This window comes from Delphinapterus leucas, chromosome 8 (assembly GCF_059928025.1).
Source record: "Delphinapterus leucas isolate spDelLeu-1000000601 "Yukka" chromosome 8, BTC_Dleu_Yukka2, whole genome shotgun sequence".
Taxonomy (NCBI): Eukaryota; Metazoa; Chordata; class Mammalia; order Artiodactyla; family Monodontidae; genus Delphinapterus; species Delphinapterus leucas.
In genome coordinates this window covers 18,599,185-18,730,037 of record NC_143136.1, presented here as the reverse complement: position 1 = coordinate 18,730,037, position 130,853 = coordinate 18,599,185, and the positions used below count along the sequence as shown (strand labels likewise).

Sequence of the window (130,853 nt, the reverse complement as noted above, 5' to 3'; positions counted from 1 at the left end):
AGGAGCAAATGAGTGTGAGCCTGCTTTGAGAAGTACAATGCTACAAGAAAAAGGGACATATTGGTCTTTGGGTGGCTTGAACAGAGGTGGGTGTGCTTCTTTCTCCCTTTTAAGATTTCAAACTACCAGAGAAATAGCTATCAAAATGATCAATTATATGTGCATCGATACTGCACTTCTTTTCCCTATTCATTGGAGGGGACCCTAATGTTGAGAGTAATATCCTCAGAAGACCAAGCAGTTTATCAGGCCTATCGGACTTGGAGTTCAAGGGGAGGAATTTCCTTTCCCAAGGGAAAAAAGACCACCATAAAGTGTGGCAGGTGGTGGGGGGAGGGGAAGTGGATGAGGAAAAATGACACTTCAGCTGTGGTCCTACCCTGCCCTGCATTCATGTTATGAATGATGTCTGGAAAGAGAAAGGGATCAGAAACCAGGCTTCCAGCTGCATTACAGCCCCACCCCAAATGTCCTCTCTGTTCTGATCCTATATATTTTACTTCAGAGGCTCTGCCTGGAACCCACCTGTCCTACCACCGGACAAGCCCACAGAAAGGGTTTTGACAAAAACCCGCTTAATAAATTCAGAAGCAGGTTGTCCTAGAACTGCTCTTGTAGATGGCATTGCAGGGGGTGGAGGATAGGAATGTTTCAACCAGCTGCAAATTTTGCTCAGAGAAGAAAACAGTTCAAAGAAACCCTAAAATGGTAGGAAACAAGGGATTTTGAATTTGTGTATATATGTGCTAGATTATTCTCCCTCTAAAATGTAAACTCCCCCTCCCCCAATAAATAACAGGCTCTAATAACAGCCTTGATTTGGGCAAGTCCTGAGGCACAGTGACTTAGCAACTGCCCCACAGCTGGCCTCACCTTGGCTCCTGTGTTTGATCTTCTCTCCAGCTCCTGATTTTCCCTTAGATTTAGAGCCAGTCAAGGACCTTAACCTGGAGAAGAATGGCAGATTCTTGTCTGCAGACTTTATACCATGGTAACCAGTTCTTATCGTGGGGCTCAGTCACTCAGTGCTCCTGAGTGTCACCCTAGCAACTGATCTGGGCAAAGGAAGCACAGTTGCCATGGTGAGAGGAGTCAGAAGCTGTTCCCTCGGTGAGTATGCAGGTCTGGATTCTCCTTGAGGCTCAAGCTCCTCTGGGTAGAGTTCATGGCCAGCTGGAGGTGCTCAGCCTTCTGCAGTTGCCCAGCCGAAGCCACCACAGTGTCCCTTGAACCAAAACAATACTTCCTAACAGATCTCTCTGTTCCACTCTTGCCCTCTATCAGTACATTCTCTGACAGTGCTAAGGTGGTCTTTTAAATTATCATTCTATTCATTTCTTTAAAATCCCTGGTGATTTTCTTCTGCCCTTTGTGTAAGAACTAGTACTCTATACTATGACCTGCAAAGTCCCATATGGTCAGTTCTGGGCCTACTTCTCCAACCGCATTTCCTACCACTAGCTGTTCTGTTTATTTTTCTTATGTGCTATTTAAAACTACAAAATACAATAGCCAAGTTAAAAACTCACTGGATAGGCTCACTAACAGAATAAGAATGACAGAGGAAAGTGTTAGTTAAGTTGAAGATGGATCAATATAAATGATCCAATCAGCACAACAGAGAGATAACATTGGGGAAGAAAATTAGCAGAGCCTCAGGGACCTGTGGGACAATACCCAAAGTTCAACATTCATGTCATTGGAGTCCCTGAAGGAGAGGAGAAAAAGGGTAGTACATAAAAACTTATTTGAAGAAATCATGGCTGAAAACTTCCCACATTTGTCAAAAGCCATAAACCTACAGATTCAACAAGTTCAGTGAACTCCAAATGGGATAAACCTGAAGAAATCCATGTCCTGATACATCATAATCAAACTTGTAAAAACTAAAAGCAAAGAAAAAAATTGTGAAAACAGTCTGAAAGAAAAACAGCACATCACTTAAAGGAGACAATAATCCAAATGACTGTGTATAGTTCATTATAAATGATGGGAGCCAGAAGTGTAATAACATTGTTTAAGTGGTGAAGAAAGGAACTGTCAACCCAGGATTCTATATCCAGTAAAATGCACTTCAGGAGTGAAAGTGAAATAAAGAGGAAGAAAAACTAATTAATTGTCAGCAGACCTGCTCTTCAAGAATTGCTAAAGGAAGTTCTTTGGATAGAAGGGAAATTATATCTGAAGGAAACCTGAAACATAAAGAATAAGGGAGAGCAATAGAAATGGGAAATATCTGGGTAAATATTACAGACTATTCTTTCCCTCTTGAATCATTTAAAATATGTATGATGGGGCTTCCCTGGTGGCGCAGTGGTTGAGAGTCCGCCTGCCAATGCAGGGAACACGGGTTCATGCCCCGGTCCGGGAAGATCCCACATGCCGCGGAGCGGCTGGGCCCGTGAGCCATGGCCGCTGAGCCTGCGCGTCTGGAGCCTGTGCTCCGCAACCGGAGAGGCCACAACAGTGAGAGGCCCGCGTACCGCAAAATAAATAAATAAAATAAAATATGTATGATGGTTGAAAGCAAAAATTATAACATTGTCTGATAGAGGTTTCAATGTATGTAGGTGTAATTGATTCTAATTGACCACTACAACAGAAATGGGGGAGAGTAATGGGACCTGTATGCTGGTGAGATTTCTACATTCCACTTGAGATGGTAAAACAGTGATTATAAGTAGACTGTGAAAAGTTAAGCATGTATACTCTGATCCTTAGAGCAACCACTTAAAAAACCATAGAAAGATAGTAAAAAACACAGTTGATACACTAAACTAGAATACTAAAAACTGTTTCAATAATCCAAAATAAGAAAGAAAAGGGGAAGCACATAATTATGGAGGTTGAGAAGTCCCGTGATCCGCCATCTGCAAGTAGAGAACCAGGCAAGCTGGTGGTATAATTCAGTCTGGGTCCGAAGCCCCAAGAACCAGAAGCACTGATATCCAACCAAACTCAGAAGATGGATATCTCAGCTCAAGCAGAGATAGCAAATTTTTAATGTCTTTTTTTTTTTTGCTGCACCACGTGAGGCATGCGGAACTTCACCAACCAGGGATCGAACCTGCATCCCCTGCAGTGGAAGCACAGAGTCTTAACCACTGGACCACCAGGGAAGTCCACAGAGACAGTGAATTTGTCCTTCGTCCACCTTTTTATTCTGTTCAGGCCCTCAATGGATTGGATGATGTCTACCTGCGTTGGTGATCTTCTTTACTCAATCTACTGATTTCAAAGGCTAACCTTTTCCAGAGACACCTTCGCAGGCACACTCAAGAATAACATTTTCCTAGCTCTCTGGGCATCCCTTAGTGCAGTCAAATTAACACAGAAAATTAACCATCACAGTGAGCAACTGGGAGTGAATCCTGCTGGGGACCCCTGAGGGTCTGTGTAGAACTGAGATTGACCCCCACCAAGGGAAGGATATGCTGAAACTTTTACCCACTAAACTAAGTCCTTAATTGGTTGAGGGCAGCCTCTGAGGGTGTTAAATCCCAGATATTTCAAGGCTGTCTTGAGCATAGGTAGGCAAGTTTCCTGGACCCTGCAGAAAATCCACTGGATGAGAAGAGTCCCATGGCTTGAGGTGGGAAGCTGTCAGCACATACAGATATTGTCCACCTGCAGCTGCATGTGGGTGCAGAGACAGGCCAGGGGACACGAAGCAGGGCTTCTATGGAGTCAGCTATGCAGGTGTTCAATAAATATCTATTGCATGAATACATGTTATCTACGACTTACAATACTTCCCTGACTAGTCTTCAATTGCCTTGAGGCAGTAACCATGCATTGCAGTGGCCAGGCACAGTGAATATATGATGGGAAAAAGTAGGGTGGGTGGTAGGGGTCAACCTAGTTAATAAGAACTAGATATAGACAAACATGCTGAGTGTTATGTTTAGCTATGTCCTTAGATGCAAGGATACAGGGGAGAGGACATGCATTGGCAGCATGTTTAAGCCTGTATTACCAGAGGAGTGTCTCTTAATTTCTCTGGGCTGTATAAGCGGGTGGGGGCTATGTTCTGAATGTTTAGTCCCCCCCAGATACATATGTTGAAATCCTAACTCCCAAGGTGACAGTATTTGGAAGTGGGGTCTTTGGGAAGTGATTAGGTCATGAGGGTAAGGACCTCATGAATGGAACTAGTGCCCTTATAAAAGAGACCCTAGAGAGATCTCTTGCCCTTCCACCATGTGAGGTTATAGCAAGATGGAGCCATCTATGAACCGAGAAGCAGGCCCTGACCAGACACCTAATCTGCCAGTGCCTTGATCTTGGTCTTTGCAGCCTCTAGAACTGTGAGAAATAAATTTCCATTGTTTATAAGCCACCCAGTTTATGGTATTTTGTTACAGCAGCCTGAACAGACGAAGACAGTGGGCTTGATACTTTCCCATGTGCTCCCATTTGTGAAGATCAAATGAGCTGGGCGTTAAAGTGCTTTGAGAAATATAGAGCCCGAGGTGTGGGACAGCTGGAGTTGGGTTGAGCAATGGTGGCTAATGTCCCCGCTCCCAGGGGCAAACTGACCGTAAGTACAAACCTGTTAAATGTGCGTTATTCTCTGTGTGGTTTCTTGGCGTCTGGTGGGAAGACTTTCCTTCCACAAATGGAAAGACGACCAAAAGGACACAGCTGAAGGCCTGGGTGGGCAGTCGTTCCAGCAGCAATTCCACCTTGCCTTTTACCCACCTCAGAAATGGTCTGTGGGAGGAGGGAGGGATCTGAAACCAGGCCTTTGGTGCAACCAGGGGCTATGCTCTCCGTACCCCATGCCCCAAGCTTCCCTGTGTTCGGATCCCACTTCACTCACCTCAGAGACTCTGGTCGGGTCTAAATCCCACCCATCCTGCCTCCAGACAAGTCTGTAGAGTTTGCTTGAAAATCAGCTTTAATAATCCAGATTTGGGTCAGCCTGAAATTGCTTCTTGAAAGCACCAGGGAAGGTGTGGGGATGGGAGTCTTCCCCTGAGGCCTTAACCAGCTGCAAGCTTGTGACTCTGAGTAGGGAACAGCTCAAAGACATCCTAAAATGGGAAGAAAGGAGGAATTTTCAATGAATACCCTGAGGCAGGTGTTGCCACTCCCTCCCTCGCCCACCTCACCCTCCGACTGAATTCAGGACAAGTCTCAATAGCAGTCTTGATCTGAATAAACCCTGAGACTAGTGACTCAGGAACTGTCAGACTGCAGGCCCTTCCCTGGTCCCCATCTCTAGTTCCGGGGATTTTTCCATTAGACACGGGGCTGGTCTGTCCCCTGAGCCTGGAGGAGAATGGCAGCTCCTTGTTTACATACTTGATAGAACCATGGTAAACAGCCCCCATCACAGGGTCAGCCACAGTACCAATGACGAGGTCTAGCAGCCAATCCAAGTTAAAGAGGCCCCACTGCCATGGTGACAGGGATGGAGACCAGTGCCTTTGAAAGGGGTGAAGGGCTGGAGCACCTCTGAAGTGCAGGCTGCCTCCGGATGGAGCCCAGCTAGGAGCTTCCAGGCAATGTTGCCATGATCTTAATCCAAGCTACCAACAGATCTCCCCTGGATAACTCAATAGTCCCAAACAGGTCTACTTGTTTCTACTCTTGTCTGTTTCATAATCTATTTTCTTTTTTTAATATATTTATTTATTTATTTTTGGCTGCGTTGGGTTTTCATTGCTGCACATGGGCTTTCTCTAGTTGCGGCGAGCGGGGGCTACTCTTCGTTGCGGTGCGCGGGCTTCTTATTGTGGTGGCTTCTCTTGTTGCGGAGCACGGGCTCTAGAGCGCAGGCTCAGTAGTTGTGGCGCACGCGCTTCGTTGCTCTGCGGCATGTGGGATCTTCCTGGACCAGGGCTCGAACCCGTGTCCCCTGCATTGGCAGGTGGATTCTTAAACACTGAGCCACTAGGGAAGCCCTCATAATCTATTTTCCGTCAACATCAGTGTGTCTTAGAAAATGCTTATATTTTCCTATTCCTTTCCTTTAAAAAATCCCATGTTGGGGAATTCCCTGGCGGTCCAGTTGTTAAGCTGCTTAGCGTGGCCAAAAAAAAAAGAAAAAAAAAAATCCCATGATGATTTCCCAGTGCACTTCGAATAAAACCCAAATGCTGTCTGTAGATTATAAGCCTTGAGTAGTCTTGGGCCTTGTCCCAAACTCATCACGCTGTCAGTTGCCCTAAGAGCCCTACCATCACACCTAAGGACAATTGCAGTTGCCATTCTCCCTGCCTGTGGGACTCTTCCTCCAGATCTCCCCCGAGCTGTTTCCTTGTGTGATTTAGGTCAAAGTTCAAATAGTCACCTCCTCAGACTGTCCTTAGTGTGAAGAGGTCTGAGTTGTGAAGCAGCCCAACCTCTGCTGGGGTCCTTGCGAGGAAGGGTAGGGGCAGTGGGAGGGGAAGGCTGGGACCTGGGCTAGCCCTGCTCCACTCAGTTTCTCAGCTGTAAAGATAGATGGGTACCTACTTAGTGGGAGGTTTCCTATATGAGCTCCAAAGAACTCAAGGGTCCCAAGGAGATGCCTGAAAACCTTGCTCAGGGGATTTCCTCAACACCACAGAGGAGAGAAAGGGGGAGGCTGAATGCGAGGGGCTCTGGGGACTCTCCCATTTAAGAACTAAGGACAAAAGCATAATGTATGTACACATAATGTATACGGATGGATGGGCGAGGGGAAGATTAGGGTCATGTCATACTCAAGATTTTCTTAGAAAAACAGAGCCTGTATATATATCTATATATATATATAGAGAGAGAGATACACATCTATCTATCTATACATATATATATATTTTTTAAGTTAGAAAATCTCTGAAGTAGATTTCTGCAGGCACTTCAAGCTCTGTGCCTATGCTTGATCTTACAGAACCCCATGCCGCTGGAGGCCCACAGCCCCTGCATCCCACCGTCGCTGAAATCTGTGTTAAGGTGTCTGTGAGAGACAGAGAAGGTGGGGGCGCCCTCTAGTGGGAAAAGGAAGAATCCTCCTTAGAATCCAGCCGACCCTGGCAGGCATTTTTTCATACCAATACATTGCCTTTAATCCTCACAGCAACCCCCGAGGGTTGCCATTACTACCATACCCATTTCACAGCTGTGGAAGAAGGGACTTGAAGACCTTAGATAATGGGTCCAAGGTCACATTTGGGCAGCGGCAGAACCAGGATTGGGCTGGCTCTGTCTGTACTGAAAGCCCTGTTCTTTCCCATCCTCCAGGCCCTCTCTTCCAGATGCCTCTCCGCCAGGTTCAGTGGAGTCCTATCATTCCTTATCAGCCAACATCTATCCCCTCCTTCACCCTGCCTCCCTCTTTAAACAGGCTCTTGGTGGGCTCAACCTTCCCAGACAAGGCCAGGCCCTCACCTGCAGCAAGGCCTTGCAGGGGTTGGTCATCTCTTGGTTTAGGACCTCTGAAACCACTTCAGTGTTGCTCCCAGTTTACCTTGGTCACTGGGCTCGGAGGGGAGGCAAGGCAGGAATCAAGGGTGAAGAGACAATGGCGAAAGACCTCAAAGGGAAAGAGAGGAGGCCCAAATGGAGGATTTCAAAATCCCTGAGGGAATCTCACCGTAGGGAACAACGGCAAATAGGAGCTGTGCTTCCCAGTCTCCTCCCTTTGCAGACATCACTAATGGATCCTGGGGTTGCTTCTGGCTGAAATCAGACAGCCCCTCTCTTCATTCTATTCACCGGACTTCTGACAGCTCCTACCTGCAGCCCTAACACTTATTCCCTTCCCAGCTGCTCTGTCTACCAGATATGTGTAGGGCACAGGCCTCACACATCTTAGCCTGGTGGTTTTGGTGAGAAAGGCTGCCTGCCCATCCCTTGAGCAGGTCTCTGGGGCATGGAGGCTGGGCATGTGCTCCATCTTCTGAGTCTTCACATCTTGAATGACATCATGGTGGAAGGATGGAATGAGTTGACACTTGGGACAGTTTGATGGGCCCATCCCAGAAGCCAGAGTGTGATTAGAATTTCCACTTTCCCCAAAGTGCATAGGGACCACAGGGCATTGGAGGGATCCAGAGTACAGGAGTTTGTCTTCTGCCTACCTCAGCATTTGAGTCCTGTTCTTGGAAACTTAATTAAACTTGACAAGCTTCAGTTTTCTCATCCATGAAATGACTAACCTCATAGGGGTGTTGAGAGAGTGACAGGAGATAATGCATGTAGGTTTCTTAGCACAGTGCTTGGCGTGTAATAAGTGATCAAATGGGAATTTAATAATGATGCTGTTGTGAGAATCAAATGAGGCTGAGGATGGAAAGAATGGCTTGAAAGCACTAAGGCATTACTTTCACATTAGACACTATGGTTATTAGGAGTAGTAATTCAAACTCAAAGCAGATCTCTCTACTGAACCCTGCAACCATGAAACTCTGCTTCCAGGAAGGGTTGGACACTTTTCCTTAAGAAATCATTGCCCACTCTCCACCCACATCTTTCATGTCTTCTATTTGCCATACACTTGGAGCTGCCCAATCCCCCAATTCAGAGTCCAGGATATACGGAGGTGGGTGGAGAGGTTCTGGCTGGGGACCCTGTGATTCCTGGTTCAGGAGCACTTGGACAGCACCAGGGGGTTGGGCTTGTCCCAAGGAGATGGATGCTGGCCTCTTCCAGGGACTTCTAGTCACCTCTACTGTGCTCCTCTAAAGAATCCAGGTAAGGGCAGCTCCCCTAAGAAAGCTGAGAGACCACCACCCCTGTCTCGCCCAGGGTCTTGGCAGGTGAGGCTCCAGAGATGGTTATGATGAGAAGTCGGGGGAAGGAGCTTTTCATGTCAGTTTGGGAGTCCCTTCCTACCCCTATAGCTGACAGGTCCAGCCTCCCTTCTCCAGCTCTTCCAGTCTCTTCTTGAGGCACCAGCTGCTGGGGCACACCTTGCCAGTATTGGAAGGTCCGGTTGATGACCTCTTGGAGGGGCCTGGTTGGCCACGCCTCCAGCTGGCTCTGTCCCTCTACGGACACAAGAACGGCATCAGCATGGATCTTGGCCAAAAGCCTTCCAAAGGTCCCGGTTGCACAGGAGCAGCACCCTCTCCATCATCACTCCCAGATCATCCCCCCTCCCCATTATCTTTTCTCTCCTAGCCCTTCACGTTCACCCTTTGCCTCTTCATCCTCTGGGTCTCACTCACCCTTGGCACAGACTTGCAGGGAAGAGCAGAGTCTTTGGGCAATAGGCTGCCTGTGGACCTGTGGACAGACAGGTGAGCAGAGCCTCAAAGGACTACAAAAACTGAATGGACAAACAGGTGGACAGGCTAGGCATAGGGGAAGAAATTCAGCTGCTTCCTGGGAGGAGAGCTGGAAAGAGTTCTGGAATCCTTGGAAGAATAAAGCATGGAACCTGGTTTCAGGCAGGTAGGATGGGCGAGTCCAGGTTCTTTTCCTGAAAGCCACAGTATATCCAGCTACACAATGTGGGGCATGAGCTTTCTACTACACAGACCCTCTTCAATCCAGGTAGATGGGGTGGGGTGAAGGAGAATCCAATATGTTTTTTATCCTGAATCTCTCTCCTCCTCCAGTTCACAAGCAGATTCTAACATTGACGCAAAAAGGTGAAGACCCAATAAAAAGACAAATAACCCAATTTTAAAATGGGGAAATAAAATGTCCATCAACAGATGAATAGATAAAGAAGATGTGGCACATATATACAATGGAATATTACTCAGCCATAAAAAGAAATGAAATTGAGTTATTTGTAGTGAGGTGGATGGACCTAGAGTCTGTTATACAGAGTGAAGTAAGTCAGAAAGAGAAAAACAAATACCGTATGCTAACACACATATATGGAATCTAAAAAACAAACAAACAAACAAAATGGTCATGAAGAACCTAGGGGCAGGACGGGAATAAAGATGCAGACCTACTAGAGAATGGACTTGAGGACACAGGGAGGGGGAAGGGTAAGCTGGGACAAAGTGAGAGAGTGGCATGGACATATATACACCACCAAATGTAAAACCGATAGCTAGTGGGAAGCAGCTGCATGGCACAGGGAGATCAGCTCGGTGCTTTGTGACCACCTAGAGGGGTGGGATAGGGAGGGTGGGAGGGAGGGAGACGCAAGAGGGAAGAGATATGGGGATATATGTATACGCATAGCTGATTCACTTTGTTATAAATCAGAAACTAACACACCATTGTAAAGCAATTATACTCCAATAAAGATGAAAAAAATGGGGAAATAATCTGAATGAACATATCTTCAAAGAAAATATTCAAATGGCTAATATGCACATGAAAAGATGTTAATACCATTAACCATCAGGAAAATGCAAATCAAATCCGTGATGAGATACCACTTCACACCCAGTAGGGTGGCAAGAAGCAAAAAGATAGATAATAACAAGTGCCAGTGAGGAACCTTTATACACTGCTGGTGGGAATGTGAAAGGGTGCAGCTGCTGTGGAAAACAGTCTGGTACTTCATCAAAAGGTTAAACACAGAGTTACCATATAACCCAGCACTTCCACTCCTAAGTATACACACAAGAGAAATGAAAACCTATGTCCACACAAAAACCTCTACATGAATGTTGACAGGAGCATTATTCATAATAGCCAAACAGTGGAAACAACCCAAATGTCCATCAACTGATGAATGGGTAAATAAAATGTGGTATAGCCACATGACAGAGTATTATTCATTAATAAAAAGAAATGAACTTCTGACACATGCCACAACATGGATGAACCTTGAAAACATGCTGAGTGAAAAAAGCCAATCACAACAGACTGCATGTTGTGTGATTCCGTGTACATGAACTATACAGAATAAGCAAATCCAAAGAGATAGAGAGTAAATTGGTAGTTGCCTAGGGCTGGGGGATGGGGGGGTTAGAGGAAGGAATGGGTAGTAACCACTAAAGGTTATGGGATTCTTTGGGAGGTATGATGAAAATGTTACAAAATTGATTGTAGGGATGGTCGCACAAGCCCATGAATATACTAAACACTATTTTAAATGGGTGAATTATATCTCAATAAAGTTGTATTAACAAGTCACCAATAAATTGTTTAACAAAAACATCTTTTCCCAAACTTATTTTATTGGCTTACTCTTTTAAGTTGATTCATGTTTTTTACCTAAGTAAAATGATTTTAAAAAGAAACTTTGCCACTGTAAATGGAAAACCAGTATCTCTTGACATAGATTGAAGGTGATTATCAAAAATAAAGACAATTAAAAGAGAGAGAGAGAGCGTGCGCGAGCAGCATTGTAAGGTGGGGCTTGGGGAGAGGAGCTGGGCCTTTGAGGCAGAGGTCCCAGGACTTATAGGTAAAGGAGGCGACCCTGGGCACAGCCCCTGCTTTCACCGGTACTGAAACCCTGGGCCAGGCACGGCAGGGTCTTAGTCTGCAGGTGGCTCCCGAAGGGAAGGCCAGGTGGTGACGTCAGGTCCTGACGCCCCTCGGGCCCCTCCAGCACTCTTCGAACCCCCAGGGCCGCAGGAATTCTTCTGCCTTGGTCTCCAAGCTCAAGGACCGGCGGAGGATCGGCGGAGGGGGAGGGGCGCGAGCGCAGGGAAGGCTAGGAGTCTTCCCTCATCCCCTGCAGCGCCCTCCCGCAGCCGCGCCTCGGGGCTCAGGTCGCGTCGCCCCAACCCGCCTCCCGGGGCTGGAGGGGGAGCCCTGGCGCCTGGCTGGGCCCAGTTCTCATCCCGGGGTCGGGACTGGATGCCCGTTTCTCCAGTGGCCTGGTGGCCTGGATCTACGTCCCTTGGCCCACTCAGGGGTCCCCTCCATTCCTCCTGTCGAACCCTCAGTCTCCCCTCGAGCTTGCATTTCTTTGATCCCACCCGATCATCCGCTTTTTAACCCTCTTCTCCAAGAGGCCCTCTTCCTCTCCCCACCGCACAATTTCCCGAGCTTCCGAGCTTTGTGCACCTCCCCCGCTCCCCGCAACCCCGCCTCCTGGGTCGCCCCCGCCTTTTCCCAGCGTTTTTCCAGGCCTTGGGGACTAATGGCGTCCCAGCCCCGCCGGCGGCTGTCCTCCGCCACCCCCGCGCGCCCGACATAGTCTCGCCCCACCGCAGCGGCAGGTGGTACCAAGGCCCCAACCCTGGCTCTTCCCTCTGGGCGTTGGAGTCCTGCTTTTAAGTGTGGGCCGATCCTGAATATAGTTGACCCCCTCTCTAGACTCGCCACTGGACAACACCGGCCCCCATCCTCACCCCCCGCACTCCATACCCCTCTTTATCTCCGAGGATTAAGGGGCGGGGTGATATCATCCGTAATAGCACATCGGTAAACAGCACCTGGGAGTAGTTCTTGAGAAGCAAGGTCCGGTACTTGGTTACAGGTTAAGACAATGTGCTGGGCGCGGGGTGTGGGGTGTAGAGTGTGTAACATCGCCCGGGGTCAAACCCAAGCACTTGCAGGCAGCTCTTTCACTTCTCCGTGCCCCAGTTCCTCAGCTCTAAGATGAGGATGACAATAGGACCTAGTTCCCAGTGATCTTAGAAGGATTAATTAGTTTAAAACCCGTAAAGCATTTAGAAATAGGACCAGTCTGACACATAGTAAGCACTCAACTGACACTGGCCACTACTGTTCCTTGACTCGCCTTTCTGTCACTCTCTCCCCCTAGGAATTGATACGGTTTCTCTCTACAATAATGTTCCTCTGTCAGTCATATTTTTTTTCTAGACCCCATGCCACTGCCCTGTTCAAACCACCATCATCTTTAACCTGGTACTGAGATTGCATCTCATCTGGTTGCTTAGAGTAACTGACAACTTGACGTGTGTCCCGGGAGTCTAGCATAGTGTCTGGTATACTGTAGGTGCTCAATGAATGCTTGTTGTTCCACTCTTGCCTCCTTTCTTTTTTTTTTTTTTTTTTTGCGGTACGCGGGCCTCTCACCGCTGCGGCCTCTCCCGCCGCGGAGCACAGGCTCCGGACGCGCAGGCCCAGCGGCCACGGCCCACGGGCCCAGCCGCTCCGCGGCACGCGGGATCCTACCGGACCGGGGCACGAACCCGCGTCCCCCGCATCGGCAGGCGGACTCCCAGACACTGCGTCACCAGGGAAACCCTTGCCTCCTTTCTTAATAAACTTTTTAAAATACGGCTTGAGACACATCACTCCCGTGTTTAATATTCCTCCGCTGCTTTCCTCTACACTTTCCAGTAAACACTAAACCCTGCAAGGCCCAGCAGGATCTAGGCTTACCTTCCTCTCCAGACATTTCCTTTCTCCTCTTCCTCTCTGTGTTCCAGCCACAACAGCCTCCTTTCCATTCTTTGACCACCTGAGCTCTTCTCACAGGTGACCTCCCCATCCTCCATCCTCTTTGTTTCAATATAAAGTCCACCTTCCCAGAGAAGCCTTTGAATTTTTCTTTCTCCCTGTGATTCATTATCATTTCATGTCCTTTGACACTAATCACGATTTATAATGACTAATTCCTTCGTTTCCTTGTTGTTTTTTTTTCTTCTGTCCCTCCACTGGAGTGTAAGTCCCAAGAGGACAAAGGACATGTCTGTTTCATTGGCACACCATCAGTGTCTAGGTCTAGACCTGAATGCTCAATAATATTTGTTGAATAAATGAAAGAGACTTTGGGTCCAGAGACCTGTATGAAACTTCTCTGCCTCAGTGTTCTCATCTGTTCAATGGGTACCTCATGAGGGTGACTGTGGACATGAATTGAAATGACTCTGTGAAAACAGCCTCATTTTATAAGAATACATTGTAAGTTGAATTCTGCTTCACTTCAGCTTCAGCCTCCCTGGGATTCTCAGACCTCAGCCCAAGCCCCACGAGTGGGTGGATGACCTTGAAACCCAGATGGGCAGGCCTGGTTTGGTAGAGAATCAGGAGCAGAACTCATGAGTCCTGCTTCGTAGCTCATCAGGGAAAAGGGGTGAGAGACCCCAGCTTTTCCAGGCGAACAGAGGCTGCCTACCCTCGTGGGGAGAGGGGGCACTCAGTCAACCACGCCAAAGCAGGACCAAAGCGGGCCTCAGCCTTGGAGGCTCCCAGGAGCTTCCTGTCTGTGGGTCAGTTTGACTGGGAGGCAGTGAGAGAGGCCTGGGCCACTGATACTCTGCCTCTTCTTGGATATCCCGGGGGGAGATACTATCATTGTGTTGAGGTCTGCAAGATCCAGACAACAGCCCTTTGTCAGGGAACAGGGTCTTCCCTCAAGGACATGATCACCCCTGGTGGAATCCCCTGGAAAAAGAAGCAGCTCCTCGGAGATGGATCAGAACTACATGGGTATCTGGATGTTGAAGAAACCAAAGGCGCTTTAAGAGGGGCTTCTCAGGGCACGTGTGTGTTTATATGTATAAATGTGTATCATATGCATGGGTGTTTACATGTTTTTATGTATATAGAGGCTTGTGTGTATGTGGGAGGAGATATTTGTGTATAACTATATGTGTGTATGCCTGTATGTGTGTGCATATGTGTATGTGCAGTGTATTTGCATTCATTATTTATTGCTCTGTTGATGCATAACAAATCGCCTCAAAGTAGCTTACAACAATAAACATCTATCTCACAGTTTCTGCGAGCTGGGAATCTGAGAAAGGATTAGCTGGGCATTTCCGGCTCAGGGTCTCTCATGAAATTACAGTCCGGATGTCGGGGCTGTACTCATCTGAAGACCTGACCAGGGCTGGAAGGTCCACTTCCGGTCTGACTCACTCACCCTCCTCTTGGCAAGAGGCCTCAGTTCCTTGCCAAGACAGCCTCTCCGTATGGCTGCTTGAGTGTCCTCACAACACAGCAGTTGGCTTCCTCCAGAAGGAGTGACTCAAGAGAGAGGGAACAGGCAGAAGCCACCATGTTTTTATAACCTAGCCTCGGAAGTCAGATACTATCATTTCTGTCCCATTCTATTGGCCACACAGACCAATCCTGATACGCTGTGGGAGAAGACTACACAATGGCACGAGTAACAGGAATTAAGGATCATTGGAAGGTGGGTACCGCATGCAGTATACGCATGTGGGATTGTGTGTGGGGTTGTGTTTGTGCATGTATATATGTGTGTGTTTGTGTGTATATGTGGGTTTGTATGTATATGTATATAAGTTCTGTGTGTATATGGATGGATGACTATGTTTGGATATGTTTTATGGTATGTATATTTATTTGTGTATGTGTGTGCCTATGAGTATACGTTGTGCATGGGTGTGCATGTGGTTGTGTATGTGAAGTTGTGTATGTATATGTCTGTGTGTGCCTGTGTATGTGTTATGTTCATGTATGTGTGTGAGGTATGTATGTGTGTAGGTACATGAATGTGTGCATGTACATGTTGCATTTTTGTGTATGAATGTGTGCTGGTGCACACATGCAAGAGTAGAAATGTCCCCTCCGTGGAGGAAAGCAGGAGCCAGGAGTAGGGGCACTCAGGGGAGGAGTGCCTTTTATTACTGAGACAGTACATGGACCATAGGGATCTAGAGCCCGGAGAGCAAGCTTTTGCTCACATCCAGAGTGTGTAGATTCACGGTCCTCTCTGCATTTGGCTCCCCTCTGTCAAGGCTTTCTTTTTGGTTCATTTTTGTTTGAACATTTCAGTCTTGCCTGAGCTGTGCCCTAAGGGAGCAAAGGAAGGGCTGTCTCTATTCCCTGGAAGCTGAGTTCAGTGGAGAGCAGCGCCTTCTGGGGGAAACCAAGGGAGAAGGGCCAGGGCAAGGAGATTTCCCTGAAGAGCCCAATTGACTGTCTCATCTGTTCTATGCCCAGGGCTGATCCTGAGCTTCTGGGGTTGATTAGGCAAGAAGGGGGCATTTCATTACTTCTAATAATGGAATCATATTAGAAGCAACTCCTCTCTTCTTTTAATTTAGAATGTTTCTGGTGCTAACTTTTGTGTTTAGAGGACTTTGTGCTATTTTCTTTTCCCCTCTTTAAAAAAGTATTTTTACCTTATGATTGTGAAAAGTAATACAGATAAAGTAGATAAAATATAAAGGTGCAGCTCAACAGATTATTAGAGCGTGAGCGACCATGTCATAATCTCCAGGTAACAGAACATTGTCAATACCCCAGAAACATCTCCTTGTCCCTTCCAGATTATAACCCTCCCTCTTCCGTCCTTACTCCCAAAGTTAATAATTGGTAGGGTTCCAATTTCATTTTTCCATATGGACATCCAATTTTCAAAACACAATTTATTGAAAAGACCCATCTGAATTGCCACTTTTTATCACAAATCACGTATCAGATATTCAGTTGTCTCTACTGGTTTTATTGGTCAGTCTACTCTTGAACCAACAATATGCTGTCTTAATTACTACAGCTTTGCAAGAAGCTTTGATAACTGGTAAGGCAGCCATCTTCTTCAAAGATGTCTTAGCTATTTCCATATAGTATATTATATATATTGTAGAATCAGCTTGTCAACTCACACAAAAGAAGAAAAGCAAGGAGGAGGAGGAGAACCCATGACATTTTTATTAGGGTTGCAGTGAATCTGTATATCAATTTGGAGGATAACATATTTTTACAATATTGAGTTCCACATCCACAAATAACACATATCTTCCAAATGGTTTGGACCTTATTTAATTTTCTCTTTAGAGATCCTGCATATTTTTTATATTTATTCGTAGATACTTGATTTGTATGCTTTGTAGAAGTAATCCTTTGAAAATTTCATTTTATAGCCATTTACGGCTGGTATATAGAAATAGAATTGATTTTGTACATTGAGTTTTCAGCCAGCTATCTTGATAAACTCTCTTATTAATTCAAATAATAGATCTTTTGGATTTTTCTATATAACACATCATATCGAAAGGAAGTTTATGCCTCCCTTTCCAGCCCTTCTATCTTTTATTCCTTTTCTCATTTTATTACCTTGTTAAGGACCTACAGTACAGTGTTGAATAGAAATAGAATAGCAGGCATCCTTGCCTTATCTCAAAAGAATTCTAACTTAATTTAGGTTTCCCCAGAAGCAGACCCTAGACAAGAATCTGAGGGCAAGGAGTTTATTTGGGAGGTAAAGGAGAACACTGGTAGGGATGAAACGAGGAAGAGAGGGTGGCCGATAAATGGGGTGTGTTACCGGGCTTGATTCTGGAGCTTAATCTTGTTGGAGAGACTCTGCAAGCCAGTGTAAACTACACACATCAGAGTTATCTCACCCAAGACATGTGAGAGCTGGGGTGTTCACACACAAAATCTTGCCAGTCACCGGTTAGAGCTGCTCTGGGGTAGAGAGCATCAGTTCCCTAGCATTTCCAACGGCTGTGTGAGTGGAAAACTAGTCAAGCAGCAGGAGAAAGCCTGCGGGCAAAGAGGTGCTGACATTGGCAGTTGGAAGTGGGACCAAGTACACTGAAGTGGGAAAAGTGAGAGACACAGGTGGGTTACCCGCAGTGTCTTCTATAAAAACCTTCAATATTTTATTTTATTCTGTTCTATTTTATTTTATTTTTTAATGTCCTGTCCTAGGGTTCCAAATGTCCTCTGTTTAATTCAACAGTTTATTATTACAAGTAATAGTTGCAGTCCCCATAGGATATCAGCAGCTGGCTAGCTCCAAATCTCTCTATGCATCCTCCAAAGATCATGCAGTTCCACAGGAGAAAGAAGGAACCAAAAATACTGATTACTGGGACTTCCCTGGTGGTCCAGTGGGTAAGACTCTGTGCACCCAATGCAGGGGACCTGGGTTCAATCCCTGGTTGGGGAACTAGATCGCACATGCATATGCATGCCACAACTAATAGTATGCGTGCTGCAACTAAAAAAAAAAAGGATCCCGTGTGCCACAAGAAGATCCCACATGCCTCAACTAAGACCTGGCACAGCCTAAATAAACAAATATTTTTAAAAAAAACTCATTACTCATGCTTAGAGCGTAATTAGGAGACAGAAAATACTACAGACTTTGGTGGTAAAGTGCTACCACCTGGTCTCTGCTGTTCTGAAATCCCATTATATCCACATCAACACTAGGGAGCTCCGTTCCGAAGCAGCCTTCCCTCCCCTCCCGTCAACCCTGCCTGCAAAGGACAGCTCACCACTGCCTTCCTCAGCCAGGGAGAGGCTTGGTAATTATGATACAACAGCATGTGCGCTTTATCACCAACACACTTAGCACTAACAAATATATACAACTGCAGGTACTTCGAAAAAAATCCACCATGTCGGCAAACTACTAGCTAACTTAAGAGAAAAAAGGAGAAAGAACAAACACAAGAAAGAGAAGTAAGGGCTTCCCTGGTGGCGCAGTGGGTGAGAGTCCGCCTGCCGATGCAGGGGACACGGGTTCGTGCCCCGGTCCGGGAAGATCCCACATGCCACGGAGCGGCTGGGCCCGTGAGCCATGGCCGCTGAGCCTGCGCTCCACAACGGGAGAGGCCACAACAGTGAGAGGCCCGCATACCGCAAAAAAAAAAGAGAAGGAAAAGGAGGAGGAGGAGGAAGAAAAAGAGAAAGAAAAAAGGGAGAAAAAATAGGGAGTGGGGAGAGAGAGAGGAGAGAGAAATTATAGGGAGAAATTATTAACCAGTGGGGGACAATGAATAATAACAGACTGCTTTAGAGAACTGTGCAAGTAAATGTGAACACTGAGACAACATGACTAATTTCTAAAAACATAAAATTTACAAAAATTGATGCCATTAGAGGTAGAAAGCTTAAGTACACCAATTTCCACACAACAAAAAGAGAAAGTTATGAAAGAACTTTTCCACAAAGCAGCATCAAGTCCATATGGTTTTGCAGAGGAAATCTACAAATTTTCAAAGGTCAGATAATCCTAATGCTATTTAAATTGTTCAAAGCATACATAAATAAATTAATAAAACCAGGAAAACTTACAAATTATTTTTATGAAGCAAGAGTCACATCAATACCTAAACCTGATAACACACCAACAAACCCTGCAAATCCATCTTATTTATGAATATACACGCAAAAATCCCAAATAAAGTGAAATAAAATGTTGTCAAACACAATTAATGACCCATTAAAAAATAATATGAAGTGACCAAGTGGGACTCGTTCTGGGAATAGAAGCATGGCTTGATATCACAAAAAATCATCAGCATAATTCTCTATGTTAATAGGTCTAAGAAGAAACAATCCGATGGCTATGTACCAGACACAGAAAGCACACACTGCCTGATTCCATTTATATGAAATTCCAAAAAATGCAAACTAACCTATGGTGACAGAAAGCAGATCACTGGTTGCCTGGAGCCCAGGGGTGGAGAGATTGATTGATTGCACAGGGAGTACAAGGAAACTTCTGGGGGGTGATGGAAATGTTCTATACCTTGATTGTAGACATGGTTTCTCAGGTGTACATATCTGTGAAAATTCATAGAATTGTATACTTGAAATGGGTGCAGTTTCTTGTATGTAAATTATACCTCAATAAAGTTGAAAAATATTTTAAAAATCAATAGCCTTTACTAGCTACACTCTGGGGGACAACATCTGTGATGCACATACCTAACAAAGGACTTGGATTCTGAATATATACGTACATACACAAACATTCAGAATATAAGTTCTGAGTGTGTGTATGTATATTCAATATATGAATCAGTAAGAATAGGATAAACAATTCAATGTAAATTGGCAAAATATTTGAATAGCAACTTCACAGGAGGACATCCAAATGGCCAATAAGCTCATGAAAAAGTGCTCAATATTACTTATCACAAAAATGCAAATTAAAATCCAATGGATAGTCTTCTCACCTCACACTGGTCAGAATGGCCATCATCAAAAAATCTACAAACAGTAAATGCTGAGAGGGTGTGGAGAAAAGGGAACTCTCTTGCACTGTTGGTGGGAATGTAAATTGATACAGTCACTATGGAGAACAGTATGGAGTTTCCTTAAAAAACTAAAAATAGAACTACCATATGACCCAGCAATCCCACTACTGGGCATATACCCTGAGAAAACCATAATTCACAAAGAGTCATGTACCACAATGTTCATTGCAGCACTATATACAATAGCCAGGACATGGAAGCAACCTAAGTGTCCATTGACAGATGAATGGATAAAGAAGATGTGGCACATATATACAATGGAATATTACTCGGCCATAAAAAGAAACAAAATTAAGTTATTTGTAGTGAGATGGATGGACCTAGAGTCTGTCATACAGAGTGAAGTAAGTCAGAAAGAGAAAAACAAATACTGTATGCTAACACATATATATGGAATATTTTTAAAAAATGGTTCTGAAGAACCTAGGGGCAGGACAGGAATAAAGACGCAGATGTAGAGGATGGACTTGAGGACATGGGGAGGGGGAAGGGTAAGCTGGGACGGAGTGAAAGAGTAGTACTGACATATATACACTACCAAATGTAAAATAGATAGCTAGTGGGAAGCAGCTGCATAGCACAGGGAGATCAGCTTGGTGCTTTGTGACCACCTAGAGGGGTGGGATAGGGAGGGTGGGAGGGAGATGCAAGAGGGAGGGGACATGGGGATATATGTTTACATATAACTGATTCACTTTGTTATACAGCAGAAACTAACACAAAATTGTAAAGCAATTATACTCCAATAAAGATGTTAAAAAAAAACACAATGAGTTACCACTACACACCCAACAGAATGGCTAAAATTAAAGAGACTGACAATACCAAGTGTTGGTGAGGGTGTAGAGCAGCTGGAACTCTCATACATTTCTGGTGGGTGTGTAAAATGGCATAGCCACTTTGTAAAATTGTTTGGCAGCTTCTCATAAAAACAAGCATGCATCTACCCTATAACCCACCAATTCTATTCCTAGGTATATATCCAAGAGTAATGAGTATTTGTCCACAAATATATAAGAATGTGCATAAGAGCTTTCTTCATCATAGCCAAACAGTGGAAGCAACCCAAATACCATCAGTAAGAGAATGGATAAGGAAGCCATGGTATATAAAGGAATAATATTCAGCAATAAAATGAAAAAAAAAAACTACTTCCACATGCAAGCACATAGATAAATCTCAAAAACACTATGTTGATCAAAAGAAGCCAGACAGGGCTTCCCTGGTGGCGCAGTGGTTGGGGGTCCGCCTGCCGATGCAGGGGACGCGGGTTCTTGCCCCGGTCCGGGAAGGTCCCACATGCCGCGGAGCGGCTGGGCCCGTGAGCCATGGCCACTGAGCCTGCGCGTCCGGAGCCTGTGCTCCGCACGGGAGAGGCCACAACAGTGAGAGGCCAGCGTACCGCAAAAAAAAAAAAAAAAGAAGCCAGACAAGTTGAAAAAAAAAAAAAAAAAGGAATCTGAGAATCTGGGCCAAAAAAGAGTATATATGGTTCCATATGTGAAATTTGTGGAATGCAAAAACAGACAAATCTATAGCAATGTTTTGTCAACCTTCTGTATCCTTTTGTTTTAGGTGTATCTCTTGTAAACAGCTATAGTTTTTTTTATCGAGTCAGACAATCTTTGCATTTTAACTAAAATAGTCCACTTATTTTTTAAGTAACAACTTTGAGATATAATTAGTCCACTTATTAATGTTATAACTAGAGATATTTGTGTTTCAGTCTACCACCTTAAGTGATTTCAATTGCTTCACCTCTTCTTTTTTTTCTCATTTCTCCTTCTTTTGGATTGAATTTTAAAAATTTGTTCCCACATTTTTACTATAAGAATGTTCAAACAGGGCTTCCCTGGTGGCGCAGTGGTTGAGAGTCTGCCTGCTGATGCAGGGGACAGGGGTTCGTGACCCGGTCCGGGAGGATCCCACATGCCGCGGAGCGGCTGGGCCCGTGGGCCGTGGCCGCTGAGCCTGCGCGTCCAGAGCCTGTGCTCTGCAACGGGAGAGGCCACAGCAGTGAGGGGCCCACGTACTGTAAAAAAAAAAATTGTGCTAACTGGTGTCTTTCCAAATTTTTGGATACCAATATGAAAATTAATTTTTATATAAATATGACCATTTAAGTTTTTAAAAACAATATGATGCATAAAACAATAATATTGCTTGTGGGATTTAAAATATATATGATTAAACTGTATGACCACAATAGCACAAAACTCAGGAGAGATAACCTGGTTAAACTGTGCTAAGTTTCTTGTAATGTCCGGGAAGAGAGTGAAGGAATCAATCAACACTATCCATTGACTTTTCCTATTTTGATTTTTTTCAGTGATAATTGTTTCTTGGTAGTTGTTAACATAAGTAACACCAGTGGCTGCTAAGTGAAGTGGATGATGCAGGGCGATGCTGAAGCCCGGACTGTGTCCTTCTTTTGGCAGTGCCTGGGAAAGATGGGGAGGGACTGGGGGAGGGAAACAGCCTGGGCTGCCCAGGGAGGCTCTGGGGGCATCTAATGTTGAGCACCCAGACCTCAGAGGGCTGAGCTGGGCTCCTGAACTACTCTGGGATGGGAAGGACTGGGGATGGCAGAAGTGACCTTCCCATAGTGAACCTACCATCTCCACCCACTCAGGCATGAGCTTAAAAAAGAGAAAAGAGATTTGAAATCAGGCCTCCATCAGCTCCCAGGATTTGCAGGCTCCTCTACCTGTACCCCAGCTGCCCGGTCTGTTCTGGTTCCAGAGGTTTAAGCCGGCTGAACGCCCACGCCTCCAATCTCCAAAGAAGCACAACAGAATGAGTTTGAGTAAAAAATCCACTTTAATAATCCAGCTTCAGCTCAGCTGAGAACTTCCCGTCTCAAGTGCAAGAGAAGTCTTTCCAAGAGGCCTCAATCCACTAGGAGGTTACGGCTCAGAGAAGGGAAAAGCTCAAAGAAGCCCTAAAATAGAAGGTAACATGGAATTTGAGATTAGTGGAGACCAGATGGGGGTGCCCCACTGCTCACCGTCCACCAACATGGCCCCAGCTAGAGAGGAAGGCATAGCTGCCACATGCACACTTGACAACTGCCCCAGGCTTCCCATCCCTGATCCCCTCTCTGACATTTCATTATCCTCTGGGGGCTGATCAGGGCCCCTGTGCCTTGAGAAGAATGGGGACCCTTCTTTTCCTACATGGTAGCACCAAGACAACCAGCCCCATGACGTAGGCCAGCCACTCAGTGACGGTGATGTTGCCCCAGCAACCAATCCAGGCACTAGATGGGGAAGGAGCCCAGTTGCTACGGTGACGGGTGGGGTGGGAGTCACCTTGAAGAGAGTGAGGGTCTGGAGTACTCCTGTGGTACAGGCTGTCTCCCGGATGGAGTGCATGGCCAGTTGGGGGCTGCCTAAATCCAGCACCCGCAGCCCCAGTCGAGAAGCCAAGATAGGTCCAATGGTGGTTCCGCAGGGAGAGTCATTCCGGACCATGAGATCCTGGGGAGAGGAGGAGAGGTTCATGAGCAACATGAGGTGTGTGTTTATTAAGGCCCAGGAGGAAGTCACCTTAGAACTAACTGCAGGGCTGCAAGGGGTCTGGTACATCGTCCACTTCGACCACCTCGGAGGGTGAATGTGACCAGCACAAAATCACAAAGCCAACACTAAACGGCAGGCCCAAAGGACAGTAGATTCTGAATTGGTCCTATTCTCTGCATCTGCATTACCACCACCCTAGTCCAGCTACCATCACATTGCCTCCCATGTAATCCATTCCCCACATGGTGGGCAGAGGGATTTAAAAAATATGTGTATCCTGTATGTCACCTTGTTCCTTAACGTGCACCCCTCCCTACCCACACACAAAGAAGAATCACTCAGTAATCTTAGTGGTTTTAAAAATATGGCTATTGGCATTTTTAAACTATTTTATTTGTATTCTGGTAAAAAAGTAAATAAGAAAATCATAATATGATGTTAGACATCAAGATTTTCCACATAAGGGAAAAGAGAATTACAAAACCAAACAGAGTAATAACTATTCTTTCTTAAAAAGTGAGAATCACAGTATTAACTCACGTTTTTTAAAATACATATATTTTTTCCTAGCCATGTCCATAGAAATGGCTCCAAAGCATTTCCCCGCCCCCAATAACAATGAACACTCATGGTGCCAGACTTCGGTCTCTAACATCAGTGTCCATCAAAAGCTAACGAGTCTGGGGAGAGAAATGAACAAGATGAGCCTGCGGTTTCTTATTGTGCCAGAAAGCAAGACAACTTTCCAGAGTCATGACAAAGGCCACAGGAGTTATGTTGAAAGGGCTCCCACTGGTCAAAGTCATGACAATTTGAGCATGAAATAACATGGTTACAGTGGACCAGGTTCACACTGAACCAACGAAACTGAACCGCTGAAAATCTATGATTCTACATAATGATCATCAAAAAAGGAAAAGAAAAGAAAAAATCCTCGTGTTTGCCAGCATTTGAGGCAGGCATTAAAACACCTCACCTTGAAAAGTGGTTATTTAAGGGAAAGAATAACATTTGTCCTGTCTTTCCAGGAGGAACCATACTTCACAATAACCAAATGGCCCTCCTGATGGGGGAAAGTTCTACTTCACAGAAGAATGACAGCTAATAAATGTAAAAGGAATAAAAGAATGGGGGGGGGAATTTTTCAGTAAACTCTAATGAAATGATGGATTTAGGCAAAGATTATCAATTGGTGTTAAAACCAGACACCTTTCTGGTTGATGGGGAACTCACCACTTGCACAGGTTTACTATCCAATCAAAAGAGGAAAACCTCCAGATGGTGGAGGGATTTTGAGGGCACCCCCCCAAATCCGGTGATCAATCTTATTATCGCTAAGAGTGAATCACCCAGATAATATGTGGATGACACAACAGGAAGAACACACCAGTCACAATGTCTTCTGGACAAAAATGTTTAACTTGAATCCACCGACCCTTTAGATATGAATTCTAGATTATAGGAGATACAGGGGCTAGAGGCACAAGCTCAATGACGCCAAGAGGAAGCAAATCCAGGAAGGAAATTATAAGGGATGACCAGCCTGGTTTCTTCAACAAGTCAATGTTACTTAAAGAAAAAGAGAAAAAGAAAAAGGAGGCGGTGCAGCTGTGCTAGATTAGCAACCAGATATAACTTGTGGTCCTGAACTGGAAACTAAAGTGGGACAAACAACTGTAAAGAAAGTTTTGGGGAAAACTGGGGAGAATTGAAAATGATCTGTACATTAAATGAGATATATATTTACTGAAACAAAAATTCACTGAAATGGAAAGGTGGAGAATACTGAGTGAAAAAATAAAGCAAAAGATATATCTAAAATGATTTCATTTTTTAAAAAATGTGTGTTAAGTATATACATAGAAAAAATCTAGAAGAATATACACAAATCCTTGGGGATTGTTTTATTTTCTCATTTCCATTTATATTTTCTAAAGTATATATGTCCTGCTTCTGCTGTAAGCCATTAAAGAAAAATCCCCTAACATCTTCCTACTGCCTTAGAAGAAAATCCAAACACCCTTCCACAGCCTAGAAGGCCCTGCATGACTGGCCTGGGCAGGCTTCTCCCCCGTCTCCCTGCTGCTCTCACCCTGGCTCCACCACTCTGGCTCTGGCTCCCCCTCGTAGACCAAGCTCACTCCTGCGCCCCTGGGAGCTTCTGCCCTTGTTCCCTCTGGCAGGGATGCTATTCACTTCTAGCTGCCTTGTTCTCAATACTTAGGTCTCAGCTCAAGTGTCACCTCCTCAGAGAGGCCTTCCTGAGAATGGAACGACTCAGCTCTACAAGGGGGGCGTGGCCCTGTGCAGCAGAGAGGGCCCTAGGCTGGGGATCATTGCAGGGTCCTAGTCCTGACGCACCAGGACCCGCCTGCTATGTTTGTCACTGGACCACCTGAGCCCTAGTCCCTGATATATGTATTATCCTAACATGTGTATTATATATTGCTTATCTCCCTCTCTTGTTCTCTTCAGCTAGATGTGCCACTGACGATGAGCTCCAGGTTTCTCGGCCCTGAACTTCTCTAATGGAAGCCGCCAGGGTGTGTAAGAGAGACACAGAGGAGCTGGGGGTGCTGGGTAGGGAAGAGGCAGGACTAACCCACTATGTGCCATGAGCACACTGTACCTTGAATTCCATTTTACAGGTGTGAAAACTGGAAATCAAGGCGTATTAGGAGATGAGCCCAAGGTCACAGACCAGCACCATGGCAGAACCAGCACTGATCCCAGCTCTGCCTATATCCAAACCCCAATGCTCCTCACTCTACTGGGACACCCCCCCCACACACACTAAAGACTATCTACAAGGCTTCCCTCATTGGGAGCCATCTGCTTGTGCCCCCCCCACTCCCTCCATCACCCCTTCCCAGGTAGGGCCCACCCTCACCTGCAGGGGCACCCCGACACTGCTGGCCACCTCTCGGATCAGGGCCTCTGAAACCGCATTTGAGGCGTAGCGTTGCTTGCTGTTCACCTTGATCACAGGGCCCTGGGGAGAGCAAAACCAGGGTCAAGAGTGAGGCAGAGATGGGTGAGAGGCCCAGAGGGAACAAGATTAGGGCCCGGAACCAGCCAGGCCTCCAAGTCCCCAAGGAGAAGCAGGAGCCCCTCACCTTATGGAATAAGGGCCGGTGGTTCTCCTCATGCTTGTCCCTGTAAGAGACAGAGAAGGGACAGGGATGGCAAACAGGAGCTGGGCCTGTCAACACCCACCACTCTCCCATAGCAGACATCACTAATGGATCACAGCATTCTTTCCCACCCAGCCCGGCAGGACCTGAGAATCACGCTAAACACAGTGCTCCAGGCAGCCTCCAGCTACAGATGGAGATAGATTTGCAGATAGAACCTATTTGGATTGGTTAGGCACCCATGACTTTGACCCAGCTGAGCCTTGGAGCAGTCAAAATGAAGTCCCCTCTGAACCTCCTGGCAGAACGAGGAGGAAGGGGAAGGGGAGAGGCCCAGGCCCAGGGCTGAGCCTGAAGGCAGGTCCCGCTCGGGTCTCCGGCTGTGTGAGGACTGCGTGCCTGGCATGGGAGACTCACAGGTAGTTGGGGTGCACAGCGTGGGCCATGTCTGCGCTGATCATGTAGGACTTGGGGATGGCTTCCTCAAAGGCTGTCAGGTGCTGGGGCGAGGCCGAGATCCGCCGCAGCACCAGCTCCGTCAGCAGTGACTGTGCACCCTGTGCGCTCTCCGACCCCACCTGGCGATAGCAGAGGCCTGGCTCTAGGGGTCTGGGCTCGGGGGCTGGAGCTGGAGGCCAGGCAGAGGGGCCCACTACCCAGACTGGCCCAGGACCCCACTGAGTCAGTGGGTGGGGAATGTGGGCTGTTATCAGCACCTTCCCAACCCTGTGCCACCAAAAAGCTGATGGTGAGCTGAGGCCAAACTGATCCTTGGCCATCTCTGGAGCAGAAACAGCACTTTCCAGTCTACTTCCCTTCTTGGTTCCCTTCCTTCTGCCCTGACCCTCACATCTGGGGCTTAGCACAGGTGCCCCACCTAACTGGTCAATCTTCTTTCATGCATGTGACAGAGGCTGCTAACTGTCCATGATCCCTTCTATAACAGAACACTCGAGCTGTAGCTGAGCATCGGACCGCCCAGCTAGAGATGACATTCCCAGCTTCCCTTGCAGCTAAACATGGCTATGCCAAGTTCCAGGGAAAGCAGGCAGTGATGAATGCCACCTGTGGGTCATGCCCTTAAAAGGACGGGTGGACACTGTCCCTTTGCCCTTTTCTTCCTTCCTAACTCAGTACAGACACGGTAGCAGAAGCTGGACAGCCGCCCTGGACCCTGAGATGGACACCATGTGTTTGGGGTGGCAGAGACCTGTCCTGAACTGCTAACTCTGACCTGTGTGGTTACCTGGAGAGAACTGTGCGGCTGTGTGGGCTCTTCCATGGCGTCTAAGCCTGCACCCTAACCCAAGCACACAAGGAGAGGACCCAGCCTGGGCTAAGTCCTGGGGCCACCAGGGTGAAAGGGCAGAGTCCCTGTCCTCGAGTAGCTCACCACACGGCACACAGAGAGACGTGAGAGGTGTGGTCACGCTAAGAGCAGATACGTGCTGATCCAGAGGGGACACCGAGCACTGAGGAAGCACAGGCAGCATCCCACCTGTCTTTGCAGCCTCCAGTATAGCCCTGGCTTGCCGCGGCTGCTGGACACGGCTGGCTACGGGAGACTCCCCAGAGGAGACCCTCCCCAGACCCCTTCACGTACCTCTTCATTGTCGTACAGGGCAATCATGCGCACGTGAGGATCCGCGGCCAGGGAGGCAGGGGCTGCGCAGGAATCGATCAAGGCCTAGTTTGGGGAGAGAACCAGAGAATCATCCTCCCCGCTCCTCCTTCCATAACTCAGCCCACCAGCACCTCGGGGGTTCACACTCGCCTGCCGGCTTCCCACCGTCATGGCTGGAGTGAAGCGGGCTCAGCCTGTCACTGGCCTGCATCTCGCAGGGCACTGCGTGGTGAGAAGACATGCAGGGCCCTTTACAATGGGATGGAGAAACCCCTCTCTGAGTGTTCTCCCCCACACAAAGGCAGGAGGATGTGTAAGACGGAGGAGAAGGGCTGAGAATCCTGGCAAGTCAGAAGGACCACACAGATCGCGTAAACTAATTGGCCTCAGTGAAGAGACTGAGGTCCAAAGAGGAGACTGTGACTCCGTGAAGGTGACACGACTGGCTGGCTGGCTGCACAAGTGGACATGGGTCCCACGTCTGGCTCTGGTCTCAATTACAGCCCAAAGTGTGTCTCCAGGAACAGGATAGGGCACAAAGGAGAGTATGAAAAGGACAGAGGGAGGAACAGGGATGAGACGTGAGAAAGAGAGGGAAGTAACCAGGGTAGAAAGATGGTAGGGAATATCAAGGTGACCAGGAGGAAGAGAGACCACACCACTGAGATCGCAAGGCTCAAACACGGCTCGATGGGCTTAAGCCAGGGCCTGGCGGGGAAGGCGAGCAGGGAGCAGAGACAGAAGGATGATATTGCCATATGGGATTCGAGAGCCTTTCCTATGAAGCAAAGATTAGCTTAAAGGAGAAGCAACAGGAGTAGGGTTAGGACGAGACACTGTGATGCCCTCCCCCTACCTCAGCCCCTGGCCCCAGGCCAGTGCAAGGATGGGGCCAAGAGGAGCGATGCTGACGCTGCAGCGTTTAGGCCCCTCCCCATGGTCCACCCTGCACCAGGGGCCTTCCTATGACCCATAGGGCTTGAGGTGGTCCCCCCGCCGCAGTGCTCCTGGGGGTGCCCCAGCTCCTCACCTGCAGGGCACAGAAGCAGCTGTGCAGATTATCCAGCCGAGGGGCAAAGATGAACTCCTCATAGGCACCACCCAGGACCTAGAAAGACAGGACAGTCATCCTGACCTTCATCCCCTCCACCGGACTCACCCTCTTCTCCCAGCCTCAAAGGGCCTGTGCTTGAGCAAGTCTCCTTGGTTCCCTGTGCAACCTCTCCCAGCCCCTGGCCTAGAGCAACCATTAGGGGCCCGCTGTGCAGAGCTGAGCAGAGAATGGAGAAGCGCCGGGCTGGAGCTGAGGGATGGGAGGGTGGAGGCCCGTAGTTCGTGACCAGTTCCTGTGGGACAGGAAAAGGGACGGACTGAACAAGAAAAGAAGAAGGAAAACCAAGGAAATAAACAGAGGAGACCAGATGAGAAACAGAAGCAGCGCATGTTCAAACAAGGCCGAGCGTCCAAAGACACAGCAATCTCCTACTGTCGGCAACTGGGAGAGACACAAGGACCGGCTCCAGGAAGAGGAGGGCCACATCCAGGCCTCTTGTCCTCAGAGGTCTGGAACCAGCACAGGTCAAAGTGGACAGGGACCCCTGTAGCAGAAACTCCTGGGGAATCTGTGGAAAGCTGATGCCCAAACCTCACTCTACACAGTCAAGTAGGTAAGTCTGAAGTGGGAAACCTGCCCTTTTTGAGACCCACTGCCCTGGAAGCAGAGCGGGGTGGTGTCTACTGGGAAAACAGGGGTGAGAGTAATTGGGGGACTGGCAGAGGTGACGAGCGCTTGAGGGGACATGCTGGGATCCCAGAGGTCCCCACCCACGAGTTCCTGCAGCTGCTCCTCACCGCAGGCTGAGTGTCCGCAAGACACAGCTCCATCTCCAAGATGTCCTCGGAGCTCAGCCCCAGATGGGCACAGAGGAGGGACATGAGCACTGAGTGATGCCGGTCATCCTGCAGGGCAGAAGGATGCTGGGAGGAGGGTCCGCTCCCCCCTCTCTCCCCTTCTCAGAGGCCAGTCTCTTCCCCCCTGCTCACCCCTTCCCATAGGCAGGAGGCTCTTACTACAGCACTGAGAGGGCCTGGCTCAGGAGTCCCCTTCTCCAGCTCCTCCTGGACGGCTGTAGCAAGAATGGGAACCCTGTGGAGAGACACGGAGGGGGTGTGTGTGGGGAGGACCGGAGGACACAGCAGGGCGGGACACCCCTGGGCTCAGGAATCCCCTGATGGGGAACTGCCCTGGTCCTTCAATTCCCAGCTCGCTCCCCACATGGCAGGGCTGCGAGGGCCCTTGGACATCAGCTGGGTCCCAAGAGTAGAGCCTGACAGTGGCCACCGTTAGGTAGTGGTCTCCCAGGTCCCAGCGGGGCCCCTTCCATCACCTGGTGCCACACCCTACCCCTCCCAGTCACCACAGCCTCCACTCCAGTCTCACAAGTGCATCTCCACGTTGGGCCCAAAGTTCTCATTGACATTTCGCTGCAGATGGATGGCCAGGTGCGGGATGCGAAGAATGGGCTGGTCCACGTGCACCAGCCGCTGCTCCAGCCGGCCTGAGGTAGGGCACTGTGGCCAAACAGGCGGGTCAGCCCAGGGTGCCCTCCCCCAACTGCGGCTGGTTAAATCCCCCACTTCACCCAGACTAACCAAGGTGGTCCTCTGACCTGGACTGCCCCTACCCCCCTTTCCCGGGGTGTTCTCCACAGGTTCCCTGAAGGAAAGTGACAGTTAATTTTCAGGCAGCTGAAGCTGAGAGCCTCCCAGATCCAACCCCAGTTCCCACCTTGACAATGACACGTCCAGCCAAGGTCAGGTCACGGTCAAACCAGGTGCTCCAGATTCCACCACCATAGGTCTCCACACCAACCTGCTGGAAGCCCACCTGGCTACGGCGAGACCGCCGTTTCACCTGGGTGGAACGATGGGGAATAAGAATTCAGCGAAGGCCACCCGACACGATTTGGAGATGAGACAGACAACTGACAAGCTAAGTGACAGAGAAGGGCCCCAAGTGTGGAGGAAGGGGGTGACAAGTCTTCCTCCCTGCTCACCCCCTGATGCCTCCCCTCCCCAGCACAGCCCCAGTTCCTTACCCGGAGGCAGGGGCTGTCCGTGTGGGCCCCAATGAGGCTGAAACCGTTGCCAGGAACATACTGGCCACCCACAGCAAATGCGATGATGGTAGAGGAGTTCCTGGTCAGGAAGTACTGGGGTGGCGGTTTTGAGTTGGATTAGCCAGCCAGCTGGCGCAGGACTTCGAGCCCCAGCCTAGGTTCCTGCTTCTCCCACCCCACCCTGGTACCTTGCTCTCGGGCTTGATATCCCAGCTCTCCGTCTCCTTGAGTTCATGGAAGCCAGCCTGGAGGAGGCGGTTGCGGCACTCGGCCACAGCTGTAGGGAAAGAACCCTCTCACAGCGATGGAAGCCGGTAGGAGGCACACCGGCCCCCACCTGCCTCGGCTGCCCTGGTCACTCACCGTGGAAAGGAGAGGGGCTCCGGTTCACGAACTTGATAAGTTCCCGGGCCGCTGCTTGCACCGCCTCCTTGGGGGCCCTACCGCTCATGGCCACCTAGCGGAGGGGGCGCTCAGATTCCTACGAGGTCTAGGACCTCTGATCTATCTAAGCTTCGGGAACTCTCCCAGCCAATCCCCACGAAATGACCGCTCCAAGGCTCAGACCTCTGCTTCCGCCCCTTTCCTCACCGAGGGACGCAGATGCCGGGCCTCCAGCCAACCAACCAACCCCCAAAGTACCACAACCCGCGCTGCGCTCCCCGCCCAGCTCGTCCCAGACGGCGCGCCCCCGAATCCGAGCTTCAGCCCAGCCCCCCCAAGTCCCGCCCCAAGTGCCCGACCAGCTGGAAACCCCGGTCAGTTCCCAAACTCCGAGCTCGCAATCGGGCCCCTAACTCTGGGCTGGCCTGTACCAAGCGCGCGATCCCATTCCAGAACCAAAGCCCTGTTCTCTAGGGAACACCCCACCTCGGTGTCTCGCAGGCCACCCTTTAACAACCCCAGGAAGGTAAGGTCACCCGGGGCCGGACTTTCGGTTTCGTTTAGGGTCGGGCGGAACCCCCACGTCAGCAAGCGCGCCTTCTGAGCTTGGGCCCGAGCGTGCGCCTAGCCGGGGCTGCGATCGAAGTTCGTCCGGGGCGAGCGGTGGCCACCTACCTGCATGGCCTTACGCGTGGGCCTGAGTCCGCTCGCACGGCCCGCCCCCACTCCCGCCGCCCTCCCCGTCCCGCCCCGCCCCGCCCCCGCCGCTCGCCGCGCCCGCCCCGCCCTCTCCACGGTGGTAGCGGGCGCCCTCTGCCGACCGGGAGGTGCTAGGACAGCCGGGAACCGCCAGCCCCCGCCCCTCCCCCGGGTCAGGGAGTCCAGGTAAAAACGTCCCTGCTAGCTCACCTGGGCCGAAGGGTGCTGTACAAAGTGCTCTCTCTCTCCACAGGCACCCTGGTGATAATAAAAGCAACGTGGCTAATGTTCATGGAGGGTTCACAATAAGCTTTATGATAAAGCTTAATGTGCTAGCTTGTTTAATCTTCACCACTGCCCTATCAACTTTATATCTTCACTGTCCCCATTTTATACGTGACCAAACCGAAATACAGAGACGAGTAACCTGTCCAAGGTGGTAAGTGGCAGAGGTGGGGTTTGGACTCAATTAATTTGATTCCCGGGGCCTGGAATAACCCACTTTCAGACCTTCACTGGGCTTTTTTCTTGGTAAACGTTACGTTACATGGGAGGTCCCTAAGCAACAGAGAAATTAATGACTTGTCCAAGATCACATAGCTGTTTGGATACATCTGGAATTTGACTCTGACATCTGTACTCTTTGCCCTTCTTAAAACGACAGAAAAAGACAAACTCCATATGTTCTTGGAGGCAATTCCCATATTCCTGTGTCAAGAGTGGTAAGTAGCAATTTAAAAAACCCAGGCAGGGACTTCCCTGGTGGCACAGTGGTTAAGAATCCACCTGCCAAAAAAAAAAAAAGAATCCACCTGCCAATACAGGGGACATGGGGTTGAGCCCTGGTCCGGGAAGATCCCACATGCTGCAGACCAACTAAGCCCCCGTGCCCAACTACTGAGCCTGCGTGCTACAACTACTGAAGCCCACACGCAGCAATGAAGGCCCCACACAGCCAAAAATAAATTAATGAATAAATAAATTTAAAGTAAATAAATAAAACCCCAGACACACACCAGTCATAAAGGCCATCATCAAAAGATCTACAAACAATAAATGCTGGAGAAGGTGTGGAGAAAAGGGAACCCTCTTGCACTGTTGGTGGGAATGTAAACTGGTACAGCCACTATGGAAAACAGCATGGAGATTCCTTAAAAAAAACTAAAAATGGAGCTACCATATGATCCAGCAATTCCACTCCTGGGCATATATCCGGAGAAAACCATAATGCAAAAAGATACATGCACCCCAGTGTTCATCGCAGCTCTATTTACAATAGCCAGGACATGGCAGCAACCTAAATGTCCATCGATGGAGGAATGGATAAAGAAGATGTGGTATGGGCTTCCCTGGTGGCGCAGTGGTTGAGAGTCCGCCTGCCGATGCAGGGGACACAGGTTCGTGCCCCGGTCTGGGAAGATCCCACATGCCACGGAGCGGCTGGGCCCGTGAGCCATGGCTGCTGAGTCTGTGTGTCCGGAGCCTGTGCTCCGCAACGGGAGAGGCCACAACAGTGAGAGGCCCGCTTACCACAAAAAAAAAAAAAAAAAAAGAAGATGTGGTACATATACAATGGAATATTACGCAGCCACAAAAAGAACGAAATAATGCCACTTGCAGCGACATGGATGGACCTAGAAATTGTCATACTGAGTGAAGTAAGTCAGACAGAGAAAGACAAATATAGGATACCACTTTTATGTGGAATCCAAAAAAATGGTAAAAATGAACTTATTTACAAAGCATAAATAGAGTCACAGATGTAGAAAACAAACTTATGGTTACCAAGGGGGAAGGGGGGGAGAGACAACTTGGGAGATTGGGATTGACTTATACACACTACTGTATATAAAATAGGTACCTAAGCAGGACCTGCTGTATAGCACAGGGAACTCTACTCAATACTCTGTAATGACCTATATGGGAAAAGAATCTAAAAAAGAGTGGATCTATGTACATGTATAATTGATTCACTTTGCTGTACAGAAGAAAGTAAAACAACATTGTAAATCAACTATCCTCTACTAAAAATTAGTTTAAAAAATAAATAAATAAAACCCCAGGCCCCTGCCTAGCCATCGATTCTGATCAGGACTTTGGTGGCCCCTAAGTTCAAAACAGGGGCCAACTACCAGGATTGTTATGAACATTCCAGGGATTACAGGTCGATGGAGCAATCTGCCTTTTATGTACTAGAGTAGGAATGCCAGGGGAGTGGGGAGTAGTTGGAAAGATCCTGCTGCCCTCAATTCAAAGGAGTAGATATTGCAATGGAGTATTCAGGAATATACACACTAGGAGATGGGTTAAATTCATGGCATTCCCTAACCATTCACTGCAATGCCATTATGTATAAAGTTTCACTGCTGAGCGGAACATGGAGAGAACATTCTTGTTCTCTGAGGAGCCGGAGGCTGGCTGCTGGGGAAGGGACACACTCAAGGACACGGGTAAGGGAGAGGGACTTAAAAATCTTTAACAGGGGGCTTCCCTGGTGGCGCAGTGGTTGAGAGTCCGCCTGCCAATGCAGGGGACACGGGTTCGTGCCCCGGTCCGGGAAGATCCCACGTGCTGCAGAGCGGCTGGGCCCGTGAGCCATGGCCGCTGAGCCTGCGCGTCCGGAGCCTGTGCTCCACAATGGGAAAGGCCACAACAATGAGAGGCCCGTGTACCGCAAAAAAAACACAACAACAACAACAACAAAAAAAAAACTTTAACATTCTGATCACAAAAAAGAGTACATGTTCACAGCATTGCAAATCAACTATATTTCAATTTTAAAAAAGTGAAAATAAAACTTAATTCAAATAAAAGTGCATTGTCTGATAGTTAAAAAAAGAGTATATGTTAATGTGAGCAATTCAAATATCAACAAAATGCAAAACTTAGAAAGTGAAACTAAATGTTTGAAAAATGGAACAGCCAGTCTTAATAAAAACAAAACCAGGAATTCCCTGACGGTCTAGTGGTTAGGACTCCGCGCTTTCACTGCCAAGGGGGCAGGTTCAAGCGTGCCAAAACAAAAACAAAACAAACAAAAAACCCCAAAAGCCTCTTAAGAGACCAGAAATCTACAGCAGACATTAGTAGGGAAATATAGAAGTGTCCCTGTTCAAATCAGAAGCAAGGTACTGACGAGCTATTATCACTGGTAGTCAGTGTGGACCTGCAGTCAGAGCCAGTGTCACAAAAGAAACAATTATATATAGAAAAGCACAGTCTGTCACTATTTGTAGATTATTTGATTAGCAAGAAAATAAACAGACAAGCTGTTAGAACTGGAAGAAGGGGTGGCCTGATTGGAAAAATCATCAGCTTTCCTGTACAGTAATCAACCAGAAAATATAATAGTAAAAAGGTCTTATTTACAAGAACAAGAAATACTATTAAATTCCTAGGAATGAGCACATGCATGACCCAATCTCACTGTAACCAGGGAGATGCAAGTTAAAAATGAGATACCATTTTTGATTTGTCAGATTAGCAAAAATGAAAAAGATTGGTAATATCAAATGTCAGAGAAGGCTTGGAGTAATGGAGTACGCTTTTCTACCCAATTTCTGTGGTGTGAACATTACCCGTGGCTGATTCTAAGCTACCAACGTGAACTGAATGTGGAGTTGGGAAGGAATGTGGAAAAGTACACCATTGTGTAGATTTCCACCAAACAGATGTAATAGACACAAATAACCTTAGGAACATAGATTTATAGTAAAATAATTAGGAAAGTGATGATTTTTGAGTATTTATTATCTCTGTTTGTAATATAATTTATTTAATTGTAAGTTTAAATAATTTCATTTTTAATGATTGCTGTGTTTCACAATAGGAAACACAATCAGTTCTTATGAGCTGGTCCAAGTCGGTTCTACCACACAACTTCACCCATACTCTACACCTTTGTTCCTCAAGTTGTGATTCGTTGACCTGGGAATTTTTCAGAGATTCAGAATCTCAAGGTTTACTCCAGACCTACCGAATCAGAATCTGCCTGTTAACAAGATCCCTAGATGATCTGAATTCACATTAAAGTTTGAGACACAGTGTTTCAGAGTACCGTATGGCAGTAAAAAACAATGTGAGGTCAATCTTTATGTATTATCATAGGAAAAAGGGCCAAATTTATTGAGTGAAAAAGAAAGTAATTTCCAGAATAATATTTATAGGACAAGAGTATTTTGGTAAAACTCTCACAGTGAGCTAAATTCCTAGATTTTATATAAATATGTATGTAAATTCATGGAAACAGGTTTGGAAGGAGAGTGGTCATCTCTGGATAAGGAAATGGTATTGGGTATGAAGTGAAGAGTCAAGGGGGGACCTCGGCTATCCAAAAAAAAGTCTCTGAGAATCATTCTTGCCCTCAGCCTCCAGAGAAAACCTTCCCTACCAGCCCTTAGTTGGTGTTTACAATGCTACCATTATTCATTTATCTTCTTGGTTTAACAACTATTAAAGTGCAAATGCCTGTGAGTTAACATAGCAGTAGGTTACCCATTTCAGTGTGAGTTGATTCGATATGTGGGTCCTTTCTGATCCATCAGTTTATGAGAGAAGGTTCCTAAGTAGTAATTTGTCACATAATGCATTTGGGATACAGAAGACCAAAGCAAAGCTGTAAGGAAGAGAAGGCATGTGGAGTGTGTGTGGTGTGTGTGTGTGTGTGTGTGTGTCCTGCCCTGTCTGCTAAAATGGATGCAGTGAGGAGCTGAATCAGATGATCTTGATTTCCTGATGCCAAGATAGCCCTGGGTATCTCATTGCTGGTACATATCTTGGTTGTTTCAATAAGTAAATAATTTGCTTCTGGGTAGAATGATAGGGTCTTGCATAACACGGTACAATTTGTTCTCTTATGTTGTAGTTGTTGGAAGGGCACTTTAGTTTCCAACACGTGTCTTCTGCTCAAGTTCTATTTTCCAAGTAAGATTCAGCTGAGTAAGAACTGCAAATCCCAGGATGCCTTGAGATGAGTAGCTCAGGCAATATTATAATTTTCAACCAATCATGTTCTAGGAGGGAGGTTTGAAAAGCATTTTATATAGTTACAAAGAATGAAGTGCCTCTACAGGTACAATTTCCAAGATATATTACTAAGTGAGAAAACAAGGTGGTGCAGAATAGCTGTTATGGTATGCTGTCATTTGTGAGTATAAATACACAGATACACACATATTCTTATGTGTTTAATGTATGTCAGGAGCCACAAAAAAATGGTAACTGACTCTGGAAAGAAGAACTGGGGTAGCTGAGGGCTGGGGAGGTGGGTAGAAGAAACACTTCCTTTATCCTATAAAAAGGGTTCCTATGAATCCTTTTGCACTTTTTAAATTTTTTTCCTATGTGTGTACATAGAAAAACTTTAAAAAACTAAATAAGTAAAAACTAACTAAAAAGTTTTGAAAACTAAAACTTTAAAAAACTAAACTAAAAAGTAACAGGTGGAAAGATGATCTTTAAATACTTTCTGTGACCATAATTTTTGTTTTCTTCTGTACCCTGAGTTGGTAAGCATTTGTTGGTTAGCATTTAACCCTAAAGCCTTCAGTTTAAAAATACCTACTCAGGGGGTTCCCAGGAACTGAGATCCCACAAGCGTGCGGCATGGCCAAAAATAAAAAACCCCACTTAAAGCTGTATTATCATTATCGGGACTTCCCTGGTAGTCCAGTGGTTAAGACTCCGTGCTCCCAATGCAGGGGGCCTGGGTTTGATCCCTGGTCAGGGAACTAGATCCCACATGCCACAACTAAGATCCAGCGCAGACAAATAAAGAAATTTTTTTAAAAAGTTACATTGTGGGCTTCCCTGGTGGCACAGTGGTTGAGAGTCCGCCTGCCGATGCAGGGGACACGGGTTCGCGCCCCGGTCCGGGAAGATCCCACATGCCGCGGAGCGGCTGGGCCCGTGAACCATGGCCGCTGAGCCTGCGCGTCCGGAGCCTGTGCTCCGCAACGGGAGAGGCCACAGCAGTGAGAGGCCCGCGTACCGAAAAATAAAAAAAAAAAAATTTAAAAAAAAAAAAAAAATTTAAAAAAAAAAAAAAAAAAAAAAAAAAAAGTTACATTGTTTATTTTAAAAAATCCATATTATCCTCTGATATAGAAATTGTGTCGTTTGTGTTGGATGGAATGTTTCTTTTGATATTGATATTTTAAACAAAAAGTAAACTGCGAACGAGGTAGGGAAACCCTCAGAAAAGGGTACCCAACTCTATTAATTCCTCACCTACACGAGAACTGCAAAGTATTGATCCTACCTCTTCCCCGTTCCTCACTCTTCTCATCTCCACTTCCCTCCGACCCATCATAACTCATGTGTTCCGTCTGTAATCACTCGTTTGCACACACGTCCGTGTTCCTTGCTTGCTCTAGGTCTGCTTACTTGTCTGGCGAAAACCCAAACGCTGACAGCAACCAGTTCCCCATGCCTCATGTCTGCACCTGGCCCATAGTAGATATACAATGAATATTTATTGAATGGATGAAATTTCTTAAAGTGATTGTTATTTGTGAGAAACGGTCCTCATAGAATACTCCCCAGCAATAAAAAGGAACAAACTATTGATAACCGCAGCAACTTGGATGGATCTCATAGGCATTATGCTAAGTGAAGAAAATGACAAAATTATAGACATGGAGATCAGAGGAGTGGTTGCCAAAGGCCAGGGAAGGTGGGGGAAGGGATGGGTGTGACTCTAAAAGAGCGGCGCAGGGAACATCTTTATAGTGGTGGAATGGTTCTGTATTTTGATTTTTTTAAAAACTTTTTAGATCAGACTATATTTTACAAATATTTATTTATTTATTTGGTTGCACTGGGTCTCAGTTGAGGCAGGCGGGCTCCTTAGTTGTGGCATGTGAACTCTTAGTTGCGGCATGCACATGGGATCTAGTTCCCTGAGCAGGGATCGAACCCAGGCCCTGTGCATTGGGAGTGCGGAATCTTAACCACTGCGCCACCGGGGAAGTCCCTGTATCTTGATTATAATAGTGGTTGCGTGACTACACATGTGATAAAGTTAGGGATGCCTGTTAAAATACAGGACACCCAGGTAAGTTTGAATTTCAGATAAACAAAGGATAATTTCTTAATATAAGTGTGTCCCAAATATTGCATGGGATATACTTACACTAAAAATAAAATTTAACTGAGTGTTCTTTATTTTATTTTTATTTATTTATTTATTTTTGCGGTACGTGGGCCTCTCACTGTTGTGGCCTCTCCCGTTGTGGAGCACAGGCTCCGGACACACAGGCTCAGTGGCCATGGCTCACCGGCCCAGCCGCTCCGCGGCATGTGGGATCTTCCCAGACCGGGACACAAACCCGCGTCCCCTGCATCAGCAGGCGGACTCTCAACCACTGCGCCACCAGGGAAGCCCTGTCCTTTATTTTTATTTGCTAAGTCTGACAATCCTGGATAACACGGCATAGAACTGTTCACACACATTTCACCAATGTCACTGGCCTGGTTGCGATACTGTACTGTAGTTGTGTAAGATGTAACCATTGGGGGAAACCAGGTGAAGGGTACACAGGACCTCTCTGTACTATTTTTGCAACCTCCTGTGAATGTATAATTATTTCAAGATAAAAAGTTTTTTTTTTTTTAAAGGCCCTCAAAAGAAAACCAACTGTTCCTGTGATAAAAACAAAGAGATATAGGGAAGTGCTGGTTATTAACCTTGGGAGTTTTATGCAGCATTGTAAAACCAGCATGTCACATAGGTCTTAAGATGTTTCCCTCTCAAATGTCAATGACCTTATGTAGTTATTGACAGTATAACAAAGTGGTTAAGCACGTGGACTCAGGAGCAGACACCCCTGGGTTTAAGTTCTGGCTCCTTCATTGACTGGCCATTTGCAGTGCTGTGATGGAGCCAGCTCACACTCTCACCCCTTCCAACTCCACATTCAGTGACTTCAGGCTGGTGGCTTGAGACCGGCCTGGGAGTATTTACACCACCGCAGTTGGCACATCCTACAAATCAGGGCTTTGTTCTTTTCCTCCAGAGAGCTGACTGTTAAACATTTACCATCATAACACAGAGCCTCAGCTTCCTCATCTGTAAAATGGGGGAAGATAACAGTAATAACCTTATAATGCTAGGAGGGTTAAATGACATAATGCATGTGAAGTGCTTATCATTGTTTGTCAAATAATAAATGATCAGTAAATGTTAGCTATGATTACACACTACTATATAGAAAATAGGTAAACAACAAGGACCTACTGTATAGCACAGGGAACTATATTCAATATCTTGTTATAACCTATAATGGAAAAGAATCTGAGAAAGAATATATATATATATATATATATCTGAATCACTTTGCTGTACACCTGAAACTAACACAACATAGTAAATTAACTATACTTCAATTAAAAAAAAAAGGTTAAGAAAAAGTTAGCTATTATCATCTCTCAATCTTATCTCTCATATTAAACTGTGAGCAACTTGAGGGCAGGTTTATGCCTTACTTTGATACCTTTAGTGATTGGCACAGGGCCTGAAACACAGTGAGTGCTAAACATATGTTTAGGAAATCAATGAATAAACCACAAATAGTAGTGACTTGAGGGGCTACACCTCCAGAAAATGTACATTTCATCAGAGGTGTTTTAGGGCACACTCCTTGATCTTTAATCTTGGAGGTTTCAGGCCCTGTAGCAGGCAGCTGGGGAGTTCTGGGGAGTACTCACACCCACAAGGCTAGTGGCTGCCCTTGCAGGCGTGGCCCTGACCTCCTAATGTGCCCCTGCAAAGCCGGATCATGCCCCCAGGTGGCAGGGAAAGACCCTCACCTCAACTTCTAGGAGCCAAGATGGGGCATTTCTGTCTCCGAACCTCCCTGACTAGAGGTCATTTAATCCTCGCTGGATTTGTCCTGTTTATTTTGGTGAACAGGGCTGTTTACTTTCAGTTCGTATTTCTAGGGGTGCCTGCTCGTTTTTCTTCCCTATTATGTACTCTTTGCAAGCACTTGGGTTTGAGTAAATATGTCTATAAAGATCCAGGGACTGGCTTATTCTTTGTCTGGTATTTTAATGGCCTTTAAACAGTGTCTGCTCAGGTAAGCATTTTATAGATGAATCGAAAAGTTAGAGAATTCTGTTCTCAGTGGCTACTGACTCCTTCCAAGCTGACGGCTGGCCACCAGCAGCCTCTGAATCACAGCTTTTCATTAGTGATAAAGTATCAAAAGCCGACACCCATCTCTGGACAGAAAAACCGACCAACCCTGGTCAGCCAGATATGGGACCTGGGGACTATGGTAGGTATTTCCACTCCAGGGCAGTGTTTAGCATAAGAATACCTACAGTGCTTTTTAAAGCGCAGATTCACGAGCCCCACACTTGAAAATTCTTCTTCGGGAGATTTGCACGAAGGCCCAGGGAATGTGCATTTTTAACCATGATGCGAATAATTCTATCTTTAGACCATTCTGAGAAACACTAATCTAGATTCCCCGAACCACGAGTGCCAATGGGTGGGCTGCCCTTGAGCTCAGTGCCCTGTTGTGGGGTGACACGGAGAGAAGCTTGGGAACTAGACTGGGCTGTTTGGAGCATTTCCTTTTTTTTTTTTTTTGGCCTCGCTTTCAGGACCTTAGTTCCCCAACCTCTCAGCAGTGAGAGTGTGGAGTCCTAACCACCGGATGGCCAGGGAATTCCCTGTTTGGAGTATTTCCATCACCGCTTAGCGCACTGTTCTGCCAAAGTTAACCAAGAGGATGATGAGCATGTTCTGGTGAGCCACTTGCTCAGGGTCTAATTTGTCAGCAACTTGAGGACAGGGACGAAGTCTTGTTCATCTTTTTATCCCCCCAGTCCCCGAGACAGTGCATGGCTCACAGCTTGGCGCTCTACGCTGGCTGGGACATTCCCACAGGAGAATACAGGCTTAGAATGCAGCCCTGGTTACCTCAGGGTAGCCTGGGAGCCAGTTGTTGGGAATGGACGTGGCGGAGAGGTTGAGCGCCATGGTCACCCGCTGGCCTCCTCCCAAGCTGAGGCTGGGTCTGTCAGAGGCTGAATGGACACCACCATCTCCTCCCCCTGCCTTGGCCCCTCTGCTCTGAACTGCAGGGTCCTGGTCTATCCCACAGGGCCCATTATGATATCATCAATGCAATTTGAAACAGTAAGGTCCTCACAGCACCCAAGGGTCAGTCTAGCCTACTGTGGCCAAGGGTCTACATAATGACCCTTGACCTAGGGAAGGCTGTCCTGTATTCCAGGAGGCTACAGAGGTCTATTTCCCCCGCTCAGACTGTGAGCTCCAGTAGGCACAGCCCACGTTGGCTTTGTTCATGCTGAGTCCTTAGTGTCTAGCACGGTGCCTGACATGTAGTAAGTACTCAAAGATTTTTTTGGGTGCATGAGTACGTGAATGAGAGGCTTGGCTGGCTCCAGCCATCCATTCATTTATTCATTTGACAAATATGTTTTGTGCACCTGTTGCAGGTCAGGCTCTTGTCGATCTGAATAAAACTCCTTTTCTGTCCCGAGGAGCTCCCAGCCTGGTGGTGGGATGCCAGAGACACATCCTTTGTGTAATGCTCCCTGACAAGGGCTCTATCCGAGGTCTAACGGAGATGGGGTTGCAGGGAGGAGTGCACAGTGGCAACGACAAGCTCTTAAGCCAGAGAAATGGTACGTGGTCTGGCAGGATTTCCCCGGTCTGGGTAGGTGAGCCCCATCGGCCCCAGGGCTCTGCCTGTGCGGACAACCAGGCTGCTTGTTTCTGCTAATACTGCAGCAGGGTGCATCTATAGAAGCAATCTATAGCACACCATTTACAACCATAACGAAAACACAAAAATCAACCCCCAGCACTCACTCCCATCAACAAACGTGCTTGCAGAGCCTCATGAGTGTGGCGCACAGCTTTAAGGTGCCACGGGAGATACAGGGATGAAAAAGCGAGGACTCTGACCCAGGGGACTTTGAATCTCCCTGGGGAGACAGGACATATGGAAATGACATGATCAGTCACACAGAGCGAAAGAGTGTATGCCAAGTAGTGAATGCAGGTTCTAGAGCTGCACTGCCCAATACACTAGCCACCAGCCACCTGAGCAGCTTGAAATGTGGTTAATCCGAATTGAGAGGTGCTGTACGTATAAAATAATGTATACAACAGATTATGACAAAATATCCATATATCTCAATTTTGGACCATTGCTTACATGTTGAAATAATAATATTTTGGATACATTGGGTTAACTATATTATTGATCTCACCTGTTTCTTTTACCGTTTTAAAAGGTGGCTACTAGAACATTTGAAATGACATATGTGGTTCCCAGTTACATTTCTGTTGGACAGCACTGGTCTAGGAGTTGAGGGGACCCAGCGAGGGCCTAATAGCCTGTGCTACTACAGTTGGGAAGAATTCTGAGGAAATGGAACAATTAGGAGAAAGCAACAGAATACTGAGGAAGGGTGTGGGAAGACATTTGAGAAGTTTGATCATGAAGGGAAGGAGGGGAGATGGCAGCTCAAGGAGGCAACAGAGTCCCAGGAACCATGTACACATCACCGACCCAGCCCTTCCTCCCGTTTCTGACATCTTCCAAAAACATGGTGGTACCTCCAGTCACCCTCCCATGCAATGACTCTGGAGGAAGGCTCCTTCCTCTCAGTCCTGGACAATGGGGAGTTGGCCTGTGAGCTGGGGTTAGATGCTAAGTATTGGCTGATTCGATCCCGGGGAAAGGGAAGTGGTGGGGGAAGGGAAGGGAGCTCAGGGACCCCCGTGCTGGTGGAGCTAGGAGTTCGGTCAGTGTTTGAAGTGGGGAGGACTTCTCAGAGGAGCAGAGTGGGAGGGGGAAGTCAGCCCTCAAACCCGGCCAGACAAATCATCCACTGTGGACACATCTCATCAGGAGACATCAGGCAGCCTGGATCTGATGTTCCTGCCTCTGCCCTCCCACTCAGCCACACGGAGAAGTAAACACTCAGATACAAGGATTAACTCTGCATGTGGCGTCGGGGACACTGTGAACAGCTCTCGGCAGCTGTGTTTTTGTCTGTGTTAAAATTGATCTTTCTAACTCCCAGCACCTAGGATGTGGGGCCTGGTATACAGCCAGCGTTCAATAAATATCGATGGATGGAGGAAGGAAGGAAGGGAGGAAGAGAGGGAGGGAGGGTGAACAAAATACAAATCTGTCACAGCCCAGAAGTAGATACTTGGAAGGGGCTACACTTGTTCTATGCTAGAGTTTTGGATGTGGGCAGCAAGAGGGGTCTCTCACATGCCAGATCCCATAGTGTCCAGGTCAGAGGAGAACCGATGCCCAGCACACAGCTTTCCACCACCCAACCTCCCAGCCGCAGGGCCCTGGGCCCACAAGCTTTGAGAGACAGTGTATGTCCAGGCTGTAGCCTTCCTGGGTTAAAGCTCTGCTCCTAGTCTCGTATCCTATTAAGTACTTTTTAAAAGCCTCTTACGGCCTCTGTAAAAGGAAAGATAATGTGAAGAATTCCAGGAGGGTTGGATGAGCCTGTACCCAGCTGGGGGTGGCTGAGTTAGTTCCTGGACCAGCAAAGGAAGGACTCCCGCAGCACATCAGAAGCCTGCAGTTTTCCGATATGGCCACTGGAGGGCACTTCAACCATGTAATACCAGCTCTCCTCCACCTCTCTCGTCCTCGGAGAGCCCAGATTCCAACAAAAGTTTAAAAATCATCACAGTAATGATAGCTGTCCTGGTTGAATATCCAATAAGGGGCTAAACGCCTTAAACATATATCATCTCATTTAATATCCACTACAATTGTGAATTATTTTAGCTATTTAGGAAAAACTGAGGCTTAAAGGAGCCGAAGAATTTACTAAAAACCCCCTAGCTAAATACAATTTGGGAGTAAGAACCTGAACCCAAGCCCTTGGGCACCGACCATAAACAATGAATACACAAGAAGCTGAAAAGGAGACTGGATAGAAGCAGAGAGCCTGCTACACAAATATCGTTACTGAACAATTTACACATATATGAAATTGGAAGACCACTTACAGATAATTTGTACGTTTCATACAGTCATACTTCTTTTTTCCCCCTGAAATGATGTAATTAAACAAATGAAGTGTTTCACAATTCATGGTGTCTTAACCTGGAGGAAGTAAAGTCATTGTAATACAAGGCAGGAAAAGATATTTTCGCTGAACACTTAAATAGCACTTACCGTGTACCCAGAACTTCTCTCAGCACTTCATGTAAAGTAACTCAAACCTCGCAGCCACCCTCTGCGGGATGCACTATTATGATCCCCATTCACAGATGAGCAAGTGGAGGCTTGGCGAGGGAAGCAACCTGCTCAAGGTCACACGGCTGGTGTGAGGCAGACCTGGGATTAGGGGCCCAGGCAATCTCTGGAATTTGGGAAACCGGGCTTAAACTGGCCCTTGAGAGGGGAGAGGGTAAGAGTTTCATAGGAAGAAGTGCACTGTGGAGATGAGGGTATTCCAGGCAGAGGGAATTAGCATGGGCAAAGGCTCTGAGGAGGTGGGAAAAGACGAGGTGAGGAATCAGGGTCGTGTCAGGCCTGGGCTATGGTATCCACACGGCAGAGACTTGCGCAGCCAGAGCTCCCTGGGGCCTCCTAGGGGTGGGGAAAAGAAGAGGGGAACAGCAGGAGTGCCCGGGATGGGGCTAGGTAGGGCGGTGCTCCAGTGCAGGGGAGAGCGGAGGCCACCCTGCCTCCACCCCGCCCCTCTCCAGGGACCGGCAGTTTGGGAAGTGCAGTGTGTGCTCAGGAAACAGTCAGATTGCATTACAGGGAAGATTAAAGGAGCTAAATTGGGCCTGGGGCTGGGGGAGGTGTGAGAGAAGGGAGCAGCAAAGGGCCAGCAGCTGGACGACCAGGAGAGGCTGCCGGGAGCTAGGGGTGGGGGCAGGGATCCCACATCGGGCAGGAAGCCCTCCTGACCCCAGTAAGGCTGGAATGTGGGGTCACCAAGCAAGGGCATCCTCACTTAGAGGGAGCTGGGGGACGGATGGGGGCAGAGACCCAGCAAACCCGGCTGGGGGTTGGGGGGCAGGGACCCTGGGGGAGGTGGAGACAGACCTGGAAGGGGAGGGGGAGGGGAAGAGGAGTGACCTGGAGAGGAGGGGAAGCTGTGGGCAGAGACTCAGCCGGAGCCCCGTCCGGAGAGGGTGTCTGGCACTCCAGACCCGTCCAGGCTGGGGAGTGGGGACACAGGCTGCCTGTCGGGTGTTGGTGGGGAGCCCGTTGCACTACACTGAGAAGCCGCTGGAAGTGGCCTGGGGCCCTGGAGCACCCTCCTGCTGTCCCAGCTCCCCCTTCCCAATCTCCTCCCCCAGCCTGAGTGGCAGCACCGGCTGGGGCCCCTCCCAGCCCCCAGGGCAGGTGGTCAGTGGTCTATTCTGGTACCCAGGATGGCTGGGGAGCCTGGGGAAAGGCAGAGGGAGAGCCTGGCCCATCTTTTTGAGGCTGGATGGGGAGGGGGCAATGGGGGGGCTCTCTGGGACAGTTGGGGGGATAGAGTTCTGAGCACTGTGGGTGGGGAAACAAAAATTCCAGCGCTCTCCGTTTTCAACAAATTGTATCTCTCAGGACCTTTAAAATTGGGAAGAGGAGTGTATCTGGGATGTCTTTAGGCTCTGGGGCCTGGGAGCTGGGCAGTGGGAATCCCCAGCAGCTGACAGTAGACCCCAGAGTTTCTTTAGAACCTTGAGGCCACAGGACCAAGCCCAGCCCCCAGTCCCAGTCTTCCAGGCAGCCTCTCCAGGACAGAATTGTGGGTACTGTTGCCTAAGGCCTCCTCCCAGGCCTGTTGGGGGCAGTCTGGGGCCAGGGTGCCCTGAAGGGAGCCCCTCCAGCCTGAGGGGGAGCCCCAGTGCCTGACTGGCCTGAGGGTGGCACAGGGCAGAGTGGCCCCTATATTCCCCAGTCAGGAAATCTTCAGTGCCCCCCAGCTCCTGTGGGATGAAGGCCAGATTCCTCTGCTGCTGGTCCCTAACTCCCTAAAACCTGCCCCTTCCAAGCCCAGCCCCCTCTCTGGAGGGCAGTGGAGTTGGGGAGAGGAGCTGGGCAGAACGTCAGGAGGGATTTGTCCACTACTGGACAAAGGACTTTTCAGTGGAGATTCCCAGGTAAGGCCAAGTTAAAAGGGGAAGGACCTAGAGCTGAGCCTGCCACGTCAGTCTATGGCAAGGACTTAGCGACCACACAGAGAAATGAGCTGGGTTTCTAGGAGCCATGGACTAAGGCTCAAAACCAGACTTTGTTTTTACTTGCTGTGCCACCTTAGGGAACTTACCTAACCTCTCTGAGCCTAGTATCCATAACTGTAAAATGAGGTTAATAGTTACTTCCCAGTGTTGTGAAGATCAGAGATGCAGTGATTTTATATGGCAGGTGTCCAGAATACCATGCCTAGTATACGGTAAGTGGTAGCTACGTTATTATCAGAGACAGCATAGCCTGTGATAGAGAGATTTGGAGTCAGGCAGTCTTGGCTATGAATCTTGGCCCTCTACCTGCTGTCCTAAAGCAAGGACTCAAGCTAGTTCCTGGACCTCTATGAAACAGTTTCCTTATCGGTCCAAAGGGGATAAAATATTTTAGTAATGGCTGGCACTTACTGAACACTCACTGTGTGCCAGGCACTGTGCTAAGTGCTTTACGGACAATTTCTCATTTAATCTTCCCCAAATCCTATGCTGCTTTATCATTTCACAGATGAGGAAACCGAGGCTCAGAGGGGTGAAGCAACTCACCGAAGAGTGGTAGATCCAGTTTGAACGCGGGCAGCGGCCCAGCAGCTGCTCCCCAAATTCCTCCCCTTGTCCATACGTCCACAGAGTCAAATGGAACTTAGGCCATTGACTGTCTATCTGGACAGGTGTGAGAGGGTAGATGACTGGGGCTATAAAAACACCGAGAGACCAAGAATGGGTGTCTTCTGGAACCCAAGACTCAACTTTCATTGTGTATTTGGATGATACAGAGAATAAGCATTTGAGCCAGCAGTAAGAACGGCTCAGGGTGCTGTAATGGGCTGTGATCTGGAGTGGCAGAGAAGACCCCGGGGTCTGAGTGGACTCCAAGCTGACTGTGACTCAGTTGGCTGGAGGAAGAGGCGGTTGAGCCTATAAGGCTATAGATAGCAACTGTGCATAGCGGCCCTGTGAGGTCATTGCCAGCCTGCTCAGCCCCTGTTTAAAGCACTCCACAGCCTCAGAGGATGTAGAAAACCTGGAAAGCACCCAAGACAGCAGGGATATGACCAAACTGGAGGGACTGAAACCAAAAAAAGCCTATGAAGAAAGATGAAAGGAATGGGGATAAAGCAGGGAGAAGAGAGGGCTGAGTGATGGCACTAAGAACCTGGCAGAGAATTCCAGGGAAGAAAGGAAGCTGCTTTTCTCTATCTGGGTTAAGGTCTAAGAAAGAAAGAAGGGGCTTACATTTCAGCAGAGGGATTAGAGTTAAGCCTTGAGTGACTCTCTAGGGTGTGAGTCTGTGGGTAGGTAGAGAAGCCCATGAAATCCCCTTCCACGGAGGATGGAGCAGGGCTCAGTGCCACCCTACACCTTCTCAGCTGCTCTCAACTCACCCTGACACCTTCCCACTCCAATTCTCACACCCCTGCCCCTCTTCCACCCAGATATACCCTAGTCTGGTCAAAGAGAGTTTTCTCTTGTTCTTCTTGCGGGTTTCAGCTGAGGGGAGGGTGCGTGTGTGTTTGTGCTGGGGAGAGAGGGCTCCCCTGCCTCTTTAGGAAATGGCTCAGGACTGGGGGGATTTGGAGAAGTTCAAGGGTATCCTCCACGGATAGCTGGGGATCGTGGGGAGGTGGCTGGATGTGGTGGGGGGAGAGATGTGTGGGGACAACTGAGACTCCAAGAGCCCAGGAGGGGGTGGGGGGCTGCATCCATTTTGTTGGGCAGGACCAAACGCTCACACAGTCAGGATGGGAGCCAGGGGAGAGGGAGGAGGAGAGGCCGGGCAGTCAGGGGCAACCTGGGGGGAGGGAGAACGTGTGTCCATTTCTGCTGGCAGGTGTAGCCACGTCTCATCAACACATGGTGGGACTGGGTCTGTTCTGGGGATGCCCCAGTGTCTGGGTTTGACTTGATGATGAATCTATCTGAGCAAAAAGGCTTCAGAGAAGGCAGCCCAGGGAGGCAACTTTTCAGAAGAAAGGGTCTCTCTCACTCCTCTTTTGGGGGTCAGAATGGTGGGGGGGGGATGTCCAGGATATTTCATTTTAAGCAAGGAGAAACTGAAACCCAGAGAGGGGATGCAGCCAGTCCAAGGTCACTCAGCTTATCCAGGGCTGCCCAGGACTCCGGCCTCCTGACTCCCGGCCATATGCTGCTCCCAATGCACCAGGATGCCTTCCTGGGGACCTTCCCTTCGTGCTAGCAAAGCCCCCTCCTCTGCTGTCTCCATCCTCCCCGCTTCAAACCTCTTACTGATTCAAATAACACCTGAAATTTACAGGATGCTCAGAGTCCACAAAGCACTTTCATCTCCACGTCTCATTAGCTCCTCCCCTTGAGGCTCAGCTTCCCCCCACCTCCTTCTCCCCAGTCTGCAAGGCATCCTATTTGGTAGAATTTGGGAGCTGGGAGGAGGTGAGATTAGCCTCAGACTTCTCCTACTTTGGCAGAAAACCTGCAGCGCTCCATGTCTGTAAAAGGAGTGTGGGGCTGGAGGGTGTTGGAACCGGGCTGCGGAGCCTTCCCAGAGAAGGAGCTAGGTCAGGGGGGTGGGGTGCCGTGAAGGAAGGGGCCCAGGAGAGGGTCTGGGGTCAGGAGGTGGAGAAAATTGGGAGAGGGAGGCTAGGAGGCCTTAAGCCAATGAGATGTGGATGGTGGCAGATGAGAGGGGGTGGATTGCTGGCTAAGCGTGTGGCAGGGGGGGTCAGTGCAGCGCGGGGGAGATGAGATTCAGGGAGAATCCTGACGCCACCCTTCCAGCTGGGCCCCTCAACTCAACCTCCCCCTGGTGATATCAGGAAGCAACAATTGCCTCTGGACATTCCTTCCCTTTTACAGTCACTCCAGGCTCCTCAGCCGCCTGTGGAGCTGAGAGGAAGATGGGGGTGGGGCGGGCATCATGGAAGGGGACCGTCAGGGGGAGGGGCTCTGGGAGCACTGAGGCAGGGAGGGTTCAGCCAGGGACCCCTCCATGTCCCACCCCCTGAGCCCAAAGACTCAGGATGTCAGAAGCTGTGAGGGCTCCAGAGATGACCCAGCCTGATCCCTTTTCACATATAAGCATGACAGGGCCAGAGAGGAAACAGGAATTGCCCAGGTAGTTCAGATGGTTAGTTGGTGAACTTCCAGGATAAGCACCCACATCTTAGCCTCTGGCTGACCACCCCACCTCCACACCCCCTTGCTTGGGCCTCCTACCTCCCCACAAAGTGCTAAAGTTGAGGCAAGAGCCAGGTCTCAGAGTTCATACTTGCTACACTGTCCCCAAGGCTCTCACGCAATGGCTGTCTCCTGGCCCAGCCCATCTTGGGATGGAAGCATGAGGATGCTGGGAAACAGAAAGAGGAGGAGGATGGGCCCTGGACAAAGGGACAAAGGCAACCCTGGAGGTGGCGGTCGGTCAGTGGAAGGAGAGTGCACCGTGGGGGGGGCATCAGCACCCGTCTCACATCTGGGATCCTGGAGTAGACCAGGGGTGGATGAGATACTCCCTGACAGGGCAAGGTGGAAAAGTTACTTCTGGTTCTTTCCTTTTGGACCTCTTTCAGTTTTTTCCTCAATCCAAATGCCCTGTGCTGGCCAAGTCAGTGTCCCCATCCCAGCGATCTACCCATAACAGCCACCTGCCCCCTATCCATGCCATCTATGGGAGGTCCTTTGGGTAGCCAGAGCCCTTGTCTTCTAGGGAGCCCTCTGTGAGGTTCAGAGATCTGCCCAGGCCTCCACAGCCCTCTAGTCACTGAGCTCAGGGGAAGGCAAGGGAGAGCTTGGCAGTGTCACCCAGCAGAAAAGAGGCTGTGTGGCTGAAGTGAGGTGAACCCAAAGGAGAGGTGAGTGAGCTGAGGTTGGCAAGATGGGCAGGGCCAGTTCTGTGGGGCCTTGGAGGCTATGATGAGTTTGGGTTTTGCTGGTTAATTAGTTCAGGGAAGGGAGAGAAATTGGGAATGGTGAAACAGGCAAAGTCTCCAAAAGGCGTGAGCACTGCCCCCAAATATTTGAAGACTGGATCTCTGAAAGCGGTTTCTTCTTGCTCTGTTTGGCTCCCAGGGCGGAATAAGAGGCATAGCAGAGACATCTCCTGGGTTCAAATATAAGGAAATGTTTTCTAACAGCCAAGCTGTCCGCTGTCCTGTAACAGAGGCTTGTTAGGTACCCAGTACTCTTTGTGGAATGGAATGGGCTGCCTGGAGTTCCCAGGCAGTAGAGGGGTTCAAACTAGAGCAGTGTTTGCTGGAGTCACAGCAGAAACTAGTTAAGCCTTAATTGAGAAGTGGGGGTGTGGGATTGGTCAACCTCATGACCTATGAAGTTACCTCCAACCTTAAGTTTCCAATATTCTCCAATGTCAGAGTAATCTGGGAAGATTTCAAGCAAACAAGACTGACTTCCTTCTATAATTGATTTAACAAAATATATTGGTAACACCCATTGTACAAGGGACCATACCATGTACACACATTTATAAATTGTCCCCTTTTCCCGGCAAACCCTGAGTGAAATGGTTTGTCTTGGTGGACCTTCCCGTTTCCAATATTATTTAGCTCAGGTGAGAGGTGTGACCATAGAATAATGTGAGTGCTACTTTTTTTTTTTTTAGACACCTTACCAAAATGTATGTGTTCAAAAGTTTGTCCCAAGGATGTTCATAGCAGCATTGTTTATAATAACAAAAGACTGGAAAAAATATAAATGTCTATCAATAAAAAATTGGCCAATTGGCCAAATAAATTATGGTAAATCCATTCAGTGAAATACAAATGAGGAGGGACTTCCCTGACGGTCCAGTGGTTAAGACTTTGCGCTTCCACTGCAGGGGCCATGGGTTCCATCCCCGGTCAGGGAACTAAGATCCTGCATGCTATGTGGCATGGCCAAAAAAAAAAAAAAAAGGAAAATAAATACAAATGAGGATATTAAGAAGAATGACTCAATACCTCCCAATAAGGATAAAAGTAGGACAAGACAGCTCTCTTGGTGAATTCTACCAAACATTTCAGAATTAACACCAACCCTTCTCAAACTCCTCTAAAAATTTGAAAAGGAAGGAATATTTCTTAACTCATTCTATGAGGTCAGCATTAGCCTGATACCAAAGCCAGACAAAGACGTACAAGAAAATAAAGCTACAGATCTATATTCCTTATAAATATTGATGTTAAAATTCTCAACAAAATATTAGCAAACCAAATTCAACAGCATATTAAAAGGATTATACACATGATGACATGGGATTTTTTTCCTGGAATGCAGGGATGGTTCAACATATGACAATCAATCAGTATAATATACCACATTAACAGAATAAAGGGAAAACCCCTCATGATGAACTTCATTTACAATAGCAACAAAAAGAATAAAATACTTAGAAATAAACATGACCAAGGAGATGTAAGATTTGTACACTGAAAGCTACAAAATATTGCTGAAATAAAGAAGACACAAAAAAATTGAAAGACATCCAGTATTCACTGATTAGAAGACTTAATATTGTTAAGCTGTCAATAATACCCAAAGTGATCTGCAGATTCAATGCAATCCCTATCAAAACCCCACCAATGTTTTTTGAAGAAATAGAAAAATTCCTTCTATCTAAAATTCATATGGAATCTCAAGGGACCCTACATAGCCAAAACATCTTGAAAAAGAACAAAGTTGGAGGATTCACACGTCCTGATTCCAAAACTTGATACAAAGCTAGAGTAATCAAAACAGTGTGGTACTGGTGTGAGGACAGATATATAGGTCAATGGAATAGAATAGAGAGCCCAGAAAAAAATCTTCACATATATGGCTAAATTGTTTTCAACAAGGGGAAAAGGACAGTCTTTTCCACAAATGGTGTTGGGAAAACTAGATATTCACATGCAAAAGAATGAAGTTGGACCCTTACCTTATACTATATATGAAAATTAATTCATAATGGATCAAAGACATAAAACTGTAAAGCTCTTAGAAGAAAACACAGGGGATGACATTCTTCACATTGGATCTGGCAGTGATTTCTTGGATATGACACCAAAAGCACAGGCAATAAAGAACTGGAGTTCATCAAAATTTAAAACTTTTGTGCATCAAAGGATACTATCAAGAGAGTGAAAAGGCAACCCACAGAATAGGACCTCTTGAATTATGTGCCAAGTACATTACCCATCCAGATAAATTATCATTATTTTTAGGAAGTCCAGTTCTAAGCAGTCCTCAGGGGAGTCTAAACTCTTACTCCAGTGGTGCTCCCTGCCTGGTTCAGAACATGGTTTGGAATATGCTCCTCTTTCACCTGCCTTCCAAGCCTCAGAGTGTTGTTTCGCTGCCCTCCATGCTAGCAGATCCTCAGGGGTGGAACCGAATTTTGGAAGCAGCTCCAAGTGGTTCAGAGCCAAGTCTGGTAAATGTTGATTTTGACTAGAGAATAGATGGCGTAATTTATTTATTTGTTTTCTGCCTCATTTTACTAAGGAAGTGAGGCCTTGGCCTGGTCCGAAGGGCAATTTCCTTTTGTGGTCTGGAGACTATTCACAGAGAGGAGTCCCAAATATGTTCTGTCCTCCCTAGTGTTGTGGAAATGGTTGCACGGTCTCCTATAGTTTATTAGCCAGGATTGTTTTGGTTACAAGCGACAGTAGCCAATACCAAGTGTCTCAAGGAAAAATAAAGGAAAAGTTTATTGGCCCCAAAGCCAGGAAGGACACTGGGGAAGCTCACAATATTGAGGGGAGAACTGCAGAACCAGGGCCCCAGGGACTGGAATTTAGGACCTCTAGCCCTGCATTCTCCTCCTCTCTAGGTGTCTCTGTTTCTCCTGGCATGCTGACCTCTCTTTCTTCCTATGCCAGAAAGAACTCCCCGGTGGGCAGGAAACATGGTTACCACAGGTTCCAGTTTAGTAATTCCAGTTCCATCTATAAATTCCAGGGTAGGTCTCTGATTGGCCCCGCTCAGGTCCAGGCCTGCCCCTTGAGCCAATCACTGCAGTCAGAGGGATGCAGTTATAAGACTGACTGGGAGCTGAGTCACCTGTCCACTCATGGTGTGTGTGTGTGTGTGTGTGTGTGTGTGTGTGTGTGTGTGTCTGTGTAGCAAAATAAGGGGATGGGAAAGAAAGCTTGCAGTCTACTTTGAACTAAAACAAGGACAGTGCTGCCTGGGATGTGCTAAGGATTCATATGATCTCCAAAATTCTCCAGGAGCCTACAGTCTAGTTTGGGAAACGAGACACAAAAATAACCAGAACACAGCAGCTTGCACCGACTCGAAGGCTGGATAAGAATACCTGGAACTCCCCACCCACCTCATAAGCTCGTCTCTAGGATAAAAATTAGAAACTGAATGTGAAAGGGCTTTGCAAATACAGCAGCAACAAAGCCCTTTGCAGTTCACCTGGCACATTCACACCCACTCTGGGGTCAGACTGCCTCAGCCTCCTGAGCTATAAAATGGGACTGGTACTACTTCCTACCTCATAGGGTTGTCAGAGAATTGGGGATCATGGGTGGGGAGTGCTTAGCGGAGTGGCACACAATGGGTGCTCAGAATACATAAGGTGTTATTATCTGCATATTGTTACCTGAGCCTCTTCAAAGCCCTAGACAGTAGACACAGCCAGGCTGACCATCCCCACTTTATAGTTGAGGACACAGAGAAGTGAAGGACCTGCCTGCTTGTAATTACATCTGCTGGTAATGGCAGAGCTAGGGTAAGACCAGTCCTCTATTTTCAAGCTTTGCCTTCCAAAAGGGTCAGGCCTGAAAGAGGCCTGTAGAGTGCCAGGTGGAGGTACAGAGAGACAGCCAGCATTCATGGAGAAATAGGGATGTCCTTAGGGGTCAGCCAGTGCCTTGTACTAAGGAGGAGGCCTGTGAAGCAATGGACAAGCCCTCTGCAGGGCTCCATTCTTGCTGGGGGCTTGGAGCATTATGGGGGTGGGAAGTGATTGGGGCTCATCACCCCAAGCCTTGCTCTGCCATCTGACACCCTTGTCTCCTCAAGTACTTGGCCCCCACCCGCCAGAGCTCCTCTCCTGTGCACTTGTTTCCCGGACTGATATATTCTCCTCTATAAATACCAACTCTGGTATTTGGGGTTGGCAGCTGTTGCTGCCAGGGAGATGGCTGGGTTGACATGAGGCTCCTGACAAAACACAAACCCCTGGTGTGTGTGGGCGTGGGCGTGGGTGGTGTGAGGAGGGGGATGAATCAGAGAGGGGGTGGGGGAGGGCTCAAGGCGGGCAGAAGGCAGGCGAAGCTGGTGGTGCGGGGTTGAGAGTGTACAGTTATGTTATAATTGTTATAATTGGAAACTGAGAGCCTACCAGGCCCTTTCTGGAAGTCACCCTGTTGTTTATAAACTTGAGGCCCTGCCCTCACCTGGAGTGGGGAGGAAAAGGGCCTTCACTAGTTCTGAGGGAAACTGAGGCTGGGAGCTGGAACTCAGGGGCTAGTGGACACACCTGAGCAGGCGGGCTCTGGCAGGGATGGCTGAGTGCCCCTGGCTGGTCCCCCCCATCCTCCCTGCCTGTCTAGAGACCCTCCGCCTCTAGGCCTGGCTAGTGGGCTCGGGGTCTTTGCCTGAGCCCTCCTAAATGTTCGCCACTTTCAGAGACTCTTTAGAAAAAAAGGTGATTTGGAGCCTTTCTTGGAAATAGGCCTTGTCCCTTCAGGAAATGACCCAAAGTGTCTGCTTGCAGCAAAAAGGAGCCCCTCAAACTACATGGAAGCCTCTCCCCTGCTCTCTCCCCTGCCCGCAGGCAGGCGGGCCTACCTGGGGGCTCCAGACATGCTTGAGCCCTGGGTGAGGCGATTGGCAGGCCTGCCCATCTTCTGCCCCCCTAGGTCCACCAGCCTCTCCCACGCCCCTCAGGGGGCCCCCACCCGCCGGCTGAGGGGCGAAGGCTTCTTGCGGGGGAGCTGGCCTCCCTGCCCCCACGCCAGAGGCCGTCCTTTCCTGGCAGGACAGCGGGATCCTGCAGCTGTCAGGGGAGGGGCGGCGGGGGCTGATGTCAGGACGCATACAAATAGTGCCGACGGCCTGGGGCCCTGTCTCCCCTCGCCGCAGCCACTCTCCGGCCGGCCGCCCACCGCTTCCTCCTCCGCGCAGCGCAGCCCAGCCTCGCCCTCGCCGCCACCATGAGCCAGGCCTACTCGTCCAGCCAGCGCGTGTCCTCCTACCGCCGCACCTTCGGCGGGGTCCCGGGCTTCCCGCTCGGCTCCCCGCTGAGCTCGCCGGTGTTCCCGCGTGCGGGCTTCGGCACCAAGGGCTCCTCGAGCTCGGTGACATCCCGCGTGTACCAGGTGTCGCGCACGTCGGGCGGGGCCGGGGGCCTGGGGTCGCTGCGGGCCAGCCGGCTGGGGGCACCCCGCGCGCCCTCCTCCTATGGCGCGGGCGAGCTGCTGGACTTTTCGCTGGCCGACGCCGTGAACCAGGAGTTCCTGACCACGCGCACCAACGAGAAAGTGGAGCTTCAGGAGCTCAACGATCGCTTCGCCAACTACATAGAGAAGGTGCGCTTCCTGGAGCAGCAGAACGCGGCGCTCGCTGCCGAGGTGAACCGGCTCAAGGGCCGGGAGCCGACGCGGGTGGCCGAGATCTACGAGGAGGAGCTGCGCGAGCTGCGGCGCCAGGTGGAGGTGCTCACCAACCAGCGCGCCCGCGTCGACGTCGAGCGGGACAACCTGCTGGACGACCTGCAGCGGCTCAAGGCCAAGTGAGGACCCAGCGCTCCCAGAACCCCCCTCTCCATGGGCTGGGCGCGGGAGGCTAGGCCTGGGGCTGGGTCCAGCTGTCAGCACCCTGTCGTATGTACCCAGGGAGAGGGCCGTCTACCTGTGTCCCCCCAGGAGGGGAGAGGGACGCCAGGTCTCTCCCGTGTGCCCGCAGTCTGCAAACAAGGAATTTTCTTGGGGACATCATGGGGTGGAAACGGGAGACCTTGGGAGACCAGGTGCTTCTTAAAAAAGCATCTTAAGTTGCTGGGGGTTGGGCAGGCACATGGATGGAGAAAGGAGGCCCATGTGCAGTCAGAGGGAGAGGGGAGGTTGGTAGGAGACAAGGAAATCTGGGGCCAGCAGTAGCTCTCAGCTCATCTGTGATTAGGCCCTGCGGATGGGGGTAGAGAGGGCATCTTGGCCCCTGGGCCCGGCTGAAGCTTTCCAGGAGGGAGCGATAAGCTAGAGGAAAGCGGAGAGTGGGTGGGGACCGCAGCCCTCAGAAACCTTGGAGGACCAGATGGTGGGCTCCACCAGGCTCCCAGTATGTACAGGCAGCAAATGTAGTGAGCCGAGTCACTGGCCCACTACCCAGGTCACAAATGTTAAATGAGCACCTGCGTGGGCCAGGCTGGGGCTGGGGCCTGGGAACGCAGAGGTGGATAAAATAGACATGGTTCTTGGACCTCCCTGGTGGCGCAGAGGTTGGGAGTCTGCCTGCCAGTGCAGGGGACAGGGGTTCGAGCCCTGGTCCGGGAAGATCCCACATGCCGCGGAGCAACTGGGCCTGTGCGCCACAACTACTGAGCCTGCGCTCTAGAGCCCGCGAGCCACAACTACTGAAACCCGCAACAAGAGAAGCAGCCACTGCAATGAGAGGCCCGTGCACCACAACGAAGAGTAGCCCCTGCAACTAGAGAAAGCCCGTGTGCAGCAACAAAGACCCAACGCAGCCAAAAATAAATAAATAAATAAATATTAAAAACAAACACAAAAAAATAGACATGGTTCTTAATCCCAGGGAGGTCACAGTCTGGTGGGGACATAGATTTCCAGGGTGTGGCTCCAGGGCAGAGATTGGGCCACTTCCTGTTCCCTCCCTGTGTGGGCGGGGCCTCCTGTCTCTATCCAGCAGCCAGGCCTCCTTTCTCTGTCCTGAGCCCACTCCCTGGGCAGCCCCCAGTCAGTCTTCTCCACTGCCAGTTTTATGCCCACCAACTGTCTGTCCTCCTGCCTGTCTCTGCCAGGATGCAAGAGGAAATTCAGCTGAAAGAAGAAGCGGAGAACAATTTGGCTGCCTTCCGAGCGGTGAGCCCTCTTTGGTCCCCCAGCAGCCGTACCCCTTCTGTCCCCTCTGTGTCGCCCCTGGTCTCCCTCTGCCCTGACCGGGTGATCAGTGACCCTCTCCTTCTCACTTGACCTTCACCAGGATGTGGATGCAGCCACTCTAGCTCGAATTGACCTGGAGCGCAGGATCGAATCTCTCAACGAGGAAATTGCGTTCCTTAAGAAAGTGCACGAAGAGGTATGCCCTTGTGCAAGCAGCTGGAAGGGGAGGGCAGGTGCTGGGCTCCGGGAATGGGGGTGTGAGGATACGTGTGGGGCCTGGTCGGGCACTGAAGCCCAGCTGTACCCTGCAGGAAATCCGTGAGCTGCAAGCCCAGCTCCAGGAACAGCAGGTCCAGGTGGAGGTGGACACGTCCAAGCCAGACCTCACGGCTGCCCTCAGGGACATCCGGGCTCAGTATGAGACCATCGCGGCTAAGAACATCTCGGAAGCTGAGGAGTGGTACAAGTCAAAGGTGGGACTCTGGCCCCTCTGGCCCCCTCAACCCCAGTTTGGAGGTACTTCCTATGGCTCCATCTTTGGGGAGGAGGGTGATCCTGGGGTCTCCATGCTCCCTTGCCCACCCCTACCTGTGTCCGGGTCATCTCAGGGACCCTCTCTTTGCCCTTAGGTGTCTGACCTGACCCAGGCAGCCAACAAGAACAATGATGCGCTACGCCAGGCCAAACAGGAGATGATGGAGTATCGCCACCAGATCCAGTCCTACACGTGCGAGATCGACGCCCTCAAGGGCACTGTGAGTCCCTGCCCACCTTGCCTGGTCTAGCCCTTCCTGTCTGCAGCTCACACTCTGTGACCTCGGGCCCATCACAGAGTCTCTGTCTGCTCAAATCTACCACAGGGATAAAAAAGATAGGTGGATTCCCAATGGGGCTCTCAGGAATCATGGGACTCCTGCATGGAGGCGAGGAGGCCGAACAGTCATGCTCCCTTGTATCAGTTCTCTTCTCTGAGTTTCCACATGAGACTTCATTTGAGTTCATAGTTCCCTGGCTCAGAAGAGTTTGACAAGCCCTAGACTTGGCCATCTGGGGTTGCCTCCCAGCCCCGAGGCTGTGCCTCTCTCCATCCTGGGCCCCGAGTGTCCCCCCCCACCCCGCCCCACTGCAGCCTGTCCTTGACCCGGGCGCCCCTCCCCTGCAGAACGACTCCCTAATGAGGCAGATGCGGGAGCTGGAGGAACGCTTTGCTAGTGAGGCCGGAGGCTACCAGGACAACATCGCACGCCTGGAGGAGGAGATCCGACACCTCAAGGATGAGATGGCCCGCCACCTGCGCGAGTACCAGGACCTGCTCAATGTCAAGATGGCCTTGGATGTGGAGATTGCCACCTACCGGAAGCTGCTGGAGGGCGAGGAGAGCCGGTGAGGGGCAAGGCAGGGGCTGGCCGTGGGCTCCTGGGGGGTGCTGGGGGCCCATTCCTGCCCTGAAGCGGGGCTCGGGATCACCTTTACGAGATCTGGAAACAATATTATACGAGTCCACCACTCTGGTTAATTGCAGAGAATTAACCAAGGCCACCTGGGTAAAAAGTGATTTAATTAATAGCTTTTATAAAAAGAGAAGTATAAGTATTCCCACATCCATCTTCAGAATTAAGAACCAGCAGCATAAAACCATACTCAGCAACCAGTAATAAACCATTACTGCCAGTCAAGAGAGAGACGGAAGCACAGGGGGGAATGATGAGGAAGGAAAGGGAGGAGCCAGATAGAGACAAATAGAGACAGAGGGGCTTGGACACGATAGGCTAAGAGAGAAGGTGCAGAGACTCGTGCTCAGAGAGTGCACACACACACACATGCACATGTATACGCACACATATGCTCATAGGAAAAGACACAATGATACTCTCAGAGCAAATCACCTCTAGACACAGAAAACAACCTACAACCAGAAAGGGACACGAGGGAAACTTCTTGATTGATGGAAATGTTCTATATCTTGATTTAGACTGGTGGTTACATGTTTGTAGACACTGATCAAAACTCACATAAATATAAATTTATTTTATTTATTTATTTTATTTATTTTTGGCTGCGTTGGTTCTTCATTGCTGCATGTGGGCGAGCGGGGGTTCTTCATTGCCGCTGTAGTTGCGGCGAGCAGGGGTTACTCTTCGTTGTGGTGCGTGGGCTTCTCATTGTGGTGGCTACTCTTGTTGTGGAACACAGGCTGTAGGCGCACGGGCTTCAGTAGTTGTGGCATGTGGGCTCAGTAGTTGTGGCACGCAGGCTCAGTAGTTGTGGTGCACGGGCTTAGTTGCTCCATGGCATGTGGGATCTTCCCAGACCAGGGCTCGAACCCGTGTCCCTTGCATTGGCAGGCGGATTCTTAACCACTGCACCACCAAGGAAGCCCCTTCACTATGTAAACTTATCATCAATTAATAACAGGTCAATTACTCAACAAAATGATGCCCATTGATACTCACAAAAATGATAAAATCTGAAGTTTAAAAAGATCAGCAGACGTATTTAGATACAGATTTATACAAAGAAGGATTTCAGATATTGTAGAATAACATCTGCACTAGGCATAAATGGGGGTGGCAGCTCCTGGGACTTGCCCTCAGATGAATGGGCCAGAGGTTCCCAGCCTGCCTGGAGGGTGGGCACACACAGTGGATGTCACCCACAGCTGCCGTTGATACACCCTGCAATGCCGAGGGCAAGAAGCAAATCCTGGTGCAATGGAGGGTGCAGTGGGGTCAGGGGTTCTGGTGTCACACCAGCAGGTCAGAGATGGAATGGGTGATCCTTCCAGAAGGGACAGTTCCTGGGACAGCTGGAGTTGGCCTTTGGCCCCATGCCCCGAGCAGTGTTGAAGTCAGTGGAACTGGGACAGCTGAGGATGGTGTTTACAGAGGACCAGGGCAAGCTTTGAGGGGTGGTCACAGAGAGAGATGGAGGGTCCTAACCCTTTGGGGGCTTGGTCTCTCCCCTTTCAGGATCAACCTCCCTAACCAGACCTTCTCTGCCCTCAACTTCCGAGGTGAGTGTATGTTGGCAAGTGGAGGCTGGGGTGGCAGGGGATAGGAGTCCAGTGTGGGCACTGCCCAAGGCCAGCCAGGAGGGGAGGATAGAACCATAGGGACAGGGCTGGGGTCTGGGGAAGAGAAAGGGGGCTGCTACAGTAGGACGGGGGAGTTTAGGTAGAGGCGCCTTCTAACAGAGGGAGCTTTTAATTTTATTTTATTTCATGGTATTGTATTGCATGACCATGTCCCCTGCACCTTCTGGGAGTATTAAATGGCCACTAGTTTCTGTTTCCTAATATGCCCAAACTCCAAGGTACCAGGGGTGTCCTTGGGGACCAGGCATCAGGAGCATCTAGAACCATGTATCCTGGGTTACAAGGCGCCCACCACTCACTGTCTGTTTGGCAAGTTGCCAAGCACTCCCCCCCCCCGCCCCCACCCCCAGCTGCTTGTTGAACACCTCCAGTTTGCTGGAGCAAGACGTTGGGTGCATGTTTTAAAAAAATGAAGCCAAACCTTAACAAAGCCAAACAATTAAAAGAACGAACTCCTAGGGCATTCCGCCATTCTGATGTCAGTAATATGCAGATCGAGTGGTTTCCAAACCCCAGAGAGCAGAAAAACATGCTATAATAATACATTAGGAAAGCAAGCTGGAGTCCTTGGCAGCTTCGCCTTTCCTAGATCAAACCTTTTATATATTCGATGTTCATTTTCATCAGGAAAAAATACACGCTGTGCTTCACCGAGTTACAATGTTCATCACATGCTGGTTGCCTGCTAAGGAGATTCACCAACACCAAACTCATAATACCAAGGACCTAAATTTGACCCTTCCCATAAAACTCAGAACATCTCTTTTCAGTTAGTAGTTTATCCAGACACCAAGTGTGAGCCTTGCATTTAAAATCGCTTAATGCTTTTACAAGCCAATAATTCTGGGCCATTATAGGGAAAGTACCATCGTTACCATTTAACAGTGGGGAAACTGAGGCACAGAGGGACAAGTGACTGGCCAAGGGCACCGTGAACCAGTGACTGACTCCTCTCCATCTCTCTTTCATTAAGACATCAAACTGCTCATCTGGAGTCTTAAGGGGGCTGGGTACCATGAGGTCCCCCAAAAGAGGATCTTGGTTCTGGGCTTTGGGGTCCCATCAGGGTACAAATTCATGCAGGGCTGTCCTGCAGCCAGGGGTGTAGAGGGAGCGAGGAGGTGTGTGTGTTGGGGGATGGGGGTGTGGGAATGCTGGGCGGCCTGGGCCTCGGGGATCCCTTGCCGCCCTGAACCCACTGCACCCGGAGCATATCTGTTGGCTCCTGACCTTATCCCAGCCCTGGGACAGGTCCCTGGGTCTGCAGAGCCACCTGTTGGGTGCTGGGCTTAAGGACAGGTGAGGACATTTTGCTGAAAAAGTAACAGACCCATCTTGAGGGATTGGGCGTCTTCCGGGCTCTGCCCAGTGGGACCAGGGAAGGACTCCCAGCCACAGGAAGAGCCCAGGTGTGGCCTTGGTCAGGCTGAGTATGTGGATGGATCTGTTATAGAAACAAGCCCCGAGCAAAGGGGTTCTGAGGTCCATACCAAGAAGACAGTGATGATCAAGACCATTGAGACCCGGGATGGGGAGGTAAGTGGTCTGCCTAGTCCCCTTTACCCTTGGCGGGGGCCTCTGGGGTGTTTCCGGGGGGCTGTCAGCCAGGTGCTTTCCACCAGCTGTGCTGGTTCAGGCTCCTGCCTGGGGGCAGAGGGGATCCTGCTGTGCTGGAGTGGAGGTGGCCTGGGGCCATGGCTCCATTCTCTGGCCAGCACTGGGTTAGACTGGGTGTCTCTTCCTCTCCAGGTCGTCAGTGAGGCCACACAGCAGCAACACGAGGTGCTCTAAAGCCAGAGACCCCTCTGCCATCAGAGACCGTCCTCACCCCTGTCCTCACTGCCTCCTAAAGCCAACCTCCTTCTATCCCAGGGCACCACACCCAGACACAGCGCTCCCCTCACAGCCTCTGACCCCTGCTCACCGACCAGCCCTCCCCCACAGGGGACGTGGCCGAACCCTCCCAGGCACAGGGAGCCCCCTGCTGTATGAGGTGTGGATGTTGGAAGTGAGTGAGCCTGGCCCTCAGCTGCCCTTGTAGTGTGCTGGGCAGAGCCGGGATGGAGACAAGGCACAGCAGTGACCCTGCCCCTCCCACATCTGTGACCTCAGGCTCTAGCCTCTGGCTTTGGAGAGGACTCCAGCGCAGGGTGTAGGGACCCCACAGGGTCAGGCTCAAGCCCCATGGACCTCCCCCACCCCCCCTCCCCAGCCTGAGTCAGAAAGGGCCGCATCCTCAGCAAGCCGGGCAGGTGACTAGGGACACAGCCCTCTGCGGAGACTGTGGGGCTGGAGACTGACCCCATGGTCCATTACTTTCCCAGGGTGGGCTTAGAAAGCAGGGGCTGCAAGAGGGAACCCCCGAAGGTGCCAGATGTGGGAGCAGGAGATTCAGAAGGAGAGAGGGTGGGCGAGATGCTAGAGAGAAGAGAGGAGAGAGGCAGAGAGCGGTCTCAGGCAGGTGGCCGGGGTGCCCACTTCCCTGTGCCTCCCCCTCCCCTGCTGCAGAGGCTCTGGACAGAAACAATAAAAAGATAAGCACAAGCCTAGCATGGCCTCTGCTGTCTTGACTGCCAGGTCTCCTCTGGGGAACCCCAGGGCCCCGTCGCACCACCTCATGAGATGGACTGTGTGCAGCCTTCCTGCCCAGCTAGACTGTCCCCCGGGGCCTGTCACCCCTTCTGTCCCCAGAGCCTCCCAGCCTTGCTGTATGTGTGTAGCATATGGGGGAGGGGGCTGGGCAGGGGGCTTTGGTTGGGGAATCACAGATACCTCTCGTTAGGCCCCAGTTCCAGGACTGACCCCACAGACTGGCTCTGAAGTAGGGCTCCCTCGGTCCCTTTCCTAAAGAAACTTACACTTTCTTCCCACTAAACCTGCATCTTTTAAGCTCAAAGCCAGATTCAGGAAAAATAACAATATTAAGAAAAATAGAAAGCTCTGTCTTGTTCTTGGAGAAGAAGACTCGACACTCTAAAGATGTGATGTCAAGTCATCCTATGTTAATTTATAATTTCAATGCAATACAATCTCAATTAAAATACCAAAGGGAAATTTGGGGAGAATTTGGGAAGATGGGAGGGGAAGGTAGGACATATTAAAAAAAAAGGAAATCATGGAGTGAAACATTAACACAGGTACGTTAAAGGTTTCTGTGGGGAAACCTTAATTATTCAATATAGGGCGTGGGGGCATTTGGGTAGCCATGGGCAAGAGCAGGAGTGAAAGCAGTCTGTGTTTTCACTCCTTCCAAAAAATAAATTCCAGGTGGACCAGAGATTTAGGAAGCTTGATGGATCCACATAGGTCTCAGCCTTCCAGCCACTCCTCAGATTTAAGGGATTACACTTTAGAGGTGAGAAGAGGGTAGAGATCACAAACGTGATAAATTGGGATGGTCTGTAGGTGAAATAACTCTAATGGGGTTTTACTCTTAAAGTCCCTAGTGTGCCATTCCTAACTGGCTTTTTCCAGAAGCTTCCAAAGCCTTTCTGGTGGCACTTTCTCCCCCTCCTTGGGTGTGGCCTTGGCTCACGAGTTGCCAGGCTCCCCCTCTAGCTTGTGTGGTCCCTCCCTCCAGGAAGGACCCCTTCTTTGACGTATGCTATCCTTCACCTTGCCCTGGGAGCATCTGGGGCTATACCCCATGTCCACACCCATCACTGGTGATTAATGTCCCTTTCTTTACCCCCAATTCTCCAACGGAGTGAGCCCTGCAGGCCCCAGAATGCCCCCAATCAACTGGTGGTGGAACCCCAAATGAAATTAGAAGTAGCATTTTCTGTGTCTGCACAGTGGGATCAAGGAGGAGGGACGGGTGAGGGGCTTCTTAACCTCGAGCTTGTTGGGGGCGCTGGAATCAGAGCTAGTCTCCCTGTGAGAGAAACACCTGGGTGAGGTGGGCCCGAGTGGATAAGTGGTGGTGTGTGTGTATCTGTGAGTAATCTCCGGAGCCTCTCACTTCTTTCTTCTTTCCCCTGAATGAGTTCCATGCGCTCACCTACCCCACAAAGGATAAAGGGACACAGAGGTCAGAGAAGGTCTTAGAGTCATCCCTGCCTTCCCATAAAAGGCTTAGGTGCAGGGACTTCGCTGGTGGCGCAGTGGATAAGAATCCGCCTGCCAATGCAGGGGACACGGGTTCGATCCCTGGTCTGGAAAGATCCCACATGCCGCAGAGCAACTAAACCCGTGAGCCACAACTACTGAAGCCCGTGTGCCTAGAGCCCGTGCTCTGCAACAAGAGAAGCCACCACAAGGAGAAGCCTGCGCACCACAAAGAAGAGTAGCCCCGGCTCGCCACATCTAGAGAAAGCCCGCGCGCAGCAATGAAGACCCAACGCAGCCAAAAATAAATAAAATTAAATCTTTAAAAAAAAAAAAAAAAAAGCTTATGTGCAGACTGGTCACTAAGAAGGAGAGAGTGTAGGACTTTTAGACTCTCAGATCCGGACCTCAGAGTCCCCCAAGCAATGACCTCTACAATGTGGAAATCCCCTCCCCAGCCTTGTCCCACACCTTGATGAGCAGTCCTCAGGCTCTGCTTGAATGTCTCTGGGTCCGAGAACACAGTGCCTTCTCGGTAGCCCCTTCTAGCTGGGACAGCTCTGAAGGTCAGAAAGTCCTTCCTTCTTGGCACACATCTGCCCCTGTGACGGCTATCCACCTGTCCTCAGAGAAGAGGGGAGGCCCAGGGGAAAGCATTCTCTGAGCAGAGCCTTCCTGGGACTGGAGAGTCTGGAGATTCTAAGCCCTCTGCTTTGTCTTTCTCCTTAGGAGCTGAGCAGTGACCCGGGAATCTAGGGCAGAGGAGACTGATGTGGGGCTCCCAGAGAATGGACAAAAATAAACCAAAAAGGGTCTGGGTCTCATGTGGTCATACACATACACCAGACCTTCAGTGTGCCCTCACCCCGTGCCCACACATGCACCCCATCACCGCTGTGACAAAACCTCTCCCTGCTCCTTGGGACACTGGCATCTCCTCCTTCAAGACTCTGCAACCACCAGGTGTTCATTCACCCTTGGCATTGCTGGGTTTTACCTCCTTCAGCCATGAGTCATGGGGGAAGGGGAAGGGAGTTAGAAGGTCAAAGTAGTGGTGCTCCAGTGGGAGCATATGAGGTGGGGTTGAGCCCTCGGTCCTGTCTTCTGCTCCTCTGTACCCTACCCACAGCACCTCTGGACCTTCTGCCCTCCTGAGCCTAACCAGAAGACAGTGGGGTGTGTGACTAAACCAGAAATCATGCAGTTGGAAGTATTTTATTTTTACTTTTTTTTTTTTTTTTTGCGGTATGCGGGGCTCTCACTGTTGCGGCCTCTCCCGTCGCGGAGCACAGGCTCCGGACGCACAGGCTCAGCGGCCATGGCTCACGGGCCTAGCTGCTCCGCGGCATGCGGGATCTTCCCGGACCGGGGCACGAACCTGTGTCCCCTGCATCGGCAGGTGGACTCTCAACCACTGCGCCACCAGGGAAGCCCTATTTTTACTTTTGAATACAAGCAACAAAAGGTTTAATGCGGCATGATGTTTGTTTAATTGTAGAGTACAACCGTATAAATAGAGAGTAACAGATGAGGTCTTAATGTGTGTTTGATTCAGTATTTTTTGAGCATATAGACTGTTTTCTAAAGTACTGTGGAGGAAAGTTAAGCTAAATAAAATACACCCTGCCCTCTAGCAGCTCAGAGTGAAACAGGTAATACAGTTCTTATGGAAGAGAACCCAGTTGTTACATGTGTTGTTAAAAAAATGTGAAACTCCATGAGAAAAGCAAATAAAAATGCAATACCAGCATGATTATTTTTAAATCTGTAATCAGAATATTGCAAACTCTTCTTAGAAAATCTAGGAAATACAAAATTTATTAAAAGAAAACCAAAATCACTCTACTCAGAGATTAAAAAACAAAAAAAAAGACTCTGAATACTGAGAAATGAGAGGGCTCAGAGAGCGCTAACCAGCTTCGCACTGGACCGGGGGGACCAGTTCCAGACCAACTCAGGCCCCACTTGAGGAGGTGGAGTGGGAAGGATTGTGGAGGCAAATAGGTCCCTAAGCCAAGAACTGAGGTGTCAGTGGGTACTTTCCTACCCTGTCTGTCCACTCTGGCTACCCTGCCACCCCTCTCCCTGGAGACAAATCATTCCACCCATTCACCGCCTCCCTCATTCCTCCTCTGACCACAAGCCTGACCAGGACACATATGCAAATATATCATAGACCTTTAATTCAACACCTAAAATGTCAGCTACCCAAGGGCAAGATTTTCATTCATTTTATTCACTTCTACATTCCTGGTGCCTGGAAAAGGGCTTGATCCAGAGAAGGTGCCCATCAAATATTTAAATACTTGTTGAGTGAATACCCACTGGGCCCTTTTATTTACTTTTCTCTAAATTAAGTATTTATCAGAAAGGCTGATGGTCCCCACTTCATTCACTGATTCAACAAACAGTGTGCTTTTACCATGTGCCAAGCACATGGTGCATCATTGTGACTTGGAGGAAACTCCCCATGGCCCAGAGAGGTGGGGTGAGCTGTCAAGGTCACACAGCGTATCATTGGCAGAGGAGTACTGGGGCCCCTGCTCCTTGGCCTCCAGAGCACGGATTTCTTTCCATGACACCACAGGCTTGTGATTGCAAGGCAGGGCAGACTGGCAGTACACACCAGCTTGGTGCCAGGCCACAGGGCACTGTGGGGCCATTCTGAGGGACATATGAGCGCCTTGCAGCCAGCTGCTCTGGGTGAGGGCCCTGGTTAGGGCCTGAGGGCTTCCAGTGTCACAGCTAGTGCAGGCTCCTCCAGGAGAGGGCGTCCGCGACTTGCAAGGGCCTGTACCCTCCCTACCCACACACTCCTGCCCGCACCTCAGTGAATGCCGCCATTATGGACATTCAAACAGAAGATGCACAAGCCATGTTCCAGGCTCTGTGCCAGGCCCTTTTAAATAGTTAATATTCATTTTAATATTTAATATACTAATTTAAAGCCATCACAACAACCTACGTCAGATCATGTAATTCCTTGGCTCACAAAATCCTCTGAGATGACTTCTGTTTTCACTAGGAATAAAAAAGCCATGGCCAGGCTTCCCTGGTGGCACAGTGGTTAAGACTCCGCCTGCCAATGCAGGGGACATGGGTTCGAGCCCTGGTCCGGGAAGATCCCACATGCCGCGGAGCAACTAAGCCCATGAGCCACAACTACTGAGCCTGTGCTCTAGAGCCCGCAAGCCACAACTACTGAGCCTGCAAGCCACAACTACTGAAGCCAGCATGCCAAGAGAAGCCACCTTAATGAGAGGCCTGGGCACCGTAAGGAAGAGTAGCCCCTGCTCATTGCAACTAAAAAGAAAGCCCGCGTGCAGCAACGAAGACCCAATGCAGACATAAATAAATAAATAAATTTATTTTTTTTTAAAAAAGAAAAAGCCATGGCCTACAAGATTCTAGGTTATCTGACCTTTGCTGCTTGTCCGACCTCTTGTCTCTCCAGTCTCCCCGCTCACTCCCTCCAGCCCTGCTGGCCTCCTGGCTCTTCCGGAGCCCACAGGGCATATCCCACCTCTGTCTGAAGCAGTCTTGCCCAGACTTCTACCCCGTTTGCCTCCCTACCCCTTCAAGATTGGCTCAACTGCTCCTAGCCAGGCCAATTCCCATCATCACCCTGTTTGAAAGAGCAAGTCCCCCACTACACTCCCATCTCCCTTATCCTGCTCCATTTTCCCACAATACTCATATTCTTCTAATGATCTCTATCATTTCTTTATAGTTGTCTCCTTCCTCGAATATAAGCAACATGGGGGCAGGAACCCTCGTCTGTTTTGTTTGCTGCTATTTCCCTAACGGCTAGCACAGTACCAGGCACACAGTAGGAACTCAAAAATGTTTGTTGAATGAATGAGTAAACCCTGAGTTGGGTTACCCCCAATTTATAGATGAGGAAGCTGAGGCTTAGAGATGTTAGGTGACTTGATCAAGACCATACAGTTCATTTATTCAACCAACCAGCCAACCAGCCAACATTTATTTGCAGACCACCTACTGTTTTCCATGTAAATTTTTGAGGCACTGTGGCAGGAAGTTTTGGATTATTGGTTTTTAAAAACAGTCTTGAATCCTTTGGTCTTGGTGTTCCATCTGCTTACAATGTCTTCCCCCACATTTTTACTTTTTAGAATTCAATTTACATTTAAGAATTCAATTCCGCATCAGTGGTTGCCTGGGCTGGCGGAGGGGGCGAAGTTGATTACAAAGGGGATGCTCCAGCCAATCTTTAGGGTGATGAGACTGTCCTGTATGGTCCTGGGGTAGCAGATGCACAGTTGTCTGCATATGTCAAAACCAGGAGAACTGCACATCACAAAGAGTAAAAGCTTTAATGTATGTAAACTAAAACCAAAGATCTTATTCCTCCAGGCTCTTGGTCCCTGTAGGCATAATTCAGTATTTAAATTGTTTCTTCTCTGCCCTCTCCATGCACACACAGACACAAGCACACTTTGACTTGAGCCTCCCAGAATGACGGGGTGGGGGGCGTGGGGGGTGAATAAGTACCTTTCTCCATCTAATGACTCCCGGCTCCTCCTTTGACTCCCCCCTGCCTTTCCCAGGCTTCATCCCTCAGGGCTCAAGGTCAGGCCTGGTTCTCTCGCCTAAATATCTTTTTAAACTTTTTGTTTTGTGATAATTGTATATTCACATGCAGTTATGTGAACTAGAAACAATACAAAGGGACTTCCCTGGTGGCCCAGTGATTAAGGCTCTGTGCTCCCAATGCAGGGGGCCCAGGTTCAATCCCTGGTCAGGGAACTAGATCCCACATGACACAACAAAGAGATCGTATGCTACAACTAAAAGGTCCCACATGCTGCAACTAAAAGATCCCACATGCTGCAACTAAAAGATCCCACATGCTGCAATGAAGATCCCGCAAGCTGCAACTAAGGCCCGGCGCAGCCAAATAAAAAAATATTTTTTAAAAAACCCAATACAGAGAGATCCTGTATATCATTCACCTGTTTTCCCCCAATGGTAACATCTATAGTACAATATCACAACCAGGAAATTGCCATTGATATAGCCCACCTTCTTCAGGTTTTACCAGTTTGTGCACTCAGTGTGTGTGTGTGTGTGTGTGAGCACATGCATTTAGTTCTGTGCAATTTTATTGCATGTGTAGATTCATATGACTACAACCAGTCAAGATACAGACTGTCTCATCACAAAAGTCTCACTTAGACTTTTAAAAGCAGTAATGTCCTATCTTTTTTTTTTTTTTTTGGTGGTACACGAGCCTCTCACTGTTGTGGCCTCTCCCGTTGCGGAGCACAGGCTCTGGACGCGCAGGCTCAGCAGCTATGGCTCACGGGCCCAGCTGCTCCGCGGCATGTGGGATCTTCCCAGACCGGGGCACGAACCCGTGTCCCCTGCATCGGCAGGCAGACTCTCAACCACTGCGCCACCAGGGAAGCCCTTTTTTTTTTTTTTTTTGTAATGTCCTATCTTGATGTTTCTCAAGGTACAACTCTTAGATGCATCAAAGTCACTGGGCTACTGATGTACCAATTCCTGAGCCCTCCCAGCGCCCCATATTGAACCTGCACCTCTGGGAGTGGAGCCTGGAAATCTGTATTTTTAACAGAGGCCATATTTTGAGAACCATGGGTCTAACTGCCTTCCACATCTCCCATCTCGAATCCACCCTCCACAACTGTGGCTGCTAGAGGGATCCTTCTAAAACACAGCTCTGACCACATTAGCCTACTGTTTAACGACCTGCAGTGGCCCCCATCAGCCATCAGGATAGAGACCTTAGCAAGCAAAGGTCCTCTTATCAGGCCCCACCTCTCACCTCCACTCACCTCACCGCACTGCGGTTCAATCCCTCCAAACTCCTCTGATTCTTTTTTTGGCTTCGCCGTGGGGCTTGCGGGATCTTAGTCCCCCAACTAGGGTTCGAACTCCGCGCCCTCGGAAATAAAACCGCCGAGTCCCTAACCACTGGACCGCCAGGGAAGTCCCCAAAGTCCTCTGATCCTTAGCACACGTCATCTACTTTCATCATGCTCTGATTTTGGTCACGCGGTTCCCCCTGCCTGGAACATCCTTCCCACTCTTTTCTGCCTGTTGCAACTCTATACAGCTACCCATTTTTTACAAATGAGGACTTGGAGGTTGAGAGAGGTTTGATGTCACCCAGTAAGTAAGGGCAGGGAGCCAGTCCACCTGACTCCCTGCTCCAGGTCTTACTGTTCACCACGGCTGTCCTGGAGGCTGGGGGAGGCCACTGGTCCCTCTTCCCCAGGGTCTGCTCACCTCCACTTGGGCCTGCCTGCCCATCTGCCTCTCAGAGGTCTCACCCAGGACCTCCTCTCCCTCTCCCCCAGCCGCGTGGGGCTGGGAATCAGGGGCCTGAGAGGAGGGAGGAAGGGAAATGGGAATGAGCCCAAGGGTAACCCGACTCCATGAGTGGGTGGCTGGGGGGGTGGGGCACACCACGGGAGGGGGCTTGGAACACGTCCTCGGGCACCCCGTTAAGCCAAGGCGATGGGGGCTCCTAGAGGGGGAGAAGGAGCAGAGTGGAGTCCAAATCCCCTCCTCTGCTGCCCCCTCCCTCCACAGCTCCCTCGGCAACCCGAGCCGGGGGGCCTAAAAATAGCCCCCGAGGCGCAACCGCGGCCGCCCTGGTGACCTTCTGGGTAGCACAGGCCGAAGGCGGGCGGGCAGCAGGAAGGCAGGGCGCCGGTCCCCCAGGACTCATCTCCCAGGGCAACATCCCCCGGGTGGCCCAGTGGCCGTCCGGTTCCAGCGTCCCCCCAGCCCAACTCGCAGAGACCATGCAGAAAGCCCGGGGCACGCGAGGCGAGGACGCGGGCACAAGGGCACCCCCCAGCCCCGGGGTGCCCCCGAAGAGGGCCAAAGTGGGGGCCGGCGGAGGGGCGGGGGCCGGGGCGCCAGTCTTCCTGCGGCCCCTGAAGGACGCGGCGGTGTCTGCGGGCAGCGACGTGCAGCTCCGGGTGGTGGTGAGCGGGACGCCCCAGCCCAGCCTCAGCTGGTTCCGGGATGGGCAGCTCCTGCCCGCGCCGGCCCCTGAGCCCAGCTGCCTGTGGCTGCGGAGCTGCGGGGCGCGGGATGCCGGAGTGTACAGCTGCAGGGCGCAGAACCGGCGGGGCCAGGCCTCCTGCGAGGCTGTTCTCACAGTGCTGCAGGTCGGAGGTAATGGGGAGGTGGGGGCCAAGCCTGGCAGGGAGGGCCGCCCACAGGTAGAGAAGGGGTACCTGGGCCACACCGGGGAGGTACCTGTTCATCCAGCCTTCTTCCCGCATTTCTGGCTTCTCAGCTGTGCTGACCCAGGAGTGCCCATCAAGAGGAACGTGCAGGGAAAGGGGTGTCAAGGTAGAGAGGCTCCCCACAGAAGGTCAGAGGTTAAGGGTCAGCATTTGGTAAGCAAAGCCTGAGCCCTACCCAGGCGTTTCTGGGAATTCCATAGTGGGAACCCTCCTAGTTTCCCTGTAGAGGGAGGCTTCCTGGGAAAATTGTTTTCATCGGCTCTGATCATTTAGACTGGAGACCCCTAATCAGCCTCTTACAGGTGTGCGCATGTCTGAAGGATGAGGCCAGCTCCCCTGGTGTGCTGCGATGTTGAGGGGATGGGTCAGAACCCCTCACAGTCCATTGCTAGGGCAGGCTGGTGTGGTCAGCATCAGGCCGGTTGGAGGAGGCCAGTGGGTGGACAAGTACGAACAGGGTGAAGAGCATCAGGGAGTAGAGCTAGGGCTGGGGGCTCCTAGGCATGTATGGAGGTGAGTGCTTGAAAATCCACATGCAAGCACGCCCGTGTGCATGTGCGTGTGCACGTACGGGCTGTGCGGGGGTCTGGTGGTACCAGCAGTTGAGAGGTTTGTGGAGTTGGTACAGAAAGTGCATGGGCCATGTGTGTCTGAAGTTCAGAGGGCATGGAAGGGGGATGCTTAGGCCAGTGTTGGGGCCCCAGCCTGTGTGTGTGAAGGGGTGGATTATGCCCGCATCCCGGGCCAGAAGGGGAGGGGTACAAGACTGGGCCTGGTGCTCAGGGTCCTGCTGGGACAGATGTGGGTGCAGGCCAGGGCAGAATCTCCTTGGGTCAGTGTTTGGGCTTCCTTTTTGACTTCCTCAGCCCCAAGCCAGTTCTTCTCTAGGCTGAAGACAGAGCCTCAGCAGACTGAGTCTTAAGAAATAGAATGCTGGGCTTCCCTGGTGGCCCAGTGGTTGAGAGTCCGCCTGCTGATGCAGGGGACACGGGTTCGTGCCCCGGTCCGGGAAGATCCCACATGCCGCAGAGCGGCTGGGCCCGTAAGCCATGGCCGCTGAGCCTGCGTGTCCAGAGCCTGTGCTCCGCAACAGGAGAGGCCCGCATACCGCAAAAAAAAAAAAAAGAAAGAAAGAAACAGAATTCTGAGGAAGTGGGCTGCAGCTGGAGGAGATGGCAAAGAGCTTGGGGTCACTGAGTCTGTCCTGGATATTTTCAAGAGGGAATTCTCACTCCAGCTGGGTAGTGTCATATAGGGTACATCCTTGGGGGCTTAGGGGGAGGCATACCATGCCACCCGGAGGAGGCATACCATGCCACCCGGGTTACAGTGGGACTTGGGGGCTCTAGCATCCTGAAGGAACTCAGAAGCTGGAGGGAAAAGAAGGCCGCAGGGTGCAGCTGTGTCAGGAGCTGGAGCAGGGGTTCAGCCTCCCTCTGTCAGCATCTCCACTGTCTCTCTAGCCCCGCCCTGCCCACCTTCCTCTTCAATGACACAGAGGGCCAAGGCTGGCTCCTCTTCGCTGCCTTCGCACTTGGCCAGGTAAAGGCTTTCCTTGCACCCTTCTGGGGTCAGGGGCTGGGGCCCATCCTGGCAGAGCTCTGAGCTGGGGAAGGATTGGACTCCTTGGGGGTCTTTGCTCTGATGCCCTCGGGGGCAAAGGGGACTGAAAATAGCACATAAATAAAAGCACAATAGATAGATTGATGAGAATACAAGTTGGAGGAGAGAGATATTGGGCAGAGAGAGGAAGCGCTGAGAAGGAGCTTGGTGTCATAATGTTTGTTTAGAGTCAGAAAGGACCACAGAGAACCGCAGGTGCAAAGGCTGCCTTTTACAGGTGAGGACACTGTGGTCCAGAGCAGAGGGAGAGGCCATCACTAGCTAACTAGCTGAAAGACAAACAGCTAGTCGTGTCCATCCCAGAACTCAGGACCCAGTCCTTTTGGCTTGGGCTCTGGAGGCATTTTACCACTTAAGTTCTGGAGGGAGGAGAGAGAAAAGGGAAGGGGAGCTGTCCATTGTATGGAGAGTAGCCCAGCCCTGGCCTTTCTGAAGATGAGAGGCTCCTAGCCTGTTCTTGTCCCCCAAAGTGGGGAGAGTGACATCATGCTAGAGCTCCCCAGACCCTCTGTAATCCGGGTGGCATGGTCGGCAGAGCTGAGCCCTGGCTGGGCATACCTAGCCAGAGGCCGGGAGGACGGTCTCCAGGCTGCTCTGGTAGAACAGCATGTTTGAAAGGCTGGGGTGAGGAAAAGACCCTGGGTGCTGCGGGACTGGACTGGGGGGCCTTTTGCCAGTCATGTTAAAACAAGAAGAGGGTTGGGCTGCAGCAAGTCACATTTGAGAACTTTTTCATGCTGGTAAAATCTTTGCCCCAAGAGCAGGTTTATAATTATGATTAATTGGTAATAATTCTTAGTAGTATCGAAAATTCGTAATAATACGAATAGCTACTATGCCGCTGTGTGGTAGGCAATATGCTATTGTATCCTCTGATATATCATTTAAGTCCCACAGCAACCCTAGGGAAACTGAGGCCCAGAGGGATTAAATGAAGCATCTTGGTTGTACTGATAGGAGGTGGCAAGGCAGGGATGGAAGCCTGGGTCTGTCCCACTGCAAAGAACCACATGCTTAACTACTATGCCCCTCCAACATGATTGGCAAGGGAGGGGCTTTGCTTTGGTGATGTTGGGGGACTGACTGGGTGAGTCTGTCTTCCTCTTCTTCCTATTGCCCGCCCTCCACCAGTCCCTGCCTAGTGACAGGTCCTGGTCAAGGTCAGTTGGGCAGGCAGCTCAGCATTGCTCAGACTTACTCATGGAAAACTTTCTTGGTTGGGATCAACAGCAGGAGGACTTCAGGGTTCTCGAGGAAGTCCAGCCAAGACCTGGCTACAGAGGGAAGAAGGCTGTATCCTGGCTGGGATTGCTGTCTGGCTCGGCAAGACAGGGTGATGCTAAGGTTCCTGGCACTCCTGAAGCCTGAGATGTTAGCTCAGGGATAGAGGGATATTGGCATGGCTTGGGGAGGCTGGGGCCTTGAGGAGACAAGAGGGCTGCAGGCAGGAGAGTTTGGAGGATGGGAAACAGGAGGGTGGGATTTGGGGTGTAGAAATGAGGAAAGACCAGAAATAGTGAAGATGGCAGAGATGCAGGATACTTGCAGAATATGTCACATGTGTAAAGCACCCTATCTCATTTTGGTATTTAAACTTCTAAGCCCCAGGTTACTGTTATGACCATTATATGTAGAAGAAAACTGGGGTTCAAAGAGGGAATTTACCCCAGGTCACATGGCTAGTGAGGTGGCAGGACCAGATCTGAAAGCTGGGTCTCCGGGTCTAGGTCCACAGTGCCTGTCCTCAGAAAGAGAAGTGTGGGAAGACTGAGGCAGGGATCTGTCATCCTGACCATCCTTCTGTCAATATCCCCAAAGCCATCTTCTGCCTCAATATCCAAGATAGGCAGGCATGCTTCTCTCTCAAAACATCAGGCTCCCACTTGCATGGGCTAAGGGGCCATGTGCCAATCAAGTGACCAGAGCAAGCGCCACCATTAAATCTTGGGGCATGTGTGACCGGAGCAGGAGGCCTGCACTGAAGGATGGGGGGTAAGGAGGAGAGAGCACAGCCAAGGGAGGGCCCAAGCTGACAATGCTCACCGTGTTTGGCAGTTGAAAGTCTCATAGCCAGGGCCTGGGAGACCCTGGTGCCAATCAGAATGGCCAAAGGTCAACAGATGGTAGTGAACCATGCAGGGGACTCGAAGGCATGGAGAGGAGAGATTAGAGAGAAGGAGAGAAGACCAATTAGCAAAGGAAAGGTGGTGAACACACCAGGAACTGCATGCGGGTAGATTGTGCAGTGTCATCTTTTTCACCTACAGTGTGGAATGTCCGGATGAAAAGCCAGGAGGAAACTAGTATGGAGTTGGGAACGGGTGTTTAGAGTGGCCCCCTTCATTCATGCCAAGCCCTAATTAGGGAGAGGAGGAGGGGCCAGAGAGGGAGCAGTGAGGAGTCCTGGGAGGGAAGAAAGGGAAGAACAGAGAGCGCATGAAGTTAGCCAAAGCCCGTGCAGGAGAACTTTCCTGAAGCTAAGGCAGGCCCTCCCTGGAAGATCCCGAGTGGAAAGCAAGATTGTCACTTCTCCAGTTTCTGGAAAAGGGTCTGCGTCAGAACAGAGGAGGAAGGCTGGAGAATGAGCTGCTCCGGGAAGATTTACAGTCCCCATCCCCCCATCCCCATCCTGTCCACCGGCAGCTCTGTCGCCCCTTCCCATGTGTATTGAGTGCCCACCGTGTGCCAGTCACTGTGCTAGGTGCTTGAGATTTATAAGTGGGGGGGCGGGAGGGGGAAGACCAAAATTCTTGTCCTCCTAGAGATGACATTCTAGGGAGGGGACACAGCTTATATGCAATAAACAATAAATATGTGAAAATGATATAGTATGTCAGAAATACAGAGCTGGGTAAGCAGGAGGAAGGAAGGGAGAAGACTGAAGCAAGGCAGGAGAGAGAGGGGAGTGGGGGTCTGGCTCAGAGGAGGGTCTGTGTGAGAGATGAGGCACGGCATGACAACGGGTTTTCTCTGGTTAAGCAGAAATGCTGGCGGGGCAGAAGTTGGAAGTCTGGTTTGGGGAAATGGCGGGGGAGCCCAGCTGCCCAGCCTTGGAGGGAAATGGGACATTCTGGGGCCAGCTGGGGCCCCGAGAGCATGCCCCAGGCTGGCCTATGTGGGTGAGCAGTGCAGGCCCAGAGCAGGAACCCAGAATCTCATGGGCCTGTCCTCGGCCCAGCTGTCCCGTCACTCACGCCTGCTGCCCATTGGTTATTTTTGCTATGGAATGTGCCAGCCCCTCGGATTCTCCTGGGCAACAGGGGCTCAAGTTACTCCCTCTCCTCACTCAGCTCCCCCATCTGTGAGTGGGTGTGTTTGGGGGTGGGCAGGGAAAGCGCCTGTGTGAGTCCAGGGTCCTCTGGTTGCAACTGATGTGGACATGCACATGTACCCTCTCATTGCACGTCCTGTGCGTGTGTCTGTAGGCGCAACCTCTGCTTCTGGGGGTCTGGGAAACAGGACCCTGTAGGCACTGAGATTGTACAAGACATGACCTAAAACTTTAAAGGGCCACAAACTCAAATAACTTCAGGAGCCAAGTAGAAACTGAAAAGGAGCGAGCTGCAGTTGTCAGCAGCTGAATTTGAGCGTGTTTGCCGTGCAAAATACTGGGCAGGCTGAACAGAACGCATCAGTTGGCTGTGTATTTACTTTGGACCCATGCTTTAAAGAAAAAAGTTAGGCGTCCCACTGACCAACCAGCACATGAGGCTTTATGGGACAGTGGTCAGTAACTCAGTCACAGTGCCTGGGTTAGAATCCTGGTCTCCCAATTACCGGCTCTGCGACCTTGGGCAAGTAACTTCTCTGCGCCTCCGTGCACAGATTAAATGAGTTTATTTATATCAAGTGCCTAGGACATTGCTCAGTACATACTAAGCATGCTGTCAGCATTAATGATGATGACTTAGTAGTCACATCTCAGAAACCAGATTGGCATTACTTGTGCAGGCTGGGGTGGGAATTTGGATCTGGGGACCCATGGAGGCACAGAACCTGTGTGGCTTTGGCTAAGTGATAGGACTTCTCTGAGCCTTAGTCACTTATCAGTTAAATGGAGTCAGTTACATGTTCATAAGGGTTTCAAGCTCACCGTCTTGTTGTCAATAAGGTAACGTTTATAAAGTGCCTGGCATTTAATAAATGCTTAAGAAACTTAGTTATAATGATTGTTGGGGCGGGTAGTTTTGTGTAGGCAACATATGCATGGTACCAAATGAGAGGAGGACAAAGAAAATTTGGTGAGTGTGCTCACCTGTGAATGAGAAGGTGGGTTATATGTGTGAATAATAGGAGCATCTCTGGGCACCTTAGCTCGTGTGTGTGTGTGTGTGTGTGTGTGTGTGTGCGCGTGAGCGCGCCAAGATGCACAAAGTACCTATCATCACGGAACTCTAGGGCCCTCTCTGGCTTTCCTAAGCAGCCTGGGGGGATTCGCATTCTGGGTACATGTCACTACGAGGATCCTTGCCCTGTGTATGATCTGAGCGCCCCCGCCCGGCGCCACTGCCCTGCGGCGTGTTGGGTACTGCCTAGAAAGGCGGACGCGTGCGCATGTTTGTGGAGTGAGCCAGTGGAGATGCGGCTGACCTTCCGGAGCAGCCCCGCGGGAGGCGGGTGGGGGTGGCGTGGACGCCGCGTGGGGCGGCCAATGAGAGAGTGGCCCGAACTCTCCTAGGGGCCACTGCACCCCTTTCTGTGCCTCAGTTTCCCCAAGTTCCGATGCGGGGCGGGGGGGCCGCGAGGCAGGTGATCGTCGCCCCAGGGGACGCAGGGTAGCAGGCGAGGGAAGGGGCGTCCGGTGGGGGGGGTGCGGGCTGGCGGGGGAAGGGCCGGCTCCGGCCGCCGCCGCCGCTGCCGCCTTCCCCCCGCCTGGGCTCCCGCGGCCCCGAGGCTCCTTCCTCCACCGGCGCCGGCCCCCGCCCGCTCCCCGCCTGCTCCCCGCCTCGCCCCCGGCCCCGCCTCCGACTCCGCCCCGCCCCCGCCCGTCCCCTCCTCGCCCGGCCGCCGGCCCGGCCCCCTCCCCCGCCATGAAGAAGCTGTGGGTGAAGAAGCGTTTCCAGGTGAGGGCTCTGGGGGCGGGCGGCGCAGGGAGGGGGCAGGAAGGGCTGGGCGCCCCGGAGGGAGGGCGGGTCGCCGCGGCCGGGCCCGGGGAGGGGGCGCCGGAGCCGCGCCTGCCCAACCCCGGTCCCCGAGGCCGCGGGCCGGGCGCGCTCCGGGGGGCTCCCCAGCCTGCGTCAGGCCCCTCCCATCGCCCAAGCGCAGACCCCTTCAGCGCCCGCGACCCCCGCGACCACCGGGTAGGCCCCCGCAGCAGCCCTCGGCGTGGAGCGCCCACGGGCTTCTGTGCCACCTCTCGTCTCTGTCCAACCCCTGGCCGCCGCCTGGCTCTCCCCAGCCCCCAACTCCGGAGCCTTCCATCTTCCGGTGCTCCTGAAAGCACCGCGCAGGGATCTGCGCTGAGCTCAATGCATTCCCCAAGCCCTGCCCCGTCCTCCGCGGACCCGGGCCTCCTTTCTGCTTTCGTGAGGCTCTGGCCCTTTGGGGGATCTTGCCCTCTGCCCCTTCATCACCCTCCCTTGCCCTCTTGACACCTATCCCAGATGTCTGTCCTTGCCCCAGCAGGAATCTGTGTCCTGGTCCCTCTATCTCTCAGTCATCCAAGCATGTTCCCCCCACCCACCTCAGTCTCTTCCTTCACATCAGTCAATCTCTGTCTCTGGGGGGTGTCGCTCAGGTCCCCAGTCCTCTGTCCAGCCTTTGGCCCTTAGTCCTCTCTCCTTCCTCCCCGCTCCTCCCCAGAGGCATGCTGGAGCTCCAGCCGGGAGGGCTGACAGGCAAGGAAGAGTGGAGACATTCCATACAGGGGAAGCTAGCTGCCCGGGGTCTCTTCCACTTCCCCCACCCACATTGGCCCCTGGAATGACTTTCTGTTTGATATAGAGGTTTGGACGAGAGGTATAGGGAGGTCAGGAGCAAGCCTTCCCCTCAACAACTCATTCTGGCTTTTCTCTTTCAGAAAACCGGCCACTCCCGCCGGGCCTTTGGCCGACTCACCCATGGTGCGTGGACCATGAGCTGCCTGCTGTAACCCATGAGCACTCCTCCTCTTGGTTCATGTCCCTTCATGAGGCACCCAGGCCTTGAAGATGGCCCATGAGATGCGGGACCCCCCACATGCCCACACTCACCCACCCACCCAAGAAGGCCCCTTGCAGCTGAGAGAGGGCCTAGCAATGGGGGTGAGGGGTTAGCTGGCACACCCCATCATGGGCCTGGGCTTACTGTTCTCCATCTGTGGGCCCTGTGGGGATGAGTTCAGTGCCATGCTCCTATAACCAGTACACGGCTCCTGCTTGTCGTGGCACCCGGGGAGAAACTGAGGCACAGAACCTGATAGAATTTGGGGAAGTTAAAAAATGTGCCCAGGAAACTTTGCTCCTAGCCTGACTACATTTCTGAGGACCATTCAGCAGTAGAAGAGAGAGATCGGGAAGAGGGTGTCTGTCATATCGTGACGCAGAGCAGATGGGGAGGTTCGTTTGAAAGGAGAGGTCACATGCGGGTGCACAATGGGTGGGCCTGGCCCTTAATGGGGGGCCTGGGTCTGTGGCTGGGCCGAGCACAAGTAGGTGTGTGTATGCGTGTCCGTGTGTGTGTGTGGCCAGTGGGAGCACCAGTGAAAGTGCCAAGGATGCCAGATCGCTTGGGTAGTTAGTTGAAGAATCTGCCGAAGCACATGGGCTCCCCGGTGCGGGGCCCCGTGGAGCCTGCAGGCAGTCAGTGAATGGGAGATGCTCTGCCCATCCCAGGTGTCTCCCTCCCCCCACTTCCATCCCAACAGGGCAGCTCTGGGCACTGGGTAGCCTCATGGCCCCTCTGTCCTGCCTGCCCACCGTGCCCTACCCCACAAACCCTCTGATAACAGTCTGTCCATGTCTCTCTCCTGCTGCTCCTATGGAAGCGAAGTTTTCCGCTCCTGCAGAAAGCAAAGTTACGGTAGGAAACTGGCTCCTGCCCTAGCCCTCCACTTCCCCACTTCCCTGCACGACCCCGGCCTCTCCTCACCCTGCCTCAGCTGCACCCTGATGTGTTCCAGCTGGTTTGGGGTGGAGGACAGGCTCGCCCTGCGGTTGGTCGAGTGCCCTGACAGTACGACTCTGAGGTGACTCCCCTTTGTTCCTGGGGTGCCAGGACCCAGAATTTAGAGCCTTGGAACCTAGGACCTTATTATTTGGGGGGCTGCACAGGAACTTAAGTTATCACTGACAGGGGAGGAGGGAGAGGGGCTGCAGCCCCGCAGTCCATTAAGTGGCCGGGAGGGGGGACTGTAGGTAGCTTTGAGCGCACCACCAAGGAGGCAAGGGTGAGGAGCCAGGGCCCCAGAGATGGAGCCAGGGGACTGGCATGGGAGGGGTTACCCTGCGCCTCTCAGGATGGGCAGCGGGATGTGGGGAGAAAAGTGGGGGAGGAGATAGATGCTAGAAGCCCTGCTGGTGGCGATACAGAGCCTCCTGTGGGGGAGGCAGGAGGTGACAGAGGGAAGAGTTGGAGTCGGAGGGAGGGAGCCCTGCCCACACAGACCCCTTCTGCTCCAGACTCGGAGACGGGCGAGGATGACATCAGCGACGTGCAGGGGACCCAGCGCCTGGAGCTTCGGGATGACGGGGCCTTCAGCACCCCAACGGGTGAGCTCTCTGGGGCGCTCACAGAGCCGGCAGGCGGCCTTCCCACAAGAGGTGCCTCGCTTCACTGTGCTCCTTTCTCTAGGGGGCTCCGACACCCTGGTGGGCACCTCCCTGGACACACCCCCGACCTCCGTGACAGGCACCTCAGAGGAGCAAGTGAGCTGGTGGGGCAGCGGGCAGACGGTCCTGGAACAGGAAGCGGGCAGCAGGGGTGGCACCCACCGCCACCTGGGCAGCCCAAGGCAAGCACAGGCAACCGGGGCCGGGCCACGGCACCTGGGGGTGGAGCCGCTGGTACGGGCGTCTCGAGCTAATCTGGTGGGCGCAAGCTGGGGGTCAGAGGATAGCCTTTCGGTGGCCAGTGACCTGTACGGCAGCGCATTCAGCCTGTACAGAGGACGGGCGCTCTCGATCCACGTGTAAGTAATGGCCTCACCTGGGCCCGCACTGTCCCACCTTACCATGCCGTCCTGCACTGCCCCTCACTGCTCGTCAGCCTCCACCCCCCCATCCCCTGCACCATCCATCCCTCTGTGCACTTCTCCACCCCCCCCACCCCTACTGCTTCCACTCCTGGCCCCAGCCACCCACTCTTGTCTTCCCACACGGCTCCGTCCTCCTCCTGTGCCATCGCCACCCACACCCTCCTGCTGCCACCTGTCCTGGCTCACTGTGCCATCTCCACGGTCTCGTGGACCCCTCTCTGCCATCCCCGTCTCCTCCAAAATCTCCACTCTCCCGGGGGCCCTCTCCTGCCTCGCCCATTCAGGCTCCAGTTGTCCCCAGGATCCCCCCCACCAGGGGCCCCCTCCGTGCCTGCTGTCTCAGAAGCTGCTGCCTTTTCATCTCTCTGCACATCCCTGTTCCCATGTGGGCCTTTTTCTGGGAGGAACTGAACCTTTCCGCACGGCAGCTCCCGGGAGAGCAGGAGGGAGCAAAAGAACACAACCAGGAGACAGAAGCGAGCGAGGCGGTCAGGGGGTAGTTGGGGCCAGGGGCCTGGGAAAGCAGGGGGATGTGAGGTGCGTGGAAGGCAGGGGGCTGGGGCAGGGAGGAATGGCGATGGCGGGGGCCTAGGGTGGAGGCAGAGGGCTGGAGTGATGGAGGTGGCGGCATGTGAGGATCTTGCGGGAGACGCCCAAGGGTGGGGTTGAAGGTTGTCCTGGTAGGCGGCGGTGAGGAGCAGAGGCGTTGGAGGCATTGGAGCCATTTTTGGAGATTTGAGGCTGGCAGATAGGAGGGAGTGCTATGGTAGAAGAGGGGAGTGGCTGATGAGAGAGGTATTAGGGGGCATTTGGGAGCTGACGGGGGGCCTGGTTTGTGATGGGTATGGGTGTGTGGGGGAGGTACCATCATGGAGGAGAAAGAAGGGGCCTGGTGGGGGGAGGCGTTTGTGAGAGTGGCTGAGCTTGCTAGTGGTAGGCAGGGGAGAGGTCTCGGGCAGGCGCAGGGGAGGCGCCCTTGCTTTATCTGGTTGGCGTTAGCCAGGCACTCCCGTGCCCTGGACTTGCCTTTTCCTTCCCTGCCTTTCTTTGCCAGGCCCCAGCCTGAGCCTGGAGTTGCTATGGCAACTTCGGAGGAACCCATTTCCTTAGTGATATCTGTGGTACAGAGGCTGGCCTAGAGCTCGAAACTGCCGGCAACAGGCCTCCTCTGCTGTCCCCAATTTCTCTCCATGCCTCACCCAGTTCCCAGAGGCCATTCCTCAGGGACTTTGTTGTCCCTCCCCTAGAGTAGACTCTGCCTCCCTGTAGGTGGCTGGCTGAGGTTCTGCTCCCTAGGGCACTCTGGATTGCCTCCCCGCCCCCCATCAGAGGTGAGGTCTGCAGTGTAGGTGGCTGACCCGGGTAGTTTAAAACACTCGGGCATCCCTAGAACTTCTGCTCTTGGCCAGTACCGTACTATTTCTCCTCCCTTCTGTGCCCCCAAAATCCCATTTTTCAGGGAACAAGGGCTCAGAAGCCAGACTACCTGGGTTTCAACCTAGCACCAACCATTTACTAGCTGTGTCACCTTAGTAAGGCACTTCACCTCTTTAAGCCTGTTTCTTCATCTGTAAATGGAGATAATAACAGTCCTATCGCAAAGGACTGTTGTGAGGATTAAATGACTCAATGCATTTTAAGCATTCAGTACATGCCTGACACATGATAAGTACTCAGTGAGCCACTTCATAAGTTTTTTTGTTTGTTTTATAAATTTATTTATTTATTTTTGGCTGCGTTGGGGTCTTCGTTGCTGCACGCGGGCTTTCTCTAGTTGGCGGCGAGTGGGGGCTAGTCTTCCTTGCGGTGCGCGGGCTTCTCACTGCGGTGGCTTCTCTTGTTGCGGAGCACGGGCTCTAGGTGCGCGGGCTTCAGTAGTTGTGACTCGCAGGCTCTAGAGCACAGGCTCAGTAGTTGTGGCACACAGGCTTAGTTGCTCCGCGGCATGTGGGATCTTCCCGGACCAGGGCTCGAACCCGTGCCCCCTGCATTGGCAGGTGGATTCTTAACCACTGCGCCACCAGGGAAGTCCCCATAAGTTTTCCTTAAGCTGTCTCTTATGTGTTAGGTATGACGCTAATATCTCAGATTCCTTTTCTTGCTAATTTCTATGCTTGATGTGCCCCTAAGAGTCCAGATGGGGGAAACTGAAGCCCAGCTCTTGGGCATCAAAGCTCTGCAGGTGAGAGGGGCACTCTGGGCTGACCAGCTCCTTCCCTCCTCCTCTTCTCCCACACCCACTGTTCAGGGCCACGCAATAGTTATTCGGGAGCTGACTTATTTCGGAGCACACCCCTCTGGCGAGTTTCTGTGTTTCTTAGGGGGGTTTCCAAGGGCTCAAGGTAACTTTCCCAGGGACAGGACAAAGTCAAAGCCCTGTACTGGGGGCAGATTTATCAAAGGGAACAGGAACCTGGGTTTCTCACTCCAGGGACCCCAACTGCCTGCCACCTGCTGTTAGCACTGCTGAGGGGCTCAGGTCTGAGGAGGTGCTAGGCAATCTCAGGGATAAGGGCATTGCTCCTGGAAAGCTTATGCCTGTTCTTCCAGGGGCACGGTGAAGGGGGTATGTCCTGCTGAGGATGGGCAGGGCTGTGGGGGCCAGCTGGGGGCAGGAATGAGTGGGAGGCTGCATTCCTGAGAGGGCCCCTCCCCATCCAGCCCTCCTGCCTTCCCTCACCCACTTCATCCTTCGGGTCCTAAGCCTCATTCTTTTCTCTCCCACCACTCAGTTCTGTTTCTGCTGTTTCCCAGCTTCTGGGGCTGGGGGGAGGGGGCTGGCCAGAGCCCCTGGGACTGAGTCTGTACCTGGACCCAGCCACCAGCCCAATCTTCCGGCGCCAGAGCTGCCAGCCTCTCCCCAGCACCTGCTCTGGCTGTGCCTTCCTCCTGGGGGGGGGGGCTGGCCCATGTCACCCCCAAGCCTTCCCAGCATGCCCACCACCCGATTCCTGTCACGACCTGAAGGTCTAGGAGGGGAGGCCCCCTGAATCTTCTGCCCCTCTTCGTCTTGGTCCTGCAGCAGTCTCCCTCAGAGCGGATTGCACAGGGAGGAGCCTGACCTTCAGCCTCAGCCGGCCAGCGAAGCCCCCAGTCGCCCGGCCCTCCCGCCTCCCTCCAAATCCGCGCTGCTGCGCCCACCGTCCCCTCGGGTGGGTAAGCGGCCCCCACCGGGACCCGGAGCCCAGCCCCCAGCCCCCCCGCAACCGCCCCACCGGCGCACCCGGGAGCCGGTGCCGCCCGAGGACGCCACCGCCGAAGAGAAGCAAGGGAAAAAGTCCAAGTCTTCGGGGCCCTCGCTAGCGGGCACAGCGGAGTCCCGGCCCCAGACGCCCCTGAGCGAGGCCTCGGGCCGCCAGTCGGCGCTGGGCCGCTCGCCGAGGCTGGTGCGCGCCGGCTCCCGCATCCTGGACAAGCTGCAGTTCTTCGAGGAGCGCCGGCGCAGCCTGGAGCGCAGCGACTCACCGCCGGCGCCCCTGCGGCCCTGGGTGCCCCTGCGCAAGGCCCGCTCGCTAGAGCAGCCCAAGTCCGAGGGCGGCGGGCCGTGGGGCACGCCCGGGGCCTCGCAGGAGGAGCTGCGAGCGCCAGCGGGCAGCGTGGCCGAGCAGCGACGCCTGTTCCGGCAGAAGGCAGCCTCCCTGGACGAGCGCACGCGGCAGCGCAGCCGGGCCTCTGACCTCGAGCTGCGCCTCGCCCAGGAGCTGGGCCGCATCCGCCGCTCTGCCTCGCGGGAGGAGCTGGTGCGCTCGCACAAGTCCCTGCGCGCCACGTTGCAGCGCGCTCCGTCCCCTCGAGAGCCCGGCGAGCCGCCACTCTTCTCCCAGCCCTCCATCCACAAGACCCCGCGGGCCTTGAGCCCCGCCGCCGCCCAGCCGCCCCCTCCCAGTGTCGCGGGGAAGCCCGGGGATGAGCCAGGGAGGCCCCGGAGCCGCGGGCCAGCGGGCAGGACGGAGCCAGGGGAAGGCCCGCAGCAGGAGGTTAGGCGTCGGGACCAGTTTCCGCTGACCCGGGGCAGAGCCATCCAGGAGTGCCGGAGCCCCGTGCCGTCCCCGGCCGCCGATCTCCCCGAGACCAGGACGAAAGCGCCCCCGGGTCGGAAGCGGGAGCCCCCGCCACAGGCCGTGCGCTTCCTGCCCTGGGCCACGCCGGGCCAGGAGGGCGCTGCTGTGCCCCAGACCTTGGAGAAGAACAGGGCGGGGCCTGAGGCCGAGAAGAGGCTGCGCAGAGGGCCGGAGGAGGACGGCCCTTGGGGGGCCTGGGACCGCCGAGGGGCCCGCAGCCAGGGCAGAGGTCGCCGGGCCCGGCCCACCTCGCCTGAGCTCGGTAAGGCCTCGGGGAGGGTAGAAGAGGTGCTGAGACCTGGGTGGGAGCGTGTCTGGGAAGAGCGAGGCTGCTAGGCAGCTGCAAGGGTGCGGTTTCCCAGGGTAGGCATGGACCCAGGTTCGAGTTTGAGTGAAGGATTGTGAAGGCCCCTTGTGTATAACCTGCCCGCTGGTGACAGCGTGAGAGTGTTTTGTTGGAGGCTGGGCGGAACCGAGGTGTGAGTAGAGACCTGGTGCCCAATGTTTGCTATAGGCCCCCTGAGTCCAGTGGCCTGCTGGCCCTAACGGTGGACCTAATGGTCGGGGGAGGTACTGTGGGAACCTAAGGAGCCCCTCCACCCCCCACCCCTCTGTGGGGGAAGAGACAGAAGCCTGTCTCAATAAATAATTGGTCACGTCCCTATTACAGGTGAGCTTTGGGCCAGCCAGTTCTCAATATTTACCGTCTCATCCCGGCACCATGTCCTGACCTATCATAGATGTTGAGATCTGACCCAGCCTGCCTTCTAGCCGCCTCCTCTCTCCCATCTTTGAGTCCCTGCATGGCTGAGCTGACTGTGTGTTGTCCCTCAGTCTTCCCGTGGGTGGTGGCCAATAGCCAGAATGCCCCTGCTGCCCCTAACTCTGCCTAACTGAACATCAACTTGGGGCCATTCCTGGAGCGAGACAGAGGAAGCCGTCCTTCACTCGCTCCCACCTCAGCTGCTTTCTCAGGCCAGATACCTCCACCCCCTGCTCCTAGGACGCCCTGTCAGTGTCTCTTCCGGTGCCTGTACCACCCCTGGTGGTTTTTTTTATCACGTTATTTTTCATTTTAGTATTACTGTCTCAGAATCCTTAGAGATGATTAGGAATCTGTTCATGATCCTGCTAGCCACATTGTCACATATCCACAGACATGTCCCAGGCATTGTATTAGCTGGGCACTTAGGGATGTTACTCTATTTTAATCTGTATGTTAGCTCTGCAAGATGTTGGGTGTTATTTATCAGCTCTATCTTATAGATAAAACTGAGGCACAGAGCTTATCTAATTTGCCCAAGGTTATGTGGCCAGAAAACAGCGTAATTGGGATCCTCTCTGTTCTTTTGGCTACATACGCTGTGCTTTAATCTAGCTTATAGAATGTCAGAATTAGAAAATACCCAAAGAAATCCACAACAGTGGAGTTTTATGATCTCTTTGTGTGTACAAGCTTCCCGTAAGCAGGGACTGTGTCTTATTTCCTGTTGTGTCCCTGGTACCTGTACAGAGTAAGCAGTAAGTGCAGTGTTACTGTTTGATGAATGAACACAATCTAAGCTGATCTTCGTGAGTCCTCTCAGATGGCTACCGGAAGCACCGGCCACTCCCTCTTTTGAATCCAGTGGCATCACTAGTTTGATAGTTCATCACGTGTTGCCCTGTGACACTATCATTGCTCAAGTCTTGGTTTGCTGTTGGCTTGTCTTCTGTCTGTTTGGAAGCTTGTGAAGTCTTGTGCCCCTGAGAGCACCTTACACAGGGCGTTATCTACCATCCCTGATGACTGATTTGTGTAAAGACATACACAGCACAGTCCCTGTCTTCCTCCAGAAACCAGCACTCTAACTGTGGCTGAAATTGAGCAGCCAAACCATTGTAGAGTCCAGGCCGCCCTGTCCCGTTTAAGAACCCCCTTCTGTCTTCCTTTCTTTCCTGTCTCAGGACATTCAGGAGAGAGACCCTTTGCTCCCTAACCCTTGCCTTCTAGAAGCCCCTCTCTCTGGGTTTGCCCTCTCTCCCCCTGAGTTATCCCCACAGGGACCGTGTCCCCTTACCCTGTCACCCATGTCTCCGGCAGAGTCTTCGGATGACTCCTATGTGTCTGCTGGAGAGGAGCCCCTGGAGGCTCCAGCCTTTGAGATCCCCCTGCAGAATGCGGTGGTGGCCCCGGGGGCGGATGTGCTACTCAAATGTATTGTCACCGCCAACCCCCCACCCCAAGGTGAGCTCTAGGCCTGGGGCCAGGCTAAGATTGAGAGAGGGAGGGGAGATCCCCCCCTCCCTACCCCCCACCCCAGTCCTCAGAGGGCAGGGTAGGGTGGGTGAAGAGGGGAGATCGTCTGCTCCATGGGGCTGGCTGGACTCCTCTGTGTGTGTGTTAGGGGAGCTTCTCCAGAATCCCTTGCGAGAGGGGAGGGCAGGCCTGGGCTTCTGTGACTGAGGGGCATTCCTCGGGTTTCCCTAGGGTGGGAGAGGAGTGCCGTGGGCTCTGTGTGGGGTGGGGCGAGCCCTAGTGGGCCCCTTTGGGCAACGGCAACCTAGTTATCCCGCTGCTTCCGCACAGTGTCCTGGCAGAAGGATGGGTCCTCGCTGCGCAGTGATGGCCGCCTTCTCGTTCGGGCCGAAGGCGAGCGGCACACCCTGTTGCTGCGCGAGGCCCGGGCGGCCGACTCAGGGAGCTATACAGCTACTGCCACCAACGAGCTGGGCCAGGCCAGCTGTGCTGCTGTGCTGGCCGTGAGACCTGGTAGGGAGCCCGCGGGCCCTGGGGCCGGGTGGGGTGAGCAGCGACCCTTCCCATTCCTAGCCTGGAGCTTGGGCTCTCAACCAGTGTGCAGTCTCTTCTCGTGTGTTGGCTGCTCTGGTGGAAGCATTTTAAATGGCCCTGGCCTCAGGGCAGGGGCCAAATTCCCAAGGCACACACCAGATGGGCCAACTCATGAAGTCACTGAAATTTGTCTTTAGCATCATCTAAATGCCATCCTCCCATGGCATTTTCCTGATCAGGGTCCTGTGGAGAAAGCAAATTATTCTTGAGTCTCAGAGAAAAAGTCTCCCAGCTCAAAAGGCTTAAAAGCCATCAGGAGTCTTCTGAGGCCATTTCCTGTCTAGAACGGTCACCCTCCCCACCCCCATCCCCGCAGTAAAAAGAGATGCTTTTAAGTGCCACAGCCCTCCCCCACTCCCTTGCTCCTTCTGTTGAACCCAGAGCCCTAAAGAAGGTGCAGCTGAGAGCGCCTTTCGGGAGGTGGCAGTGGCTGAGGCTACCTCGTTTTCTATTTTTATGAAAGTCCTTTCTGGGTGTCGGACTACTTCCTTTGGATTTAAGCCCACTTTATTTCAGGTTGAGGAGTGGTGTCAGTGTGCATGGCCAGTTCAAGTCATTCAGGTTGCTGGGCCTGACAAGGTGCTAGCCCTGGGCGGGGAGTGGGGGGGGGATAGGTGAGGCTGGGTAGGGGGTGTTCCAGGAGGAAAAGTCGCAGACTCAACCCTTACGGATATTATCACTGGGTAAGGAACTTAGATCAGAGGACCTGGGTTGGCGGACAGTGCAGGGCAGATGAACCCAGTGCCTAGAACAGCCAAGTGGTCGGTCAGTGTTGTGGGATGCTGGACTGAGAGACATCAGAGCCCTGAAGGGGCCTGGGAATTAGATGGGCAGCGGGTGGGGCCGGGCATGCCTGGAGAGGGAACAGCACACACTGTTCTATCCGCTTTCACTCAGTGCTGCAGGAGACAAGATTACAGAGCCCAATCTGCTGTGGTCCTGGGGCCTCCGCACCTTCACGATTGGGGAGTTCTTGGTGGCATCTGACCTGAGTCCCAGTCCTGCGTTAGATCCTTTGGGCCGCACATGTCTGGCTCTGCAGCACTGCAGGTCTCCCTCTTCCTTAGCTTATGTACACCTCCCAGGAGCCCGTGTGTTAGGCTTTCTCCTTCTCCTCACCCCTCCCGCCACGCTGAATCATACCCATCCCTCCATTGCATGCTTCCGTCCTTCCATCACCTCTGGGATCTGCCTTCTGACTCAGCTCCCAGCTTCCCTTAGGTGGCTCGGACCTGGCTCCAGGACTCCAGTCAATACCTGGCTTGGGCTGAGATTTGGCACGGGGTTGTGAGCGGGTTGCCCCAATACTGGCTTGGGGCTATTCGGGAGCCTTTTAAGGTTGGGAAGGAGGCTTGGGCAAGGCAGCTGTCCGCACTTGACTGGGAGTTATGCATTCGCCACGCAGAAGCTCCCTGCACTTCAGTTTCCTCATTTGTAAACCAGAGATAATTATACCGTCCTTAAGAATGAAAGCAAATGTGTGAACGAGCTTTATGAACTGTAAAACTGTAGACAAATGTTAGTTGTTAGCGTCATTAAGGGGTGGTATGCACAGGAGCATGGGTTTCCACGAGGCTGCTGGGAAACTGCTTCTTCCTCTTCTGCCCTTTCTTCAGACTGTCTGTGCCTTGGGGACTCCTCCCCTGCCCTTGCCAGGCCTGCAGTCCCTCCATATTTCCCAGTCCCTGGGTCTTCAGCCCATCACAGCATCTCTGTGCCTCCTCCACCCTGGGGAGCCAGAAAGCTTCATCACGGTAGTCAGCTGTACCAGGCATTGCAGCCAGGGAACAGCTTCTGTAAGTCAGGCTGGCTGGAGGGCCCCAGGGCTTGAGGGGCAGGCATGTGAGTCTAGATTTGGCTGTCGTGGAAAAAGCAGATTTTCTTACCCTACAAGGCACTGTTTGGTCCAAAGCAGCTGGACGGAGGCCAGTGGACCCAGAGAGCAGCAGAAATGGGCGGAACCGGTGGGTGGCACAGACATTAGGCAAGGGAGGGGGTCCCAGGCCTGGAGTCTGTCGGGAGTGAGGGAGCGGAGCAAGGGAAGGGTGTGTGCGCCTTGGCTGGGAGTGGAGCGGGTTGGGGGAGGGAGTGTATAGTGTCTTGTGGGAAGAGGCCTCACGGAACCACCTCCCTTTCTTGCTCCTCACAGCCCCCCCTGCTAACCAGGGCTGGCTTCCCGGTGACCTCTTGGGGTTCCCCCCTCAACAGGACAAGCTTTTGAGATCCCACAGATCTCAGTTCCTGGTTGGGAACTTCAGGAACAGGGAGACCTGAAGAGGTAGTTCCCTGGGTGCTGCGATTTGGGGGGCAGAGCCTGTCTTCACTGCCTCTAAGAGCCCCACCCCAGCCCTGGCTCCCTCCCAGCCTGCTCTACCCCACTGGTAAACTCTGCGGAGACCATGGTCATGCTCCCAAAGTGGGTGTGTGGATTGGGGCGGGGGCTAGGGGAGTGTGGGAGGTGTGCTTAACCAAAGCTAAGCATTCTCAATGCTGCCCGCATCCATCACACAAGCCTTTAGTGAGCACCAATCGGGTGCTGAGTGCTACATCTCTCTTAAGTAGTTTCTTGTGTTTGGAGAGTGCCAGATACTTTTTTCCAAACCCTTTCACATTTCTTCTCTTACTTGAGCTGCACCGCACCATATATACCCCTTGGAGAGGGACATCTCAGGTAGTAATATTACCATTTTACAGATGGGAAGATGAAAGCATAAAGTGACAGAGTTAGCACAAGGCCAGCAGCCTTTACTGAGCATCTATAATCTGCCTGAGAATGTTAGAAGCAACAGGTGATTTAGGGTGATGGAAGCAGATAAACTTAGTATGGATGGCAGAATAAGAGGACATGACCCCTTAGCATTTACTGCGTGCTTCGTGCGTATCAGGCCCTGTGTTGGTTGGGTTATCACATTTAATCCCCCACTGGGAGGTAGCCTCTATTATCACGCCCATGTTACAGATGAGGAAGCTGAGACTTGGAAAGCTTTAGCAAATTACTCCAGAGCATCACTGATCATAGAACCGATGATAGAAATGTTCTTACGTGCACTAAACGGGTAGCCACTGGCTACATGTGGCCGGCCATTGAGTACATGAAGTGTGGCTAGTGTGACCGAAGAGCTGACTTTTCCATTTTATTTTAGTTAAAGTGACTGAAATAGTCTAAGGAAGCTAGTGGCTACCTGTTGGGGTGCTCAGCTCTAGGAGCGGAGGCCACTGGGAGGCCGGGTCATAAAATGAAGCCCTGTCCCTGGGTCTCCCAAACCTGTACTCCTAACTACTGTGCTGTACCATCCCTTTTCCCACTACTCTGAAAGGGCTCAGGGTTAAGGTAGAATTGTGAGCCTGAGCTCCTGGGGCAGGGGGTGGAGAGGCAGAGACTATCGATGCCCTCTGTGGGTGGGTCAGCCTGGGGGGAGGGTTCCTCTCCTTCCTCTCTGAGTCCCCACCTTCCCCGTGGCTCTGGTCCTGCTTTGTTTCCCTGAGTGCCTGGTGTGCCCATGCTTGGCTCACCCCCCACCGCAGGCTCTGGTCAGGAGTAGGGGGAGTATAGGGGATTCGTGCACCCGGGCCTCCATCCTGCTGCCTTCAGTCCTCCCCTCAGGCACAGGTCTCATATATTTGAGCCCAAGGTTCTAGAATTTTCCAGCTGAGACCTTGACTTCTATACTTCCCCTCAGCTGGCCACCGGGTTCTCATCTACAAAGCAAGGGTCATTGTAACTCCTGGGCTACTTCCTTGATAAGATTTGTGAGGCTCTGTGGGGCTAATGATTTAGCTAAGGACATTTTGGCCAGAGGATGAGGCTTAACAAAGCTCATTCTGGTCCCACCTATAGGACCAACACCACCATAACAGAAAAGAGGTGGTTTATTAGAGGTCATGAGTATAAAAGGAAAGGAAGAAGAAATCACGGCACCAACATCTGCCCCCCTCTTTTCCTGGCCCTGGTCTTGGCCGGCTGCTGCAGGATTACAGGTTTTCCCTTGGGAAGGCAGTGGCTGCCCATGGAGAGGATCTTGAAATGCCACACGGCCCTTTTGTCCATCCTCGCTGGGGGTTTGGACAGCATCTAAGAAACCAGTGTGGTCCCTTGACCCGACTCAGCCCTCCCTCCCCACTCCTGTCTACCAGAAGCAGGTCGGCCCCAATCGGTGCCCTCCCCCAAGGCTGTTACCTCAGAATGGGGGTCCTCACGCACAGCTGTCAGAAGAATGAGGGTGGGGAATTCCCTGGCAGTCCAGTGGTTAGAACTCAGCACTTTCACTGCCGAGGGCCTGGGTTCCATCCCTGGTCGGATAACTAAGATCCTGCAAGCTGTGTGGTAAGGCCAAAAAAAAAGAAGAAAAAGAAGAATGGGGACCTAATCTATCATGGGTGCCAGTTTATCTAAACGTGCAGCAACCCCAAGTGACACACGTAGGGAGTTAACCACTTCCATGGCTAGGTCAGGCTGCCCAGGTGAAATGCTCTCCACTTCGTTGTCCATTTTAAGCCAAAACGGAAACATTCTCAGCACAGCCCTTCTCCTTTTCCCAGGGGAGATACTCACGGCAGCACCTGCGGAAATTCCCAGCTGCAGGCCAGCCCTGTGCATTCTTTTCCCTCAGTTCCGTGGTGGGATTGCACAGCAGACATATATAGAAATCCTGAGACGGTGCGTGTGGAGAGCCGGCTGTGAACCGCCAGACCATTTATGTACGTGCTGTGAACCTCCAGCACGTTACTCCTTCCTCAGAAACCTCACGGAGCTCCCCTTTGCCTTCAGAGTGAAGGCCACACTCCTGGCCTTGACCACCTGGACCTGAGGATGACCCAAGGGTGGCTGGAGGCACCTGCTCCAGCACTCCATGTCCACTTCTTTCTTGTTTACCCGGTTCTGAGCCAGAAGGTTGAGCTGCAGTTCTCTGCACACGCTTTCTGCCTTTGAGCATTTGCTCAAGTGGTTCCCTCTGCTAGGAAACCTGCTTAAACCAAACTCTTAATTCTAATACCACCCTTCCATCAGTTTTCCCTTCTTCCCTGAGCCAAGAGCAATGTCCTGCTCTCTGCACTTGTCTGGCCCTTATCTGCCCCTCTCTTGCCACCTTATTCGTGCTTGCTTTTATAGTCGTGTGTGTATCTGGTTTGTCATCCCAACCAGCCGGAAGGTTCCAGAAGGACATCACTGTGTCTTCACCCCTGCAGCCCTTCCAGCCATACCTGAGGCCCTCCTGGACAGTCGGGCTGAGTGGACCGCAGGGACTGTGTGTGAGGTGGCAATGGGGGTAGAGACTTTCACAAGGCCCTGGAAAAGCCTGGGTCCCATGCAGAGGCTGGGCGGGACGTGCATCTGCAAAGGGTAACGAGGATCCGCCTGAGAGTCGAGGTTGGGATGGCAGAGGAGGCCACAGAGTAGTGGTCCTCGAAGTGTGGTCCCCAGACCGGGACCGTCGTCAGCACCTTGGGAATGCGTTCGAGATACGTGATAGCAGCCCCAGCCGGACCTACTGGATCAGAAACTCTGGGGCTGGGGCCCAGCGAGCTGTGATTTAAGGAGCACTCCACGCGATTCTGGTGCCAGGTGAACTTTGTGTAGCACTGCCGTGAGGCAGGGACCTTGCGCCAGGTGGGCGGCCAGGTGGTCAGGGCGAAGCATGTGGGCTGTGGAGCCAGGCCTCCAAGGTTCGGAGCCTGGCCTTGAAGTTTGTTAGCTGAGTGAGGTGAGATTTAGTGATACTACCTTTTTGGGTTGTCCTCCTCCCATGAGGGTCCCAGGGGTCCCTAAACTTTTGTGTGCATAAGAATCACCCTGGGGGGTGCCCTTTAACAAATTTCCTATGCTTCTTCAGGTCAGAGTAAGGCCCAGAAATTTATAGTTTAAACAGGCTCCCAGGTTGTCCTGATGTGGGTGGTTCAGGGACGACTCTGAGAAACCCTGATGTAGAGGGTCCTGTGTGACGCCTTTCATGCAGGTGGCTGTGACTATATCCATCCTGGGGACACCTTAGGGGATGTTGAGATGCACTGGTCTTCCCAACTTGTGGGCTTCCCAACTTGTGGGCTCCCCAATGCCATTATTTTCATTAAATGAATCTGACCTGGAAGCAGTGTTGAAAGGCGAGAGCAGGTCACAGAGTGTGTAGGGGCAGCACATGGCAGGCATATGTGCATCTTAGATTTGGGGGGCACCTGCTGCCGTCTCCTTGGCTGGTGTAACTGTGTTTCCCACAGTGAGAGCCAGGCTTGTGGGTGGAGCAGGGCTGGGATATAGGGACAGAGATGGTTTTGGCAGTGGGGCCAGTGAAAAGTCGGGTGGCACCAAGGCCTGGTTTGGAGCCCCAGAGGCTCTGCGAGCTGGAGACAAATCCTTGATCAGCCTCCTTGTTCTTGCAGTTCTGGGGGTACAGAGGGGTGAGGGGCCACTGCCTTGTTTTGAAGAGGCCTAGTTATGACTCCTTTGGAGCCTGAACGTCCTGCCTGGGCTGCTCTGACTGTTCCCCTCTCTAAGGGGCTTGAGGATTCTTGAATCACTTGGTCCCCTGATGCCCCTAGGGTGCTATTCCCCCCGACACCACCAGGGGTCTCTGGCTGCTTGCAAACCCTGCCCATCCAGCTCTAATCTGCGCAGCCCCTCCCTGGGCCCTTGAGCTGCTTCAGTGCCGTGCAACCTGGAAGTGACCCCAGAGGGGGAGGGAGTGCCTTCCTCCAGGGACCGTGCCGGTGATCTCAGCATCAGCTAGTGGCCCAGCCCGGAGCAGAGGCCCATCAAGGGCCATCCTGACTTCCCTTTCCACCCCCATGTCAGGACAGACAACCTGAATGGTGCCCCCGCCGCCCCCGCCCCCGCCCTTCTTCACTGGGAGTGTTGGGAAACACGGGTCACAGCTTGGGAATGTGGCGCTGGGGCATGGGTGATAGGAGGCGGGAGAAGGCCATGTGACCTCTCCTCAGCGGCTCCCCTGCTCTGCTGCTCTTCTCCAAGCCCCATCGCCACCAAGTCCAGATGGGTGCTAGTTGTGAGGGGTCACTGAGGGGAGCAGCCCTCATCCTCCTGACTGTTGGCTCTGGTGGGGCTGACGGGGTGGGGGAGCGTTGCCAACAGGTCCCTGGTAGAGCCTGTAGGAGGGGGGTTGGGTGCAGACCCAGGAACCGGGGCGGGGGTGGGGGGAGGTTTGCTGGGCCAAAGCTGCCATGGCAGGAACGGGGAGGCAGAGGTGGGATTCCGGGCCCCTCAAGTTGAGGGGCCAGCATCTCTGGGAAGGAGGCCGAACAGCTGATTCTTAGCACCAGAGTAGACAGGGTATGGCCCTGCGCCAGAGTATTTGAGGCTTGATGGTGTGGATTGCAGCATCAGGGATCTTGGCAATTTGGTCAGGGAAAGGGGCACCACAGGGGCCATTTGTCGTCAGTACCTCCTCTGGTGGACACATCCAAACAAATGGGTCAGTGCGAGCATGTTGACCGCTGCAGTGAAGTGCCACCCCCATCTTCCCCCGGGGACTGAGGCCCCCGTCCTTTGAGTGGAGGTGCCACTGAGGGGGCTTTGTTTGTCAGGGTTCAGGAGCTGTAAGGAGAGAAAAGGCAGATCCCGCTGCTTGGGAGTGAGCGGGGTGGCTAAATACAGCTGGCTGCTCTGCCCCTCCCCTCCCCTCCCCCTCCACTCCAGGGCCCAGGCTGCCTGTGGCCTCGCAGGCACCACCTCCCCAGCCAGCTGCCTGCCTGCCACCCAGCCTGTCCCGGCCTGGCCAGCCCTCACCTCCTCCTTCCCCTCCTCAGGCTCCTTCCCCTCCCCCAGGACCTCGTGCAGAGCCTCAGCAGAGTGAGTGGGGCCAGGCAGGCTGGGCTTCTGCTCCCTGGGGAGTGGCCGGCGGGGGGTGGGCAGTGGGCAGGCAGCCGGAGGGCCTGGTGCCAGGACAGAGCCTTCGGGGCAAGCGCAGGCTGGGGTCCGTGTGCAGAGTCTCGGGGTGAGTTGGGGTGCAGCCCTGCCCCTGGCATAGCCAGAGGGGCTTGAGGTGGGGGGTCAGGAGGAGGGCTGGGGGCTGCGGCAGATTCATGTCTGTATTTGGCAGTCGGATAGGAGCCAGCTCAGTGAGGCTGGGCCCCTGGCCAGTTGCAGGGGAGGGCATCAGTGCTCTGGGGACACCCCTCCCCCAAAGCAACGCTGGTGCCCCCTCCTCTTCCCCAGGCTGAGCCGCCCTTCTCTGTGGATGAGTCAAACTCTGCTTTCCCAGCGCCTGAGAGTTCTGGGGGCTCTGCTGTAGGGATGAGGCCAACAGGTGTCCCTGGGGTATCTGGGGCAGGAAGCTGAGAAGGGAGCGGGGGAAGGGCTGGCTGGACAGTGCCGCCTCATTGGCCCTGGCACTGAGGTCAGGATAGGGCTTGTCTGAGGTGTGTGTTCCTCTGCACCAGGCCCGGCTCACCCGAGAAACAGGTGTCCTGGTTGTGCCGCTCTGGGGTCCAGAGACATGAACCGCCTGCATTGGGAGCCTGCAGTTCTGTGCAGGGAATGTGGGTTCCCTGCTCCAGTGGAATTCCAAGTCTCCCACGGCCCCTCTGGTGCCTGAATCCTTTGCCCCAGGCTGTTCCCTATGGTTCCATCCCTCAGGAGGATCAGGGTCAGGGTTCGGAGAGTCTGTGGCAGAGCACGAGTCAGGGGCTCAGGGACAGGAAACTCCTGGGCAAGGTTACTCAGCGAGTGAGTAGGAACCCCGGGGAAGTAAAGTCAGGGCAGGGCTGGCCTGTGGGAGCTGCCTGAGCTCCTGGGTTCTGGGATATTGCAGACCTTATCAGGACCTTGACCCCAGGCTGTCCCATCCAGTTCTCTCTGTCTCCCTGCCCCCCTTTCTCCCCTGGCATCTCTACGCCACTACCTCTCCTGTGTCTCTCCTCCAGGCGGGTCCACGTCCCCTTTCAGCAGCCCCATCACCTCTGACGAGGAGTACCTGAGCCCCCCAGAGGAGTTCCCAGAGCCCGGAGAGACCTGGCCCCGAGCCCCCACCATGAAGCTTAGTCCTGGCCAGAACCGCCGTTCCTCTTCCTCCGACACTGGCTCCAAGGCGCCCCCCACCTTCAAGGTCAGATCCCTGAGGCCAGCCCCCAGATCCCTGGGTGCCCCTATTCCTTTGTGTGGCCCCTTGGTCTTGGGGCCACGCCAGGCTCCAGCAAGGCCTGGAGCCTGGTCCCGTTAGCCCTTCTTATCCAGAGCCAGCCTTAGACTGGTGTGGAAGAGGCCTCTGTTCCAGATCCCCCTGCCCCTAGGAGCCAAAGCTGGGCCTTGTCTCACCTGACGCTTTGGGGTTCCCCTTCAGGTCTCACTTATGGACCAGTCAGTGAGAGAAGGCCAAGATGTCACCATGAGCATCCGTGTGCAGGGCGAGCCCAAGCCCGTGGTATCCTGGTGAGTAGCAGTCACTGACCACTGTCTGCCAGCTTCCCCCACTCCAGGCTGGGCCTTGTGAAGCCTGGCTTTGGGTGGAGGGCAGTGGACCCTTTGTGGACTTCCCAGTGATCTGCCCTAGGGGGCCTCATCCCAGGTGCAGTGGTGCCGCTGCCCGCAACATGCTGCTGCCCCTTGCCTGGCGTTCATCCTCATTCAGGGCTTCCCCTCTGGGGAGGGGTTTGGGTAACGCATGGTCTCCTGTCTGTCTGCTTGGCATGACTAGCAGGAGTCATCTCACTCCTGAAGAAGCCTGTCCCCTGCCATTCCCACCTCAACACCCATCCTTTGACAATAGGGTGATTTTTGAGGCCTGTTCTGCGCGCAGCCCTGTGCTAGGCCCATACACGACAATTTGTGTCCAGAGTTAAACTTGGGCCTCAGCTGCAGCGCTTCATCCCAGGTGCCATTTGATTACTCAGTTCACTTAGCTTTCTGTTGGTTTGGGTTCTGTTTTTTCATTTTTAATTGATTATCTAGTCCCCAGTGTGATCTTTTAACATTCATAGTCCTTTTGGGAAGTGGGAAAGCTTTCTGTCCATTAAAATAAATAAAAACAAAACATGAAATCTAAGAATTGTTAAGATCTGAATAGCTTTGGTGCTGCTCTAAGTGCAGTTAGGTTCCAAGAGGGGAGAGACCCAGGTGGGCAGAGGGGGCTGGAAGTTCCTGGAAGGGGTGGGATGGTAGAGTCAGGGTGAAAAGCTAGCCCCGTAACCCAGGGGTGAGGGGTGCCCACAGTCAGCGGGATAGGCCTGAGGAGTGGACAAATGATGTGGAGGGAGGGGAGGCCTGCTTGGTTCTGCAGCCCCACTTCCCCACGCCTGCAGGTCAGGACCTTGGGCCCAGGGACTAAGTTCTAGCCCCTCTGACAGGCTGAGAAACCGTCAGCCCGTGCGCCCAGACCAGCGGCGCTTCGCCGAGGAGGCAGAGGGTGGGCTTTGCCAGCTTCGGATCCTGGCCGCTGAGCGGGGCGACGCCGGCTTCTACACTTGCAAGGCGGTTAACGAATATGGAGCTCGGCAGTGCGAGGCACGCCTGGAGGTCAGAGGTGAGTACCTCACACTCTCTACGAACCCCCTGCCCTGGACCCCGCCTTGTCCCTACCCAGTTGTCAACTTTGACACTAGCTTAGTTATAGCATGCCACAACTGAGAGGGCCTTCGAGGTCCCGAAGTTCAGCTGCTTATGCTGTAGTTGAGTAAACTGAGGCCCAGAGAGGGTAGGTGATTTGCCCAAGGCCACACAGCAAATTGTTCAGTGCTCAGCTTCCTACACAGTACTGCCTTTCCTACACTCAATCACGCCTGCCCTGGTGCCAGCCAGAGAGACCCTGCTTCCTGTTGCCGGCCGTCCTCCTCCCACACTCTTCCAAGCCTTTGTCACCTTGCCCTTGCCAGGCCCCCCCTCACACCCACTCCCACTCCTCTCTCGCCTCCTCTGTCCATCCCACGGCTATGCAGAAGATACTGTGGTTGGGGGTGGCAGTGGGGAGTGTCTGATAGTTGGACCCGTCCGGAGGGGCCCTTGGAGTGACTTGGGCATGGAGCATTGCAGGGCCCCGAGGGGTGTCAGGGTGAACAGAGCTGGGAACTGTGGAGAGGGCTGGGCCCCTGGACTCGGGACATAACGGCGGGCGGCCTTCTGGGCGTCAGGGACGGCAGGCCCTGGCCAGGCTGCCCTCGGGGGTAATGGTTTTCCTCGTGAGGGCAGGCCGTCTGCCTCACATTCTACTCACCCTTACCTGTGGGCAGTTCAGGGCCAGGAACTCCTCGGTAGCTCCACACTCAGCCACCACCGCTCTCTTCCTGGCAGAGGCCAGCTCTGAGAAGACCCCCAGCCCCCTGTTGGAGCCTGGACGCTGAGAGTCATGTTCAGCTCCCTGGGCCCCCCAGCCTCAGTTCCCCTGCCCTGTGCCTCCGGCTCCTGCGGTTGCCACCTCCTCTGTCTCTGAACTCTTCAGCTCTCAGCCCCCCGAACCCAGCCCCACTCTCTGACCTGCTCCTTCCCCTCCAGGGTCTGGCTCTGCCTTGCTTCTCTGTGTTAACCCACATCTCGGTGCTTCTCTCTCTTTGGAATTCTTCCCACTATCCCCCAGGCTTTGGGGTGCCCCTGACGCCTAGGAATGCCTCTCCCTTGGTTGCCCAGGGCTTCTGCCTGCCCAGGAGCCCCGGAGACCTGGCTGACTGCCAGCCCTCACCCCAGGGCTGACCTTGGGGGAGCTGGAAGTGGCAGTGCCGCCCTGGCCATTTTAGGGGGGCCCTAGCCAGGTCTGCGTGCGCGTGCGTGCCTGTGCTGCGTGGGTGTGCGTGCGCTGCACTAACCTGCCGCTTGCTGACTGAGGTTTTTGTCTGTACACAGGCGAGTGAGCTCAGGGGCCGCCTGCGCTCCCCCCGCTACCCTCCGAGCCGCGCCCCTGTCTCAGGCACCTCTCGGACCTCGCTGTGTTTCACTGCCTCCTGCCCACAGACCCTGCCGGCCCGGACCCTATCCCAGCCTCCCCTCCCCTCCCCACCCACGCAGTATTCTGGGATAGCCCATGAGCCCCTGTGGACCCTTCCTCCCCCAGTGGACATATGGCTGGGCAGGCTGGGAGCCCCCCCCACGGACTGAGTGCCAGGAGGGGGCGGCCCTGAGGGGTATCAAGACCACCCCCCAGTCTGTCCCCGAAGGGGAGCACCCAACGAGTGCATGTGCTGCCGCTGCTACAGGCCCTGTCTGTCTTTCCGTTTGTCTGTCTGTGTGTCTGTGACAGTCAGGGAAGGATGCCTCCGAGCTGGTGTGGGGTGAGGCGGAGGGGGAGAGGACAGGGCATGGCATCCATAGGATGGAGGGGGCCAGAGGGGCAGGGGGCTGTGGACAGGGGGATCAGGGGGCACTGACCATTCCAGAAGAGGGGGACATGGGCACTGACCATTCCCGAAATGGGTTTCAAATGGCACAATACTTTTTATTTCACAAGAGACCAGAAGCCAGAGGCCCCTGGGCCTTGTGCTGACGAAGAGGCCTGGCTGAGTTCCGCCCCAGGGCAGGCTTAGGGCCCATTTGGGGCTCCCTTGTTCACGGCGAGGGCCAGGGATGCTCTGTCTAGGAGTGAGGGAGTTAACCAGGCTCGGTGCAGGAGTAGGGGCCTGCTGTAGTGGGTGTGGACGTATTCAGAAATACCTGTTTCTTAGCTCAAATAAAGTCCACTTTGTACCCAGCTGGTGTGCTGTTTTCTTTTTCCGCCGCCGTCTCTGCCCCTATGTGGCCCTCTCAGTTTTCATGCCTTTGATTCCCTCCCACTTCCCCTGAGTTCACCCTCTCTGTCCCACGTGGGATTGCCATCCTGAAGCCAGGCCTGGGAGCTCCTTGCTGTCTTGGCCTGCTGGGTGGGTGGGCTTTCCCTGTCTCCAAAGGAACAAAATGCATCTCTCTCTCTGTGTCTGTCTGTCTCTCTGTTTGTGTGTGTGTCTTCCTTGCCCCGTGTTTCTCTGCTCCACGTGTGCCCCTTGTGGCTGCTTTCCCCCAGCACACCCTGAAAGCCGGTCCCTGGCCGTGCTGGCCCCCCTGCAGGACGTGGACGTGGGGGCCGGGGAGATGGCGCTGTTTGAGTGCCTGGTGGCAGGTCCTGCCGACGTGGAGGTAGACTGGCTGTGCCGAGGCCGCCTGCTGCAGCCCGCACTGCTCAAATGCAAGATGCATTTCGATGGCCGGAAATGCAAGCTGCTGCTCACCTCTGTGCATGAGGACGACAGTGGCGTCTACACCTGCAAGCTCAGCACGGCCAAAGGTAACTGCCCGCTTGGGCCAGAGGGCTGCCGCCGGCACCCAAGAGCTGGAGGGAGGGGAGTGGAGGTGAAGGACCGGCGCAGAATAAGACGCCCAGGAAAGGGAGCTCCATCTCCTGGGAGAAGACCAGTGGGGTGGGAGATGGTGCTGTACACCTGCCTCCATAAATCAGCACTTGTTGTCACAGCTGGCACACAACACGTTCTGTGTCAGTGTTCGCTGTGGTTCCTGTTAGGGAGCCAGCTGCTGAAGTGTGGTGACCACACCTGTGCTTGGGTTCCAGTTCTTGCCCTGCCACGTACCAGCCACGTAACTTCGGACAAGTCACTTCATCTCTCTGAGCTTTAGACTGTTCATCTGTAAAAAGGGATCATAATACCTATCTCATAGGGGGATCGATAGGACCAATGAGATAATGTATGTAAAGAACAAAGCACGGCACCTGGCAAAGTGTGGCACCTAATAAATGTCAGCCATTATTATTATTAACGACATCTCTGACCTGGTCCTTGTCCTCATTTGAAGAGCTGAGATAACGCCTCATCTGGTTGTGGTGTTGAGCACCTAAGGTGACATTAGAGGGGCTTTATAAGCAGGAAAGGATCAGGTCAGCGTAAGGAGCTCTTATTTCCCCCAGAAGATTCTGTGTGGGGTGGTAGAGTGGGGCACAGGGGCATTTGCTCTGGGTCTGGGGTGCGGGTGAGGGAGTGTGGGCATGACCCATGGACAGGGGAGAGTTCCAAGGGTAGGGGAGAGGGGTGTGGGGGAGGGAGTGGGCTCAGCTTCTAGACTCTTCTCCTAGAGCTGTGCTGAGATTCATCCTGGGTGGGCAGGATGAGGTGAGGGGGGAAGAGCCAGGCCAGGCCCTGGACTCCTGCTGTATCCCCAGCCACCGTGGCAGCCTGCCGCCCACCCTTGCTGACTGCCAGCCTCCTGAGATGGTCCGCTCTTTAGATCTTAACCATTGCCTCACTCGGGTGCCCTGGGACCTCGCTGGGCTCTTCCCAGGCTCCAGGTTCTGGCCCAGCTCCTTTTTCCTGCCCAGCACGAGGTCAGGACCCACGGGTCGGGGTGCCTGGGGCTCTGTGGGCTTCCCTGCCCCAGCGCTGACCCCTCCTCACCAGATGAGCTGACCTGCAGCGCCCGGCTGACAGTGCGGCCCTCGCTGGCGCCCCTGTTCACATGGCTGCTGGAGGATGTAGAGGTGCTGGAGGGACGCGCAGCCCGCTTCGACTGCAAGATCAGCGGCAGCCCGCCCCCCTCTGTTACCTGGACTCAGTTTGGTATGGCCCTCCGCCCTGCAGATGTTGGGGGACCCCCAGGGCCAGAGGGGAGGGCCCCTGGCTGAGGCTGTTCTGCATGCCCGCCCCTCCCTCCCAGGCCACCCCCTGGAGGAAAGCGAGAACTTGCGACTTCGGCAGGAAGGAGGTCTGCACTCGCTGCACATCGCCCACGTGGGCAGTGAGGACGAGGGGCTCTACGAGGTCAGTGCCACCAACGCCCACGGCCAGGCCCACTGCTCAGCCCAGCTCTACGTGGAGGAGCCTCGGACGGCTGCCACTGGCCCTAGGTACCGCCCGGGGCCCCCGGTGCTGCCAGGGCTGCCTCTGTGGGGCCCCGGCCCTGTGGTGGGAGGTGCGGCTCCGGGCCTCTGGGTAGTTGTGTGGTTCTTACAGCTCGAAGCTGGAGAAGATGCCGTCCATCCCTGAGGAGCCGGAGCAGGGCGAGCTGGAGCGGCTGTCCATGCCCGACTTCCTGCGGCCGCTGCAGGACCTGGACGTGGGACTGGCCAAGGAAGCCATGCTGGAGTGCCAGGTGACCGGCCTGCCCTACCCCACCATCAGCTGGTTCCACAATGGCCACCGCATCCAGAGCAGTGATGACCGGCGCATGACACAGTGTAGGTGTCCGGGAAGGGACCCTGCGGGTGTCCCCTCCAGCACCGTCTTTGCTTGCAGTGCCCGCCCCCCCCCCACCCTCGGGCCTTCCTTTCCTCACCTGGTCAGGGATGGGGCATCTGGGAGAGGGGAGCCCAGAGAGGCTATGGGGTCACTGCCTCCTTCCTTGAGCCCACATGGCGCCCATCTGCTGGGTCACCACTCTGGGCCTCGGTGTCCTGTTAGCACTTACTGGACTGACAGTCCAGCCTGCTGCTGACCGTGGGCAAGTTACAGAACCCCTTCAGGCCTCGGTTTCCTCATCTGTGGTAGGCTTGTTGGGAGAACTGAAACAGTTAATACACAGAAGCGCTTAGAGCAGGGCCTGGCAAATAGCGAGGGGCCGGTGAGTGTTAAATCTTAGTGTTACTGCTGTTACTGTTGCTACCGTCGTCACCCGTGTCGATAAAGTGATGCTGCGTACGCCCCCCTTGAGAAATTCCAGTGAAAAGCCTGATGTGGGTCGTGTCTGGAATCAAAAGGATGCTTGGTCCAGGGTTGTTCAGTAGTAAATAAAGAAGATAGAGCAGGGAAAAATACTTTCTCACGGTGTATCTCAGTTCCATCCTTGAAGGAGTCTGAGTCTCGTGTGAGAAAGTTTACCTATGCCTCGTCAGACAGTGCCACCCCACGACCCGTGGTGGGCTCCTCTCACGGCTGCCGCGTGACAAAACTCCCCTCTCTTAAGCGCTTCCTGAGTGCCAGGCCCTGAGCGCTAAAGACCTGACGTGATGATCTCACCTCCCTCACCACGGGCCTGTAAGGCAGGTACTATGACCCCTGTTTACAGATGGGGAAAGTGAGGCTTACAGAGGGACAGGGGTTTACCCAAAGGCAGACAAATACCGTCTGACTTCCTAACCAGGACGTCCCCTGTCACCCGTGCCCCACTCTCCCCTCCCATCTCCAGTGTCACCACTGCGGCTCTGCCCCTCCCCTTGGCCCCCTCTGCCACTGTCTTTGCTCAGCCCACAGGCTTCCTATCTCTCAATCTGCTCTGAGGCCCCTGGTGGGTGTCTTTCTCAGGATCTGAGCTGGCGCCTCTGCTTCTGTCTGTATCTGGGGTCAGTGGCAGCCCTGGGCTTCTCTTCCTTTATAAATAGTGTCAGCAGAGATGAATGAATGGGTGGGTGTTCCATGCAGAGATAACCGCTAAGAGAAGGGAGGGGTGTTTGGGGATGGCCCTGACATCAAGGAAAGAGGACAGTGCAGATCTCTTCCCCTTCACGTCCCGCCAAGGATGGCCTCCTGACCATCATTCAGGAAGCACGGTGTAGGGAGAGGGCTTTGGAATCAGAGGGAACCAGGTTCAAGCCATGGCTTCATCATTTATTAGCCGTGTGACCTTGGGACAAGTTCGTTAATGTCTCTGACCTCACTGGTAAAATGAGGATACTTTTGCAGGGTTGCTGAAAGGATTATGGAGAAAAAATGTATGTCAAGTATCTCGCGTGGGCTGGGTACAATGCAAACAACTCTTACCATAATTTAGAATCTAATGTATTTGCACTTACTGCATGCAAGACATCCAGTTCTGGGCCTGGCAGGACATACAAGCCCTGTCATTAAGGAGCTTACAGGAGGCGTGATGTGTGCAAGAAAAGAGGAAGGACCACCCAGAGCACCGTGGGCTGGGCGCTGGAGGTCCCGGGGAGGGAGTCAGAGATGGAGGTGCAGAGGGGACCAGGGGTGTGGGGAGGAGTTCCCAGGGCTGACACTCACTTGAACTGCATCTTGAAGGAGAAAGAGGCCTTAGGTAAGAGGAGAGCTGTCTAGAAGGGAGGAATTTTGTGAGCAAAGGCCTGGAGAAAGAACTCATGTGGCTTGTTCAGGGAACCTGATGGTGGGTCAGGGTCAGGACGTGTAGGAACAGCAGGAAGAGGCGAGACGGGAGTTTGGGCTGAGGGCTTTGGAGGCCACCTGGTTAACAGTAGGTGCCATTAAGGTCCCCAGATCGAGAGATCACATGCGATGCTGCTGGTGGGGTGTGGACCGCACGCGTGGAGGCTTTCATGGGCTCTGAGCTGGAGATGGGACCAGCAGTGGCTGTGAGGATGGAGAAGAGGGGGCTCTCCAGGGCAGGAACCCACAGAAAGTGAACTGGCGTGGGAGGAGGATGAGAAGTGGCTGGGCCTGTAGTGCTGGAGGGACAGGCAAGAGGTGCAGGGCTGCAGGTGTGCACTTGGTAGCCTGGGCCTAGAGTGTGCTGCGTGATGGACACGCTTCTTGTGTCTGCCCCACCCTTCCCTTCCACCTGTAGCGGGTGAGAGTGAAGGGGCTGGCCTGGGGGGCATGGGCCCACCCTCCAAAGTATCCTCCTAGCTCAGACACAGTATCACTGTCCCACCCCGCCCACAGACCGGGATGTCCATCGCTTGGTGTTCCCTACTGTGGGACCTCAGCATGCTGGCGTCTACAAGAGCGTCATTGCCAACAAACTGGGCAAAGCGGCCTGCTATGCCCACCTCTACGTCACAGGTGAGGCAGGTGCCCTCCCGGTCAGCTGTGTGCACAGCCTAGCCTCTGGCCCACCCAGGGGCCTGGGTGAGGGCAGGGCCTCCACACCAGCTCCCTCCCCCTCGGTCCCCCGGGGAAGCCGGCTGGCCTTGCCTCTGCCCCCGTGGCTGTGCCCCCGGCCGGCCCCCAGCCCACTGCCTGGAGGCCTGGTGATCCTGCGGGGCCATTGAGCCCAAAAGGACCCAGCGGACGGCGGACCTGTGGCTTTCAGATGTGGTTCCAGGCCCCCCAGATGGCGCCCCACAGGTAGTGACTGTGACCGGAAAGATGATCACACTCGCATGGAACGCCCCCAGGAGTCTCGACATGGCCATCGGTGGGTCCCAGCCACACAGGGCTATGGGTGGGGGCGGGGCCACTGAGGGCACCAGGAGAGGAGGGCAAGGCCCAGGGGGGCCTACGGGTGCGGGCCTCCTCCCCACGGTGGACAGAGCCCTGGCTCTGGGTCAGGAGAGGAGAGAAAGGGGGGCTGCCCCGTGCCCTTCTCTTCTCAGAGGGACTGGGTGCTCGGGTTGTGGTCCTGGGGAACGCCTCTCCTTCCCTGTGCACGATCTCCTACTGCTCTGTGTCTCAGTCTCCCTACCTCAGGTAGTAGCAAGGAATCGGGACTAAGTCAAGGTCCCTCCATGCCTGTAACTGGATCCCATGCCCGACACCTCATGGGCCCTGAGCCCGGCCAGGCCTGTGGCTGGGCAGGAGCAGATAGGGGACGGGCAGAAGCGACAGGAGAAACTGAGGCAGGTCCTCAGAGCAGACTGATGCTGAACGGGGGCGGGGGGCACCCCAGCAAGGCCCGCCTCTAGCAGCTGCCTCCCCACCAGACCCGGACGCCCTGACCTACACTGTGCAGCACCAGGTGCTGGGCTCAGACCACTGGACAGCGCTGGTCACGGGCCTGCGGCAGCCTGGGTGGGCGGCCACCGGGCTGCGTAAGGGGGTCCAGCACATCTTCCGGGTCCTCAGCACCACCATCAAGAGCAGCAGCAAGCCCTCGCCCCCCTCTGAGCCCGTGCAGCTGCTGGACCGCGGTGAGCCTGGTGTTCTGTGGGGCGGGGGCGAGAGCTGCTGGGCCAGGGAACTGGGTGTCCATGGAGGAGGCTCCAGGGCCGGTGTGGACGTGACAACTAGGGCGGGATTGGCGTGGCTGGGCGCGACCCCTACCTGTCAGAGTGCTTCCTTCTTACTCTTAAAAGGAGCACACACAGTGGGCAAGGCTGAGGCTCTGGTGTCCAATCCCAGCTCTGCTCCTTGTTTCTGGCTGAGTTCCCTAGACAAGTCGCTAAACCTCTCTGAACCTCGGCTTCCTTGTCTGTAAAAATGGAGCTCGCATGGTGATTGGGAGGGCTCAAGGAGCAGTGGGTGCTGAGGATCTGGTGTCAAGCCCAGCATAGAGCCAGCCCTTCTGCTCCCAGGCCCGCCCCTGGAGGAGGCGCCCGCCGTGCTGGACAAGCCAGACATCGTGTGCGTGGTGGAGGGACAGCCTGCCAGTGTCACCGTCACCTTGAACCACGTGGAGGCCCAGGTCGTCTGGAGGAGGTGGGGCCCACCTGGCATGCCCTACTCCTCACGTGAGGCAGTCCCGCTCCAGCCGGCCAGGCCGACCTCCCTGGGGCTGGATCTTGGGTGACCTCCCTGTGCTGTGTCCCTTAGCTGCCGAGGGGCCCTCCTAGAGGCCCGGGCGGGTGTGTATGAGCTGAGCCAGCCAGACGATGACCAGTACTGTCTTCGGATCTGCCGGGTGGGCCGCCGGGACGTGGGGGCCCTCACTTGCACTGCTCACAACCGCCATGGCACACAGGCCTGCTCGGTCACACTGGAGCTGGCAGGTAGGTGACAGCCGCCTCCTTCCCTCCCCTTCCTCTGAGGCCCACAGCCCTCTCCTCACACCCCCAGGTGAACACACCTACCTGCCAATCCTAGGTCTCCCCTCTCAGGCCTGTCCATCTAATGGCCATAATAATAGCAGTACTAGTAACAATAGCAGTACTAATAAGATACTTATTGAGCACCTAGTATGTGCCAGGCTCAGTGCTAAGTACCTTACGTGTATCACCTCATTTAATATTTACATCAACCCTGTGAGATGGAGTCAGTTATTATCGCCATTTTTGCAGATGGGGAAACTGAGGCCCAGAGAGTGTGCTAAGTAACAGGCCCAAGGTCACACAACCTAATAAGTCAGGAGCTGGGATTCAAGCCTGGACGCCCTACTCCAAAGCCAGACAGTGTTCTTAGATCCTGTGTTAAACACAACAGGAAATAGTACTTCAAATGAAACAAACTGGGAGGAGGTGGGGGACCAAGTCAATTTAAAAAAGAAAAAGGCCCAAGTGAGGCATCTTATCCCCAGACTCCCAGCTCTGGGGATCCTGGCTGCTGCCCTTTCACACAAGCCTGTTTGACAAGGCCTTCCAACCTTTGCAGTGAGGACCCTTTTTATAACTTCTCCTTTCGAGATGTAGTCTCTCAGACTGTAACATGCATGAAGTAGTAATTGTCTTGTTTTCCGGTTTGTTAATTATCTCTAGACATATGTAACTGCCACTCCGAACGTCAGATCAGCGTGAGCTAAACAGTGTTACGTGCTGAGTAGATAAGATTCCAACCAACTGCAAAGAAGGTGTCATTTTAGTTAGCACAGGCCATCTTATCGTGGGGTAAATGTACACATTCTAGTGCTTTAAAAAAAATTGTTGAAGTTCACTTGAAGCCTTCTGATCCTTTGACCTTCATAGACTGACCTCTGTCACTGCCCCCATCCCCACTCCCAGCAGACCAGGGACCAGATTCCTAGAGGGCAGAGCAGGCAGCCTTAAAGTAGGAGAGAGGTGGCAGTAGGGTGTGTGAGGAGGAGATACGGGGACGCTACTGGCCCCGCGGTAGATGGGGTACTGGTTTCCCTTTTATGTGTCTTCCCCCTTTGCCCAGCTTCCCCCCACCTCATCCCGGCACTTCCTACTCAACCGCCACTTTGCTCCTTGGTTGTGTGTGTGTGTGTGTGTTTTGTCGGCGCACTACGTGGCTTGAGGGATCTTAGTTCCCCAACCAGGGATTGAACCTGGGCGCCCCGCCCCGCCCCGCCATGCAGTGGAAGCCCGGGGCTAACCACTGGACCACGAGGGAATTCCCAACTGCTTTGCTCCTTGACAGTACCATCTGCAGGACTCATCTTTCTTCCCAGATATAGGAGGAGCCTTGGGGTTTGGGGAGGCTCTGGACACTGAGAGCCCTGCAGCCAGCCTGGCTGGGACAGTGACTGAGGGAGACTGAGTGCCAGCTGGCCAGGGCTAGAGCAGGCCTGGGGCTTGGAACCACACCCCCTCCTGCTGTGCCCCACCCCCTTCCCCCCAGGTGGGTGGAATGGCCTCTTTTCCCCGACACCTGCTCCGCTGTTGCATCTTCCCCAGGATGACCTCCCCCTTTATCTGAATAAAGGCTGAGCTGTGTGCCTGTGGCTGGGTTGTGCTCCTTGCCCAGCACCCCTGCTTTTCCCTCAGGGCCTCTCTCTCACACTCCCTTTAAAGCCCAGATCCTCAAACATTCTCAGAGGAGGGGGAGGGCACCAGGAAGTCATAGGCTTCTTCGAAAAGCACAAGCACATTGGAATATGTATTTAATTCCATCATGAGAATTAGAAGCTGCTTTACCAGGAAATAACACAACCGCATGATATGTGCAGAGAATAAAGTCAGTCACATGTGGGAGAACTAAACTGAGAATCGGTACCCGTGGATTCATCTTGCCATCTCCCAGATGGTTGAAGGCCCCTTAAATATTTAAATAAGATTCAGAGAGAACACTTCAAGATAGAGGCAATGGCCCTCTATGAACTTGATTCAGGGTCATAGACTGAGCCACCTGCAGGGCCCAGGACGGTTAGAGTTCCAGAAGCCCGTGGTAGGACTGTGCTGAAGGGCCACCACCCACAGGTGGCAGTGTCGGCCACTCCTCGCCAGCCCATTAATGCAGTGAGGGAAGCAGCTCAGGACAGCCAGTCCTGATTTTCCAAGAGAGGCAGGAAGTCCAGATTTCTTTTGTGTGTGAAAATCTCCTAATTTCAAAGCTGGCAAATGAATACTGAGAGCCAAACAAAGCAAGCCTGCGCCCCCGGCTTGGGTTTTCTGGGATTTGGAGAACATCACGTTTGGATTTGCAGGGACAGCGTTTGGTCCAGGCCAGGAACTCATGTTGCTGGGGGTGGAGTTTGAGAGCCCCAGGGTGGGCTGCTGGGGCTCTGGGAGGGGGCAGGGGGGGTCTGGTGTTCCCCCTGAGCCAGTTGCTGAGGGAGGGCTTAGAGAGGCAGGCCCCGTGACCCCCATATTCTCTCCCCTCCCTCCCCCACCCTCACCCCTGTCAGAGGCCCCTCGGTTTGAGTCCATCATGGAGGACGTTGAGGTGGGAGCTGGAGAAACCGCTCGCTTCGCCGTGGTGGTTGAGGGGAAGCCACTGCCGGACATCATGTGGTACAAGGTCAGAGGCTGACGAAGGCGTCCATGGAGTCCGAGCTGGGGTTGGCCAGGAGCCTAGGGGGAAGGGAGGAGTGATTTCCTGGGGGCGTGGGAGGGGTCAGGGGAGCCTGGACAGAGAACAGAGCAGTTGCCAGAGGTGTGATAAGGAGGAGGAAGTGGGACCCAGAGGTGCTGGTGACGCTGGGAAATAAGGGTGGAGCTGATCCTGGGTCTGAGCAAGGCCCCTAGGGCGGAGATAATGGTGGGCCCTAAGGTAGGGATGAGACTGGGTCTCTGGCGTGGAGGTAAAGCCGGTCCCAGGTGGAGGGGAAGCCAGGCCTGGACTGGAGGTGACGGCCACCTCTGCAGGACGAGGCGCTGCTGACCGAGAGCAACCACGTGAGCTTCGTGTACGAGGAGAATGAGTGCTCCCTGGTGGTGCTCAGCGCGGGGTCCCAGGACGGAGGCGTCTACACCTGCACGGCCCGCAACCTGGCTGGTGAAGTCTCCTGCAAAGCAGAGTTGGCTGTGCACTCAGGTGGGCTGGAGTTCAAGAGGAGTAAGGCCAAGGGCTCACCCAGGAATCCCATGTGAGCGCCCTCCCACCAGGAATCACTCACCCGGCCCTTCACTCCAGACCACCACCTGCTCCAGCCCCAGCAGCGCTGCCTCGGGCGCCAGCATTCTCACTTCTCTTCCGTGTCTTCCACCTGCCCTCCCTGTCCCAGTCTCTGCCCTCGTTCCTTCTTGCCCTCTCCACCTAACACCAGGCATCTCTCCTCAGCTCAGACAGCTATGGAGGTGGAGGGGGTCAGGGAAGACGAGGAGCGGCGAGGAAGGAGACTCAGTGACTTCTATGACATCCACCAGGAGATCGGCAGGTGTGGGGCTAGGAGGGGGTGTGGTGTCCGGGGCCCAAGGGAGGCTGGGCCTGAGGCTCAGCAACTGCCTGAGCCCTGTCCTCTCCCTGTGTCCTCACCCAGGGGTGCCTTCTCCTACCTGCGGCGTGTAGTGGAGCGAAGCTCCGGCCTGGAGTTTGCAGCCAAGTTCATCCCCAGTCAGGCCAAGCCAAAGGCATCGGCATGGCGAGAGGCCCGGCTGCTGGCCCGGCTCCAGCATGACTGCATCCTCTACTTCCATGAGGCCTTCGAGAGGCGCCGGGGACTGGTCATTGTCACCGAGCTGTATCCTGGGACAGGCTGGGTGGGTGGGGGACACATGGCCTGAATGACTGGTCCTTGTAACAGCCAATTAGCAACACGTTTCACACTTTACAAAATGGTCCCATTGACAGCTGGGAGTTCTGAAGACATAAATACTTCACAGAGTGGAGTCTGGAGACTTGTGTGAAAAACAACGTTTTTTAGCTTAAATTTACATAGCGCTTGATGTGTGCCTGGCAGTGTTCTAGGAGTTTTACAGATATTAATCTATTTAATCATCGCGTATGCTTATCTCTTGGAATTTTATTATCCTCATTTTATAGTTGATGAAACTAAGGTATAGAGAAGTTAAGTAACTCACCCGAGGTCACACAGGTGGCAAAAGGCGCGTGATTTTTATCATGAAATGCAGTACAGTATATCTGAACATTTGCAGTGACCCCATTAATGCTTGGCTTTATTTGAGAGGCTCTTCTCATAAAGAATGGATTTTATCCTTTCATAAGAGCTATGGTTAAACAAAGTCACACTGAGGTAAGGATGCTGGATGGTTGGCTTGTCACTGCCACCTGCAGGGTGACCGTGTCCTACATGCTAGCCTCCCAGTCTGTACTGTTCGAACCCAAACCTCAGTAAAATGACAAATGATTATGTGTCGTGGGCCTTCTGGGTCATTCTCAAATAGAGTCAAGGAGTTCCATCCACAGTCAACAAAATGCTGCTCTAACTTGATCCTTATAGATACTTCACAAGGCGGGTGAGAGGAGTCTTACCCCTATTTGACACCGGAGGGAACCTAGGCTCAGAAAGGTTAGGTGACTTGCCTGAGATCCCACAGCAAGTGAGAGTTCAAGCAGGGTTGTCCCATCTAAGCACCCAGATGACAGGGGGAAGAGGGAAGGTGCGGTTGCTCACTGGTAGCAGATGTGCTTTTCGGGGAAGGAGGACCCTGTGCTGAGCTGGGACCCAACTTGAGCTCGGGGGGTGGAGGGCACTGCCTAAGGCAGGCCCAGCAGTTGGCACTGGTCACTGTTCTCCTTGATCCAGGACATAGCTGCACAGAGGAGCTGCTGGAGCGAATGGCCCGGAAACCCACCGTGTGTGAGTCTGAGGTGAGGGCAGCGGGTGGTAGGGGCCAGGTTGGGTACCAGTGTTCACCCTCCTGAGCTCTGAGACCCGAGGGGTGCGTCCTGGGCATGCCATCTGTGCCCACGAATAGGCCAGGGGTGGTGTGGAGAGCACTGTTAGGTAGGCAGCAAAGCCCCCTTCCCCCATCAGAGCAGACCCCCACTCTGGGACTTAAATTGTCTTCTGAAAATTTCGGCACCCACCCTGGCCCCCAACTCTGTTGTTTCCCAGTATTCCTCACATAAAGGCTCCTCAAGCCTTACCCCAGAAGGAGCCCCATGTAGACTCTGTTCAGTCTCAATGCTGTCCTGCCATGTAGGGCAGTACAAGTTGTGCACTGCACAATTCTTTTTATTATCATGCAAATGGCACCCTCCGATAATGGTGCTGTGCCCAACTTCTGCAGCTGTATATGGAAGCCCTGAATCTCAGTAACCCCAAACCTATGTTTCAGCCCCCTCCACCAGCCACCTGAAGGCCACTTCCCAAGCATGGCCTGGCTTTTTGCTACAAGCCTGGTGGTGATCAAACATAATACCCCGCCCCCCCCCCCGGACTCTGGGCCTCCTGTTTCCACAGATCCGGGCCTACATGCGGCAGGTGCTAGAGGGAATATGCTACTTGCACAAGAACCGTGTGCTGCACCTGGATGTCAAGGTGAGATGCAGGTGTGGGGTGGGGCGCAGGCAGCACCTGTGGGAGCCAGGCACTGGGGTGTCCTCCCCGCTGCACTCAGCTCCCATGTCTTGCCTTGTGTCCTGCAGCCTGAGAACCTGCTGGTATGGGATGGTGTTGAGGGTGAAGAGCAGGTGAGGATCTGTGACTTTGGGAACGCTCAGAAGCTGACTCCGGGAGAGCCCCAGTACTGCCAGTATGGCACACCCGAGTTCGTGGCACCTGAGGTTGTCAACCAGACCCCTGTCTCTGGGGTCACTGACATCTGGTAACGTTGGCATACTGGGCTGCTGGGACGGGCCAGGGCAGCTTCCCTCAGTGCCATGCTGAGGGCTCGCTCAGTGGCACAGAGGAGCTTTATTAAGCCCGGATGCCTACTGTGACAGTTGGCTGGTGGCATTGCTCATGGGGGTCTCCTGCCCACATCACTACCTCCCCCTCATCCATTAGGGCTGACTCAGGGCCTCAGCCCTCACAGTCCTGGGTGCTGGGCCTCCACACCTACAGCCACCTTGTCTCCCCCAGTGAGGTAGGCATGGTCTCTTGGTCCCCAGACTCCTCTGGGCTTCCTAGGCCGGCCCTGCCATGACCCTTAAGTCCTTCAGGCATGTCGGGATCTCTGGGTTCAGGGTCCTCCCCCAGGGAGGCAGCCCGGTGCCCATTTGTCCACGGCAGTGTTCACAGGGAGGACCTTTCCTCAGTAGATCAGTGGTAGCAAGAGGACTGCTCACTTCCGGTGGGAGCTGGGCTGTCCTCTTACCCATCCACTCTCCTTTCCCCTCAGGCCCGTGGGTGTCGTCGCCTTCCTCTGGTAAGGACCCCTCTGCACTCAGGACCCCGTCTCCTAACAGTCTCGTAGCAGGCCCACCCCTAACGTTTGCAGAGCCTGGGGCAAGAGAGAAGTTGGGGGCCTGCAGCCTGCCTCTTCTCTTCCTCACCCTGGTTCCTTCCTGCACTGGGAGGGGCCTCACATGCATGAATGTGGATACCCAGACTGAGTGTCCAAGCTCTGTCCGCCACCACACCCCTCCATAAGGGGTGGGCACACGTGGCGTGCTTGGGAGGCCAGTGCCGGCTCAGTGCAATTTAGGCAGGGAACTAGTCCAGAACATGGGCTACGAAGGGAAGGCCCAGGCTCCGGGGGCATATCCCCTTGGCACAGGCTCCTCACCTCAGGGACAGGCTGCGGCTAGAGGAGGGCTGGAACAGGTCCTCTAGAGCACGGGCCTGGGATAAGAACCTGGTGGCCCAGGTCTCAAGGCAGTACTGCCTCCTTGCCCATTCAGGGGATCGAGTAGGGGCAGGACAGGCAAAACTCTGCAAGATTCTGCCCAGATTCACCCAGCCTCCGCCTGTCCCCGGCCCTGTGCTCCCACTGGCACCCCACTTTGTCTCATCTCAGCCCCGGGGCCCACCTCTCACTCCAGCCATCTCCACCCCTGCAGCCTGACGGGAATCTCTCCGTTTGTCGGGGAGAACGATCGGACAACATTGATGAACATCCGAAACTACAACGTGGCCTTCGAGGAGACCACGTTCCTGAGCCTGAGCAGGGAGGCCCGGGGCTTCCTCATCAAAGTGCTGGTGCAGGACCGGCTGTAAGTACGAGGCCCGAGGAGCCTCCCCCATGCAGAGTCCCCTCACGCCGCCCCTACTCCTGCCCAAGCCTCCGCCCATAGACAGTCAATCCCCCAACTCCTTAGGGGCCCCGCTTTCCCAAACATTTATTGAATGAATGAATGAATGAATGATAAATCCCTTCTTAATTCTCTTTCCTTTGCAGGAGGCCTACCGCAGAGGAGACCCTAGAACATCCTTGGTTTAAAGTGAGTCTTGTCTTGCAAAATGGTGATGGAAGAGGTGGAAGGAGTGAGAACGTTATTAACAGCTCCATTTTATTGAGTCCCTAGTGTGTACAGTAACCATGATATACATTTTATTTACATATGATCTGTTAGCCTGACAATAGCTCTACAAAGGAAGGTATTATCACTCCCCTTTTCCTGATAAGGAAACTGAGGCTCAGCTTGGGGTATCATGGACTCCAAGGCACAGGTCTGGACCCCCACCCCTCATCCTAGGGATGCAGTGTTCTCCCTGGCTCTCGAGAGCAGCCCCAGTCCTCCTCACTCCTGTGGCTCGCCTCCATCCTGCCCTGGTCCCACACACTGTGCTTCGTGTGTGGCCTGGCTGTCTTGTGCTCTTGGCTTTTTTTTTTTTTTTTTTTTTGTGGTACGCGGGCCTCTCACTGTTGTGGCCTCTCCTGTTGCGGAGCACAGGCTCCGGACGCGCAGGCTCAGCGGCCATGGCTCACGGGCCCAGCCACTCTGCAGCATGTGGGATCCTCCCGGACCGGGGCACGAAGCCGTGTCCCCTGCATCGGCAGGCGGACTCTCAACCACTGCGCCACCAGGGAAGCCCGTCCTCTTGGTTTTGAACTCCCTATGGCAGAGTTCTCACTCATCTTCAAATTCCAGCACTGCAGGGCACAGCGCCAGGCAGAGGGAGGGGTTCAGCAAATGACCCAGAAAGAGCGACTGAACAAACCATCCAGGGAGCATTGTGCTGGGTCAACAGAAGGCTGAGGTCATTCTGGTATCTGTCCTTGGAGTACAAGCCTGGTCTCTCAGATCAGAAATGAGCTCTGAAAAGGTGGCTGAGGGAAGCATCTGAGGTCTGGCCCCCCAAGGCTCCAGATAGATGCCTGGGGCACTGTCTCTACATGGAGACAGATGGTGAGCTGGGGAGCAGGGTTCAAGCTGAGGGCCTGAGCACGGGCCTCCCAGGGCAGCCAGTGTACCAGGACAGGGCCTTGAGCCCTGGCGTAAGCTCTGAAGCCTGGGAGCCACCGATTTCCTGCCTCTCCGTCCACACGTGGGAACCTTGACTGTGGGAGGTATTGTGACAGATACCCTGGGAAAGGGAGCCCCAGGAGCCCAGACTCGACGCTGCTCTGTCTACTGTCCCCTCCTGTGGACGTTGTCTCTCCATTGCCAAACCTGGAAGCTTAGGGTTGACAGAGGACTTTCCCTCAGGCCCTCTTTCTTGGTTTACAGGCACAGGCAAGGGGCGCAGAGGTGAGCACGGATCACTTAAAGCTGTTCCTCTCCCGGCGGAGATGGCAGGTGAGTTTGCCTGGGACCTGCTCTGTGGCTTCATCTTCTCATTCTACAGCCTCCTCTCTCTAACCCTGCTTTTTCTGTCAGGTGCCTTCACTTCTGCTCATCTGTCTTGATCCACCTTTTAATTCTCTCAGCTCCCACTTCTGCCTGCCGTAGGCCTTCTCCCCCGGGGATGAGGTGGGCCTGAGTGGGTCAGTTTGGCCCCATGGGTCCCTCAGGTCTGACTCTAGTACCCTGTCTCCAGCGCTCCCAGATCAGCTACAAGTGCCACCTGGTGCTGCGCCCTATCCCTGAGCTGCTGCGGGCACCCCCGGAGCGGGTGTGGGTGGCCGTACCCAGAAGACCACCCCCTAGTGGAGGGCTGTCGTCGTCCTCCGATTCTGAAGAGGAAGAGCTGGAGGAGCTGCCCTCAGTGCCCCGGCCACTGCAGCCTGAGTTCTCGGGCTCCCGGGTGTCCCTCACTGACATTCCCACTGAGGATGAGGCCCTGGGCGCCCCAGAGGCTGGGGCCGCCACCCCCATGGACTGGCAGGAGCAAGGAAAGGCCCCTTCTCAGGACCAGGAGGCCCCCAGCCCTCAGGTCCTCCCCTCCCCAGGCCAGGAGCCCAGCCCCCGGCGGGGAGAGCTCCGGAGGGGCAGCTCGGCTGAGAGCGCCCTGCCCCGGGCCGGGCCGAGGGAGCCGGGCCGGGGCCTGCACAAGGCAGCGTCTGTAGAGCTGCCGCAGCGCCGAAGCCCCAGCCCGGGGGCCACCCGCCTGACCCGAGGAGGCCTGGGTGAGGGCGAGTACGCCCAGAGGCTGCAGGCCCTGCGCCAGCGGCTGCTGCGGGGTGGCCCTGAGGATGGCAAGGTCAGCGGCCTAAGGGGCCCCCTGCTGGAGAGCCTGGGGGGCCGTGCCCGGGACCCCCGGCTGGCTCGGGCGGCCTCCAGCGAGGCAGCGCCCCACCACCAGCACCCGCCCGAGACCCGGGGCCTGCAGAAGAGCAGCAGCTTCTCGCAGGCTGAGGCGGAGCCCGGGGGCCGGCATCGCCGAGCTGGGGCGCCCCTCGAGATCCCCGTGGCCCGGCTGGGGGCCCGCAGGCTGCAGGAGTCTCCCTCCTTGTCCGCCCTCAGCGAGGCCCAGCTACCTAGCCCGGTGCGGCCCAGTGCCCCTAAGGCTTCAGAACCTCCTGTCGCCACACCCAGTGATGCTGCACAGCCCTCGGCACCCCAGCCTGCCCGAGAGAAGGCCCCAGAGTCCACGCCAGAACCAGCCCCCAAGCCTACACAGCCCGCCCTAGCTCCGCAAACCCTAGCGCCCCCCCTCACACCCTATGCCCAGATCATGCAGTCGCTCCAGCTGTCAGGCCACGCGCAAGGCCCCCCGCAGGGCCCTGTCGCATCGCCGTCGAAGCCCAAGTCCCACCCGGCTGTGTTCGCCAGGGTGGCCTCCCCACCTCCGGGAGCCTCCGAGAAGCGCCTGCCTTCCGCCGGGGCTCCGCCAGGGCCAGCCGAGAAAGCCCGGGTCCCTACGGTGCCCCGCAGGCCAGGGAGCAGTCTCAGCAGCAGCATCGAGAACCTGGAGTCGGAGGCCGTGTTCGAAGCCAAGTTCAAGCGCAGCCGTGAGTCTCCCCTGTCGCGGGGGCTGCGGCTGCTGAGCCGCTCGCGCTCCGAGGAGCGAGGCCTCTTCCGCGGCGCGGAGGAGGAGGACGGCATGTACCGGCCCAGCCCGGCGGGAACGCCGCTGGAGCTGGTGCGACGGCCTGAGCGCTCCCGCTCCGTGCAGGACCTCAGGGCGGTCGGGGAGCCGGGCCTCGTCCGCCGCCTCTCGCTGTCGCTGTCCCAGCGCCTGCGGCGGACGCCACCCGCGCAGCGCCACCCGGCCTGGGAGGCCCGCGGTGGGGATGGGGAGAGCTCAGAGGGCGGCAGCTCGGCGAGGGGCTCCCCGGTACCGGCGGTGCGCAGGAGGCTCAGCTCCACGCTGGAGCGGCTGTCGAGCCGCTTGCAGCGCAGCGGCAGCAGCGAGGACTCCGGGGGTTCGTCGGTCCGTAGCACGCCGCTGTTCAGCCGGCTGCGCAGGGCCACGTCCGAGGGCGAGAGTCTGCGGCGCCTGGGCCTCGCGCACAACCAGCTGGCCGCCCAGGCCGGCGCCACCACGCCTTCCGCGGAGTCCCTGGGCTCCGAGGCCAGCGCCACGTCGGGCTCCTCAGGTGAGGAGGGGCCCAGCGGGAGAGTGGAGGGCGAATGTGTGAACGAGTGTGTTTGGAGTGCGGGTGTGGGGCTGGGATGACAGGTGCGCTGGAGGGACGCTCTGGGAGAAGGAGAGGGCCGGGGACACCCACCGCAAAGAGGCTCAGGCGTTTCTGGAGGCCCTGAGGACGGAACTGGCAGGGCTGGGCTGACGCGAGGCCGAGGGGCAGAGGCTGGTGTGGGAACAGGCTAGGGTCGGGGCCAGAAGTTCTCTGTTCTCTCGTACCGGCTGGGCAGATGCTCATGGGCCTGGTTCTTAGCAGCTCCTGCAGAAAGCCGAAGACGCCTGCGCTGGGGCCTCTCTCGGCTGCGGAAGGACAAGGAGTTGTCACAGCCAAACCCCTCTGGCAGTGTCCAGGAGAATTTGGGTCACCAGTATGTGCGCAGCGAGTCAGGTAATAGAGGCCTGCTCGGTGAGTAGTCCCCTTTGAGCCGCCGGGAGGGTGGGGAGATGGCCCGCGTTGGGGGAGCCCTGGCAGCGGTGGAGGGAGCCTGGAGTCAGGAAACGACAACAGCAACAGTAATAGCAGCTACTGTTAATTAGCAACGCCAAGCGTCCCATTAAGCACTTTACAAGCTTTGCCTCACAACCCTCCCACATCGCTTAGGAACTATTCTTGTCATCTCCCTGTCTTACAGGTGAGGGAACAGAGGCTTAGCCATGCTAAGTAGCTTGTCCAAGTCACAGAGCTGGTAGGGCTGGACTGTACGACCCTCTGCAGTCAGAGCCCACAAGTCGCTTCACGACATCGTACTAATGCCTTTCTTTGGCCAGCTTCCTCCCCAGAAGGTCTCTGTCACTGGGTGTGGTACTGACAGAGCTTGGGATAGGGCTCCCTGCCTCTCAGCCCCCCTGCAGATGTGTGTATGCGTGAACATGCTCCCAAAGACACCCTTTCTCTCCCAGCCTAGAGGCCCGCAGTCTGGACTGTGCCTCCAAGCTTCCATTTCTCTGTAGCCCCAAACACCCGATCACCCCTCCCTGTCCCCTCTGCCCCTACAGAAGGCACTTCGCACAGATAAGCAGCCTCCAGGGCTCTTTGCTGGGGGGAGGGACACCTGAGATATGCTCTGGTCCGTTTCTCTTGCCACTTGTCCTGGGGCTGCAGGGAGGGAGGTATTCTCCACCTGGGTCACCTCAGTCCTCTACCTGAAAGGGGGGTGTTACTCAAGGACAACAAGCAAAGGTTCAGGAGGCCAGGGTTTCCAGACCAGCCTGCAGAAAGCAGCAGGCCCACCAAACCGGGCTGCGAGCAGGACCTTTATCAGTCACCATCTGTTCTCCTCCAGTTTCCGATAAAACTCCTCAGAACTGTCCCAGACGCGCCTCAGCCAGGCTTGCTACTGGACACGTAACCGTGTCTCGCCTTGGTCAGGGGAGCCAGGAAATCTCACTTGAGGCAGTAGACGGTGGGGCTCTAGTGAGGGAACAGGAGGGAGGGAGGCCAGCTGGTGGGGGCAGTGGTGGAGAAGGAGCGGGGAGAGAGAGGGAAGCCAGCACTGCGGCCTGGGGACAGCTGATCCCTTCCCACCTGGGGCCTCCCTCCCACCTCCGTTTTGCTTGTGCTGCTGATTCCTTGCCGAGGCGAGGCCGTGTCCCATTACTTCATCCTCTCCCCCCTCCCCGCAGGAAGAAGGCCCCATGTCCACTTTACCAACTAGGGCTGGCCCCTGGGGAGATGGGGGTGGAACTGGCAGAGCTGGGCCAGGGTCACCTTTCACCTCTCCTCCTCGGCTTCCTCTCTCTCCCCCCTACCCAGTACCCTCACTTGGTCTGAAGGCAGCCCACTGACGAAACTATATTCACTTTATGTTATTGGAGCCTCGGTGTGGGACCCCTCCTTGGGGAACACTGGGGTACAGTGGGAGAGGGGGCACGCTGCTGTCCTGATCACCCACTTCTGCAGATCCTCTTCGGCCCAGTTCATCCGTGCCCTACTCCCTCCTGATTCCGCAGACAGGCAGCAGCTGGGGCTCCCAGGGGTATCTACCTCTCAGCTCTTTCTGCCCACGTGAAAGAAATCCACCCCCACCCCCACCCCACCCCGCCATCCCTGGACCAGAATGGGATTTTTCTAAAAAGACATTCCCAGGGAGCAGGAGTGCAAATCCTCATGGCACTAAGGAGCCACAGGCCAGCAAAGACGTTGGCCATTCGCAGCCCTGCCGTGGGCCCATTCACCAGCCAGCTGTGAAGCCAGCTTTGCTGAAACAGCCTCTTCCCACGGGGGTCTGTGCCTGGCTTCTCTACTGGGCATATTAACAAGATAATAACAACAACAATAGAAGCTAACACCTTCGAGCATTTATTATATGTTAGACATCTGCTAAGCGCTTTACGTGCCTCTCTGAATTCTCATAACAGCCCTCTGAGCTGGGTGTTATTATTTTCCTCAATTTACAGACAGGGTCCAAGGCCATGCAGATACTGTCTCTTTCCCCTTCAAAAGCTCTCACCACTTAGCTGACCTGAGGGAGTGCGTAGAAGGTCTGGGACGGACTCCCCAGACCCCAGGGGGCGTGAGGGATGAGGGAGACGGACACACGTTCGGGGTTTGCCCTGGGTTTGCCTTGGCTTCAGGTCTTTTGAGATGGCACGTTTTGACTGAACATTTGTTCACTCCTGGGAGTCTCAGCTCAGGTCACCAGCTCCTGTCACTTGCCCTGCGGTGCCCCAGAAGTAATAGGTATTGCAGGAGCTTAACCACTGTAGTTTTTCAATATTTGGTTTTGTTTTATCTAATAAGTGCTTACAGAGCACTTACTTAGTGCCAGGCCCTGCTCAAAGTGACTTACAAACATACGAGGTAGCAGCGACCAAGCATCTTCAATGGTCAGTAAAAGATAATTCTGCACACAGTGAGTGCCTGGGAAACTGATGCTTTGCCCCAAAGGAGATTCTCAAAGGCAAGGCCTTCTACTTCCCCCCTCTGACTGGGAAGAGATGGCCTTTCAGTCTGCTCCCCGAAGGCAGCGCCAGCTCTCACGTGCATCCATCCTCCCGTCGCTCAGCAGCGAGTGAGCCAGGGGCCCCGCAGACCCAGGGCTATCTTTGCTCTCCCTCCAGACTTCCCCCCGGTCTTCCACATCAAACTCAAGGACCAGGTGCTGCTGGAGGGAGAGGCAGCCACCCTGCTCTGCCTGCCGGCGGCCTGCCCTGCGCCCCACATCTCCTGGATGAAAGGTGAGGCGATCACTTCTCTCCCAAGGCCAGGGGATGTTCAGTGGGAAGTGGCAGCCGGGGGTGCCCAGAGGGGGGCTTCACTCAGCAGCCTCTTCCTGCTCCTCCTTTGCCCCCAGACAAGCAGTCCCTGCAGTCCGAGCCCTCAGTGATCATCGTGTCCTGCAAAGACGGCCGGCAGCTGCTGAGCATCCCCCGGGCAGGCAGGCGGCACGCCGGCCTCTACGAGTGCTCAGCCACCAACGTCCTGGGCAGCACCACCAGCTCCTGTACCGTGGCTGTGGCCCGTGAGCCCGGGGCAGGGACCAAGGGGGCTGTGATGGGAGATGGGCCCTAAGCTAAGGCACAGGGGCTCACTGTGGCTCCCTTTCTCTTGCCAGGCATCCCAGGGAAGCTAGCTCCTCCCGAGGTGCCCCAGACCTACCAGGACACGGCGCTGGTGCTCTGGAAGCCAGGAGACAGCAGGGCACCTTGCACGTACACGCTGGAGCAGCGGGTAGATGGTGAGGGACCGACAGGCTGGTGGGGGGGGGTAGGGAGGGTGGGTGGAAGGCAGAGAAGCTGGGGAGACGAGTGCCTTCCCCGGGCACAGGTCCCCAGGCTCCTCACAGATGGCACTGGGAGCTTGGGCCACCCCTTCTGTGGCCTCAGCCCCTCCCCCATGCTGCCTGTAGGCGAGTCTTCCTGGCATCCCGTGAGCTCGGGTATCCCTGACTGTTACTACAACGTGACCCACCTACCAGTTGGCATGACTGTGAGGTTCCGTGTGGCCTGTGCCAACCGCGCTGGGCAAGGGCCTTTCAGCGGCCCTTCTGACAAGGTCCTCGTCAGGGGCATGCGAGGTCAGTGGGACAGGGTGGGGGATGTCCAGAGAGGGCAGGGAACCCTGAGTCCAGGGTCCACCCCCTCCTTGGAACACCCGGTTTTGCCCTTGGGGCACCACGGTGATGATTTTCTCTGTCTCCACTTAGACGCCTCAGCTCTGCCATCTGCTGCTCACAGAGATGCCCCTGTTACCTCAGGGCCAGCCAGGGCCCCGCCTCCTGACTCTCCTACCTCACTGGCCCCTTCACTGAGCCCCTCCCCAGCTCCTGCCCCCCCAGGCCCCCAGTCAGCCCTTCTCAGCCCCTCATCTTCCCCAGCACCCCCCAGTCAGGCCTTGTCCTCACTCAAGGCTGTGGGTCCACCACCCCAAACCCCCCCACGAAAGCACAGGGGCCTGCAGGCTGCCCAGCAAGTAGAAGCTACCCCACCCAGTGCCCAGGTCTCCCCGAGTGAGCCCAAGTCTTCCGTCCCTGACACTGGGACCCCGACCACAGCTTCCACCTCTCAAGGGGTGAAAACAGCATCTTCCTCAACTCCTCTGTATATGGTGACCTCCTTTGTGTCTGCACCACCAGCCCCCGAGCCCCCAGCCCCCGAGCCCCCTCCTGAGCCCACCAAGGTGACTGTGCAGAGCCTCAGCCTGGCCAAGGACGTGGTCAGCTCCCCTGGGGGTGGTCCCCCCAGTGCTCTCAGGCCAGAGGGCACCACTCTTCGAAAGGGCCCCCCTCAGAAACCCTACACCTTCCTGGAGGAGAAGGCCAGGCAAGCAGGGCCAGGGCTGGGGAAGGGAAGGAGGACAGAGGCGGGGAGCGGGTGGAACTTAGGCAGCACAGGGATTTGGAGAGGAGACCAGCCTGCTGGGGCCTGGGGAGGGGGCAGGGAGCCGGGACAGGGGACGAGATCTGGGTCCTTAGCATGATTAAGTTCAGATTTTCTCTGTGCCAGGCCCCGTGCTAAGCGCTTTGGCCATATGATCTCATTTAATATTTACAACTGAGAGGGAGACACTGCATTATTCCATTCCACAGATGGGAACACTGAGGTTGGAGAGGTTATGGGATTTGCCTGAGGTACTGAGCCAGTTAGTGGCAGAGCTGGGGCTCAAACCCAGGCTCCTGGGATTGAACTCCAGAGCCCACCCTGGGAACCACAGCATTCTTGCCCCCAGCAGTCACTGCTACTCCTTGCTTAGCCCACAGAATGCAAGTGTTCCCCTCTCTCCTCTGAGCCTATGATATGCCCCCCAACACACAGAGGCCGCTTTGGTGTAGTGCGCGCCTGCAGGGAGAATGCCACCGGGCGAACGTTCGTGGCCAAGATCGTGCCCTATGTGGCCGAGGGCAAGCGGCGGGTCCTGCAGGAGTACGAAGTGCTGCGGACGCTGCATCACGAGCGGCTCATGTCCCTGCACGAGGCCTACATCACCCCACGTTACCTCGTGCTCATCGCTGAGAGCTGCGGCAACCGGGAACTCCTCTGTGGGCTCAGCGACAGGTAGCTGGGCATTCTGGGGGAGCAGGAATCAAGGATGGGGGGAGCTGAGCTGGGATATCACCTGACCCACCCCCGCCACCCCTCTAGGTTCCGGTATTCAGAGGACGACGTGGCCACCTACGTGGTGCAGCTGCTACAAGGCCTGGACTATCTCCATGGCCGCCATGTGCTGCATCTGGACATCAAACCAGACAACCTGCTCCTGGCCCCTGACAACGCCCTTAAGATCGTGGACTTTGGCAGCGCCCAGCCCTACAACCCCCAGGCTCTGCGGCCCCTTGGCCACCGCACGGGCACGCTGGAGTTCATGGGTGAGGGCACCATGCCAGCCGGGGGGGAGGTGGGGTACTGCCAAAGGGGCAGCAGCCAGGGCTCACCCCACTTCACTCACCTGTGTGCCATTTATTGAGTGCTTACTGTATGCAAACAATGAATTAAGTCCTTTCCATGGACTTTTTTCAGCTTCTCTTTATAACAGCCCTGGCGATTGGCATAATATTACCCCTATTTTACAGATGAGGAAACAGAGGCGCCGTGAGGTATTTGTTCAATATCAGACAGTTATAAATGGTAGCGCCAGGACTTGATAAAGCTAGAAAGACAGGAGAGTCAATGATTAATTTACGTAAAAAAGGGAAACCAGCTACCATTTAGCTACCTGCTAAATACTTTCTGTTTGTCATCTCCATTCGAGTAATTCTGCAAGCCACACTTTACAGATGAGAAGATGGAGAGCCAGACAGGTTTCGTACATTGCCCAGGGTCCTGTCGCTAGAAGGGGCAGGCTGGGATTAGAGCCAGCCAGGCTGATTTCAAAGGTGCTTAATCTTGGTGTGGGCCACACCCTTTGTGAATGGGCGCCCACCTTCGGAGCTGATCCAGGAGAACTTGTGACCCTGGTTCTTAGCTCCTCTGCGGTTCTGGGGACTGCCCACCATTCAGTGCCTGGGCTGATTCCTCAGGTGCCCCACATCTCCCCTGGGGGCCACTCTGCCCGCTGGCATCCAGGGCCTGCTGCTCTAATGTACCCATGGTCTGGTGACCTGGGCACTGTCCTGCTTCTCAAGCCCCCAGGGGCCTCCTCTGCCTCTCCCTGGTCCCTTGCCACCAGGAAGCTGGTTCAACTTGGCCTCTTGTCTCCTGTCAGCTCCTGAGATGGTAAAGGGAGACCCCATCGGCTCTGCCACGGACATCTGGGGAGTGGGTGTGCTCACTTACATCATGTGAGTGCCCCCAGGACCCACCCTCCGCCTGTACCCTCCCCCCCGCCTCCCCAGCCACGCATGCATGTGCATACTCGTGCACACACACACACACATGCACATACACATACGAGTACCCAGGTGCGGGTAGCCTTGTCCCTGAGCGCTGTGCCCCTAAGAACCTCCACACTAACGTCCCCCTGGACCTGTGAGTTGACCCTCAGTCTGCATCTGTCAACTGAACTGTCTCCTCCACAGGCTCAGTGGACGCTCCCCGTTCTATGAGCCAGACCCCCAGGAAACAGAGGCTCGCATTGTGGGGGGCCGCTTTGATGCCTTCCAGCTGTACCCCAACACGTCCCAGAGCGCCACCCTTTTCTTGCGAAAGGTCCTCTCAGTGCATCCCTGGTGAGTGGGTCCCACACCTGCCAACCTCCCAGCATTACGTGCCTCTGGCCTCAGACTGCCCTGGCCCAGCCCATGCCTAAGCCCCCACCTCCTCCCCCGCCCCAGTAATACACTGCTGCTGCTGCTACTACTACTACTACTACTACTTTTCCTACTCCTACTCCTCCTAAGTGGCTGCACTACCACCATTTAAAGCCCATAACAGGGGCTTCCCTGGTGGCGCAGTGGTTGAGAGTCCGCCTGCCGATGCAGGGGACACGGGTTTGTGCCCCGGTCTGGGAAGATCCCACATGCCGCGGAGCGTCTGGGCCCGTGAGCCATGGCCGCTGAGCCTGCGCGTCCAGAGCATGTGCTCCGCAATGGGAGAGGCCACAACAGTGAGAGGCCCGCATACTGCAAAAAAAAAAAAAAAAAAAAAGCCCATAACAGCCCTATGATGTAGGCAGAATCACTGTCCCCATTTCAGAGACTGGGAAACTGAGTCCCAGAGTTGTCTAAGCTCACTCACTAGGGGCAAAGCCCTCTGGGAGGGTGGGGCCCCCTCCCTGCTCTGGGAGCCGTGCCTGCAGGCTCACTGTCCCTGGCTTCCCCTGGCAGGAGCCGGCCCTCCCTGCAGGACTGCCTAGCCCACCCATGGCTGCAGGACGCCTACCTGATGAAGCTGCGCCGCCAGACGCTCACCTTCACCACCAGCCGGCTCAAGGAGTTCCTGGGCGAGCAGCAGCGCCGCCGGGCCGAGGCTGCCACCCGTCACAAGGTGCTGCTCCGCTCCTACCCAGGCAGCCCCTAGTGGCTCGGACCACAGCCCGGCCTCGGGCTTCGACTCTGGGTTCCTGCTGACGCCCCCTGGACATTCCAGGGCCCACACTGAGCCGGGTGGGCCCGGGGCTTTGGACACCAGCAGCAGCAACATCCGGCCGGGCTATTACCTCATGGACCTGCGGGGACAGAGACCCCGGGCTTTGGCCAATGCCACCCGGCCAGAACCAGAGTGGGAGACCCGTTGTCCAGGCTGGGTGGGGTCAGGAACAGGAAGGGGGGCAAGAAGGGAATGGGCAAGTGACGAGGAAAAGAAGATGAGGAATAGGGAAGGGGAGACTCTCGGAAAGTTCTGGGGGAGGGAGACAGTGCATCTGTGGGAGAACCAACCCAGGAGGGTGGGAGTGGCTGAAGAGGAGGAAAAGCGGGGAGACCAGGCTGTCTACAGGCCATGGGCTGGGAGTGTCGGTGAAGCAGGAACAGGACATGTAGACGGTGCCAGGAAGCCAGAGCCAGTATGTGAGAGAGGGCAGTGAGGTGGGGGAGGGAGAGGAGAGCCAACTCAGGTGGGGCTGGGGTGGCCAGCTGCCAGCATCCCCAGGAGGAGAAGCATGGAGGGCTGGAGGCTGGAAGTAGTGGCCTCTTGAGCCCGCGCTCTCCTGTCCCAGCGGATGCCGCTCTGGGCACTGTGCTGGCCGAGGATGTTCTCATCACCTCTCCGTGGCCTTCGCCCTTCTGCCCATTAATATTTATTTATTTATTGACTTTTATGAAGTCTCTCTGCCATCCAATCCCTACCGCCTATGTTGTCCTGACCATCCCCGAAGCCATTCAGCTGTCTGTGCAGCTGTCTGTCTGTCTGTCTGTCACAAGGAAAATAAAAACGGCAAGCAGCAGGACCTATGTGTGTGGTCTATGGGGAGGGATGGCTAGGGGTACTGGGGGTGCACGATGCTGGGGGTACTGGGACAGGGGCATTCCAGCCTTCTCCAGGCCAGTGAGAGCCAAGGTATACTAGCTATAGCACCTTGGGACCTTCCTACCCCACCCCTTGACCCTCCTGGCCCCTCACGTCTCCCTTATTCCTAGAGGGAGGGAAGATGTAGGTCTGTATCTCCATCTAAAGTTTCTGGAATCCTGGCAGGACCACTGAATCCCCACCACCGCCCTCTAACCAGACTGGCGGCCCCCACCTCTTCTCACATGTTCCATCATCACAGCTGGGAGGATGCTGGGCTCTGGAATAGACCAGCCCACACCCCAATCCAGGCTCAGCCTTCTGCGCTCTGCCCAGGAGACAGGGCAGCTCTGGTCCTGACCCCTGGGGCGGAGGGGGTTTCATCATGATGATTGGTCAGAGCAGGATGTGTAAAGAGCTCTAGAGGAAACCAGGACAGGCCCACTTGCCCACGCTCTCAGTGTTGCACCGATCAGGACACATGGGGTACCAGCAGCACAGGGCAGCTGTGAGCGCTCTGGTTGGCGTGTCTGCTGTGATGGGGCTGTAGACGAGCATTTTCCTAGGGCCCAGGGACACTCAGTCTGGACCTTCTTAGTCCCATGGCAAGCCAGGGTTCCGCTGGGGGCTAAGGGGCCTTGACTCTAAGTGCCCCCTGCGGTGCCACGGAAGGGTCACTGGGTCCTATAACTGAGCTGCCCTGCCCTGAGGTGGGGGGAGGGGGAGCCAGTTCTTGTGTCCAGAGGGACTTTTCCCCACGCCCCTCCTCCCATTGCAACTCTGCTCTTGGCAATGTAAAAGGAATAAAGGCTTTCACCATGAGCAGAGGGACCTGGTGCTGGTGTGTTGCTGATTGAGGTTGAGGGCCTCTTGGATGTAGCCCAAGCAACCCTTTGCCTAGCCCACCCCAGTCTCTCTGGCTTCCCAGGACCCCAGGGAAGAGGCAAGCCCCATCATCATAAAATAAGAGGATATTAAAGCCAGCTGGAAGAGGCCAGAGGGACACCTTTCCTACCTGCCATTTTAGCGATGAAGATGTGCAGTTTGCCTGTGAGAAGCTCTAATCCCCTACACACTGCAAATGTTTTCATATAAAAATCAGGTGCCTGAACTCATATCTTGATAAATGGTAAAATTCTTCTCCCCCCTCTGATCTTGAGCTTCCTTCTCATCTCCATTGGAAATGGCATGTGAACTGCTTGTTCCAAACCCGGAGGAGCAAAGGTAATTTATGTCAGCAGAGCCATGTCAAAATTGCTCTGATCAAAAGGTGACAGTGCCCCAGACCTGGGCAGGCAGTTACAGTGAATAGAAGCAAGGCTTACCTGGTGCCCTGGCCTGGGCAGACTGGACTCCAGGCAAGTCTCAGAGGGATTAACCCCTTCATCCCAGGTGCTCTGATGCCCCTATGCACCAGCTGATGCCCAGAGAGGGAGCTTGGCTTGGGCAGACCTAGAGTTTTAGAGTCAGTATTAGTGCCAATCTCCAGGGACAGTGTAGCCCAGCCTGACCGACCATGTCACATGGAGGGGAGTGAGTGGGAATGGGGTGGCAGGAGAGGATGCTGTTCCCCAAAATCTTTAAGGTCCCCTCTAGGTTTATCTCAGTTTACCACCAGGAGGCACAGTGTGGAAATGACAACCCTAGACTCCTGGGGTGGGGGGAGTAAGGCGCTTCCAGATTGGTTCTGACTGCCACGTGACCCTCTCATAATTGGCTAGATGGGCAGTGAAGTCCATCGCTATTCTAGCTTCAGTCAAGGGCACCTCCACAAACACTCGCACCCCTTCACTGACTGTGTCCAGGAAGGACATGTTGTCCCACTGTCCAGGGACTGACCTGAGTATAAACTACCCCAGCAAGGAGCTGAGTCTCTTGTCGACCTGAGGCCTTGTCTGTTCCTCCTGGGAGTGGGATGGCTACCTCCTGCTCTGGGAGGGCATGGGGTCACATCCAGCTGCCCAGCTGTCAGGGTGCTGACGTGTGAGGCACCCCAGAGCCGCTCAGGTTTCCCCCCGGGGCTGCCCCTGTGGCTGAGTTAGCATCCCA

At 53.4% G+C, this 130,853-nt stretch overlaps 3 protein-coding genes and 1 pseudogene across 4 annotated transcripts; 3 read left to right on the top strand and 1 right to left on the bottom strand.

The window, feature by feature from the left end:
- Window positions 1–22,579: 22,579 nt before the first annotated feature.
- On the bottom strand, window positions 22,580–32,288 carry DNPEP (aspartyl aminopeptidase). Of its 2 annotated transcripts, none has more exons than XM_022567759.3 (15): window positions 32,236–32,288; window positions 31,540–31,633; window positions 31,365–31,453; window positions 31,156–31,269; window positions 30,846–30,971; window positions 30,498–30,628; window positions 30,128–30,203; window positions 29,909–30,016; window positions 29,088–29,165; window positions 28,037–28,120; window positions 26,851–27,011; window positions 26,416–26,455; window positions 26,190–26,291; window positions 23,090–23,257; window positions 22,580–22,719 (listed from the first exon to the last, which is right to left on the bottom strand). In XM_022567759.3, the coding sequence occupies exons 1-15, from the start codon at window positions 32,239–32,241 to the stop codon at window positions 22,669–22,671; spliced, it is 1,428 nt and encodes a 475-aa protein (XP_022423467.1). In that variant the 5' UTR covers window positions 32,242–32,288; the 3' UTR covers window positions 22,580–22,668. The 2 variants fall into 2 exon arrangements, with proteins under 2 accessions (XP_022423467.1, XP_089772461.1); XM_089916335.1 differs by lacking the exon at window positions 32,236–32,288 and adding an exon at window positions 32,097–32,173.
- A 24,295-nt stretch (window positions 32,289–56,583) lies between these two features.
- On the top strand, window positions 56,584–63,740 carry DES (desmin). Its single transcript, XM_089916334.1, has 7 exons — window positions 56,584–57,161; window positions 58,410–58,470; window positions 58,592–58,687; window positions 59,798–59,874; window positions 61,461–61,504; window positions 63,039–63,121; window positions 63,335–63,740. Exons 1-7 carry the CDS (start codon window positions 56,584–56,586, stop codon window positions 63,374–63,376), a joined length of 981 nt encoding a protein of 326 aa, XP_089772460.1. The 3' UTR covers window positions 63,377–63,740.
- Window positions 63,741–72,386: 8,646 nt separating this feature from the next.
- SPEG (striated muscle enriched protein kinase) lies at window positions 72,387–128,149 on the top strand. Its single transcript, XM_089916332.1, has 39 exons — window positions 72,387–72,808; window positions 82,104–82,193; window positions 82,276–82,612; window positions 85,701–87,001; window positions 88,823–88,966; window positions 89,309–89,491; window positions 98,447–98,628; window positions 98,863–98,951; window positions 99,866–100,041; window positions 102,502–102,762; window positions 103,886–104,044; window positions 104,142–104,331; window positions 104,438–104,661; window positions 107,057–107,176; window positions 107,427–107,531; window positions 108,037–108,243; window positions 108,628–108,751; window positions 108,866–109,041; window positions 111,573–111,685; window positions 112,033–112,201; window positions 112,448–112,847; window positions 113,881–113,938; window positions 114,534–114,611; window positions 114,719–114,897; window positions 115,414–115,440; window positions 116,075–116,227; window positions 116,413–116,455; window positions 117,686–117,754; window positions 117,996–119,937; window positions 120,241–120,372; window positions 123,045–123,161; window positions 123,278–123,445; window positions 123,539–124,000; window positions 124,130–124,745; window positions 125,238–125,477; window positions 125,565–125,788; window positions 126,625–126,700; window positions 126,938–127,087; window positions 127,685–128,149. The coding sequence occupies exons 1-39, from the start codon at window positions 72,430–72,432 to the stop codon at window positions 127,875–127,877; spliced, it is 10,056 nt and encodes a 3,351-aa protein (XP_089772458.1). The 5' UTR covers window positions 72,387–72,429; the 3' UTR covers window positions 127,878–128,149.
- LOC149748516 (uncharacterized) lies at window positions 78,507–80,596 on the top strand (annotated as a pseudogene).
- Window positions 128,150–130,853: the final 2,704 nt, after the last annotated feature.

Bases quoted from the DNA above. Each gene is read 5' to 3' on its own strand.
- DNPEP (XM_022567759.3), bottom strand. The intron at 30,017-30,127 runs GTAAGAGCCTCC...TCTGCCCTGCAG, and splicing joins CAGGCCCTCTCAGTGCTGTA to GATGACCGGCATCACTCAGT. The intron at 26,456-26,850 runs GTGAGTCTCCCA...TGTCTCTTACAG, and splicing joins GCTGTGCACCCCAACTACCT to GGACAAGCATGAGGAGAACC.
- DES (XM_089916334.1), top strand. From the start codon at position 56,584: ATGAGCCAGGCCTACTCGTCCAGCCAGCGCGTGTCCTCCTACCGCCGC. The intron at 58,688-59,797 runs GTATGCCCTTGT...CGCGAGTACCAG, and splicing joins TTAAGAAAGTGCACGAAGAG to GACCTGCTCAATGTCAAGAT. The intron at 61,505-63,038 runs GTGAGTGTATGT...GATCTGTTATAG, and splicing joins CTCTGCCCTCAACTTCCGAG to AAACAAGCCCCGAGCAAAGG.
- SPEG (XM_089916332.1), top strand. From the start codon at position 72,430: ATGCAGAAAGCCCGGGGCACGCGAGGCGAGGACGCGGGCACAAGGGCA. The intron at 88,967-89,308 runs GTGAGCTCTAGG...GCTTCCGCACAG, and splicing joins CGCCAACCCCCCACCCCAAG to TGTCCTGGCAGAAGGATGGG. The intron at 124,001-124,129 runs GTCAGTGGGACA...GTCTCCACTTAG, and splicing joins CCTCGTCAGGGGCATGCGAG to ACGCCTCAGCTCTGCCATCT.